This window comes from Notolabrus celidotus, chromosome 14, assembly GCF_009762535.1.
Source record: "Notolabrus celidotus isolate fNotCel1 chromosome 14, fNotCel1.pri, whole genome shotgun sequence".
In the NCBI taxonomy this organism is placed as follows: domain Eukaryota; kingdom Metazoa; phylum Chordata; class Actinopteri; order Labriformes; family Labridae; genus Notolabrus; species Notolabrus celidotus.
In genome coordinates, this window is record NC_048285.1 from 3,537,713 (window position 1) to 3,681,891 (window position 144,179).

Consider the following 144,179-nt stretch of genomic DNA (forward strand, 5'->3'; position numbering starts at 1 on the left):
ATGTATAATGTAGAACCAAAACCAAACGAGGATAACGAGGTTAGAAACTGAGAGGCTAAAGATTCTCCACATAGGTTGAATTTGTGATTGCTTAAAAGAAAACTATGACAAGTTGTAAACAGCTTGAAATACCGTTATATGGGAGCTTGGAATATAATTTACAGTTTGTCATACATGCCTTTCACCCTTCGCTGTAATCAATCTGTAGGGGTTTTTATCCCCCTACAAACCTGAACGCAGTCTGAGATCCTCTGGCAGTGCTCTACTAGCTGTTCCAAGGACCTGACTGAAAACTAAAGGGGACAGGTGTTTTTCAGTCAGAGCTCCTGATCGGTTTTATAAGTTTGTATGTTTTTAAGTTTTTATTTCACTCTGTTTTTATCGCTTCATTTTGCTTTGCACCTCTATTTGTTACCTGTATTGAAAAGTGCTATATAAATAAAGTATTATTAATATTATTATTATTTTATTTGTATTTGTATTTTTTTTTTTTTTATAAGATAAGAACCCTTTACTGATCTCCAGAATGTAAATTATGGATTTGTTGCAGCCGCCTAGACATGATGAATCATCTGAGGCTCTAGTGGAAAAGAGAAGCTCAGTGCAGCTCAAAATAGCCTCATTAAAAAACAAATATTCACTTCCTGGACTGTGAACTTTAAACTTCCAGACTGAGAGGTTTGAATGTGAACTTTTTATCTGTGTGAACTTATCTTTAAGTGAGCCCATTTTTAAGAGTGAACTTGAACAACACAGTCTGAATCTGATGAGCATTATTCCTGTAGCTCAGTTCGGCCCTCTGCTGGCAGACAGCTGCAAGTCCAGCCTGCAGATGACTTCAGAGTAAAAGTGTACAGTCATGGCCAAAAGTTTTGAGAGTGACACAAATATTACATTTTCACAAAGTCTGCTGCTTCAGGGTTTTTAGGTGTTTTTGTCAGATGTTTCTATGGTATAATGAAATACAATTAGAAGCATTTCATAAGTATCAAAAGCTTTTATTGAGAATTACACAGAATTCATGCAATAAGTCAATATTTGCAGTGTTGACCCTTCTTTTTCAAGACCTCTGCAATTCTCCCTGGCATGCTGTCAATCAACTTCTGGACCAAATCCTGACTGATGGCAGTCCATTCTTGCATAATCAATGCTTGGAGTTTGTCAGAATTTGTGGGTTTTTGATTGTTCACCCGCCTCTTGAGGATTGAGCACAAGTTCTCAATGGGATTAAGATCTGGGGAGTTTCCTGGCCAAGGGCCCCAAATCTTAATGTTTTGTTCCCCGAGCCATTTTGTTATGACTTTTGCTTTATGGCAAGGTGCTCCATCATGCTGGAAAAGGCATTCTTCATCACCAAACTGCCCTTGGATGGTTGGGAGAAGTTGCTCTCGGAGGACGTTCTGGTACCATTCTTTATTCATGGCTGTGTTTTTAGGCAAGATTGTGAGAGAGCCCACTCCCTTGACCGAAAAGCAACCCCACACATGAATGGTCTCAGGATGCTCCACTGTTGGCAAGAGACAGGACTGATGGTAGCGCTCACCTCGTCTTCTCCGAAAAAGCCTTCCTCCAGATGCCCCAAACAATGGGAAAGGGGATTCATCAGAGAAAATGACTTTACCCCAGTCCTCAGCAGTCCAGTCCCTGTACCTTCTGCAGAATATCAGTCTGTCCCTGATGTTTTTACTGGAGAGAAGTGGCTTCTTTGCTGCCCTCCTTGACACCAGGCCTTCCTCCAAAAGTCTTCGCCTCACTGTGCGTGCAGATGCACTCACACCTGCCTGCTGCCATTCCTGAGCAAGCTCTGCACTGGTGGTGGCCCGATCCCGCAGCTGTAACACCTTCAGGAGACGGTCCTGGCGCTTGCTGGACTTTCTTGGGCGCCCTGGAGCCTGTTTGGCAACAATTGAACCTCTCTCCTTGAAGTTCTTGATAATTGGATAGACGGTTGACTGAGGTGCAATCTTACTCGCTGCTATAAACTTCCCTGTTTCCCTGTTCCCTTTTTGTGCAATGCAATGATGGCTGCACGTGTTTCCTTGCAGGTAACCATGGCTAACAGATGAGGAACAATGGTGTCATGCACCATATCCCTTTTAAAGTGTCCAGTCACTCAATCATGACAGATTGATCGCCAGCCTTGTCCTCATCAACACCCACACCTGTGTTAATGTGTGTGAGACCTGTGTGTCATTGAAATGATGTTAGCTGGTCCTTTTGTGGCAGGGCTGAAATGCAGTGGAAATGTGTTTTTGGTGATAAAGTTCATTTTCAAGGCAAAGAGGGACTTTGCAATTAATTGCAGTTGAGCTGATCACTCCTCATAACATTCTGGAGTATATGCAAATTGCCATTATAAAAACTGAAACAGCAGACTTTGTGAAAATTAATAGTTGTTTCATTCTCAAAACTTTTGGCCATGACTGTAGAGTAGATTAAACTACTATCGAATCACTTCAAGGTTAAATCATCTTGTAAAAGTCTTTCCCACGTCAAATAGTAAAACTTTAAGTTTTTGTTGGATGTAGAACTAGATTTCACAGTACTTTAATACTCCTTAGGGAGCTGGAATATCTACTGTATTTATGATGATCTAAGATGTTTGAGGAAGACTTAAAAAGACAACAGGACAAATTTCTATTTTTGAGAAAATGAAACAGGAATGGCTCTTTCTTCTGTCAAGTTCTGTGCTTTCACTTCCTTTCACATGTGAAACCAGGAACTCGCGCGTTATCTTCCTCCAGCTCACGTTGTGCGATATTTCTATCTGTGCCAGCCCAGCCTATTTTATACAGTCTATGGTACCAGCCAGCGCGCGACTCTTCTCCCTCCGCTGACTCAGAGAGACACGTCTGGACTCAAGGTAACACATTCAACAAGTTTTAAGATGCATTTTTACAGTGATCGTTACATCAGTTATTGGCTTTAGTTAGGAGGTTATTTCTGGACGTTTCGATCTGTTTATTACTCATTGTCTGGTCTGATGCCTTCTTTTAAAGGTGAGCGTGAACATCAGCAGAGAGAGAGCCCGCATTATCTCTGAAGGTACGTGAACTTCTCATCATTAAACCATGACATGTAAAGATTGATTGATTGATTGATGGCTGCTCGTGAGTGCATCGGTTTGGCATCCACGTTTGGAGTTGGATGACATAACACTGTAACGTTCCCTCCAGAGAGTTCAGGTTATGACTGTTCCATTATTGTTCATAATGAGTAAGCTCCACACACACACTCACACTCACACACACACACGTTGCCCTACATAATTCATCCAATAGCTGCAACAGTTAAACACAACTTGATAAAAACACATCCAAATAAAAAATTATAAATCAAATTTTCTGTTATTTCTAAGCATAAAAGTTAAATATTTTCCAATTAAAGCTTCTGAAAATACAGGATTTTATGCTGCTTGAAAACTGGAGTTTGATAGGAAACTCAAGTAATCTCTTTATGTGACTTCATCCTTTTAACTGATTTTTATTTTTATTTTTTATCCAGCTAATTAATTTTTTAAAATTTTTATAATCAGGTCATATAATTTTACCTTTATCTATTATTTTTATTCTTTCTTTTAAATGATCATTAGTATTATAATTATAATTAGTACTCTTATTCTTAAAACCTTATTTATTGTCCTTGTAAAGCTTTATTTACTCATACACTGCGTGCACAATTATTAGGTGAGTTGCATTTTTGTGAATATTTTAAAAACTATATCATTTTCAAATTTGTCAAGAAGTCAGATAGTGAATATATTTCTTCATTTTTTTATTTTTAAATAAATGCAGAATCTGCAGAAATGAGCTTGCAAAATTGTTATGCAAGTTGGTGATAAGAGTATACAACTTCTAACAATTAAAAGCTAGGCACCATTTTAAACGTTCTATTGATTGAACATAATATTTACTACAGCTGTATTCAAACTTCAACAAAAACAACAGTTTTCTTTACATTTATGTACAAAATAAAACTGTTAATGTCTTTAAAACATTTCAAATCTAAAGTGTTTCTCTAATGTCCAATATAACCTCCTTTTCTTTCAGTGAGGGTCAGAGGTCACTGTAAACTGATTTAGTTTCTGATGACATCTCTGCTGACACTGTGAGCTGTACCTTGTATGTCTTTCCAAAGAGGCTCATTGAGCTGTATTTCTTGCCATTACTGTAAATTATCTTCTTCAGTATTGACCACAAGTTCTCAGTCGGGTTGAAATCAGGTGAGCAGGCAGGCCAGTTCATGTGGCGATCTTCTTTAAAGCCCTGAGATGCCGTCCTGTCCTGGGAATAACGTGAGGCATGTGACGGTGCATTGTGCTCATGCATGAACACGAGCGTCTTCTTCACTTTAGCTGAATGTCTCTTCCTCCATGGAGGAAAATACAAAAGAGGATCGCCTCATGAACTGGCCTGCCTGCTCACCTGATCTCAACCCGACTGAGAACTTGTAGTCAATAATAAAGTAGATCATTTACAGTGATGGCAAGAAATACATCTCAAAGAGCCTCTTTGGAAAGCCATACAATATACAGCTCACAGAGTCAACAGAGAAGTCATCAGAAACTGAATCAGTTTACAGTGACCTCTGACCCTCACTGAAAGAAAAGGAGGTTATATTGGACATTAGAGAAACACTTTAGATTTGAAATGTTTTAAAGACATTAACAGTTTTATTTTGTACATAAATGTAAAGAAAACTGTTGTTTTTGTTGAAGTTTGAATACAGCTGTAGTAAATATTATTATGTTCAATCAATAGAACGTTTAAAATGGTGCCTAGTTTTTAATTTTTACAAGTTATATACTCTTATCACCAACTTGCATAATAATTTGGCACGCTCATTTCTGCAGATTCTGCATTTATTTAAAAATACAGCCGAAAAGAATAATTTTAACCACACAGTTGAAGAAATATATTCACTATCTGACTTCTTGACAAATTTGAAAAAGGCTGTTGATATAGTTTTTAAAACATTCACAAAAATGCAACTTACCTAATAATTGTGCACGCAGTGTATATTTGCATTTATTTATCTTTAGAAAAACCTCTTCAACAATGATTTATTGCTTTACTGTCTCACCACTTTATTCAGTTCAATTTGTGTTAATCCTTGTTAGCCTTTTGCGTTGTATTTCGTCTTTGCATTGTTAGAGTTCCTTCACTCCTCTCTGTCTGTCAAAGGTTTCTTTTGTCTTCCGAATCCTGCGCACTTTGCAAACATTTGTTCTTAAGGGTGCTATACAGTTAAAGTTATTATTATTAATATTATTATAATAATTTTTCACATTGATATCACTTAAATTGTTGTGTAGTGGAAGGTCAAATATTCCATAATTTGACTTATTACAATTCATCTTTTGTCACAGCCTCTGTGAATTTTATAGCGTCAATCTCCAGCATGAGTAGTGTTCAGTATATGTTATATGAGATTGTCATCGGCATGTGCTTTAATCCTACTTATATGTAGGCAGCTAAATGTCCATGACAAGCTTCCCTGCAGGGACAGTAAAGTGCATATAATATAGAGCTTTAAATCTACATGACGAAAGCTTACGGGTCGAACAAACGGTCCAAGAGGGATTTGTGTTTTTTGCACAGATGATATACACAACCAGTCAAAAGTTTGGACACACCTTCTCATTCAATTATATTTATTTTAATTATTTTCAACATTATAGTTTAATACTGAAGACATCAAAACTATGAACTAATATGGGTTTGCCATAATCTGGATTACAACAGTAGTCAAACAGGACTATCCATTGTGTACTAACCCTACCTCTGAACAACACAACTGCTGGAACCATTCCAGGAGACCACTTCATGAAGCAGACTGAGAGAATACCAAGAGTGTGCAAAGCTGTCATGAAGGGAAAAGGGGGCTACTTTACAGAATCTAAAATATAAAACATATTCTGCTTTGTTTAACACTTTGTTGTTCATTCAATAATTCCATATATGTTCTTTCATAGTTTTGATGTCTTCGGTATTAATCTACAGTGTTTACAATAATTAAAATAAATACAAACCCTTGAATGAGAAGGTGTTTCCAAACTTTTGACTGGTAGTGTTCTTCTATTTTATGTTTCCCCCCGCCCTTCACTTTCATGTTGGTGGATTACAACCCAAAGAGAAGGCATAGTAGATGTTAGTATTGTAAAAGGAAGTTGAAAACAGGAGACAATGCACTTACTTGCAACAGCCCAGCTTTGTTTGCATAATCAGTCAAATAATGAGTCGACATTTCCCTGTTTGAGCTCTACCATGCCCATTAATCCAAATTCATGACTTCAGTCCCTGAGGACACGTTTATGAAACACCCATCACAGCAAAATGTGATCATTCCTCTTAAAAACATTTTAGTCAATTGGTTTATGACCTGAAGAAAGAAAGGTTAATGCCATGGTACATTAAAGGAGCGCTTTACAAACAAAACAATTTTGTGTCAAAGTGCTTTACAACCACTTCTGAGTGGGTGTGAAACAAGAACAGAAAACGTCATGTCACAGGCCATCTCAGGGGCGGGTGTGGAGTGAGAAAGCCTTTGGAGCCGTCTCATGTCCCAGGAATGTTCTTCCTGCTGACGGATACGAAAACAGTTATTCTGGCAGAGTCTGAGTGACAGCTTTTCTCTGCGATTTATAACATGTCCAGTTGTTTTTCCCACTTTATGATCATAACCTCATCCCTCCTTTCACTTTCCCCGTTTCCCTCTGTGTTCAGACTTTGAGAAAGTGCTTCTTTTGTATTAAGCTCGCCCGCATCATGAGTCAGCTGTGTGGGTGTGTGAACAGATTCAGAGTTTACAGCTTGACGACAGTAAGGAAATCAACTGGAATAATGGGTGCACATGCTTCCATGTGGGGGTGAAAAATATACACCATGTTTGAAGTGGAACTGTCGAGCTGAACTGATTTGAACTAACATGAACTCTGGAGGGACGTGTTCAGTCAGTGCACTACTCTCCAGGAGGAAGTGTTGCTGTACATAATACATTTCCATAAATTGATACGAGCTCATAACTCAAAGAAGTCTTTGTTTCACCAGGACTTCCTAATGGCGACCAATTATTCCACCCCTACACACTTTGTTGGTATACATGAGAAAGCGTTCATCTTTGAAGGTGAAGTTATTTCTTACAGTCTCGTGTTCATTTCAAATACTCTCCTTGTTTTGAATGTTTGCTTATGAAGACTGATATTTTGTCTCCATCTCTCTTTTGACAGAGGGTGTAAAAGATGAGCCAGGTAATACTTCACTGCATATGCAACGCAATTTGATTGTTTCACGTGATCCTCACTCATCCTCCTACCTACAGCAGAATGTAAATGTGAGGATTGCAACTTTACTGAATGTCTTTTTCTCCAAATACAGATTTGTGTTTAGATGCCTTTAGGAAGTCCAAAGAGTTCCATCAATGCTGGATCAAAAACGAGGACAAATGCCTGATTTTTCATGAAAGAGAAGTCCAAAAACAGTTCTTAACTGAGGTTGAGCAAAACCAGTCTGGTAAGATGTTCCATAATCATCAAAGTGTTGTGCTGTTATCATGGGGATGATCCTGTTTACACACTTTTGGGTCTAAATGACTCACAGCTACAAAAAAAAGAAAAAGGTTTGGCAGAAGTCCAGTAGAAAGTGTCTGACCAACGAGCTGGTATTAACTTGTTAGGGCAAAAGCGCGTCATCACTGCACACAGGAGAGCTTGATTTTACTACCTGTCAATGTCCAAGAGTCTGAAAGCATCACAGCAAGAAGTTCCAAAACTTTTTGAACTGTCAAATCATTTAGACACTAAAACAGGATCAAATATAATCACAATAATAACTTTATTTATATAGCACCTTTAAAAACAAATGTTTACATAGTGCTTTGACAAACAAAGCAGGGTTCAAATAACAAAGTAAACCTTTGACAGACTGAGAGGAATTTTAACAACGCAAAACAAAATACAACGTGAGATTAAAAAGAATAAATGAATCAGAATGAAGTGGTGAGACAATAGACCAATAAATCATCATTTAAAGGTGACATATCATGCAAAATGGACTTTTTAATGGTTCTCTACCTGAAATATGTTTCCCTGGCATGTTTACAAACCCCCCGAGAATGAAAAGAATCCATTCTGCCCCTGTTCTGATTTCTCCACCTTTCTGTAAATGTGTGTGAAACGAGCCGTTTCAGACTTCAGTGTTTTTGTTACGTCACAACAATATCCGGTCTGTCACGGAGTCAGAGCTCTGAGCTTGTTCAGCCCATAGACTGTATAAAATACAACTCAACCCCTCCTCTGTTTTTCATTACCTGCACACATGTGTGCTAACAAGGAGCTTAGGAGGGAGGCATGCTAGTTGTAGGCCGTCTTAATAAACACAAAGGTCGGTTTTACTCCCCACGTCTGCAGATTTGAAGATCTAGTGGATGATTTTTATTTTTCATGGAAAAGTGCTAGCGCTAGTTAGCATAGCCACATAGCTACATGTCGTAGCTGTAGCTGTGTACCAAGACACACGTCGACATACTGACAAATAAAACAACAAGAAACACTAAATCTGTGACCAATCCTTCAGAAAGGTCCTGCTGCCTTTCTGGCAGAGGTCAGTTTTACTCCCCACGTCTGCAGATTTGAAGATCTAGTTGATGATTTTTATTTATCATGGATAAGTGCTAGCGCTAGTTAGCATAGCCACATAGCTACATGTTCGTAGCTGTTTACCAAGACACACGTCGACATACTGATAAATAAAACAACAAGAAACACTAAATCTGTGACCAATGGTTCAGAAAAGTCCTGCTACAGGCGCCTCTCCGTCAGGATCAGATTCTGGATCAGATTCAGAGGGTTGAAGTAACGTGGGTCTGTGAGCAGCCGTGTATATTCAGCCAACATGTAAACATTAGATCAACGTGCTGGAGAGCCGAGGGGATAGCCACTTCCTGAGGGGGCGTGGTCAGAGAGAAAACAGACTGTTCTGAACAGGGCTGAAGAAGAGGGCTTTTCAGGCATGCCAAAATCTGATTTCAAAGTGTTTTTTTGAGCATAAACCTCAAAGACATGTTTTGGGGACCTCTTAGACCAATATATATTGATGAAAAAAGCGTAATATGTCACCTTTAAGAGGTTTTTCAAGCATAAATAAATAAAATGAATAAATACAAATGGATAAGTAAATATAAGCATTAGAAAATTAGAAAAAGTGAAAAGGATAAATTAGGAACAAAATAATAAATGAAAAATAATTAAATCAAAACAATAAATAATCAAGTTCAATCATGAGTTGGATCAAAACTAAAATGAATAATACAATAGAAGTGAAAGCAGTTAGAAAGATGAAGTCACATTAAAGAAAGTCTGTAAAAATGTGTTTTAAGAAGAGACTTAAAAGATGTCACTGACTCTGTGAGCCTTATCGCCTCAGGGAGGTTGTTCCAAAGTCAAGGGATTCTAATGGAGAAAGCTCTGTACCCTTTGTATTTCAGCCTTGACTTTGGAACGACCAAAAATGCGAGATGGCTTGTAATTTCTTCGCATTTCTGCAATGTAGTTTGGGGCGAGACCTAGGCGAGCTTTAAAAGTGGTCGGTAAAATCTGAAAATCTGAAACGTAAAGGAAGCCAGAGGAGAGAAGCGAGGACAGGAGTAATGTGATGTCGTCTGTTAAAACCAGTCAGAAAATATTCATCTTATAGGTTTAGCTGGTTAAAATATAATCTAGATTAACAGTCAATAACTGATAACTATTAAACTCTAACTGCATCATGATGACTTATCGTTAAGATAACAAAACAAACATTTGTGCCCAATCTGTTAATCATTAAAAAGTGTCACATACTTCTTGTTCTTCAAAGTCTGGACAAACATCCATCACTTACACTGCCAGTCAAACTTTTAAAAACACCTTCTCATTCAAGGGTTTGTATTTATTTGACTTATTGTAAACACTGTAGATTAATACTGAAGACATCAAAACTATGAAAGAACATATATGGAATTATTGAATGAAGAAAAAAGTGTTAAACAAAGCAGAATATGTTTTATATTTTAGATTCTGTAAAGTAGCCCCCTTTTTCCTTCATGACAGCTTTGCACACTCTTGGTATTCTCTCAGTCTGCTTCATGAATGCACCTCAGACCTGTTCAAAGTCCTTATGTAGAATGTTTCCATTACAGTAAAACAGTTGACTCACAGATATAAATCATCACCTGCAGGGATTCATCACCATCTGGCAGTTAAGGTGTGTCACCTGCAGAGGCCTGCCAAAGAACAACAAAGCATCTCTGATGTTTCTATCATTTCATAGAAAACCAGTTCTCTGCCCCTCGAGTGTGTGTTTGTGTAGAGCATGTGCTCGGTCGCTTGCCTCAGCTTGCTTATCTTATGAGAAGCCCCTCGCTGCAGTGTGCAACCATAGACTGTAAATAAAAATGGACAGCGTTGCTCCGCCTCTTCCCGTTGTACAGTTCTGAAGCCAAAAAATCCCTCTCCTGGGCGCAGCCATTGTGCAGCCAGAGCCTGTGAAGCCTTTGTAATAAGCTCCGCCCTACAGCGTGACGTCACAAGACGCTGTGTGTCCTTTGAAGTTTCACTCTACGGCAGCTGTGAATCAAAGGAAACCCAGAAGTAAAACCCCGTTTTTTAAACTCTAATAACTAACGAAAAAGAAACTTTTCAGAAAAAAGAGGCCTTGGACACAAAACAGTCAAATACTAACTACATATCACCACAGCATACAGATGTGAGAAACATTCGTACGATGTGTATTTATTTTTTAAAGTTTGACTGCTCCCCCATTCAAATGAATGGGGGAGACGGATTTTTTTACCTATACTGCAGCCAGCCACCAGGGGGCAGTCACACTGCTGAAAGCCTCACCACCAGGGCCGTATCCGGCATGCTTGTGTGCAACAGACAGGAAGTTGAATGATAGGAAAGTAGACTGAAGGGGTCAGAGGTCATCTTTTGACCTTTGCATCCTCCTTAATCTTCCACATCATCAGCTCCATGCATGTGGACGCATCCTCACTCGAGTCGTGGCCCTCCACATTGTCTTGAATGATGCATTTGAGGTGATCGGCCATCAGGTTCCTTAAGGTCCGTTTAAAGTCGGTGACCGAACACAATGGCCGTGTCTACGACTGCACTGTTGGTCAGCTTCAGAGCAGTCTGCACACTTCAACACACTCACCAAGTTTGAGGCTGGTCAGACGAACAGTTCTCAGGTCAGAAGAAGAGTTAGATGATGATGCTACAGCGCCACCTGCTGCATGAATGGTACATCATTTTTTCACATTCTGACATCAGATCTTCACACGGCCACTTAATGCAACCGCGGTCAAAGTCCGAGGAAAAATGTAGCTTTTTAAAACAAAAGAATAAGAATGATGTGACGGGTTTGAAAAGGTCTATTACAAACGAAATAAAAGGAGAGGACTCAGAGAACAACGGAGACGCAGAAATCAAAACAGCAAGAGCAAAGCTAATGATGCAAGAAACCATGAGAGGATACACGGATGATATAAGACAAGACCCATGAAGAAGAAATATGAAATATAGAGATGTGGGACGCTGGTGGCCTAGCAGTCTAAGCCAGTCCCTCCAGGAAGTTGCGATTTAGCGATCGCAACTATCAACGCAAATTCAACCAATCAGCGCAATTTTTTCGCGGCCCTGCAATTTTTTACAATCAGCGCAACTTTCCCGCAAATTTGACCAATTACCTCAATCTCAGCCCCTGTACATCATCGGGTTTGTCGTCAATTTGACTTCCTTGGAACATAAACACAAGTCCTCACTTGATCGGCACTTTTCAACAACAAAACACGCACAGAGAACGGGTGAAGAGAGGGGACAGCAGGCAGGACAAGTGACCATGACAACGTTATTATTTATAGATTGAGGGGCTCAGTGTTCGCTTGGTCTCTACCTGCAGCAGGTGTGCTTTATGAACCAGCTCTCCTCACCTCCATGCATCTGTCTCATCTTCATTCAGGATTTTTACCCCCGGTGTGCGTTAGTGACAAAGACACAACCGGGGGACGTCTGTTTACTATTTGATGTTTGACGTTGTTGCCGTGGTTACCGTAAAAAGCTCTGCGTCTACAGCTTGATTTAATCCAGTTTGGTGATACATCAGACACATTTAGTAAGTTTTGATCAACTCCTTGTAGTCAAAGACAGATTAATTTCAGAGTGCCGTGAACTGACTGTGCATCAGTCGCTGCGAGGTGCATTCAGTGACCGTCGTAAATGTGCAATACAGCCCTTTCATGGCATTTTTCTGTGAATCAAGAGAATCAAAATACAGTCAGTGGCCACATCAAGAATGTTTTCTAAAAAGAACTGTAATTTAGCATATTTACTTGCCCCTGAGATGTTATTGGGGGGGAAAAAAGCAAAAAAATAAATAATCGCAACTTTCACCGCAATTTTTTCAAAAAGCTGTCGCAAATTCAGGCTTTTTGGGCCGCAACAATCACAAAAAGATCCCTCGAAATCCTGGAGGGACTGATAAGCGCCCCACACACTCTGCAACCATTTTCCTGTGTGTCATCCCCCACTCTCTACTCCCCATGTTTCCTGTCTCTATTCAGCTGTCCTGTCTAATAATTAATTAATATAATTAATTAATTAATTAAAAAGAAAAATAGAAAAAATAAATATAGAGATGTGCTTTAATAAAAATTGGTGGTAGTTTGAAAAACTGAAAAAAGTTGATTTATGCAAGTCGTTCCGGCAGAACTTTGATCAGGACGTCTCTTTTTTCTTTGTTGCTACATTTTGATGGATTTCATTCGTTTTCTGGGACTGAGGGTTTAAAAGTTTCCCACCGAAAATCCTGAAACGTTTGTTTTTGCTTTGCTTTTTGTGGAGTGGATTTAGAGTTTTAAAGTGACAAGCAGAATTTCCCTCCCCTCCTCTGTGTTTCCCTTTAGGCTGCCAATGTACCATCCAGATTTACCATGACAGCAGCTCGGAGCAAGCGCAAGGGAGGGCCGTCATGCTGTATGTCATCCAAGACGGACAGAATATGGTGGTCTGCTGCACTGAGAATAAGGATGTTTGTGCTGAGGCCATGGTGAGAAGAAACAAATGCTAAGTATTTGACAGAGTGGGAAGTTCCTCTCGCAGGAAATGGGTCTCGTAATAGAAGCACACATTGATTTATAATTATGCATTTAATGAAAACAGAAAACCAGTCAGTGACCAGCTCAGGGTGGTGGCACAAGTCTGAGCAAGTTGGTGTGATTTATCATCCAGATTATTTAGGGTACACGTGTCACACTCACCGTGTCTCATTTGATTTTAAAAACCAGACGATAAAAAGATTGTTATTTTTTCTGCAGGATCTTCCCAGCAAAATTGATAAAGACGCACACAAAGCTGTGTTCTACCGGAGGAGTCTCCAATCAGGGACTGACATGTACATGTTTGAGTCGTCTCTGTACCGGTCTCGGTTCCTGGGATTCAACAAGTCTAGTGAGCAGAGTTCTCTGGACAAACTGGTGCTGTGCCAAAAGGATGACAAGGAAGTGAATGAGCGCTGTGAGTTTTCCTTGTTTAAATGCAAATAACCATTTCTAATTGTTGATTCAAAGAAACAGAGTTTGGTGGTCCAGATGAGTTTTTGTTGGAATCATTGTCCCTATATCAAGATCAGCAGAAAGACACATTTCAGTATGTAACAGATAAGATTACTGTTGTGTACGTCCAGAAAATGGGATAAATGTAGCAGTGTTGTAGTCCATCACCAAACCTCCAGCCTGAGTCAGACTCGAGTCCACAGGGTTCAGGTTGCATCACTCTTTTTTGCATTTGCTGTAAAATCTTTGAAAGCAAAAAAATTACCGCCTCTTTGGGCGTCCTCATCTTTCGAATGCAGACAGTTTTTGAGTCTGAGTGCAAATGCAAGTCTCAGGAGTCTCGAACATTAAGACACGAGTCGGGCTGGAGTCTGAGTCCTGGACTTGAGTACTACAACACTGAAAGGTTTCCTCTCTTTTATCCTTCATGTTCACCTTCATCCCAGAACTCACATTTCTTTAGTTACACCTGGCCAAATAGTTCTCAGTCCACATGGAACTTTGTGTTTGATAAACTCTACCTTATATGAGACATGCATGAAATATAATCTACTAAATCTGTTTCAGAGTTGTTTAGGTGTGTAGGAATGAGAATATCTAGCGGTCACATTCTGGGCTGAAGCGCGCCCCTTACCCCCAATTTACACAGGATGGGCCGCGTTGCGTTACAGCTGCACAGCGTTTTGTCTGTCCGAGGGCTTGCGCCCTGCTACACAGGACGTGTGTTGGGAGTGTAGCGCCAGTTCAGAGCAGCCAGGATCAGCTGGGTCCAACATAAAGAGAACTACAAACAAACAACAGGTCACAGAGCCTTTCTGTGGTTGAAAAAATCCAAACTATAAAGTTTGGATTTTGCAGGTTTAGATGAGTTTAATATGAATAATTCTGCTCTATATTGTTGTCCTGTTACCTTCTGACACAGTTATCTAGCTTACATCCATAATCCATGAGTATTTCTGATCTTTACGATCTTTAAACGGTCGGGAGTCCGTATATGATGCTTTATTTTGACATTGGCAGATGTTGCATCCTTGTGCCTGACTTCCTGTCCAGGTCGATCTTTTCTTTGGAGATTGACACGTGCTGGGTGCGGGCTCCGTCGAAAAATAGACTCTATTATGGGTTAGGTTTAGGAACTAAGTCCACTGACAAATACTGTGGGTTAGGGTTAGGCAAGAACCCAGAGTGTTTAGCATTAGGGTCGGCTGAGGGGAAAATTGTGAGTAAGCCCAAAGGTTCGGGTTAGGAATATAGTCCACTGACAAAAACTAAGGGTTAGGTTTAGGAACTAAGTCCACTGACAAATACTGTGGGTTAGGGTTATGCAAGAACCCAGAGTGTTTAGCATTAGGGTCGGCTGAGGGGAAAATTGTAAGCCCAAAGGTTCGGGTTAGGAATATAGTCCACTGACAAAAACTAAGGGTTAGGTTTAGGAACTAAGTCCACTGACAAATACTGTGGGTTAGGGTTAGGCAAGAACCCAGAGTGTTTAGCATTAGGGTCGGCTGAGGGGAAAATTGTGAGTAAGCCCAAAGGTTCGGGTTAGGGATATAGTCCACTGACAAAAATCAAGGGTTAGGTTTAGGAACTAAGTCCACTGACAAATACTGTGGGTTAGGGTTAGGCAAGAACCCAGAGTGTTTAGCATTAGGGTCGGCTGAGGGGAAAATTGTGAGTAAGCCCAAAGGTTCGGGTTAGGAATATAGTCCACTGACAAAAATCAAGGGTTAGGTTTAAGAACTAAGTCTACTGGCAAATACTGTGGGTTAGGGTTAGGCGAGAACCCCGAGTGTTTTGCATTAAGGTCGGCTGAGGGGAAAATTGTGAGTAAGCCCAAAGGTTCGGGTTAGGAATATAGTCCACTGACAAAAATCAAGGGTTAGGTTTAGGAACTAAGTCCACTGACAAATACTGTGGGTAAGGGTTAGGCAAGAACCCTGAGTGTTTAGCACTAGTGTCATCTGAGGGGGAAATTGTGAGTAAGCCCAAAGGTTCGGGTTAGGGATATAGTCCACTGACAAAAACTAAGGGTTAGGTTTAAGAACTAAGTCCACTGAAAAATACTGTGGGTTAGGGTTAGGGTTGAAGCGTATCTCTGACGAGTTGCACGGGGGCACACTCCAGAGACGGAGCTGTAACGAGACGCTGCGCATCCTGTGTAAATTGGTGGTTACTCACCCCTCCCGTTGGTGAAACCACGGTGGCTTCTGAGGACAAAAAGCTCCAGCAAGGACCATCAGAAACATCTTTCAATACGAATAATTTACGAACAACAGCCGCTCTTTGCTTCGTTTTCAAATGTTGCACGTCATGTGGCCGCTCGTTAAACATAAACAAACTGTTAGGGTTATCCTCTGTGCCCCTGTGGTAAAGTACCTGTACCACACACTTCACCTTCAACTCATTTTACAATATTCAATCATGTTTCATATTTATTCATTCACTTTAACATTTTAATTCATGTCACTTCTTATTCTCTTTAACTTCAGTTACAATGTTTTTATGGTTGTTACACTTTAAATGTGCCTTAGTGCTGACTGATGTTGCAGGATTTTTTTTTACTTTTTATATGATATATCTTTTGTACTGTCTTCACATTGTTGACATTGATAATAATGTTTGGTAATAAAAAAATGAAACTATAAAAGAAATGTGTAAAGCCAGCTTTATTCTGCTGAGGCAGGAACAGAACATTTTCCTTCCACATCTTATTTTGTGCGTATAATCTGAACAGACATGAATGGAACAGATATTACAAACGATGACTGACGTAGAGGCAACAAAATGACAACAGGCTAACTCAGCCCGTAACGCTGATTCTTGCCTTCATTATGAGCTGCATGCAAGGATTGTGTGTGTGAAGCTATGAAACGCTGCGAGCACCGCTACATGTTTCAGGAAAGCACAACACTGGAAGCCGTTTCGTCTCGTGATTATACAGCCTGCGCGTGCATTTAGGGTTTTATTATTTAAGCTTTTTATACATTTAAGAAAAAAACTTCCAAGCATATTCAAAACTAATGAACATTTTGAATCATGTTTTAAATGTTGCAGTTTGCACACTCTCACAGTGGAAGCAGTTTGAAGTCAAACACGACGTTACGGCATGACGAGGCTTTTATTGGACTGAGTGATATTTCCCCTGCAGAGGACGGCATCCTGCAGCAGACCCTGCTCTAGATCACACACTGTTACCTTACAAGTGCACGCTACACTTCTTTAGCTGTTGTGTTTGCTGGATGAATTTGTGATGGACCCCCCCCCCACACCTTTTTAATAAACCCTCAGAGCAGCAGGCAGGTTATCATCTGGGTCACAACGGGGAGACTGAAAATTAAGAAAGGATCACTGCAGATCGTCGTATCTGTGCTGTTTGGTGTTCGACAGGAAAACGCTTCCACACATCAGCTCACCTTTTCTACTCTGCAGGCAGTCGTACTTCATATTTATTAAGCAGGCTGATTTAGAGAGGTAGGAACGAGTCAGTCTTCAGCTGGGTAACATCATTACTGCTGCTGTGCCCGTGCAGGTATCAGTACTGGAATAACTTTGATAATAAAGAAACTAAACACTCTAATTCAGATGAAAACATCAGTCAGCATCACCCCCTGTGCTTTCTAATCATTCTCTGGAAGCATTTTTCAGACGAACATGAAAAAAACCCTACAGACGTGAGGTTTTAAAGTGGATATCTGTGCCTTTTAGCTTCACACGAAAAGGTAAGAAAGTTGGCACCTGCACAAAAACCCAACGATGCAATGATCCCATCAGTTTCCTGACTAAACACGTTGGTTGCACGAAATACTCGATACCCTCTGTTCTGCTGCAAACCACAGAACAACATGTGACTGATGGTGCAAGATTCATGACGTGTGTGTGTGTGTGTGTGTGTGTGTGTGTGTGTGTGTGTGTGTGTGTGTGTGTAAATTAGGTTTCTAGGTGGGTTAGTGTGGAGGGTGACTTCCTCCCGAGGGGTCTAAGAGCAAAACATAGTATGTACACATCGAGAATCAAAACATTTAACGAGTCCGCCACAAGAAAACAATAAATTAGCTGTCAAATGTCACCGTTTTGTTGAAGCCGTGGATGTCCCCTGTAAATATTTGTAAAATTGGTCGTGATATTTTTAAATAAACGGACGAGCTAAGGAACAAAAAGTTTCAGAGGGAACAAATCTTAAACCGAGGACGCCGGATGTAGAAAAATGGACGCCTGATGTCGACCCACTTCTCAACTACGTGAGCGAGACATCACCACAGAGACGAGCCCGAACTGATCAACATTAATTACAATTACACGCCTGTGAATCGCTGTAATATTGTCAAAATGATATATTTATAAGAATTTACATAGAACACCTTGAATTTTTTACAATCAGCCAGGAACACAAAGCTCCCGTCCCGTCCCAGTTGTCTAGGTCCTCCCAACTTTCCCAGTCCACAGTTATGTTTATTTGCTCCACAGCAGGGCGAGGGCTTTGCAGATGCCCACGTCGTTGTAGTTGAAGTAGCAGAGGCCGGCGAAGGTGACCGTGGAGAGGAGGAAGAGACCCGCGTTGGCCATCTTGATCTTCGGTTCGCCGTGGACGTAATCTGTCAAGACCTGCCCGATACCCCTGCAAGACGAAAACGGACGAGGGATCAGAAAAACAGAAGACGAGCAACAAAAAGTACAACTTTTAGGTTAGAGCTAGGGTTGGTAGTCACGGAAAATTAGCATGAATTTGAATGTAGCATTTCCTCAGGACTCTGTCTAACCCCTCCCCTCCTCCCTCGGAGCCACTCAGAGCTCCTCCAAAACGACGCCCCCGCTCACATGCATGAGAGCAGCTGATTCACGACCATATGATGGTGACTGATTCAAAACCGGTCCTCGTTAAGGTTAAAAACACAAACAAACATGGCTACTGTTAGTACTCACAACTCACAGTGAGCGGGAGAGAGGAGAGACAAGAGGAGAAGTTTTTCATTCATTCAAACATTGATTGTTGTTTTGTTGGTTGGCGTGATCACGGCTGACAGTGACCGGTTATTAAAGATCAACGTGTTCACCAATCGGCTCGTCATCCCTACAGCGTCCGGACAGACGCTACAATACAATGTCATTAATTCTTCTGCTTGTCAGAGCCCCGTGGTGAGAGCTTTTTAGACTCTGATCCGGACTACAGTCCTGAGCAAAGCACCTCATCGGGTCAGAGGGGACAGGCCCGAGGTGGAGCGAGAGGGGCAGTCAGTAGAGTCAGGGGACGGGGAGTGAACGCCGGGGAAATGTACGCGCAGGAGGTGGGCAGAACAGCAGGACAGGATTTGATTGGTTTCATCATTTGGCTCCTGATGGCAGGGATTGGTTGGTCTTATCCCAGGTTTACTCCAGCTGTAGATAGCAGCTTTTCTTCCTTCTGTTTTAAGAACACATTATGTATTGATTGCCATCAGGACATAAAGATCATTTTAACCAGTATAACAAAAAGTGGATCTAAGTCTGACTACCAACCCCAGCTTTAAGAACAAGAAAGATATCCTTTCAGTTTTAGTCTTTGTGCATTTATTTCAAACATAAGACATGGACACGCCTAAATTAGGAGTGAAAATTATATCTACGACAAAAGCTGCCTCCTGACTTTCCTTGTGATGGGATCCCAGACTTGAATATTGACAAATCAAAGCATTAGTGACCAAAGTCAAACCCAGTATCTGTAAACTTAATCTACAACCTTCAGTGTTCAGATTGTCAGTAACATCCGATACTTTAAGGTGTCTTCTTTCTACACATAAGAACCAGAAAGAGGGCGATAAAGGGTTTAGGTTCAGCTGGCGCCGTGCTCATCAGGTTTACGTTCAGTTCCAACATTCCTCAGAGCAATAAAATCCTATTAGGTGGACTTCACTTATCCGGGGTTACTCGCTGGAAAGAGGAAGCTTTCCAACCCACTCATGCTTCAACCATCGCTTGTGCCGACGCCAAATGACACTGGAGAATTCATCTAAGTGGTTTTGGCCGGGGAGGACACGGCGTGACCCCTTTGAGATACATAGCTGTTGCTTAACCGGACTTATCACTACTCATGACTGGGATTTGTGGCCTACACCTGCCATGCTGTTCGGTCTGCGCTCTGACGGATGGGAGAACACGCCGCTGCGACGCTAAGCCAAAGCCACCCTCTGAAGTCTGCAAACAGAGCCGGAACTAACCGGGCCTGACCGAATCTGTGCCGACAGCGACGACGAGATGACTTAGATTACACCTCCGATCCTCCACACAGCAAACCAGCGTGGCTCAGAGTTTGGCTCTTGTCTCATCAGGGTCAGTAAACAAACTAAATCTCTACAGGGAGAGATGATCAGGAAACATCTACACCAATCTATGCTGCTGGAAACCAAACTTTGGATTGTTTTCAGTCCAGACAGCAACTTAAGAAGCGATCATGTGTTCAGATAAAAATGAATCAAACTCCTCCCTCAGATATGTCTGCAAAAATCCCTCGAGTAGCGCCTGTTCATCTGTTTCTGGAAAGTCTCAGTTTCACAGTAAATATTAAGACACACCGAGGCTTCACTCTCAGACTGTGAACCTGAAAAACTAAATATTTTCTTGTGGGTTTTACTTGCAATGAATGAGTCTTAACTTTAAAGTAACAACATGGTGCAGATATGAAAAATTAAAAATGGAAGGTTTTAGTCGGGATCATGAATTGCCTTCGGATGCCAGACTCTGACACTCGGCTAAAGAGCCTTGTTATAAAGTTGAATTCACCCCCAGTTTCTCTTAAAGGTGACATATCATGCAAAATGGACTTTTTAACGGTTCTCTACCTGAAATATGTGTCCCTGGCATGTCTACAAACCCCCCGAGAATGAAAAGAATCCATTCTGCCCCTGTTCTGATTTCTCCACCTTTCTGTAAATGTGTGTGAAACGAGCCGTTTCAGTTTTCAGTGTTTTTGTTACGTAACAACAATATCCGGTCTGTCACGGAGTCAGAGCTCGGAGCTTGTTCAGCCCATAGACTGTATAAAATAATACTGAATCCCTCCTCCGTTTTTCATTACCTGCACAAATGTGTGCTAACAAGGAGCTTAGGAGGGAGGCATGCTAGTTGTAGGCTGTCTTAATAAACACAAAGGTCGGTTTTACTCCCCACGTCTGCAGATTTGAAGATCTAGTGGATGATTTTTATTTATCATGGATAAGTGCTAGGGCTAGTTAGCATAGCCACATAGCTACATGTTCATAGCTGTAGCTGTAGCTGTGTACCAAGACACACGTCTACATACTGACAAATAAAACAACAAGAAACACTAAATCTGTGACCAATCCTTCAGAAAGGTCCTGCTACAGGCACCTCTCCATCAGGATCAGATTCTGGATCAGATTCAGAGGGTGGAAGTAACGCGATCTGTGAGCAGTGTGTCTATTCAGCCAACATGTAAACATTAGATCAACGTGCTGGAGAGCCGAGGCACATCCACTTCCTGAGGGGGCGTGGTCAGAGAGAAAACAGAGTGTTCTGAGGAGGACTGAAGAAGAGGATTTTTCAGGCATGTCAAAATCTGATTTCAAAGTGTTTTTTTGAGCATAAACTTTAAAGACATGTTTTGGGTACCTCTTAGACCAATATATATTGATGAAAAGAGCGTGATATGTCACCTTTAAAACTGTCAGGATGTCATTTCATCTTATAAGACATCTGTGTGAAATTGTGTCACAACTATTGACTTATTTTAGAGGCCGCAGTTACCGCAGATCACCGGAATACAATCAGTTCATCCTTGAGTTGAAGTTAAAGCTTGTGAAACATTTAAAGATGTCTCCTCTCTGTGTTCCTGAGATATCAGTTTTACAGAAATGTGAAGGACAGAGCAGTTTCCCTCGCTAAACATGTGGCTGACGTGACGGGATAAAAGAGAGTAAGGAAAACCTTCATGTGTACATTTTAAAAACGTTCACATCCAGAGCTGATTCTAAAGGGTTCGGGTTGTGTTTGTCGGCCTTACCAGTGTCCGTGCAGGGTCAGAGCAGCAGCCAGCGAGTAATCGATGACAGGAGAGGGACTGAAATACGCTGCCGGTCCCAGGGCCAGCAGCAGGATGCTCACTACTCGCTCTGCTGTCCAGTGCAGAGAGGCAGCTTTAGATCCAGAACCCGCTGTGGAGCCAGAGAGAGAGCAGGTTAACAGAGAAGAAAGTAACTCCAGGCTAGATGACGTGTGCATTCAGACTTTACAGGGATAGGTTGAGATTTAAGACAAACTTAAATCTTCCTCTTGTCAGAAATAAGAACACTTTGTATCGAGGATCTTTCACCTTTCAAACACTCAGGATGTAAAGAGCTGCAAGGCGGACGTAGTTTGGATATTTAAGACTCCAACTGAGCCGTCAGGAATTTTGCATTCAATTTAGATTAAAAGGTGACATATCACGCTTTTTTCATCAATATATATTGGTCTAAGAGGTCCCCAAAACATGTCTTTAAAGTTTATGCCCAAAAAAACACTTTGAAATCAGATTTTGGTCTGCCTGAAAAACCCTCTTCTTCAGTCCTCATCAGAACACTCTGCTTTCTCTCTGACCACGCCCCCTCAGGAAGTGGATGTGCCTCGGCTCTCCAGCACGTTGATCTAATGTTTACATGTTGGCTGAATATACACGGCTGCTCAGAGATCGCGTTACTTCAACCCTCTGAATCTGATCCAGAATCTGATCCTGACGGAGAGGCGCCTGTAGCAGGACCTTTCTGAAGGATTGGTCACAGATTTAGTGTTTCTTGTTGTTTTATTTATCAGTATGTCGATGTGTGTCTTGGTACACAGCTACGAACATGTAGCTATGTGGCTATGCTAACTAGCGCTAGCACTTATCCATGATAAATAAAAATCATCCACTAGATCTTCAAATCTGCAGACGTGGGGAGTAAAACCGACCTTTGTGTTTATTAAGACAGCCTACAACTAGCATGCCTCCCTCCTAAGCTCCTTGTTAGCACACATGTGTGCAGGTAATGAAAAACGGAGGAGGGGATTCAGTATTATTTTATACAGTCTATGGCAGGGGTGTCCAAACTTTTTTCAAAGAGGGCCACATATGATGTTGTCAGAATACCTCAGGGCCAGTGGCTCCTACTGGGATTTGGAATCCTAAAAGTTATCTATGAAATATCTCTTTAATGTCAATTATTTTATATGTTTTCTCAATAAAACAGTAACTAGGAAGTACCATGTAAAGATCAGCAAACATTATCTTCTTCTGGGGGAAAATGTTTTTCATTAGGGTCGGGCAATGTGGGAAAAAATATTGTATCATTATTTTCCTATGGATCACGACCTGGATTTCATCACACTTCTTTTTCATGTTGTTTTTAAGACTTTTCTGACCAGCAGACAACATTTTAAGAACAAAATAATCATTTTCCTGAGTTCTGAAAAAAAAATTTATGTACCAATTTTTGTATTTTCTGTACAATTTCATAATTTTGATCTTGTCTTGTTTCCTCTTTTGTGTCTTCTTAACATTTAGTGTTCATCAAGAACATTTTCTCATCATGATGAAAACATTAATTTGAAAACCTGTCAACTTTAAGAGTTCTTGTTTTTCTTCTTTATTGCCGTCTTGGAGAATTTCCAGTGCTTTGGCTTTAGACAGGTAGTCCATGTGAAGCTTTTTGAGACATTTCTGGATTGACTTTAGTTTTGTTTGTGTGCTTGAAAGAAACTGCAAATGTACAGATGATTCAAAAGGTGATTAATTTCTTTGCTATGAATAACACAATTTGAGATGGAAGCTTGGGGCCATAAATAAAAAGGGACCTCGGGCCGCAATTTGCCCCCGGGCCGTACTTTGGACATGCCTGGTCTATGGGCTGAACAAGCTCTGAGCTCTGACTCCGTGACAGACCGGATATTGTTGTTACGTAACAAAAACACTGAAGTCTGAAACGGCTCGTTTCACACACATTTACAGAAAGGTATAGAGATCAGAAACGGGGGGTTTGTAGACAGGGAAACATATTTCAGGTAGAGAACCATTAAAAAGTCCATTTTGCATGATATGTCACCTTTAAAGTAAGTGTCCTGTCTCTGTCAAACTAAAATGCAAGACATATTTTAAAAGGAAGATAAAATCCATGAATGAAGCTGCAGGACAAGGTGGGTTCTTAAAGCTTGCGTTATTTTCAGGCATGTATTTAAAAGACGAGGGAGCCAAAAGTTCAAGCTGCTCAAGGTTGTAGGATTGACTTCTGCAGCTTTTCTCTTGTTTGTTTGAGACTAATAAAAGTAGAAGTGTAGAGCTAAACAATGTGGTTTCACCTTCCGCTGTGAATTGTAACCACGTACTCTTTGATCTGAAGCTCCAGGATCCTTGAACCTTCACACTCATTTCAAGCGGTACTCAGAGACTATTAAAGGTCAATTGAATGAATGCTTACACCAACTTCCATGCAATGCAGTTTCTTCCTACAATATGAAACCGAAACTTCAGAAATGTTATTTTCAGGTTTGCATTTCATAAAAAAGCAGCTCACAATGTCTAAATGTAACAACATAGCGATTTAAAATGTAGTCTGTTAAAGCTCCAATGAGGAGCTTTGAGTTTGTGTTGATTCTGGCAACACGTGTGGACAAATGGATCTCTCTTCTCCCTGCTGTGTTTGTTTGTTTGTTTGTTTTTAAAGCACATAAAGAGGCTTCACTTTATTATTCATAACCAGCTAAAAGCTCCCCACATGAACTTTAGTTTTGACATTTGATACCTTCCTTAGAGTTCTCGCTCTATAGACCATCCTCCTCCCTCCTCTGTGTGTGAATGACCCAGTCACCTGAAATAGTGGGTCACACTTAAGGTCACTCGCTTTAGACATGCCTTACATGAACCGGTGTTGAAATACTGACACCACTATTAGCATCTGAGGCGCTAAATCTGGGCTACAACTACCGGCCATAAACCACAGAGACATCTGTCTGCTATCATATAAAACTGAAGCAACAGGCGGCACGTAAACACATCACTCAACAGGAAAACAACACATCTGTGACGCTGACTCAAGAAAACAACAAATTAAACGTCCATTAATGCGTCCATTAATCGTGTTAATGTTTGCTCTCTCTGCACAGTGATCAGTGAGCTGGACTTTGGACCACTTTAACAAATCTTTATCTCCAGCATCGTGTAAGATACCCTGAGACACACTCTTACAAAGACGGCTTTAACATGTGTTGTAGAAATAACAGAGTGAACACACACTGACCATAAAGAGCCTGTGACGAGTGGATCCTCGCCGTCAGCTGGTACGGCTGCTCCTGGTGTTTGTACGGTACGACCAGCGGCCTGGCCAGCAAAGTGCTTTGGTAAAACAGAGCTGAAACACAAGACAGAAAAACACATCAGATATCAAACTTCACCATGGCTTACATGGAATGACTCATACACATAATAGACTACAGCTGCAGGGACTGATTGATCTAAAGAGGACTAATTGAAGTGATGAGTGGTACATTTTTGGGGGGGATTTTTGAGGCTAAATGTCAAACACTTAAAAGGGTCAAGCTTCTTAAAAGTTGGGATTTTCGAATTACATTTTGCGAATAATATGTTGTGGTTTGAACTTTCAGTTTGACAGAAAGAAGCAATTTGAAGGGGACAGTTTCAGCTACATTCAATCATTTGACTGTTAAAGCTCCACTGAGGAACGTTTGGTTTGATTCACCCCTTCTGGACAAAAACAGGCGTGCTACCTATTTGCTGATTGTGTCCTTCACAAACAGAGGCTGTACTTTTTGATAATAATCTCATCCTGCTTTCTCTGAACTGTCAACAACAGTAACAAACACATACTGCCCCCTCCCTTCTCTTACAGGAATCTCTTCTTTTAGAGATTGCTATGCACCCTTTCGTGGTTCTGCCTTTGGGCTCTTAGCTTTTTCTGTGAAAGCAGAGCACCTGACCAGACCACATTCAGATCTGTGATTCACTCTAAGAGCTAACTAAGCTAACTCTCGTCCAATGCATCAAATGGTAACACTTGCGTTTAATATTGTACATGCTCCCTTTATAAATACATTTAAAGTCCTGAACTCTTTCATAGATAGAGTTGCATCACTTTTCATTTCCATCTGTTTTACTTCAAGTTAAAAAAAAACTCCCTACAGGAGCTTTAAAGTGAGTGATGAGGAAATGAGAAGTTTGGTTGCATCCCCAAAATAAAGAATTATGTACTTTGATAATGTGAGATATGCTAGCAATATAACAGGGGATGTTCAGTTAACCTTTACAGGTTCATCTGAAGGATTTTCTGCTGTGTGCTCATAATGCATGCATATTAGTCCACCTCCATGTTGTGAGAATTAAAAACATCTACTCCCCACATTTCCTATCCCTCTTAAACAAAAAATAAATAAATAAATACACAAATAAATAAATAAATACATAAAATAAATAAATAAATACACAAATAAATAAATACATAAATAAATAAATACATACATAAATACACAAATACATAAATAATTAAATAAATAAATACATAAAGACACAAATAAATAAATACATAAATAAATAAATAAATACACAAATAAATAAATACATACATAAATACACAAATAAATAAATAAATAAATACATAAATACACAAATAAATAAATAAATACACAAATACAGAAATAAATAAATACAGAAATAAATAAATACAGACATAAATAAATACAGACATACAGAAAGAAATAAATAAATACACAAATAAATAAATAAATAAATACATAAATAAATAAAACTTAAAAAATATCCCTTAAAGTTACGTTTACAACAGATAAAAAATGTGCAATTAATTAACGGTTAATCCTGAGTTAATTATGGACAACTTATTTATTATTTTTTTATTATTGTTATTTTATTATAATGGGGTTGGGATGGGGGGGTCTTCTATTTATTCTTTTTTTTGTATTTTTCATTGATTTAATTTCTAATAGTCTGACGGATTGAATAATGTGATTACAGGGTTTTGAAAATTAATTGTTTTACAGTACTCATAAAAATATGTTACTAAGCATGACATTATACAGCAAATATACAACTGTAAAGTTATGGCTGCTTTCACTTAAATTTTTAACATTATGTGCAAATGATGTGCAAAGACTTATTCCTTGAAATGAGCAACAAGTCAGAAAGAAGTCCTGCATCAAATAAAGGTCTGAAAGAGGGAAGAGAGGAAAACAAGCCTGAGGTTTCAGCAGAGTTCTGGTTTGGAAGCTGTCCACACAGTTAGTCATATGAGGGCGGTGTCGAGCTGACTTTACCTCACATGAACTTTAACAGAAGGAGATTTGATGCTCATTAGTGAGGTTTAAAGTCGCCGGATCACACACAGAGGGTTTTAACATCAGTATGAACCTTCACTGAGCTTTATTACACTTCAAGGAGGAAATATGAGCGTAAGGTTAAATTTATATTTTTATGAATGGGGTTTGGAGAGCGTGAGATAACGTCACGGTCGACCAGCCTGATGTCCCCATGGCAGGAAATTCAACCCTCCCTCAGTGAATCAACATTAAACCCTCTGATATGAGATTAATTCACTTTATAAGACAGTAAGTGATTTTATAACTTATAATGAAACTCAGTGATAACAACAGGAACAGTTAGCTTATCTAACAGCAGCTCAGAGTCGTGAACTTGAAAGGAGTAGTCCTCAACTGTCGTGATTATCCACACAGACATCACGACCCTCCTTCTGACACGTCTCCATCAAACCACGACATCAAAGTGAACACGTGAAGGTGACAGAGAGAGAAACACGAGGAGAAAAGATGTATAAACTCACGTTTGACTCCTCTGCGACACACAGAACTCAACCTGACGATCGCCGCCATGATGAACAACCAATCAAGGTCAACACAGTTACCCGGATGTAGTTACTGCGATGGTGCGTCATCAAGATATTACGTGTAAGAGGAGATCAGGAAGCTGCTTCATCCTAATATATTATCAATCAGACTTTATTTGTAAAGCGCTTTTCATACAGTGATGTTTTAACACAAAGTGCTGTACATGAGAAAAATTGAATTAAAATAAATAAAAAAACAATAATAATAAGAAGAAGACGCCCCCATATCCCAATCCCAACCCCAAACCTGTAAGGTTAAGATTATTTATGCTATAATAGTTATAAAAAAATTAAAGAATAAAAAAATCAGCTGTGAGGAAACACTTGAGGTAAAATAAAATGTTAATACTCACCAAAATAAAATGTATTACTAAAATAAAGAAACTAATAGATGAAACCAGTAAAATAAACTAAGATGCTGCACTAAAAGTAAATAAAGCAAAGTAAAACAGAATGAAATATTAGAATACTGAGAGGTAAAAATCATAAAATGATAAGATCTAATTAATACTCAATAAAAATTGAAATAATCTACAATAAATTGAATGAATAATAATAAATAAATAAATAAAATGAACAGAATAAATATTACATATATGTTTATAATATTTCAAAATAGGAGTATATACTTTAAAAAGTGACTAAAATTTAAACTAGACAATAAATAAATGCAGCTCGATAGAATAAAACTTAAAAAATAATAAATAAAATATTTCAAAGGTTAAGTTCTAACATAATTTTTTCCTATCTAATTCATCCATTTTTTTCGTGTGTTATCTACACTATCCACACTATCTACACACCATATTTGGTCGTGTTTTCAAGATTTGTAAGAATTTATAAAGTCTTACTGTAAATTTCTACCATTATTTTGGACAATGAGAATTACATAAAGCAATCCCAGAGAGCCTTTATATTTATAGATCATCTAGTGATTATCTAATGATATTTTTGGGCCATTATAAACATTTACATTGAGTATAAACAACAACAACATATTATTATTTTATTTTTTTTATGAAATACATGTTTCTTATGACAGAGGAACAAAGCAGAGGGAGGACAATAATCAATATCAAATCTATCCGTGTTAAATGTGCTTGTTTTTTCTTGAAGCACCTTTGTTTTGCTATAATTATTTGCAGATAAAAATGTTTTCGTATAGAAACAAATTATATCTATGTCAAATATTGTAAAGGAACCATAAAAAGGTCCCTATTTTCCAAATACTTCATCATTTTCTTGCGTCAGCTTCTCTCAAACACGAAATATCTTTGCAGCGCTTGCGTCACTTCCGCCCGTAGATTTGTAAATGACCCAGGCTCAGACCTCCGTGTGTTTACCCCATCCTGTGATTTGTAGATCTGCGGTGACTCAGAGACAGCAGCGGTGGAAACGAAGGTCACCTCCCCTTACCTAAACTCAGTAACGCAGCTCGTCAACGTGAGTTCAGAGGTTCAGAGGTATCTTTGTGACAGTTTAGAGACATCATGGATAATTTTGACTACAACGCTTCAGAGAAAGCAGAGGCGTCGGAGCTTCAGCGGATGATCGCCATCGAGCAGCAGAAGGCTCAGTTCCAGGCCCAGGTCTGTATGCTAGCCATGCTAACTGCTTATATATGTGTACAGACAGGGAGGCCACATGCAGCAGAGACACCAGACTTTACTGCAAGCTGTCATTAAAGATCTCACAATGCATGCCTCTGTGCTTTATGATGATTGCTCTTTTTATAGAATATGACATTTAGAATTACCTAGACTCAATCCCACTGTTATTATGCAAACACTCCCAGGCTTACAGCAGCCTACCATCTGATTAAACTTTATTTCCTCATGTTTATTCAAATATAACCTTAAATTCAGATTTCACATCAAAATGACACACAGAAAGTATTCATGTGTTGTTTCGTTGTGATAATCAAGTCCTGATCCAAAACTACTATACCTAGACTTGTCAGATCAGGTCTAGATTATTCCAGAGGGTGTGCAGTTTTTTTAAAATACAGATTCAGATATCAGAAACATTTAAACTCATCACCAGGTGAAGTAATCAAGCATGGTGACATCAAATGTGATCAGAGTTAGGGTATGCCGGTTTACAAGGAGCCTTATGAAAAGGGACAGCTGATCTTCAAGTTCCAGGTGGAATTCCCAGAGAAACATTGGCTCCCAGAACATCTCATGTTCCAGCTGGAAAGACTGCTCCCTCCCAGGGATGATGTGATGATCACTGATGACATGGAGGAGGTAGAACTCATTGAGGTGGATGAGCAGTCGCAACAGAAAAGCTACAGCAGGGAAGCTTATGAGGAGGATGAAGAAAGTCCCAGAGGCGGAGTGCAATGTCAGACTCAGTAATTTTAGCCTCTGTCTGCATTAAAATGCAGACAGAGGCTAAAAGTATAAACACACTATTTGTATAAAAACACTTTTCTTACAGCCAGCTGGTGCAACCTGCAGGAGCAATTAACTCCATTTCTTTACATTGTTTCTGCTAATTATAATATTCAAAGTTTTCTGAACATTTTACATGTCGGGCAAAGAACAGGGGATGGATCAGTCTTATCTGTCCTCACCTTTACTCAAAACACAGGTGATCAATACAGGGAGAAAAAAAAAAAGACAAAAAGCCAGATGCATGGACAATACCTTTCAAATATCATAGAGGAGGGACTTTTACTGATACCAAATGCGACTATGACCCAATTCATCATCACTTCCTGTGGATTTTCCACAGCCTGCATGTTTGGTGCTAATGTCAACACAAGATAGGATAAAAGTACCCTCACTGCTTTGCTGAGACAGGACAAAGCATCTGTTGACCGGTGTTTCGGTTTAAAGAGTGACCCTGTGAAGTGGCGACTTCCAATTGATTGTGTCACAGGAGCAATAATATAGCATTTGACAATTTAGTATACCTATTAGTCATCAAGACTAGTTTCCCCCTCACACTTGTTACAGCATTCTTCATAACTAAGTCATTTCTGGGGTGACAGAGTTAATTTGACAGTACCTCCCTCCCTCCATAAACAGGCTCAGTGTAGGCACAGCTACAGCTAATAAAATGTAATATTCCTGAACTGTAATTCACACAGCTAGTTCCTAAAGGCAAGTTATATTTGACCTGTAATCTGACTGATATTCTGACTAATCCCCTCCCAGCATTGTGGTTGTGTTTTTGTTTTTATTTACTGAACTCAGGATCTTCTTTAGAGATAAAGCTGTCTTGTGTTTTGACGAGTGTAGCAGACACTTTACTGTGTGTCTCTCTCTCATACTCAGAATCAGTTCTGTTCATGCGTCCATCATCAGAGCTTATTTGTTTCACACTTCTATGTCAATGAAACATCTTTGTCTGTTTGTTCCAGGTGCACACTTTCACTGACGTCTGCTGGGACAAGTGCGTGGACAGCCCCGGCTCCAAGCTGGACTACAGGACGGAGACGTGTCTGCAGAGCTGCGTGGAGCGCTTCATCGACACCACCCTGACCATCACCAACCGCTTCACACAGATGGTGCAGAAGGGAGCTCATTAAGGATCCAAGTGGACTATAGAAGACTGTGAAATTAGACGTGAATTAAAGCTTTTGTATCTCTGTGGTGTCGGTGGACGAGAACGTGAAGAGACATTTTTTTATATGAATCACTGTGTTTTCTTCAAAATGTGATACAAGTTAAAGCTCTGCATGGGTGTAGCTGCGTGTGGCAGCAAGAGAACGTGATGTGATGATAGTAAAGTGACACGTTACTCTCAGGCTCTCTGTCTCGTTTGTGATCTTTCATGCATGTTACCAAAAAAACAGAGAATAAATCAAGACTACAATCTATCAGGGGACATCTATGATCTTTAAATTATATGAGAAACACCCTGCTGGCAAGGCAGCTTTATTTGTATAGTACATTTCATACACGAGGGCAACTCAATGTGCTTTACATTAAAAAATTAAAAGCATTGGAGACATTCAGACAAGCATAAAAGAACATAATTAAAATGACAAATATAATAAAACAGAAAAGAAAAGGAAAATGAGAAATATATTAAAAATTACATTAAAATGTTAATTTAAAGTGAGTTAAAATGAGCTAAGCCAGGAAGGCAGTGGCAAACAAGAAAGTCTTAGTGTTTGATTTAAAAGAGGTGAGAGTTGGAGCAGACCTGCAGTTTTCAGGGAGTGTGTTCCAGATATGTGGTGCATAATGACTAAACGCTGCTTCACCATGTTTCATTCTGACTCTAGGGACTGAAAGCAGACCAGGACCTGATGATCTCAGAGGTCCAGATGGTTCATAAAGTATCAGCAGATCAGCAATGTATTTATGGTCTAAACCAGAGGCGTCAAACTCATTTCAATTCAGGGGCCACATAGAGCCCAAGTTGATCTGAAGTGGGCCAGACCAGCAAAATCATAACAAAATGGCCTATAAATAACGACAACTCTACATTTTTCCTTTTGTTTTAGTCCAAAAAACTACAAGTACATTCTGAAAATGTTCCCATTTAATGAACTATCTTTTTACAAAAACAGCTGTTGTATTTTTTGCCATGATAAGTCTCATAGTGGGCTGAATATTTTACTATTTAAGCCCTGAAACCTGCTGGGAACACATCAAACCCACAGGTTACCCATTCCCCTGACACACACAGTGTAATGTTTACTGCAGAAGAGCAGAGAGATTATAATAATGAAGAAGGTAAAGTTGATTATTTTGGACCCCTTAGCTCCAGCATGAACAGTGTGCTTCCTGGACAGTGTTTTATACAGGGGTGTAGTGCTAGTGTAAGTAGTTAGTGGATCATCTTATAGTGCTCTAAAAAGTCTTCATGAATCTCAACCGGATTTTGCAAACAGCAAGTCATCTATTTTCTCACTTTGAGAACAAATGTCCTGGAAAAAGAGTACTGTTCAGGTTCTGGTTTGCTCTGTCAGCACTATGATTGTATGTGACCCCCAGAGGACAAATCTGAAATAGTAGTTACTTTTGTTGAAAAATTGCAGTTTATGTCTTCTCTGTAATCTTTTCACTTCTGCGGGCCGGATTGGAACCTCTGGCGGGACGGTTTTGGCCCGCGGGCCGCATGTTTGACACCCCTGGTCTAAACCATTCAGTGCTTTATAAACCATCAGCAGGATTTTAAAGTCTATTCTCTGACAGACAGGAAGCCAGTGTAGAGATCTAAGAACTGGAGTGATGTGGTCTACTTTGTTGGTCCTTGTTAGGACTCGAGCAGCAGCATTCTGTATGAGCTGCAGTCGTCTGATGGACTTTTTAGGGAGTCCTGTAAAGACCCCGTTACAGTAGTCTAGTCTGCTAAAGATAAATGCATGGACCAGTTTGTCTGCATCCTGCTGAGACATGAGTCCTTTAATCCTTGATATATTCTGAAGGTGATAGCAGGCAGACTTTGTAATTGTCTTAATGTGGCTGCTGAAATGAAGGTCTGAGTCTAAGACTACACCAAGGTTTCTGGCTTGGTTTGAACATTTCATCTGTGCAGATTGGAGCTGAGCAGTAACCTTTAACCTTTCTTCCTCCAAAAACAATCATTTCAGTTTTGTCTTTGTTTAACTGAAGAAAGTTCTGGAGGAGCGCTGGAGAAAATGAATGACTCACAAAAGAGCCAATTAACAATACCACACTTAATACAGTTAGTTATTCATCATATTTAATAATACATGAGATCTAAAAGACATCACTAAATATTTAAGGCACTTCATTTTGTGTTTGGCTGCAAAATGTCCAACAAACATAAACATGAAATGTTTCCTGACCGAGTAATCAAGTCTAAATAAATGTACACTGATACAGAAGGACAGAACATTCTGTTTAATGTCAGTATTATAACATTTTTCATCTTTAGCTGTACAAGAGAGCAGGCGATGGTGTGAAGTATTCAGAATTAGCACGAGGGCTGCATGAAGATTTATAAGGGAGGGGTACAACTGAGATACTTTTATCCTTCCTAACTTTCATCAACAGAAACTATTTCTTATAAAGAAGTTAACACCAAATGTGCATCATTAATACAAAGGTCCATATGAAGCAGTTAGTCTGAGTGAGCCGTCTTTATTCTCCTCCACAGTATGAGGATCTTTCTGCTGACACCTGTCGACCTCTTCCATCTCTCTGAAACATGCAAGCTCAGTTTTTGCGCTTAAACGTGACGTTAAGATGAGTTTGAACTCTACCTTCGACCCACAGCTCTGTTAAAGATTAACACAGGGGTTCTTGTGACCTCTTATAAAAAGGCTGTTACTAGTTTTGACCTCCTGACCTGCTCCAGACATCAATCAGTTATGAGCAGACCCATGAAGGAGACTTTTACTCTCTGGACTTTCACTTGAGTAACCGTCTGAAGCTCATATAGAATAAAAACGTGGAAATGTAAAGTGACTACAGATTTCAGGACACGTTTTACAGCTTCAAATGTGCACCTGCAGTATTTCTTAAAGGGACAGTTCACTTTTTTAAGTGTTGTTTTTTTGAGATACTTGTCATCAGTGCGTGTATTACCCATAGACTGTATAAAATATGGACGTAGTATCCGTGACGTCACCCATCTGTTCCTGAGAGCTGTTTTGAAGCAAATCGACGGCAGCAGCTATATTGGTAATGCGGAACTCAACTAGGCAGAGTGTGACGTAGTGTGAGCCTTTTAGCCAATGGCTGTGTGTTCCCAACCGGGAGTCACGTCAGTCATATCCTTATTTGGGCAAAACTCGTAATCTTAATATCTTCTGAATCGTCACGTTAGAAAAAAATTCACCCCCCGTACAGTGTGTGCCATAAGAGAGATTAGCTTTGTAGGGCTAAGCCGGTTTTTGAACCAGGCTGTCAACATGTTTATTAATGCTGCAAAGATCGTCTTTTTCCCATTCATATCAATGTGGTTTCCGGTGTTTCTGCAGCCAGCCTCAAGCGGATTTTCGATGTATTGCAGTTTATAACACTTCCGCATTGGCTTCATCGTTTGAGACCGGAGTTTGCCGCTTGGTATTACCCAAGATCAGCTCGGCCTGGTTTTTGACCTATACTGCAGCCAGCCACTAGGGAGAGCAGTTTTTGTGGAGGCCTCAATTGGAGCCGAGTGAGATGACGTCCATTTTATATACAGTCTATGTGTTCCCGCCTGTCAATCAAGTCCGTCATGTCCTTATCTGGGCAAAACTCATAATCTTATCTTCTGAACTGGCGAGTTAGAAAAAAATTACGTAAACCCAAGCTGTTTCTTGAACCAGGCTGTAAACATGTTTATTTCTGCTGTAAAGATTGTCTTCTTTGAATGGATGTGTAAGAGGTTTCTGGTGTTTCTGCAGCCAGCCTCTAGTGGATTCTCGATGAATTGCAGTTTCTAACACTTCCACAATGGCTTCATATTATGAGGCCGGAGGTTGCCGTTTAGGTAAGCCCCGAAGTTAGACTAACTTCAGCCCTGGAGCAGACCCGTAAGTCTCCCCTGTGCTCCCCGTTTACGATCTGGAAGCTGAAGCTCAGAAAAAGAAGCTTAGCTATCAACTTCTGCAGAAGGGTCAGCAGGTCAGCTCTTCCACAGAATTTAGCTAGTTTAAGAAAGTCTGAACCAGGTACTGATGTTGGTGCAAGTTAGAAAATTCTGCACACTTCCTCCTCCTCCTGCAGCGCATTGATAAGCTTTTTTGAACCGACTGAAGAGGAAACAAATACGACTGGATTAGAAAATGAGTGACTGTGACAGTTGATTTATCAAGAGTTAGTTGCAGTTTGACTGACCGCTTGGTTGTTGAATGCAACGCATGAGCAGAGCAGAGGAGGAACAGTGAGAGGAAGCATACAGTAATGAATCCTGAACTAAGAGTCAGTGAGCTTTCCATCTGCAAGGATCTGCACCAACATACGAGATCTCTGAGGTGTGTTTTGGATAGAGGAAGGGAAAAGACATCAGCCAAGCACCATATAATCTATTTTCATATATGTTCAGCAGTTGTAAAAGTGAGTCTGAGTTTACAAAGCTAGACTCAGCAAACATTTCCCCGTGTTTAAGGTCCCTGCTGCTACTTTCAAGTTTCTTAAATGCGGCATGATGTTCATTTTGTCAGTTATACTCTCTATATGAGTAAAATGGGAGATAAAAGAGTGCATTTTCAAGGTGTGACTGACAGGAAACAGTCCTTGTTAACTTGGACACAGATATGTGTTTCCACCCTCTTCTCAAAGTATGAGTGCTTCTGGTTGAATATAAAAAGACAGGGAGAGAAAACTTCAGGATTTCATGTTTCAAAAGGTACATTAAAAACCGATGGGTGACGTTGTAGAGGCCGTTTTTAAATACAGTCTGAGGTTGAAACAGTTGGACCAGTATTTACAAGATCATCTGAACATGAAGGAGCACGTGTGAACAAACAGATACTTGATTTAAGTCATTAAAGTGTAAGGCTGTTTATGTTTTTGGCTGCCCTGAGTGCAGACTTCATGGCGGTCTCTATCCACCCGTGTGGGGTCGCCGTGTGTTCTCCTGCAAAGTGCACCCGGCCCTCGCTCTGGAACAGTTCCCGGGCGTAGTGTCCCTGCTGGTATGGCGTGAACAGGGCAAAAGCTCCCAGACTGTAAGGATCCAAACCCCACTTCTTCACCAGCCCCCCGGTACACTGAGGCCGGATGCCCTCCCCGTGGATCTTCACCAAGTCCTCCAGCACTACGGCCATCAGCTCGTCATCGCTCAAACCCTGGAAGAGCGTGGAGTCGTCGGAGCAGGTGTAGGACGCGAGGAGGGCTCCTGCGTCTGTGCCGGGGAAGCTGTGGCTGGGGTAGTAGATGAAGCGAGAAGGCCTGTCTGTGACGCTCTTCCCTCCTCGGATGCCCTCCTTCTCCCAGAACCTCTGACTGAAGCTGAGGATCACTTTGGTGGAGCTGGCGTAGTGAACCGAGCGCAGCGCCTCCATCTTGTCTCCGGACAGAGGAGGCAGGAAGTCGATGAAGACGGTGGCTTTAGCTGAGGAGGTAACCAGAGCGTAGTCCACCGTGAGGTTCACCACGGAGCCTGAGTTACGCCAGTCCTGGAACGTTATGGTCACGTTGCTGCCTCCTGATTGGTTTATCAGTTTGACTCTGGAGTTGAGGAGGATTGTGGCATTCAGCACCTGGTAGAACGTCTGTGGGAGGTGGTCAAAGCCATCCGTCACCTCAAAATACCTGGAAGGAAACAACCAATGAAAACCTCATAATCAAAGTACATCATTGAAGTTAGGATCTCCAAAACTTAGCCAGAACTTATTCTATTCTTTCTGAGTCAGAGACAAAATCTTAAAAAGACTTGCCCTTGCACAACTCTTTTATGCATCATCTATGTTGCATGGTGTTGTTGTTTGCCTACTGCCCCCAACTGGCCTGGCAGTGTATTACAATTATTAGTTTTTTTCCCTAATACGTCATCGGCCTGATTTGCATAAAGGGCTTCGACCCCCTTGGTCGAAACGTAGACAACGATCGGGGCACAGGAACCTTTTAGTTCCGAGTAAAGTAGTTCTGGGGGCTAAAAGACCCCGTAACTCTTGGTTGAAATGCACCAATAGGCGTAGCAGTCTCTGCAGAGCTTGGACTGTATATAAACTTGAACGACCGGGTCATAATCAGTCCAGCAGCGGTGAAAAAAAGCACTCGCGGAGACCTGTCACTCAGCCGCATCCCCCATCTGAGCGTCTCCGCTGTGAGCAACACCTTCAGTCAGCGGATTCACATCCAAACATCTAATATCGCCCTTAGTTGCATTTATGACAAAACTCCCAGAGACGCTCTTTCCTTTTGCATCACACATGATAAAGATGTAGAATATTTCTCACTCAGTGTTGTCGTTGATGTCTGACTGGATGTACAGCATCTCGATCAGTGACGTGTAGAAGAGACTGTTTTCATTCAGGAGGTCTCCAACCATCCTTAAAGCACCCCGGCTCAGGTTCCCCTCCTTCACCAGGTATTCCTGTTATTAAATAAAAGTACACGTTAACATTGATCTTATAGATTCAGTGTAGAGACAGCGTTAAATAAGTACATCTTTACCTTCACTGTGTAGGAATCGTATTTATCCAACATGGCGCTGCAGCCCATCACCTTCAGGTCCTCCCTCACCTGTGTAAAGATTTTAGATTTAAAAAACACCCGGATGCAAAAATACTGACGTTCACGAAACAAATAATGATGCACACGAACCTTCCAGAGCGTCTCACTGAAGAGCTGAGCCGCTGACTTCCCTCTCTCACCCACATTCAGGTTGTAGTTCAGCACACCGGGGTTGTTTTCCACAGCGTAGGTTTTCTGCAGCACTCCATTTACAAAGTAATAAGTGTTGATGTCATCTTGGATGAAGTGGTTCAAAGCGATTTGTAATTTGGAGGCAAAGGAGAGAAGAATCCTGTTGAAGAAAGTCACATTATTAGAAACGTTCTGTTTTCTTGTCTGGACCTAAAGAGGCGAGCTGGTTATTATTGAACTCACTTATGGAAGCTGGGGATCCTCATGGCGCCCAGTTCTGCGTACCAGCCTTCTCGTCTGTTCCTGAAGGTCTCCACTCGTCCTCCAATGCGATGACTAGCTTCTATGATGGTCACCTTTTCCAATGAGGACACATATTCTCATGTTAGTCACTCATGTATTGTCAGTTTCCATGAAGTCAAAGGATCTTCATGATTTCTTCTCTACCTTATGTCCGGCATCTTCTAAAAACTTTGCAGCGGTCAGTCCAGCGATGCCTCCTCCGATGATGGCCACATGTCGAGGGGTCTTGGAGGCAGGGAGACCTTTCTCCACGATGTTGAGCAGCTCGCTGTAGTCTGTGTCCTGAAGGCACTCATACAGGGGATCTCCAAAGATCCCACTCACAGCGACCACCACGACCCCGATGACAACCAGAGGAACTGACAGAGGAACGTCAAAACAACGTGAGTGATGAATTCATTAACAGTAACAGGAAGTGAGGGAATATTTCAAACTTTACAGCTAAAGTTCCCCAAACACCAACGTTTGGAAACTTTACTGGAAACTACAAATGACTTCTCTTCATTTTACATCATGATGATCATGTCCACTTTTCAAGGTTTTAAACTTTTTAAAATGTATTTAGTGTTTTCTTTCTCTATTTCCATTCATCAGTCCATCTATCAAACTGACTGATCATCACTCCATTAATTATTATTATATGACCATCCATCCATCCACCCATCCATCCATCCATCACCAATCCATCCACCAATCAATCCATCCATCCATCCATCCATCCATCCATCCATCCATCCATCCATCCATCCATCCATCCATCCATCCATCCATCCATCCATCCATCCACCAATCCATCCATCCATCCATCCATCCACCAATCCATCCATCCATCCATCCATCCATCCATCCATCCATCCATCCATCCATCCATCCATCCATCCATCCATCCATCACCAATCCATCCATCCATCCATCCATCCACCAATCCATCCATCCATCCATCCATCCATCCATCCATCCATCCATCCATCCATCCATCCATCCATCCATCCATCTATCCATCCATCCATCCATCCATCCATCCATCCATCCATCCATCCATCCACCCATCCACCCATCCACCCATCCACCTATCCATCCATCACCAATCCATCCACCAATCCATCCCTCTATTAATCCATCCATCCATTAATCCTTCCATCCATCATCTATCAAACTGACTAATCATCACTCCATTTAATATTATTCATATGACCCATCCCTCCCTCCCTCCCTCCCTCCCTCCCTCCCTCCCTCCCTCCCTCCCTCCCTCCCTCCATCCACCCATACCTCCCTCCATCCATCCCTCCCTCCCCCCCTCCATCCTTCCATTCATCCATCCATCCATCCATCCATCCACCAATCCACCAATCCACCCATCCACCCATCCACCCATAACCAATCCATCCACCAATCCATCCTTCCATTCATCCATCCATCCATTAAACTATCCATCATCTATCTATCAAACTGACTAATCATCACTCCTTTAAATATTATTCATATGACACATCCCTCCCTCCCTCCCTCCCTCCATCCATCCAACCACCCATCCATCCATCCATCCATCCATCCATCCATCCATCCATCCATCCATCCATCCATCCATCCATCAATCCATCCATCCATCCATCCATCCGTTCAACCACCCATCCACCCATCCATCCATCCATCCATCCATCCATCCATCCATCCATCCATCCATCCATCCATCCATCCATCCATCCATCCATCCACCCATCCACCCATCCATCCATCCATCCATCCATCCATCCATCCATCCATCCATCCATCCACCCATCCATCCATCCATCCATCCATCCATCCATCCATCCATGCATCTTGTCATATCATCCATCCCTGATAGATGTTCCCCCTCAGGTTGAGGGAGAGTTAAACATTCTTTTAAAGGAGCTGCGTAAACATTTGTTTATACTTTCTTTCTGTGTGAATTGAAGAAGTGCTGACTCAGCCTAATTGTGTCCTCTGTTTTCAGCTTCCACAGAAATACTCAGATGAGCACCTGATGACTTCTGGGAAAGCTTTCTGAATTTAACTTTCTGTTTTGTATACTGAGACGATCAGATGAGTCAGAGGGGGATTTTACATCCAGCAGAATCTCTTGCTTTGATTGGTCACTTCTTGTAAAGACTTCTCCCCTTTTATACCTTTTCTCCTGTTATTGATTAACAGTAAGCAATGTTGTTATTTACATTCTCTTCATACTTTGGTATGAAAGTAGAGGATTTGAAAGGATGGATCTTTACTGATGGGTTAAATCACAGAGTCAGACTCAGAGCTGGAGTTTAAAAGCAGTTTTACACACACCAGAAACTGTTTTGGTGTTCTTTTGAAGAACAATAACAAATAGAAATTGAATTGAAAAAAGAAAGAAACATTAATGCTTGTATATGAATAGTTGTTGAGAATTAAATAAACAATAGAGATTAAAACAAATATGTTGTTTGTAATTTCAGTCGTTGATTTGCTCACAAATGGAGCAAAAGTTCATTTCACTACTTGAATCACTATTCTTATAAGATAACAAGCCACAGCAAAACGTCTATAAAGTTCCTCACATGAGGTTCACTGATGCCGAACGCTGGCAACCCCACAGTTCTCTGAAAAACCACTAACATCCTACACAAACAATCCAAGACACAAAACAAAACCACATCATCTGTCTTTACTCTAACACGCCGCTTTACTGTAAAACACCTCTGCACTTTCAGATTCCTTCCTTCCAGGATGCAGGTGTTATTATTTATTACTAAATTAATATCAAAGACTTTTATAGTTTACATTGAATGGATCACAGCAGAAGTATTAACCTTGTAACTATTATTTAGCCCTTTATGTGAAAGAAGTTTGTTTGATACTTACAGAATTTGCACAGAGCCATGTGAGGGATCATTTTCAGGATGGAGCTCCACAGTTTAGACGCCTTCTTTCTGCTGTTACTGACACTCTGAGAGGAAGAAGAAACCTACAAAACACAGGAACATTTAGTGGAAGAGACAGTATTTCATATAGATTAAGCCTGCTGTGACACATTTCTCTTTTGTGTTAGTTTTAAACCATTAAAGTGAATTTAATCCCGTAAATTGTGCAGAAAAAATACACTAGATTTGAGAAAAGTGATGCATTCCTGCAGATGCATGAGAAAGCTCTAAAATAAGAGATAAAAGACAGCTCAGACTACACTCTCCCTGCACTCCTCTCACCTGCAACAAAGGTAATGTCTCATCGGTCGTTGTGAGCCTATGCATGACTGGGGCGAAATGAGCGAGTCTCTGATAGAGCTAAACTTTCATTGCTGTCTCTGGAGAGCAGCCTGGAAAACCTGGAAGCGTGGGATGTGTGAAATTGCACACAACGTAATTTTAATGAGGGGACTGACTGTGTGGCTCCTCAGGTCTTCCAGAAATATTTTCCCACACCGGCTCGAGAGTCAACCACACTGAACAAATCAGATTAGTGAGGTTATACTAGTCATCTGCATAGCTCATTTCCTCCATCTGCACTCATTTCAATATCTGACCTGAGAGTGCTCACAGCATCCAGAAATGTCACATTTAAAGCTGCTGCTCATTGAAACTTACAGCATCTTTGTATATGACTAAATATACTTGAAACTGTGTATTTAAAGTCTTATTACCTTCATTACAAACATATTTTATTTGATTTAAAAATAAATGTTCTTACCTGTAAGAATATAAAGCCTGAAAGCCAAAAGAAGCAGTCCTCTCTCACCTCCCTTCTATTACCAGCTGAACTCAGCACTCAGATTTTATAGGCTGCTGTAAATGAAACCAAAACCAAAAAGATGAAATAAAGTTTCATTTTCCTGACATCAGAAGTAGCAGCAGTGTGGTTTTTGTTTTCAAACTTGAAAGCTGTTTTCTACTTTTCTGGAAACGAAATAAAGAAATAAAGAAGACTTTTTTCATTATTTTGACAAAAAGAAAGTGTAACTCACTCTCTCTTTTTCTCAGGACCAGCTGATAGCTGTCTTTCCAGTTTTCCAGTTGAATCCTGTCTTGTGTGAAAGCTTAATTTGGCTCAGAGGAGACGCTCACCTGACCCTGCCTTTATGGCTCAGGTGAGTTTCATCACCGCTTACAGAACATATACATATTTAACGAAGCTGACCTGGCATCGTTAAAGGTCAGGGGGCAGGTTTTATTTCACATTATGTGTGAAAACACAGAGGTCAGTGAACTAATGAGCCTTTAGAAGTGAAGTCAGCCATGTGAATGCATAATGTGAGCGGTAAAGCTCTCATAACACCCTGAGAAAGCTGACAGAGGTCTTAGCTATGCAGTCAGATCGCTGTAGGTCTGATGAGTGGAGGAATGGGAAATGGTGGGATGATGTGTGATAGGAGGGAGAGGAGAGGGTGCACATTAGAAAAGTGAGACGGTGGAGGACCAGCTTGAGCAAAAAGGAGGTGAGATATTGGAATTAAGTTGCTCTATGCATTCTGGATGTGTAAATAAGTCACAGCAGAAGTATTAGCCTTGTAACTATCATTTTAGTATATTAAAATAAGTTTGTTTGATACTTACAGAATTTGCACAGAGCCAAGTGAGGGATCATTTTAATGGAAGAGACAGTATTTCATATAGATTAAGCCTTCTGCGATACATTTCTCTTTCGTGTTAGTTTTAAACCATTAAAGTGAATTTAAAAGGAGGTGAATTAGAGGACTTAAGTTGCTCTGTGTATGCTGGATGTGTAGATGCGTCACTGACTGCAAACTAAAGGACAAAACAAGTGCTGGTTCTCCTCTTATTCACGTGTTGGTGTGCGTATCGTGCAGCCAGTATCAGGAAGTCTTCAGTATCTTATTCCTAATTTCTTCAGCTAATAAAAGACACGTGGAGATAATGTTGATTTCTACAACATGCATTTATAGAATAAACTACTTCACATAAACAAAGAACCTTTACATCTCTGCATCTCACTGTCAAATTTTCCATCAGGCTGTATGAACTTTGTACAGTATCTTTAATGTGGGTTCCAAAGAAGTCAACAGGCCTTTCCTGCAGCTCTGCATCTCCCACGAAAGGAAATGTGTCACCGACTGCACCATATGTGATGTATTTAAGGAACTATTATGAACCACCAAGAGCAGCTGTAACATGGAGAACACAGGGAAGGGTCTGGCAGAGGGTCAGAAGCCTGGTACGGCACAGGATTTTATTCATTCGAAGTGGTACTGCATGCAGGAGGGTCATGGCTCACTGAAAGCACTGCGGTGAACACTAAATCAACTACTTAAGTTATTTTTGGGGCATTTCTTGTCTTTATTGGTAGAACAGCTGAGGAGAGACAGGAAGTGTGTGGATTAAAGAGTGTGGGTCATGGCCAGGCGTTGAGTCAGCCGCTGCACATGAGGTATGGGATTAAACTGCTACAGGCCAACCAGCACCCCTCGTTTTTAAAGCGGTAATATGAGAATTTGGTGCTTTTACAGATTATAGTGCTGCCCCCAAGTGGTCAAAAATTGTTCAAATGCAAGGTTTCATAACTGGGTTGACAGAGAGAGATAAGAACAAGCAGTTTGGTTGTTTTTGGGTTTATGCATTAATTGGTACAGCAGCGAGTTCTTACTGAAACACACACGTCAGTACTATTTTTATTGAACATACAACTTGACCTTACAATATAAACATATTTATTCAAGTGAAATGTTTACATGCTGGATTCAGTGCTTCAATGGTACAAACGCCTCTCTTTAAGTTGTTCATTTTAAATGTTTCTTTTCATGTTCTGTATATAAATAACAAACTTGTATTGTGCTTTTGTAGATTTCTATGTTATGTGCTGTCTGTCTATTGCTGTGTTGTCCTTTCTATCTGGACCTTGAATCTGTAATAAAGTCAGAATTGAATTGAATTGAATTGAATTGAATATTTGCTCCACATTTAACATTCCTCATTGTCCTCATTTCCCAGAACAGGTGGTTTCTGCGTTTCATGAACACTTATACATATTGTGATTATTTTGCTTCTCAAGACATAATGTTTGAATTGTTCTTATATTTGTATTTATTTGTTTATCTATCTATCCCTGTTTAATCAGAATCAGAATCAGAATCAGAATCAGAATCAGCTTTATTCACCAAGTATGCTTGAACACACAAGGAATTTGACTTTAGTAAACTGTGCTCTCTTTGTACAAGGCATAAGAATAGGAATAAGAATAAGAACTACAATAAAAAATAAAATAAAAATATAATAACAATAACATCAGCTATAAATACAAAGAAACAACAAATAGGCATGACTAAGATGTACAGGCTAAAATAATATGATAAAGTGCAGTGGTGAGTTGCAGAGGTAGTTTTACATTATAAAATAGTAGTTAAATAATACAAAAAATAGAAATATGGAATTCTGCTTGAGAATTTTTGCATTGTGTATCTACATGTATATTTACAGAGAGTATTTATCTGACAGGTATGACACTGTTATGGTTTAGTGTTCATCAGAGTGACAGCCTGGGGGAAGAAACTGTTCTTATGGCGGGTTGTTTTGGCGCACAGTGATCTGTAGCGCCTGCCGGAGGGGAGGAGTTTGAAGAATTTGTGTCCAGGGTGTGAGGGGTCAGCGGTGATGCTACCTGCCCGTTTCCTGGCCCGGGACCGGTACAAGTCCTGGATGGGGGGCAGGTCGACACCGATGATTTTTTCTGCAGTCCTTATAGTCCGTTGCAGTCTGTGTTTGTCTAGTTTGGTTGCAGAGCCAAACCAGACAGTGATGGAGGTACACAGAACAGACTGGATGATGGAGGTGTAGAACATGATCAGCAGCTCCTGGGGCAGGTTGAACTTCCTGAGCTGACGCAGGAAGTACATCCTCTGCTGGGCCTTTTTTCTGATTGTGTCTATGTGGGAGGTCCACCTCAGGTCCCGGGAAATAGTGGATCCCAGGAACCTGAAAGAGTCCACAGTAGACACAGTGCTGTTCAGGATGGTGAGGGGGGGGGGGGTGGGGGGGGGGCTTCTCCTGAAGTCCACTGTCATCTCTACCGTCTTGAGCGGGTTCAGCTCCAGATGGTTCTGACTACACCAGAGAGCCAGCTGTTCCACCTCCTGTCTGTAAGCAGACTCGTCTCCGTCCTGGATGAGACCGATGACGGTGGTGTCGTCTGCGAACTTCAGGAGTTTCACCGAGGGGTCCCCTGAGGTGCAGTCATTGGTGCAGAGGGAGAAGAGCAGTGGGGTAAGACTACTAAACATCATATCCCATAAGTCTTGGCAGTACTCTTTTTTTTTGGGTGTTTCATACATTATTAATAATCATACATTTTGTAATTTATTTTATTTTGTTCTTACATATTTAGTAATGTATTCATTTATGTATGTATGTATTTATTTTTTATTTATCACCATTGAAGACTATTAAACATCATATCCCATAAGTCCTAGCGGCAGGTAAAGCATCATGGGTGCTGTATGCTGGTAAAGCAGTCCGTTTTTTAACTCTTTCTTTAATTCTTCACGCTGACACACGTTTGTTCTTCTACCTCTCCTCACCTTTCCCCTTTTCTTATTTAAACTTTGTTCCCAGCCTCTTCACTATATATCCTCATCACTGCGCAGGAAAAGAGTCTTCCTCGTTTGAACGTATTGACGTCATCACACAGGAAGTAAACAAACCGTACCAAACAGCTGACATCAAGACGCTCACGAGACCTCCCACTGAGTGCCATGACAGCTGCTGCAGGTTAATATTATTTATTTTATTTCTATAAATAACTGAGGGAATTTAAATGTTATAAAACACTTTACATGCTGAACTTCTCTTTAAAAGTGTTCCGTAGTGTTCTAGCTGCTAGCTTGCTAATGCTACTTCAGTGTGTTAGACCTAGCCTGATGCTAATGTTTCACACTTTAACCTAGGAACGCTTATTATATTAAAATGACGCATAAAGAGACACTGGTGAGTAAACTAACTACATCTTTATAATCTAAAACATACTTCGGCATTAATGTATCTCGTTAAAAAGTGTTAAATAGTGAATATTTGAGTAGTTTCCTCTTGTTGATGTTACAGCTGAATGTGCAGGATGGAGGAAAACCGCTCGGTTTGTTTGATCTTTGAGTGGATGTTATGCTTTAATTTAATGCACAAGGAGGAATAAATTGTAAGCCAAATTATGTATTCATACATGTTATACTTACACGAATCATTAAAACGTATTTAATATTCGTAAAGGCGTCATGCTAGAAGAAAACAGAAACATATCAGTTGTATACATGAGGTTTGGTGGGGCGTTTCCTCCCCTGTAGAGATAACGGTCTGTATGAGGGCTAAAGATGCTACCTCTCAGTTCCAAGCTATCAGAGCTGAATAAAAGAGATGGTAATGTGAAAACAGGCGTGGTAGACAGTCAATAGTGTAGATTAATGTTACTACTGTAACATCATGCTTAGTAACGTCAGCTGTTATGTAATGTTGTTGTTGTTATTGTTGTTTTTGTACCACTACTACTATGAAGCTTATTTGATACCTCATTTCTTGACAGCAACTGTTCTATATATATATTTCAAATGTACTTTTATTAAATTGTATGCTTATGCTTACATGTTTTTCTTAGGACACACTAGTTTACTGTCATTACTCTGAATTTAATGTTTTTTATTGCACTATCCACTTTGCTGCTGTAACACTTTAAAAGTCCAAGTTGTGTGACGAATAAAGGATTATATTATCTGTTGCTTATTTGAATATGATGCTTGTAGATGTAAAATAGAGACAGTATACTATTAAGCTATATGTCAAACTAAGGCAGCCAAAACAGTTGGATGCCTTATTTTGCACCCATTTGTGATTGCAAGTGCTGGCTGATGCTTTGATATTGACATATTCTTATAAAATGATCTAAAGTGCATGCTCTAATTATAAAAGAAGGAGCAATATTTTGCAATTATTTCAAAGATTTTGTAGTGACCATTTGTTGTAAAAAAACTCAAAGAATAATCAGAATATCAAACTGTAACCTTAACTGAACGTAATCAAAGGGTCTCTGATGCACCGTGGGGATGTGATGTACACAGGGAAAAGAAAATCAAATGCCCATGCAAGATTTCAGCGTCTCTTATGGATTATTTTGAGGAAAAGTAAGCAAACAAAAGAACCAGCCATAGACCCACCCAGGTGCAAAAAATTTAAATATACTAAAGAAATGACGAGCAAAAATAGATCCTCGAAATCTAACTTAGATTAATTATAAAAAAGAAACATTTAGATAGATCAAACAACTAAAACTACTTATTATTTGTAAACTAAATACAAAAATAAACAATTTGATTGATTTTAGTGGAGTTAGACTCATGTATCACCTCCATCAACCCTTGGTGATTTGTGCAAATCTTTTCGCAGTAGTTAAGTAGGGATGTACTGAAGCGACTGGTATCCTGGTCGTTAAAATGTGAATTTAAATCCTGACTAACCGTCTAGAAAGGTAAGAAAACACTCAGGAAACATATTTAACACAGATAAACTCAGGAACAGAGGTTTATGCAAGTAGAGACAAACACTTTTGCAGGTCTCATGTTGTTCTGTTTTCCAAAGGTGTGACGTTGATCTGGCACCCATGATTTCTACGCTGCATCCCGAGGGCGTCCAGCCGCAGACGAAGCCCCCCGGTGTCATGTCCGAGGTGCTGGGACAGAGGAGCTTGCTGGGCTTTGGGGTGTTGTTGGCATGGCTGGTGCTGTTCCACCTGCTGGTCAACATCTGGCTGCTGTGCGTCTTCACCAGCCTGTTGGTGGTGCTCGGCGGCTGGCTCGGCTCACAGGCGGTCCTGGAGTCGGACAGTGTGGTTCACCTGGAGAGGTTCACCTCAATGGAACAGGTACATTCACACTTACCTGTTAGCTGCTGACATCAGCCGTCATTTTCCCTCTTTGGCTTTAAACGACAATAAATCTAAGCTTTTCTCTAATTTTCTCACTGCTAAATTCAGGTTCCTCCTTCTTTGGAGGACGAGCATAACTTGGACCAGGAGATCCACAACACCGTGAGGAAAATCATCAGGGACTTTGTGTCCTCCTGGTATACGACTGTTTCCTCAGAAAGCAGGTTTGAAACGGAGGTTCAGGACGCCATGATCTCGATGGCCATGGAGCTGAAAGTGCGTGCCAGACAGGTCGACAGGAAGGTATGTAAACTTTAAAAACGTTAGTGTTTGGAGGATTTGTTGCTTATTGCTTACCTGCACTTTGAAAAGACGAAAAAAATGATGCACGTAAAGGAAGTTATGAGTGAAATTTGCTGTTTGCAATGGATAAAAACAGGAAAGAGTTACTGTTCAGAACCATTTAGGGTGGTATCAAAATAAATGCACACACAATTTTTATTCTAATGATACAATACTCATCGTTCTTAGAGCGCAAAATGAAGCAAATGTAATAAAATGATTAGGTAGAAGAAAACAGATACCAGTACAGGCAAAATCATTTAAATAAAGGACAACTAGAACTCCTGGATAGATTTTAAGAAGTGATATGTAAGAGATCAAGACTCAGCTGATTTAATTTCCTGGTGCAGATCGTACCAGAGCTAGCTAGGTGGTTTTCAGTCTGGCATTTTGCACACACTCTGCATCAGGAACTCATATTATGTTCATGTGTTTCTGCTACTGAGAGGTCTAGGAATCTGCAGAGAGGAGGGTGATGAATAGTCCCAAGAGCATTGATTTTATAAAATGATGGACAACACATTAGGGCTGTCAAAATTGCTCCAAAATGACATTTGAATATTCGCTCTAAAAAAAAACATAGGTTCGAACCATTCAAATATCTATATTGCGCATTATGTCAATAACAGGTGGACAAACTAATACAAGGAGACATAACTACTTGTATATGTATTTTTATTTCAGATATAACATGCCTAAAACATACCTACACATTACAAAACAAGTAAATGACCTAATGGCCTATACCGTAACACTTTTAAGACCGTAGACCTCTCACTCGCTCGCTCCCCTCTGTGTGCAATGCGCTGAGTGAGTGCTGAACAAGACTTGTGTGAGCAATTAAAGGTCCCGACTCTTGTCCCTAATATAGGCAGGCTTCATTCAGTGATTGAAGCAAATATTATTAACATTAATTGAAGTTAAAGTTAAAAATGAAAAAGTAGTCCACTTACATTCTTGGCACTTTAATAAAAAAAAAGAGGAAAAACTGCATTTTATCCCAGTGTCACTGATTGTCTGGCTCTTTTAGTCCACTGTCAATGTAGGGTCTTAGGCCTGACAGGTTATTTGCCAAAAACACAAGACAGTTAGTGTGAAGAGGACAGTGCCGATCTCTTTTTATTCACTATATTCCAAGTGGAGGAAAAGACGCCTTCAGAGCGCACTGAGGATCTGGGGACGGAAGGATTTCTCTCAGCCGTCTGCTTCATGCTGTGCATGTGTGACTCCTGTGACCTGTCCCTGACCCGTCATGCAGTGCGCCCACTCGCAAAGCAGCCGCTGATGTTTTTTTTCCACAGTCAAGATATTAATTTTCACAATCAAATCTCCGTTTTTTTTTTAATATTCAAATATATATTCGAATTTAGAATATTCGTTGACAGCCCTACAACACATATATAAATCTGCGACTGGAGCGTATTGCACATTTAGAGCCAGTCTGTGCCATAAAGATTGACTCCAAATGTGCATGTCCCTCAACTTCTTCAAACCAAAACATGTATTTAACTTATCAATGAAATAGGAAAGATCTCTGAGGTCAGTAGAGTCTCTTTCCTCCTCTTCATGTCTCTCACCATTCCCCTACTTTTAAAAATCTGGTGCAGAACGTCACAGTGGCCACATTTTGATTTTATAGTTTGACCCATGTCCCATCTGTTAACATGGAGGAGGCAGGCTTTATGACCTATGCTGCAGCCAGCTCCAAATGTTTTGGCCTCACTTTTCTGGAGCTATCATGCCAGCATTTTTCTGCATTTTCTGAAACATGCTGGTAGTCCGTATAAAGATGCTAAAAGAAGAGATGATGACGAGTTTGTGGTTTTGGTTGTAAGCCTGGGTGCTGAGCTCTGTGCAGAGGCAGGTATGAGGCTGTTGCAAAGGGAGGGATGTGTTAAAATGTATGGTATCTGGGGTAGCTAAGCAAGACAATCTTTGATGAGACATTTCTTCTCTCTGCAGAAACTGACCCAGAGGATCCTGGATCTGTTCGGCTGTCACCTGCAGGACTTCATCCGAGCCAAAGAGCTGGTGTCAGAGCAGCAGAAGCCTCTCACATCAAAGTGGAGCAGTGAGAGCGAGCTGTGGAAAGCTTACTCCAAAGTCACCACGCCTCACCTCACCATGACCAGCGAAACAGTGGAAGTGAACTACGCCCGAGCAGTCGTGGATTTGCTGCTGCATGTTTTGGTGCCTCCGTTGCATCTGGAGACTCGCACCGGGCGCTTTGTGGTCGGGGAGCTCATCACCTGCAACGTCGTTCTCCCTCTTATTGCCAAACTGTCGGACCCTGATTGGTTAAACTGCCTGATCATCGAGATATTCAGCAGGTCCACAGCACAGGAGTCGATCAAACCAGAGCCTCAGACTCCATCACCGCCAAAACTGCTACAACTGCCTGCTGAGTCAGAGCTCCCGCCACAACAAGAAGCGCCTCAGAAGACCAATGAACCCACTCCAGTCAGAGCCACTAATGAAGTGTTCAACCACACTGACTCAACCTCGTCTGAGCTTGGTTATGATGTGGTCGACTCAGAGGAGGCTGAGTGTGCGCAGAGCATCGCTGACGAAGAAGAACCCACTCGACCCTTTTTGAGGCGCTACATGAGAGGAAGCAAGTCCAACCCATTCTACCAGGAGAATGACTCTGATCTGGATTCTCCCTCAGTGGAGTACAAACAGAGCTCCATAGACTCCCTGGTTATGATCGGGCAAGAGGAGGGTCTGTACCACGCACAGAAAGACTCGGTCTCATCTGCGGAGAACAGCGTGGACCAGGAGGACGTCTGCCCCAGTCCAGTGGATCTCTCCTGCCCTAAAGTCCTGGTGAACTCACAGCTGGTGGAGCATCCAAACAGCTGCAGCCCCTCGCCTGTCAGAACAAGAGATGGGGCCGTGAGCAACAACAGCATCCAGGACGTAGAGAGAGAAGCTCCTTCAGCTAGCCCTGCCAGAGACCTCCTCCTGAGTGTAGAGGGAGGCTTAGGGAACTCCACAGAGCTGACTGAAGTGAGTCCGCTGCAGGCCTCGTCCCCAATGCCAGCGTTCAGTTTTGAGCCCCTGAGCAGCCCGGACGGACCCGTCATCATCCAGAACCTCCGCATCACCGGCACCATCACTGCTAAGGAGCACCGCGGGACAGGCTCACACCCCTACACCCTTTACACCATCAAGGTAAGACGATAATGTAACCTGTATGTTTCTTCTTCTCATGTTTGTGACAGATCTTGTCTTCATGCATGATGCAGTCACTGCTTGAGGTGCAACACTTCAGGATTATGATCTGTGCAAGACGGTTTTAGCTGCACTTGGCCCAAAGATGCCCCCCCAAGGAACATTAAAGCATCCTTTAAAGTATCTCTTTATCTCTTCTTTGCAAAATAATCCTACTCTTCTTTTTCCCAAAATGTATGAGGAAGATTTTGATAACTTTGATCACAAAGACCAGGTTGGATTACATGATCGAAATGCAATGCAATTTTTTAATAACAGTTTAGATGTTCCATTTTATAATTTAGACATTTGTTGATTTAGTAGACAGTAGGGTTGACAAAAATGAACTTTTTGCCTCTAAAATAATTCATAGTTGGCCATCAGAGATGGATTTTTATGGATTCTGGCTGCAGCAACATACTTGCGCAACTCCAAATCTCTTTGTGCTTCTGCAAAATGTAGACCAAAACATTGCCAGGGCTTAAAAAAGCACGTGTTGCACACTATGATTGATGCTGTGTTGTGTTGTTTCCAGTATGAGACAGCGATGGGTTACGAACACCCCGGAGGCCTCCAGTCCAGCTCTGAGGATGCTGAAGTTCTACCGTCAGCGTGCGAGAATCCCTCCATCCAGCCTGTCGCTTATCACATGGTCAACAGGCGATACAGCGAGTTCCTCAACCTGCAAACACGCCTGGAGGAAAAAAACGACCTACGCAAACTCATCAAAGGTTTGACAGATGGATCCGTTTGCAGATTATTTGTATATTTAAGTTAAAATCTGAAATCCAGAGTTGCTAGTTGGGGTGCCCAGTGGCATAGTTTGCTCCAGTCTGGCTTTCACAAACTCATGCATGGCCTACAAACAGACCTGGATTTGTAGTTGAGTTCTTGGCCTTTGATTAAAAGATCCAGATTGATTGCTGTTTGCTACCTGAGCCAACAGCCAGGATTTATTGTAATCTGATTTATGCTGTGCCTCAGGTGTAAAAGGGCCAAAGAAAATATTTCCAGACATGCCGTTTGGAAACATGGACAGTGACAAGATAGAGGCCAGGAAAGGACTCCTGGAGACCTTTCTGAAGGTAAAAGGAAAAGTATTTATTACGTTTGTTTAATATTTATGTTGTTTTTCTTCTCTGGAGTTGTGAGCAAACATTTTGTCCTCTTTTTTAGAACCTTTGTGCCATCTCTGAGATCGCCAACAGCGAGGAGATGCAGGAGTTTCTGGCTCTCAACACAGATGCAAGGATCGCCTTCGTCAAGAAACCTTTCATCGTGTCTCGCATCGACAAGGTTTGCACAGCTCGATCATACTTTGCATGATGATATACACACTGCCGGGGTTTGAACTATGATCTGAAGTGCAGGGTCTGTCTTTACATGGTTGTGCATCATCATTTATTACTCCCTAAGTCTCTTCTGTGAGTGTGTGATGCAGTACTTGTGTGTTTCTATGTGCAGATTGTAGTGAATGCCATCGTGGACACCCTGAAGACGGCGTTCCCTCGCTCAGAGCCCCAGAGCCCCACAGAGGATAACGACGGAGAGGTGGACGGACTGAAAATCTGTGGAGACAAGAAGAGCAAGTAAGACTCTGGTGTTTCTTTTATATAACAGCCACAAAATCTCCCCGAACAGAGAATCAGAAGTCTGTCCCTGCCTGACCTCCAGCTCCAGTCCAGCTACGAGAGCCAGTCTAAGTCCTCTGCAGCTGTTTGCCAGTTTGGTTATGTGTTTTCACAAACAATACTGGCGCTCAAACAAACCTCAAGGAACATTTAGTTGCTGTTCAGGAATTTCAGATAATTTAAAGTGAGCTTCGTTGGCAGATAGAGTTTGGCCAGCTGTTTTGGAAATATAGAAGTTCCAAGTTTCTGTTTTTACTCAATGTTTTAAAGACGACCTCTCCGTGTTGGTGTAACAGTTTGAGGTTAGAAGAGGTCTCTTTATTCATATAGCGCCAGATCCCAACAAACCTTATCTGAAGACTTAAACAGAGCAGGTCTAGACCATACTCTATGTTCTATTGTTAACAAAGACCCAACATCAAGACAGGATCAGATCCAGTCCCATCTTACAGACAGGACTCAGTCTGATATCATCTTAATCCACCATGAGCAGAGCACTTTGCAGTATTTAGCAAGTTACAGTGGCAAGGACAAACTTCCTTTAACAGGCAGAAACCTCCAGCAGGACCAGACTCATGTTAGACACACATCTGCTGAGACCGTGTTGGAGAGAGGGATAGAGGGAGATGAAGAGAGAGAGAGAAATGATAGACGGATTGTAGTTTCTCAAATATTGTCAACACACTCCTCATTCCCCCAGAGTTAATGTTGCACAAAAACAAGTATAAAGTTCATTTTTATAACTGGGTTTTGTGATTTCAGATCTCGTATGAAGTTCTCCAGTAAAAACATCCCCCTCCTGAACGGCTCAGACATCAGACCTCCTGTTTTGTTCAGCTGGGAGAAAACTAGCAAAGTAAGTCACTTTCGTTTCTGTAAACCAATGAGCTTCGCTTTGAGATAATTCAAGGTTACTGACCTCCCTCTCCTCTGGGCTCCTTCAGGTGTTCAACAGGATGTCTTTGGGAGATTTACAAGGCTTCATCGCTGAACAGGAAAAACTGGACGTTGGAGAGCATCAGGAGCGGGAGGACAGTCCGGTGATGAGAGAGTTCAGGGGACATTTGGACGTGCATGGTCAGGAGCCTGGTGAGTACAGTAAGGACGCATGAGGCAAAGCCTCTGCTTTACCTCAAGTTCAGTCACGTTACCTATCTCCAAGTCTTTGTGAAGACAGACAAAAGATTCCTCAAAGCTCTCAGATAAAAAGATGAGCCCCTTATCACACTGGAGTTTTGCACTGTATGCTAGATGTTCAACTGGATACCCAACTTGTCCTCAGGCTTAAGAAAAACAAGACTGCAATAGGGTGAAGTTGAGAAACCAACAAGCGGCATCACTGTGCCCACTTCCATTTCTTATGCAGAGGCATCTATGCAATCTACTTATGTCTGTAGCCTCAAGTGGGGACTCATATAACTGCAGTTTTAGGTTTTAAAACGCTAGCTTTATTCTTGTTTCTAGGGTTAAAGATCAGAGGAATCCTTACTTGACCTCTTGTCATTATCTCTGCACTCATCACGTCTGCAGTCTCTCTCACTCCGACCTGTCTGCTTTCGTTTTCCTTCTCATCTGACCCACTCGGTGACTCACTGCATGTTGTGTCTTCCTTCTTTCCTGTCCACTTCTCTTTATCACTTTCCATTCAGCATCTCCGTCTGATTACAGCAGGGTTATCAGATGGAAAACAGCTTGCTCTATATTCACTTGTCAGACCGGACTCATATTTTGGCACGTCGCTGCAGCTGGAGAGTCAAAAACACATGATTGTGACAGTCCTTTTATGTTCATTCAAAGGGCCAGAAGCTGTTATTTACTGGGCTGATTTGTTGTGGTGATACAAATTAGTAGGTCAAACTGCAGCTAGATGTTTTGCACAGACTCACTTTGGTTTACATGGAACCTTGTTGGAAACTGATATGTGAATTCCTGCTTTTTCAAATGAAGCCATATATCCTTCATTTTATGTGCAGCAATTGTTGCGACATCATCCTCTGAGGCACTTTCCAAGGATCAATGTAGGTCCACAGTAAATGCTTTTTAAAGCATTGAAAGACTCCGATTGTTATTTCAAGTGTCTGACTAAAGCAGTAAGGATTAAAAGTGCAACTTTTTCCACTTTAGAAGGAATCCTCTCCTTGTTTTGTTTGTTTTTAGACTCTTACACTTAGAGTCTTAAAACTTGACCTTATTTGTGGACATGCTCGATTTGGCACCTTTACCCTCGAGGATTACGTTGAAGCCTCTGAAGCTGGTTTCACGGCTTCCCACTCGGTCAAATAACTGAAATGTGTCCAAAAATGTTTGAAGCTATTAGTCATTTACACACCAATCTTCAAACCCCTTTGGTTTTCATCCAACAGTTATATAACCTTTAGTAGTGAGGGTCATCATGTTCAGTGATAAAGGACTTCCTTTTCGGTGCATTGCCATCGTTTACAGTCCGACTAGCAAACAGAGATGCGAGAAAGGAGCTGAAGTTGTTAAATTATATCTAAAGTCCACATCACAAATGCATCCCCGAAGTTTCTAATTCACAAGTCCCTCACTGCCTGAAAATGTTCCTGTTGGACTGCAGGTGTTTTGGAACTTTTGCAGAGTTTTTGAACTACGTTTCTAACATATGTGGATTCAGTCGAGGAACTTATCACAAAATTTCCTCCAGAAGCACAAAGACTCTTTACAACTATTCTCACGTATACAGCAGTGTTTCCCTTAGCAATGTAAAATTGGTGAATTCCATTTAAGAGCTCATTATGCTGAAAACAAACTGTCATGGCCAAAAGTTTTGAGAATGACACAAATATTACATTTTCACAAAGTCTGCTGCTTCAGGGTTTTTAGGTGTTTTTGTCAGATGTTTCTATGGTATAATGAAATACATGTAGAAGCATTTCATAAGTATCAAAAGCTTTTATTGAGAATTACACAGAATTCATGCAATAAGTCAATATTTGCAGTGCTGACCCTTCTTTTTCAAGACCTCTGCAATTCTCCCTGGCATGCTGTCAATCAACTTCTGGACCAAATCCTGACTGATGGCAGTCCATTCTTACATAATCAATGCTTGGAGTTTGTCAGAATTTGTGGGTTTTTGATTGTCCACCCACCTCTTGAGGATTGACAACAAGTTCTCAATGGGATTAAGATCTGGGGAGTTTCCTGGCCAAGGGCCCAAAATCTTAATGTTTTGTTCCCCGAGCCATTTTGTTATGACTTTTGCTTTATGGCAAGGTGCTCCATCATGCTGGAAAAGGCATTCTTCATCACCAAACTGCCCTTGGATGGTTGGGAGAAGTTGCTCTCGGAGGACGTTCTGGTACCATTCTTTATTCATGGCTGTGTTTTTAGGCAAGATTGTGAGAGAGCCCACTCCCTTGACCGAAAAGCAACCCCACACATGAATGGTCTCAGGATGCTTCACTGTTGGCAAGAGACAGGACCGATGGTAGCGCTCACCTCGTCTTCTCCGAACAAGCCTTCCTCCAGATGCCCCAAACAATGGGAAAGGGGATTCATCAGAGAAAATGACTTTACCCCAGTCCTCAGCAGTCCAGTCCCTGTACCTTCTGCAGAATATCAGTCTGTCCCTGATGTTTTTACTGGAGAGAAGTGGCTTCTTTGCTGCCCTCCTTGACACCAGGCCTTCCTCCAAAAGTCTTCGCCTCACTGTGCATGCATATGCACTCACACCTGCCTGCTGCCATTCCTGAGCAAGCTCTGCACTGGTGGTGGCCCGATCCCGCAGCTGTAACACCTTCAGGAGACGGTCCTGGCGCTCGCTGGACTTTCTTGGGCGCCCTGGAGCCTGTTTGACAACAATTGAACCTCTCTCCTTGAAGTTCTTGATAATTCGATAGACGGTTGACTGAGGTGCAATCTTACTCGCTGCTATAAACTTCCCTGTTAGGCCCTTTTTGTGCAATGCAATGATGGCTGCACGTGTTTCCTTGCAGGTAACCATGGCTAACAGATGAGGAACAATGGTGTCATGCACCATCTTCCTTTTAAAGTGTCCAGTCACTCAATAATGACAGATTGATCGCCAGCCTTGTCCTCATCAACACCCACACCTGTGTTAATGTGTGTGACACCTGTGTGTCATTGAAATGATGTTAGCTGGTCCTTTTGTGGCAGGGCTGAAATGCAGTGGAAATGTGTTTTTGGTGATAAAGTTCATTTTCAAGGCAAAGAGGGACTTTGCAATTAATTGCAGTTGAGCTGATCACTCCTCATAACATTCTGGAGTATATGCAAATTGCCTTTATAAAAACTGAAACAGCAGACTTTGTGAAAATTAATATTTGTGTCATTCTCAAAACTTTTGGCCATGACTGTAGAATCCTGCCGTCACAGCCTCACCTCAGTAATCAGACCTTTAGGTGTGTTTGAGTCACGCTCCACCGACAACCTTTCATATTTTATAGTGTTTAGAAACATATGATAAAAGCCAACAGGCAGCCATATTTAAGGATCAATAAATCCCCTGAAACAAACTCTTAAATGCAATTAAATAAGTTTATATCATAACTTATTTTCCAGTCATAGTAACAAAGCAAACAAACCTCAGACTGTGATTAATATCTGTTTCCACAAACAACCACATGTGTGATTATCTGTTGGTTGTGAGCTGTGTAAGCTTGGTTTAATCTCTGCCACAGTGATTGATCCCTGTTTGTGCTGAAACCTGTTTCTTTGAGCTCTGTTTACTGTCTCATATTTCCCCTCTTCTCAGACGTCACAATGTTTCCAAACAACAAACAATAAGCCACATGCAATAAAGCTAATAAACAGACATAGATGTTACTGAAAACTCTACAAATGTATTATGATATGATACATCTTTCAGGACTGTTAGCTTGTCATAAATTGTGAAGACCTTCGTGTTTCTGCAGAGTTCCCTGTTAAAAGTCGTTTTTTAAACTCTCAGAGCTCAGTTTGTTTTAGTTTAAAGATGATTTATCTCTCTAAACTTTCTTCTTCTTCAAATGTCGGTCGTATTCACTCAGCTACCTGCCCTAATTTCTCCAATCATCCACCCTGTTGCATAATGCTCCAGCTCTGCTCCATCACTGCTCCATCTCTGCTCCATCACAAGGAATCACCGTAGGAAAAAGGGATGATCTCATGAACATCACATGGAAACCATCTCTGGATTTGTTAGACACTGGAATGAGACATTCCCGCTTTAATTGAATCCAAACTGCATTTTTCCTTGTCAGGCGTCTGGTCATCGTCTTCCTCAAGGACTCCAGACTGTCAGGGTGAATGAAGGGTGACTGAAGCAGCTTTTTCAGCCCCCAGATATGTTCCACTGCAGGAGTCACCAGACTGACTGTTTAAAGACGGGATGATGTATAGAGTAGGGGTGGTTATGCAGATCAGACGGCATCCTGACAATGTGAGCAGGACCCTGGATGTAGGTCTGGTCTCACCCTCTCCAGTTTAAAGTGCTCACAGAGACGTCTTTCTGTGGATTGATTTGAAGTGACGAGTGTGATCAGGTTGTCCCTGCCGTTGCTTTTGCTATTGAGAATTAATCACCATTGTCAAGAGGTTTTGACCAATCAGAATCAAGTATTCAACACAGCTGGGTTTATGATGAGTGCTGATATGTTCCTTTTGCAGCTGGTGTGCAGACCTTAAAATACCCTCATGTTTCCATCAGTGTTCATTGAATCATTTAAACTATGAGTTCATAGCGTGTAGACTGTTTCTGCAACATAATCTTTATATTTAAGCCCTCTTCTTTGTTCTCTTTGCAGCTAATTTGCTCATTTCAATTCTTTTTACTTGCAATTGTTCACTTTGGGACATGAAAGTTGAATTTGCATCAATTAACTTAATTTAAAGTGCAGTCACTTCATCTTGTCAAAGCTATTCCAAGGTTTGGGCTTCTCTCTTGTGAAACACACTTTAACTTTACATTTTTCTGCACAGAGCATCAAAAGATTGTGATAATTTAGGATTACTTAATCTAAAAAATGTAAGTGTAGAAGATGATAGATTTTACAGAGCTAAGACCAGTGTTATCAAATGTGAGCCACTTGAGGGCAGTGTTATTATGTGCATGAATGCAGGACTGATTTGAGTTCTGAACCTGCTTTTCATTTGGTGCACACTGAAGTAGTGACAGATTATAATGTTTGGTTACAAATTTATGTACATCAACAGATCCATCTTGATCCTGCGCAATCAAGGCTGTTCAAACTGACACAACATAGAGCACGCACACACTGCTGTTGTCGTTGTTTGCTTGTAGCAGATTGATTTTCCTGCACTTGATGATTTTGAGTGTTGTCTCTAAGTGTTTCTTCCACGCTGTGTGCACAGGATCAGAGACGGCGCTGGCTGAGGTGGCTCTGAACATCCTGTGTCTGCTGATGAGGGAGCAGTGGAGCTGGCTGTGCAGCGAGAACATTCAGAGGACCATCAGGCTGCTGTTTGGGACCCTCATCAACAGGTGACGAGCCACGCTACTCAACTCAACTCTCAAGTCATTTATATTAATAAAGCACCTTTCATACATTCAAGCATGCTGCTCAAAGGGCTTAGTATATGAACAGAGAGCTAATAATAAAATAGAATAATTTAAAATATGTTTATAAAATGGAATAAAATAATTTCAATAAATCAACAAATGTAATCAGATAAATATCAAAATAACTTATAAAAAGATATATAGTTTGAAATACTAATAGAATAAAATGATATAAAATAAGAAACTAAATAAAATCATTATAATAAAATCTATAAAATACAATCAGATTAATACGAAAATAATTAATACAAAAAACATTTGAATAATTATAAAATAAAATAAGATAGAATAAACTAAGAATAAAAATGATGCTTAAGCAATGGTAATAATGGTAATACTGCAATCCAGAGCTAAAATGAAATGACTCCAAGTTTAAAGCCAGATTAAAAATGTAAGTCCTAACTTTATTGAATAATTGAAGTGTTTGCAGGCCACAGAATATGTGTCGATTAATTGCAGCTACAAACAACTCCTACATTTACAGTTAGGATGAAATACTACTTGCAAAGACAAGTGAAAATCAATGCAGATAAAGAAAGATTCAAATCAATGAAAGGCATGGAAATATCTTCAGTTTTCATGCAGAGACATTTTACTTTTGGTTGAAACAGAGGAGGAATTGTCGTCATTATCAAACTTTAAATTAGAGATCCCTTACATATACTGTGCTGCAATTACCAATTAACTCTCAGAAGACCATACAATTTAAATTCAGACTGTGTGGCTACTGAAGTCAGTGTTTTTTTTGCTGATTATTATAGAAAAAGTCCACTTTAGTCCTAAATTGTTGCACAATGTCTCATTGTAAACGTCACAAACAGCACCAGAACAATCACAGAGACGCTGCTCGCTGTGCAGAACATTTTGTATGTGCTTTGTGAGTAAAACTGTCTTTCCTGATTTGCACAAGTTAAGTGAGCACAAAAGCAGCACTGTCCTCCTGTAACTCAGACCCATTGTTTCGGGTAGCAGCAGTGAGCTTAGTGTCTTTTGTGTTTCTGAAGGAGTTGTTGACAGAGGATATGGAGACATGTGTCCCTCGTCATTCACTCTCCCCATCCTTTGAGCATGGATATTTTAAAACAGCCGGAGCAGGATGTACCGCTGATGCTGCCACAACAATGCAGATAAATGTTCTCTCCCTTGAATAACTGTTGCCTTTGGATGACTTCTCCGTGTGCTTTTACGAGGTTCTCTGCAGCAGGGAAGTGGTGGAAACTCTGCGGCAGAGTGTGTACGCTGCGCCGGGTCAGGACACGGAGACACATGGTTCCTCGTGGAGATTCCACAGAGAGAGCGTTTTACGAGCTGCAGAGGAGAGTCATGTACAGTCGTTAATCATGAGAGTTGATATTTCAGACAAGGGTTGACTGTGTGCCTTTGCAGTGGTCCGTGTTTTACAAAGACAGGAGCATCCCTTGCCGTGCATTGTACCTTTACACCGCTTTATCACTCACTTCTAATTTATTATTACGCCTGCATGATATGAGAACAATTTGAGTTGTGTAATAGCATTTTTCTCCCGTCCATAAATCTATCCTGCTAACACAAACAGAGAAACATATCTTCCTCGTGAAGGTATTTCGTGCTTTGGATTGCTACCAAGCCTTTTCATTATTACATTGTTGTTAAAGTCTACGTGCAAACATGCATGCCTGCACTATTTGGCTCATAAGCGAATGCTCTGCTGGCATCAGCTCTCCAAACATTTGTCACAGATAGGTATAGCTCCTGCTGCCAGTAAACTCAACCTGCAGACAATGTTCTCAGGTTCTTGTGTTTGTGCTGCCGTGACCTCACGTTCCCCAGGGTGTCAGTACCAGAATATCGTTTGTTCGTATTGATACCAGGGCCGTCTATTTAAAGACGCTCCACCAGCCCGAGCATGAAAGGCCTTGTGCTTTTGTTTGGCCTCATCTATATTAGGCGGCCGTCTGTCAACATGGCAATGACAGCTCTCAGCGTGTTGGGTATCTCCTCTCATCGACTGGTTTCTCTGTGCAGAAGGGATGAGATGCTGTGTTGATTGAGACAGAAGATGAGACTGTGATAGCTCTGTTTGAGCCGGGGGAAAACATGCAAAGTGGTTTAAAGACAGTGGAATATCATTTAAAAGAATTGCATTAAAGAAATCTGCAAAATACAAGATGTTAAAGGAAAAAGTGACTGAAGCAAGATGTTAACGATGAGCTGAAATTGTTACCACGTGTCAGGGTGTTTTAAACAGTCCCAGCCACGACCTTTGGGCTTGAGCCAGGACTTACTGATGGTTACCAGAAGTATGCTTAAGTATTTTGGGATTGACTCCATCTTATTAAGAGATACAAAAGACAAAGATGTACCAACTTTAGTTTGCATTCCCAGCCCAGCCCTAAAGCTCCTCTGGATTATATTTTTAGACATGCTGGCAGACCGCTATGGTCCAGACTGAAATATTGATGCATCACAATAATATTTAGAACAGACACAATACCAGGGGATCATTCATAATGACATTAAAGATCCCCTGACTTTCCATCAGGTGCTACCTCTCTGTTGGAACTTGAACCAGTCCTAAACTTTGGTTCAAACTGCATGAAAAAGTCTATTCATGATAAACATCAGCAGGTTAGCATTCTGACATTTGTATCAAAACAAAATTAGGTGACTCTGTAAGCTCATGCAGATTAAACGCTGCAGATCTGTGAAGCTTTGAGCCTATTGCAGCTTGTTTTGGTTTCCCAGTTTGTGCACTGATCAGCCAAAACATCATGTAGCTCTGGAATCAACACACACTGCGATTCTCTGTGTGTTCAGATACCTTTATTAGAGCCAACATTAACCTCAAGAGTATTTTTTAGCTGCAGTAGCTTCTCTGTTGGATTCACTCCCCGCCATCAGTGTGTCTGTTGCATGAGCCCTCCTTGGAACACTTTTGTTGAGCATGGACCTCTGCAGGCCCTTATCACCCCTCAGGAGCTGCATAGATGCTCTGACTCACATCGGACTTCCACCAGATCCATGTCCAGTCCGATCTGCTGCAGTCCAGCTCCGTGCTCTCTCGTCCGTCAACACCCACCGGTTGTGTTTTCAGAACGCAGCATGGAGCAGGACCTCCAGACAGCTGGAGTCATGTGACTGAGGTTTTCCCGCAGTACTTACTGAATCAAGGATTCTCCTCCTCCTCTCCTCATCCATGTTGTCTTTCTGGTCCTCTGAAAACCTCTGACCTGTTGACTCTGACTTGTTCTTTGCTCAGTATCATCCATGACATTGTTTGAACCTCTGTCATGTATCAAGTTATGTTACTGTGATTTCTCCCATTCTTATTCGTACCTTAGTGGTCATCTACTGCTTTCTTATTTCCTCTTTCTTCACTCTGATAAAACCATTGCAGGGACATTTATTTAAAGTTTTCCACTGTCTTTAAAGTCAGTTTGTGAAACCCCATAGATTCATCTACATCAATGCATGAACTCCCACTTTATCCCACATGTGCATTAAGCTTGAGGCACCTTTTGACACCAGGTTCGAGGCAGGACTTATATTCAGTGCAAGGACGGATCGGCAGAAGAGGTTGTAACACCGGCAAATTGACGTCTTAGGTGCAAATGTCAAGCCTTTTTCTGCTCCTGAAACGCCGGTATGTTATATGAAATCTCACCGAATCATGGATATGACAACATTGTTTGGTTCAGTGTAAAAAAGAGCTTCCTAAAGGAGCTTTTGCAGAACCTCTGTATCAAAACAGACCATCGTTAAACCAGTTAACTCGCTGCTGAAACTTTCCCAGCTGTTGGTTAAAAACCTCAAACGGACTCGTCGTCTTTGTCATCTTTGGTCGGTAGCCGTGCGCTTGCTTTGACAGGACACTCAGAGATGTAACGTGCAGAACAAATGAGCTCAGTCGAGCCTTATCTTTCACTCATCGTAGTAAAGCATGACACCTCCTTGGGCTAGCTGAAACGTCTGCCTCACATTTATTCCAGCACGGGGGGAAATACCATGACACATCAAGCAGTCATCCATCCCACTCCATCCGTGGAAGTGCATTAAAATACTGAATTATCTGCAGCTTTAGCAGGATTACATTTTCCTAGCTTCAGTCAGTTATGCTTATTGATAAATTGCTCCACAAAGTGGTCTAAAAGAATCCCATTTAGACGTTTTTAAAGGAGTGTTTTCAAAAGTCTGACAGCTACGTAAGAGGCAGGAGAAACCTTACCATGAATTCAATTTGGAGTTGTGAGTGTGTAGAGAAACTGTGTGTGTGTGTGGGAGATGAAACGAAGAACCAACCGACTGACCAAATCTGGGCCTGTGAGTGTGTGTGAGTGAATGTGGGTGTGTGTGTGTGACAGGTCTGGCTGGAAAAGCCGGCTCTCTGCTCCTATAAATGGGGTCCAAGGCGAGGCCCTGGTTTGGGAGATGTCTGATTTTTATGGACTGGAAAGTGGGACAGTTTAAAATGAATGTAGTCTCTTTCTCTCGGGCTGCAGACTGTACGGAAAATCCATCCGGAGCCAGGTTGTTGTCGGTGTCTGCGTGTAGAGGGGATGTAGGAGAGAGATGCCACTTTATGCCAACATCACAACTGTTTCCATGTTCTTTTTGTCGGATGTGTCTGTAAACATAATGCTTCCTTTATTCCCCGATTAAAGAGCTTCATAAACTCAAAGGCTTTTAAAGAAGGGATAGATTAGATTAGATCACACGTTGGTTTTTGGACTTAACTTTGAGTTTGCTATTAAGGATGCTGCTTTTTAAGAGTCACCATATTTGTAGAAGAAGATCTGGAGAAGAGAGGGGAGTTCATCAGCTGACGAAGCTGGATATCTTCTCCCAAACTGGACTGTAAAGAAGACACTTTCATGTCATGGTTGTGACTAAGCCTTGAAGCACACCCTGCTTTATAGTCTCTTGCACCCTGTCTGGACCAAGGGAGAGGTTCCGGTGGCTGGTGGTGAGGCTTTCAGCAGTGTGACTGCCCCCTGGTGGCTGGCTGCAGTATAGGTCAAAAAATCCGCGGGGGAGCAGTCAAACTTTAAAAAATGAATACACGTCGTACGAATGTTTCTCACAGCCGTATGCTGTGGTGATATCTAGTTAGTATTTGAGTGTTTTATGTTCAAGGCCTCTTTTTCCTGAAAAGTTTCTTTTTCGTTAGTTATTAGAGTTTAAAAAACGGGGTTTTACTTCAGGGTTTCCTTTGATTCACAGCCGCCGTGGAGTGAAACTCCAAAGGACACACAGCGTCTTGTGACGTCACGCTGTAGGGCAGAGCTTATTACAGTGGCTTCACAGGCTCTGGCTGCACAATGGCGGCGCCCAGGAGAGGGATTTTTTGGCTTCAGAACCGTACAACGGGAAGAGGCGGAGCAACGCTGTCCATTTTTATTTACAGTCTATGGTCTGGACAAGGACTTACAAAACGAGCATCATGCTGTGCTGAAGAAGACTTTGAGAAACCAACTGAGACTGAGAAGTCGAGTCATTTCACAATACTGTTTTGCCGCATATTCAGAGGTTATTGTCCTTGTCACAGCGGCTGTGGTTTGACTCTTTAGCCATCATGTCGATAAAGGCAAAATTGTCATGAGCTGATCTGTAGTTTTGGATTTGTCCTCGTGTTCCATCCTCCCAGTCTGTTTACTGTCTTCGTTATAAGTTATCCTTTGTCTTCCTCGTGTTGTATTCCCTTCATAGACAGTATAAATATGGACGTAGTATCCGTGACGTCACCCATCTGTTTCTGAAGCACTGTTTTGAGGCTAATTCTTGGCAGGAGCCATATTGCTGCTGTCGAGCGAGTGTGACGTAAAGAGGCGGGCTTTGAGCCTCCTAGCCAACAGCTACAGTGTTCCCTGCTGTCAATCAAGTCAGCTCTCAAGACATGGAGATTACGAGTCTTCCAATGAGAGGCAAAGCTGACATCTTTTATACAGTCTACAGCTGGTAAGCAGCCTGAGATCTGCACATAGAAGCCTTAATGTGTTCCTGAAGCAGGGGGTGACAGAGCCTTTAAGGTCAGATCACTGTGATCACTTTTAAATCCTATTTATTTTGCATTTAGCTTTTTTATCCGCCTCTCTTTGATTAGTTTATTCTTGTAACTCACTTTGCAACATGATTTCAGCAAAGCGCGATACACAGATAAAGATTATTACTACTATGGCAGTTATTAACTATAGCTTGCTCTCCAGGAAAGCGTGCTGTGATCGAAACAAGTGTCTACAAGTAACTTCATAAATGCATTCAAGTGTTTTCTTTGTTTTTGCATTAAAACAGATTCAGACTCATCCTTTGAGACTCAGTTATATTTCAGACAATATAGGCTGCAGTGATGTTTTGGAGAAAGTAGGTCAGCTGATAATATGGTTAATGATCGTAATTCATCAAACTGCATCGAGTGTTTTCAGATTGAGGCATGCTGTTCTGCTGTTCTGCTGTTGGCCCGAGGTCAGAAACTGTATTAGTGTGGAGCGTTTCCACTAAGAGTCCAGAGGATGCATCGCACACTGAGAAAGAGGAGAGGTGCGTTTGTCACCTGTATGACCATGCAGTGATTTCCTGTAGATCTGGAGGGCGCTCTTATTGGTTAAAACCATGTCTCCTAACATCAAATCATGCAGCACCTCTGCTCTGCCAGTCCTCTCCTGCACCTGTCCAACAATGACATGATTCTTTTATTTTTACTCCCTGAAACCTCTTATTAATACTTTCATAAACAGCTCAAATGCTACCACAAGTCCTCGTTGACAGCTTGATGATGGAGGTGAGGATGAAGGGCAGCACGGAGGATTTAGAGCTTGTCAGCAGTCGCCCTCTCTCCCTCTCCCTCTCTCTTTCTCTCTCTCTCTCTCTGCTACACGGTTAATTAACACCCAGAGATCTCTCGTCTGACACACACAGGCCCGCTTGGGTTTCAGCAGCGGTGAGCAACAAGTTGTTTGGCTGCAGGGAACGCGGTTTCTGTCTCACTGCTGGGCTATTTAGCTCGCGACCACATTGTGGCGTTTGGAGCGAGCTCTGCAGATGTGGTCAGAGCTACAACTTTAACAAAATATATCACAGTGACTTCTCTAAGTAGTGTGTTTTATTCAGCGTGAGTCTGCTCGCATGCTGTTTCATAATTGTTTTTCAGCTTTGAGCGTTGGCCGCTTGCCTCTGAATGCAGAAAGCTTCGCACACTACAGGCAGGTGATCTGCTTCAGAGTCCTGGAGCACGCTGTGTCCAAGAACAACAGCCTTGAATGTTCATGCGGTTACTGAAGGCACTCCTAATGTGATGTTTTTGTTGAGCTGGATCCAAAATGGGATTTTTGAGACCGAAACTTATTGGAGAGGTGAAAAATTCACAAAATACTCGACAATGACGACGTCGTACAGATATTACAGGAGAAAATAAGGACAGGCTTTTATCTGCGTGGGTTTTATTCCTTTATGTCCATGCACAAGTATTCAAAATGCAGTTTTCTTGCATGTGTAACCTAATGGATGACACTGATTACACCTTTGTCAAAGCCTCTTCTCATGCATGGTAGATCATTCCAGGACATTCAGGCTCTGATGTTTCAGGAACTCTGCAAGACTAACAGCAGTAGAAATCACCCTGCCTCACTGTGAATCTCCTTAGCTTTGACCTGCAGCATCCTCAAACACTCACCCTGACTTCACACAGTTTTACTAGGGGGTCAGGAGGAAAAGTCCTCACAAAGTCAGGGTGGAAGATTCAGCCCTGTGCTTTCAGCTCACAGGGACAAAGACGGAACATTTCTGGAGATGGTGCATGTGTGAGAAAGACTTAAACCCTTTTTTTAAAAGTTATATTTTGGGGCTTTTTCGCCTTTATTAACAGGACAGCTGAAGAGAGACAGGAAATGTGGGGAGTGGAGGGTGGGGGAAGATATGCGGTGGATGGTCGACCGGCCGGGAGTCGAGCCGGAGACCTTTGCGACGAGGACTATATCCTCTATACATGGGGCGCTTAGACCCCTAGACACCAGCGCCCCCTGACCCTTTTGAGCATTGTGTATTTTATGTTCTGTGCAGAAGTTTTCAGGGCATCTTAGCTAGCTCGAGTGTGTGACCCTTGTGCCACAAAGGAGTCCTTCTGATTCAGCTTCTTTGCAGCATGTCTCTTCTCTCCTCAACACACTTTCTGAAAACATTAGAGCAAAATCAGGATGCAGGCGCATGACACATAAATCAGCAAAGAGCAGAAAGAGCAAGACAGGAAGTCAGATGATTTTCATAATAAAACTCCATCATATTTCACTTGACAACAACAACAGACCTTCATGATGAGCGGAGCCACGCCTGGAGGCCACAGGTCAGAGGTTTTCAGAGGACCAGAAAGACAACATGGATGAGGAGGGGAGGAGGAGAATCCTTGATTCAGTAATTGCCACAGGAAAACCTTGGTCACATGACTCCAGCTGTCCGGGGTTGCTGCTCTGTGTTGCACTCTGAAAATGCAGCTGGTGCATGGAGCCAAACTGCAATGGAGCGGAGATGGACTGAACATGGATCTGGTGCAAGTCAGCATTGGAATAAATCTCAAGAAGAATGAAATGTGAAAAAAAAGATGTTTTAGTTCGGCCAAGTTTTGTTAGTGTTTCAAAAAGTTCATTTTTCTGCTCTTAAGTGGTGAACAATCGATCAATGTAGGATTAAGAAATAAAACGCTACAGTGCGAACATTTAAAATGCATTAACACCTTGTGCTGGAGGCTTGAAATGGATCTACATCACAGCCCTCTGAAGCTGCAGAGCGAGACTAGAAGGAGAAACTTCTGCATTAATGTTAAATGTAATCATGTTTTACCCTTGAGAAACCTTCCTCGCCTGTTATTCATCCACACGCAGGCCACAGCTCTAATAGTACAGTTTATGTTAAGACCCGCGTTCGCTCCATGTTGCTGTCATGTGTTGAACAGATCCATATGCAGCGATGTTTACTCATGTCACACGGCTCATTTCTCCTGTAGTCTACTGCTGCAGGCCCGCCGCCATCTCCTCCAGAGACGAGAAAATACAGTTCAAATTAATGGGTTCAGGCAGTGCGGACTAAAATTACAACATGCACGAATATGTATCAGCAGATATTTATGTAGAGATATTATAGTAGAAGAGTCATCTGCGTCTGGCTCTCAGGAACTATTTCTGTTCATTCAGCGGTGACTCGAGAAGCTGCCGCTCCCAAATTTGATTCTTTTGGACATGGTGTTTCTTTTGGCACCGCGTCCTGACTCTGCAAGTGTCAGAGTTCATTTTTTATCACCACTTAAAATAACAGAAGACCTCATACTGTGTAGCTGTCTCAGTGATCGGCAGTGACAGCAATGTGGCGAATCCAGGGGCTTAAGTCTTTCTCCTGTCGATGACTGGCCAAAAAAGCGTAGATCCAGCTTCTTCAACTCTGGAGGATTTTTGACATGCCTGGTTGTTTTTCTGCGCTTGTGCGGTTCCTTGACATATGGGTCCTGGGGGCCAGGCGTGAGGTTTATAAACAGAAGACCAAGCTTGGAGGCTCCAAGCTTCTTCTGTCAGCGGGAATTTACTCTCTGTGAGGCTGCGAGTGTGCCGGTGGTCAGACGGGTGGGCCGTACATAACGGATCTGGTATTGGTGGGAAGAAGAGGGGGGGGAATGTTGGATGGAAAAGATGCTTGTTATGTAACAGTGCCGGCTATCTATCAGCCTCTGCAGAGTGGAGGAGGTGTGACATCCATGGACAGGCTGTTCCCGAGAAGAGACGAATTCAGACGCACTCCTCGTGGTGGGATCAGGCTGTCTGAGTGGTTTATATCTCACCCTCTGTGTTTCTGTTGGAAGGCTGCCCCGCGTCATGTCACCATCACGTTCGCTCGAGGCATTATTCCCTTTTTACATCTACAGACGCTTCTGAAATATAAATATTGTCTTCTATTACAGTCTAATAGTGGTCTGCAGTTGCTTCCAATTCCTGCAGCTCTATGTAATCGTCTCTCGGGGACGTTATGGGTCAAATACCTAGGTCACTTCTTGGGAAGGTTATGAAACACACTTATCCACGGCCCCAGAGTGCCATCCCAGCCTGCCAGCCTGCGAGTCCAGTTATCCTTATTTAGAGTTAGTGAGTTGTAGGGACATCAGAATCCTCCCCTGGCAGGACATGAAAGATAATACAGCTCGTTATTGTCCACATTCTTGATAAAGTTAGACGTAGGAGGAAGGCTGTGTTCTCAAAAGCTGTTTGCATGTTTGCAAAATGACCTCAATGCAGTGACCCGCTGGCCTCTTCACATCTCTGGTGTCTGTTTTCCTCACTCACCTGAACCTCAGGGCCTGAGATGTGCCTCAAAAGTCATAGTTGGTCTTCTGTCTCTGGAGACATACTCGAGCAATGACATCCTGTCTGCTGAAAACTGGCTGACGGCTTATTTTAGTTCAACCTGGTTATACTTGTGTGTGTTTACCTTAAAAGGAAACTGAAGATAAATCCCAGCCGAGTCCGACTCATGCATCCTCGTTTTTCCTGGTCAGCTGATATTTTTGCGTGTATTTGGATTCTGCTGCGTCACTGATTATTGGTTTGCTGCCAAATATTCAAAGCATCTCTGCTCAATCTAGATAGTCGTGTGAGGTTGATTGTTGGAGTACAGCCCGGTGGTTGTTCTTTTCATCAGTTGTGTGTGAGTGGAGCTGGACTTTCTCTCCCGTCTCAGTGAGTATCCTGTCCAGGTTAAAGGTGCACAGTGTTTGCCTCGGCTGAGAAATTAAAGTCAGTCTGTAGAAGATAGAATAAGCAAACACATCCTTGAAGTTAGGGTTTGGATTTGATTAGTCTTTGGTCAATATCGTGCAGTTCTTTACGCTCTGCTGAGGCTAAACCTGGTGCACTGGCTTTTATAAGAAAATGCAAACTGCAAAATAGCTGCAGATTCATTCATGCAAATATCAATGTTGAATGTTGAATAAGTTGCTGTCTGTCAAATCTCTGAACTTCTGTTTTTTAGCTGGGCCTCTGCAGAACAATCATGTCGCAACAGCGTGACAGGCTGCTTTTATCGAGTGCAGAATCATCCACTGAGATTTTCTGACTTTAAAACTTAAAAATACTAAGTTATTTGAGCAGGTTGAAAAAGAACAAAGCACTCTAAAGTAGTTTCATGTGGCAAAATATACCCCTGTGACACTTTTCTGCAGGGTTGCTAGGGCGGCGGGGAAGTTTGAGCTTCCTTCCTTTGATATCACTGCAACAAAAGTGAACTCCTGCACAGAAAAAGTGGTGCATTTTTCTTGTTATTTGTTTCCAACGTGCACAGACACTGGTACTGACAAAGTCACCGAACACAAATCAACATCCAACATACAGTTAATAATAAGGAAAGATTTTCCTTATAAAAAAAATGTCTAGACTCATATTAAAATATTCCCTCTCAGTCATCACATATAATCCAGTTTAAGTGTGCGGTGGTGTTTGTATCTGCAGGCAATCTGCCCTCCGTCTGTATTTTCTGATTTTCTCATCATGTGGCTGTGTTTGGGACATTCGTGTGTGTCAATCACTGTACAGAAGAGTGCAGATCACAGCCTGCAGTCCTATAGTCAGGACTTAAAGCTTCCATATAATGGTATTTTTAGCTCTGTACACCATGTCCGAGTTCTCTTTCAAGCACTGTTATGAATTCCATTGCAAGAAACATCACAAAGTCAGCCTCTCTCTGGAGGATCTGTAGCCTCTTAGTTTCTAATCTGATTATCCGTGCAGTGATCTGAGTGAGTGGAGATGTTATGCAGACTGGTAGAGATGGATGCAGAGGTGGAAAAACACCTAAACAAACTTAGCGAGCGCTCCAGGAGAACCTGTTTCTAACCTGATTATAGATGCATTGATCAGAGTGGGTGGAGATGCTACGTAGACCAGTGGAGATGGATGTAGAGGTAGAAAAACACCAAAACAAACTTGGCGAGTGCTCCAGGAGAACCTGCACCAGTACCAGCCAACGACACAGCCACAGAGATTTTATTTGAAAACCCCCAAAAGGTATCAATAACCATGGAAGACTCACTAATTGCTGTAGAAATAGCATTACAAGCTACCTTTGTCCTTGAGAAATGTCTTGCTTTAAGGACCGATAGATTCCATTCAGTCAACAGGAATAAGAGGATCAGAAAAACCTTGTATGTGGAGCTTTCCTCTGTCTCCAACACTGTCTGGACTCTACACCTGCTTCTTGTGTATCTTTGGAAACTCAAGGGCAAGGCTCAGGGGGATTTTCCTCCAAGGATTAAAGTATGTCACCTGCACTGTAAACATCTCCTTCCTGGCAGACCCAACAGAGGAGTTTGAGTAATCACAACCACAGAGAAAAGCAGGCCAGGTCCGTCTGTTCTCCCATGAGAGCTGCATGTTTTTCACCCGGGCCGTCCTGTGCTAGCAAAATCCATCCACTCCTTTAGTACAGGCCTGTTAGTCTGCTCATATCCTCTGTCTTTGTGCTTGCATTTGCCCTTTTCTGTATGATCAGTGCAGATTTCAATGTGCTAGCGAAGACGGCACAAACATCTGGAAGGAGTTTGTGAAATTAGCAGGCTGATAAAGGAGACTGGTGACATACTCTGCAAGCTTCTCCTGAGGTGACCCACACTTATGTTTTAATATGACTTTAATAAAGTTACACTACATGTTTTGCTGACTTTAAGCCACAATTAGCCCACAGGCAGAAAAGCAGAACACTTATCGGTCGCTCTCCTCCTGCTTGAAAAATATCTTTCTGACAGAGGCGGCCTGGAAAACAGCTCTGGTGGTTTTCATGGTAGCAGTAATGCTGCACAGCCTTAATACTTTACCAGACCACAATCTCTCATATAGAATTACTTGGCATTTGTCAGCTCTAATTGGTTAGAAGCACTCTGCTCGATGTGTGTGTGCATGGAGGGTCTAAATCCGTGTGTGGCTGAAGGATCCAAAGGGAAAAGTAATCTCTCTGGTGATTGCCATAAGTCTGCGATGGTGATGACAGCAGAGACTAAGTTCAATGGATGTTATTGTAGCACAGGCAGGAACCTTGACCTTTTGTTCCTGTGTGTTTTCTGTGCTAGCATGATTTTTTTCTGTGTGCTACATTTGCAAGTTTGTGCATTGCTGTGACCCGTACAGAACCAAGACAGTGTCAAACCTCTGTCGGCCATATGTGATTAAAATCTGGCTCGGGTCTGTAACGTCACATGTCTGTGTTTTGACCAGCCATGGGGAACAAGGCGCCACGGCAGTACTAATAAAACCGGACCACGTGCACACACTCAAACATACACAGAGAAGCAGGAGTGACCATAGACGGCAGAGCAGACGGCTGTAAGGCTGCACCTTGGCTTGACTGGAGGTGCTGATGTGATGAGACCCGAGTCAGAGGCTTGGACTGAAGTGTACGCCTGACTTAGAGCAGACTCATCACACAGTTTGGTGAAAACTCAGTGCTGACATGTGTGGTGTTTTTAACTGCGTGGATTGGATGTCTAGCTGGTCTCTTTCTACTTCTACTGGGATAGATTTTTCTGTGTTACTTCTCAAGTTAAATTTGATGATGATAAAACCAAGTTTTTTGTAATTTAGGTTTTCTTCTTGACCAAAGAATCACTGCCAAAGCCCAAGACACCACATCACAGACGTAGCATTTTTAAAGGCCCCTAAGTTGTGCACTTAGCAGCCCAGTCTGCTTTTGATAGACAAACAAGTAACTATCCATACAAGATGGTAGTGAAAATGAAAACAAGGTCTCAGAAAGTCATACAGTTTTTGTGACAAAACAGTTTTTGACTACCATTCCTAAACCACTCTTTCTAGCTCTGTTTATGTATCAAATAATGCCTGCTAAAGTTTGCGTGTGACTCTGGTGTTGTCAACCCTTGGTCTTTTGAATCTGAATGTATCAAGGACTAGCAGCTTGCTATCCTCACTTCTGTTTTTCAGCAGTGGCTCCCTTAGTGAAGGTGCGAATCAAAGGGGTCGCCCTTATCAAAACTCTTAACGACAGATGCAACAAGCTAACTTCACCAAAAAATGCAGACAACGTCCGATAACGTCCGCTGGCATTGTCATTAGTCTAAGGATGACCGTCATCTTGCAGCATCAGAACCTTGATGGTCTTAACATTTTGTGCATCTACGTCATTGTGTACACACTGTTGTTGTGGCTGAAGTTGACCTTGAAGCTGATGCTGCATCAGCACTGTGTAGAAAGAAGAGCTAGCATCACAAAGGAACAGTTTTAAAAGCAAACATTGAAATATTTAAATCCCTGACTAGTTGGTTTTTCAGATTAAAATATACTAAGATGCACTGACAGCTGGCCGAGGCTAGACACCTACAGCTAGGCTACATTTTATGAAGCTGGGGTTGTGTCAAAACGCCATCTGGTGACGTCTTTTATGCACAGCAGCAGCTAGATTAGCCTCAGATCTACATGAACTATCTGACATTATACACCTGAGGCATTATTTGGTCATGCTAGCTAACTTCTAATTTGTCTGCGTCATCAGGCAAGTCAACGTTTTAGCAATGCCACAAGTTTACCTTGAATTTTAAACACTGCCAGTGTTGATCCCAGTTTTCCTGACAACAGCCATACTCCTTTTGGCCAGAGGAGGCAGCACCGGACAAAACTTTTAGACTTAAGGCTGATTTATACTTCTGCGTCTCCCCTACGCAGCAGGGGCTGACGCAGACTTGAGCCCCACATACTTGTGCGTCGGTGTGTCTGTGTCGCGCAGCAATTCTCCGCCGAAACACTAGAGGGCAGTGTGGTCTCTCTGATAGGCGGTCGCCTGCTTCCTGCCCCGCTACGATCTCTGTTTACTTTTCCACAGAGATTCAGAGCGTGTTCTGTTAATCTACAGCTGATACATGTTGCTGTTTATCATACAGACATGATTACATGAAGAATAGAGAGGAGGAGATCAAATACATAGCCGATGTGCGGCCGATGTCCGGGATCCCGGAAGTGTTGTAAATGCGGGAAATACAAAGCCGCCGAGCGAACCAATCACAGGGCTTGAGGTCCGCGTCGGCTCTACGGGGAGTTACATTTTGGAGGTGCTCGTCAGCTACGTGCGTAGGCCTCGGCGTAGGTACGGGAGCTACGCGGACCCCCGGCGTAGGGTACGCCGTTGATTCAACGCAGAAGTATAAATCAGCCTTTAGTGTTGGACTGTGTGTATTTTGTTGGTCTTTGTTATTTGTTGATGTTCATGGACTCAGTTTCTTGGACTAATGTTGGAACTGAAAGGAGTGCACATTCTTTCCTGGGGGGAAAAAGTACATATCTTTTGCATTTATTTGGAAACACAAATTGATTTAAAGTGCTTAGTGCATTTAAAAACTCAGTTTTAAGACTTCTATGGGTGTTGTAATTTAGAAGCAGGGAACTAACAAAAGTAGGAATTGCCCCAAGGATGTTGCTAAACTCTGATTGCTCAATTTTCCATGTGAGTATTTCCTGTTGGATTTTTGAGAAAAGTTACAAATGCAGGAATCACACTTACGAAATACCTAGAAAACAAACCATCAAAGTCTTTTTGCCTGGGGTAAATGATGTAGGATGACAGTATGCTTTCTGTAAACATGTTGTTTTAACACTCGTGGAATATTAGCCATGAATAGTGCTAAATGTATAAGCAGACGCAGCATTAATCATGCTCCGTCATTCTGACTACAGCCTGGACTATTCTCAGTACGGCTGGGCTGTTAATGCTGGACAATTAACACTTCATAATATCCACTGACCTCTAAATTTATCCTCGCTCCTTAAACCAAACAGAGCTGGTTTTGGTGAGCACCTGGCACTGACTTTATTTTTACCACCGCGGCGTTACTCGTAAAAGAAAAAACTGGAAAGCACTGTGACGCTTTTAGAGCTGTATTATGATACCTGAGATATATTGAGTGCTGGGTAGATTTGATGCAATTTATGGATTACTGCTGTTGTGTCACTTCATTACTTTGGGATCCATCAGTGAATCACTCTCCGAATGAGGACAGATTTGATCCTGAAAATAAACTAGATCATTTGATTTTATGTCTAGATCAGTGTTAATCTTGTTCAAGGTACTGATGTGTCCAATCTATTCATAACTCTTCATTTGGATGGCCATTTTAAAATTGCTCTTCTGGCAACAGATGGCTTGGTCTGTCACTGATGTCTGAATATCTTTGTTTTTGTCATAACTTGTTCTTTATTTGGGAACAATGATGTGGCGACAATCTGTACCTCAAAGGTAAACTTTACTCACACCATGCAGCTATTGAAAAACCCTTAACTGGGCACTGTTCCTACCAGACTTGAGGGTGAACTCACAACATTAGGATAGTGAGAGGTCAAAGGTTGCCGGCCTCACGCCTCTCCTTTTCTCCTGAAAAGAAAAAATAAATCAATGCCTGAAAGATTTTTACATCTGGTCTCTCTCTTTTTTTATCCCCGGGAGAATCGTTTGTGGTTGGTTAGTCAACAGTCTCCCCCTGCTTTACCACCAGTTACTTGTTCTGTCTGCTGTCTTTAGAAGAGTCCATGTGCTCTGCAGAGACTCAGAGAGAAAATTTTAACTGTTAAAGACGGTGGTGCAGCCTCACCTGTTTGATAGGAGCCTGCACATGTCAGGGGTTTGATTTTTAGAATAAAGTGTTATTCAAAGAAGTTCATATCTGAAAACACCTAGAGGAAAGATTAGAGTTGGACAAATGGCCCCAATTGGAATAGAAATCACTCATATAAAAACATTGATCATATAAATACGATATGGATTTGACTTGTGATTGCGTGAGAACACTTTGATGCAACATGGCGGCGCAATACATTGGAGAATAAAAACGAGAGCCCTTTAACAAATGTAGAAGAATTCAACTTTGTTAATCGCATTGATTGGCAAAAACAAAACGGTAAGCTTCTCGCATTCCTTCTGCATCCCCCTCCCGATGAAAACAATGCACTGTTTTCATGCTTCTTTAAAAACAAGACAAAGAAAGCATCTAATCCACACAACAGACGCTCGACCTCCATCTCTTTTATTGTGTCCCACTGCTGTGATGTCATGTTGGCGAGCTACAACGTGAGTCTTGCTGCTGTGATGCACACTTTAAGAGTCAGATCTGCTACTTGAGCATGTACACTCAGAGCAGATCACACCATGTGTAAACAGAAGACACAGATTTTAAAGGGGACATATCACGCTTTTTTCATCAATATATATTGGTCTAAGAGGTCCCCAAAACATGTCTTTAAAGTTTATGCTCAAAAAAACACTTTGAAATCAGATTTTGGCATGCCTGAAAAACCCTCTTCTTCATTCCTCATCAGAACACTCTGTTTTCCCTCTGACCACGCCCCCTCAGGAAGTGGATGTGCCTCGGCTCTCCAGCACGTTGATCTAATGTTTACATGTTGGCTGAATATACACGGCTGCTCAGAGATCGCGTTACTTCAACCCTCTGAATCTGATCCTGACGGAGAGGCGCCTGTAGCAGGACCTTTCTGAACGATTGGTCATAGATTTAGTGTTTCTTGTTGTTTTATTTATCAATATGTAGACGTGTGTCTTGGTACACAGCTACGAACATGTAGCTATGTGGCTATGCTAACTAGCGCTAGCACTTATCCATGATAAATAAAAATCATCCACTAGATCTTCAAATCTGCAGACGTGGGGAGTAAAACCGACCTCTACCAGAAAGGCAGCAGGACCTTTCTGAAGGATTGGTCACAGATTTAGTGTTTCTTGTTGTTTTATTTGTCAGTATGTCGACGTGTGTCTTGGTACACAGCTACATCTACAGCTACAGCTACAGCTACAGCTATGAACATATAGCTATGTGGCTATGCTAATTAGCGCTAGCACTTTTCCATGACAAATAAAAATCATCCAATATATCTTCAAATCAGCAGACGTGGGGAGTAAAACCGACCTTTGTGTTTATTAAGACAGCCTACAACTAGCATGCCTCCCTCCTAAGCTCCTTGTTAGCACACATTTGTGCAGGTAATGAAAAACAGAGGAGGGGATTCAGTATTATTTTATACAGTCTATGGGCTGAACAAGCTCAGAGCTCTGACTCCGTGACAGACCGGATATTGTTGTTACGTAACAAAAACACGGAAGTCTGAAACGGCTCATTTCACACACATTTACAGAAAGGTGGAGAGATCAGAACAGGGGCAGAATGGATTCTTTTCATTCTCGGGGGGTTTGTAGACATGCCAGGGACACATATTTCAGGTAGAGAACCATTAAAAAGTCAATTTTGCATGATATGTCACCTTTAATCAGAAAAGCAAACAGTGGTCATGCAACCAACCTGAAGATGGATGCACATTGACTTGTTGGGTGACAAATTAAACTGCAAGGCTGCAACGTTAGTGTGAATATTTTCAAACCTCTAATGTTTCTGATAATGTTTTTGTCGTTCTTTTGGCACACTGTGATAAGTGTTATCACATGTTAACACCTGCAGAAATAGGTGTTATCACGTCTCATGTTTGTGCATGAGCATGGGAAGAAAACAAAACAGAGACCCACTCTTCAAAACATTCTCACATTGCAGTTATCAAGACATAAGAACTGCTTGGTAAAATTAGCTTCCCATGAGTTTTCAGACTCTCGTCATGTTAGCCGTGTTCTCATCCACTTGAAGCTTCTTGTCCAAGGAGAATCCATGGCGTGTTCATTTTGAGAAACCCAGCAGGGTGTTCTTTAACTCAGGAATTCTTGGTCCACGGTGCACAGAGCTCGTCTCCACATGACTCCGGTCTGCCCTCAGCGTCGTGTCAGCATCAGGACGGTGATTCCTCCTTATTGCTCGCAGGCTGCAGATAAATGATCTCATCTGTGGGGATGTAAACGGTTTTTCATGAGGCCCATGTTCCCCTGCTGTTGTTCTCTCTGATGTAAGACCATTTAAGGACAGTGGAACTCTTAATGGGAACCAGTATAAACAGGACTAATTAACAGATGCTACGGTTCACTGCCCACCTTAGGATGTAGGTCACGATGGAACAGGTTTCTTATAGAGTACAGTTCAATCTCTAAAATGTAGAAAATTATGAAAAATGCCATCAGTTATTAAAGTCAAAATTTAACATTCTGTAGACTGATTACGCTTGAAATAAAGTGTTTCAAGCTTCTGTCTGTTTTGATTTTGGGCGACAGCTGAAGAAAAATACTCAAAATACCTGACCTTAGAAGTCTGCTGAACTGGCTGGCGGTTCACAGAGATCTGCATCAAAGCATGTTAATGGAAAGTAGACAGGAAGGGAAAAGGTGCAGAGGCAACAGGGACGACCTCAGCGTTCAGACAGCTTCACGAGGAGTGGACTGAGGCTGCAGTCAGAGCGTCAAGAGTGTAACGCACAGCTGCTTCAGGAAAGAGACTACAACTTACATTACTAATATCAAGACACTCCTGAATCAGAGACAACGCCAGAAGAGTCTTACCTGGGCTCAGGAGGAATCAAGGTCCTATAGTCTGGATGAAGAGTGGAGAGGCACAGAGTCAAAGTTGCTTGAAGTCCAGTGTGAAGTTTCCACAGTCAGTGATGGTTCAGGGTGCCATGTCATCAGCTGTTGTTGGTCCTCTGTGTTTTATCAAGTTAAGAGTCAATGCAGTGTCTACCAGGAGATTTTAGAGCACTTCATGCTTCACCTGCTCACAAGCTTTATAGAGTTTTCCTTTTCCAGCAGGACTTTATACCGTCCCACAGCGCCAAAACTACCAACAAATGGTGTGTCACTCTGCTTGATGGCCAGCCAAGTCACATGACCTGAACCCCAGAGAGAATCTGTGGGGTGTGTGTCAGGCCTTACTGATGCAGTGATTGGTGGTCAAGGAGCCTCAACCAAGTATTGAGTGTATAAATGAGTGAACTCGTCGGAAGTTGGACATTTTTGTATTTTAAATCCTTGTTTTTTCATCCATCTCAGGAAATATTCTAATAATTTGAGGTACTGGATTTCTGATTTCCATGGGCCACATTAGAATAGAGAAATGCATTAAATATTTCCATTTACGTGTAATGTAAAAGAAGTTTACCCTTTTTTGATCAAATGGCAAAAAAGTTAACCTTTCCAGTTTTCCCATTTTTTTGAGAAGCACCTGAATGTACAAAGTCACTGCATGTTCGTAACATGCTTCTCTCAAGCCAAAAAAAAAAAATACAGTTTGGATGATCCATCATGATTTATTGCATTATTCAATTCAAAAAGATGCACGGATTTAAACGACAAATAATTCAGCATCCGTAAAGTAATCCCCGTCGGTGTCTGGAGGATCAGGTCCTGACTTGGTCCACACCTGTTACACAAGGCCGGGACTTTCCATTTAAAACACCCTCGACTTCTGAGAATATTCAGCCTGATTTAGGGTGAGGGTTGGCGCCTTGGTAGAGCATGCAGGAGGAGGAGAGTGACGTGTTTGTAATGATGAATGTTTCATTGTTTAAATCAATGCAACATGAACTTAACAGATCAGTTATATCAGTGAAAGTGTGGAAAACAAGACACAGGTGAGCAGAAGAGTATCCAAGAACAGTCGTAACAACTCTATCAAGATGACATGCATGCTATGAATGCTCAGGACTGTTACCTTATCCCTTCACGCAAGAAGTGTAGCCCTTTAGGTAATGTCCTGGCGTGTTTAGGGGTGCAGTGCATGCATAAAAGGGACCAGAAGTCTGTGAGCATGTTCTTCTAAATATGAGATGTTGTTTTGTTTAATCTTTAAAGGTTTTAAGTGCAAAGAAAAGAAGGAAGGAAAGTAAAACCCCAAATGTCCTCAAAGCCCCATGACCATTTTTATCTCGACTAATCAGAAATGTCAGAGAGGAAAACTCCCTCATGTATTCCTGAAGCGCAGGACCTCTCTGAACCCAAAGGTCTCTTATGTAACTCAGGGAACTGGAAATCAAAAGGTGTAAATCAAATCAAGTCGTGTTAAATTTTCTGGAAATGATCCTTTTTCCAAGAACTCCATATTTTCACAACATATGTTATCTGGTTACGACACATTTCAGACCACCGGCATGCGGAGGGAAGTTTGTCCTGCAGCATCAGCGCTTACACGAGCAAAAAGAAGCAGCGGTGATCAAAGATGAAACTGAGAGAAGGTTTTATTTGTTCATCCTGTGTTCTGTCACGTGTTCAGATCTAAGAAGACGTCTGAGCGTTCGGTTTGTAGGAGTGTGCAGCAGTACAAAGCCTCTGCCTGAAGCTCGAACATGTGGAGGTGATTTCAGATAACAGGCAGACCTGTCCATGTGATGCATTCACTGAGACCACAGCCATTAAAAAGTTGTTTATCTGCTGTTTTACTTCACATCCTGCATGGATTACTTTGGTCTGAGGGAAGAAGTTTGTAGATTTAAATGCTGAAGAGATTTTTCTCTGGACCTTCAGTGAATCCAAACTGAAGGTGTTCATTAATCTGAGATAAAACAGGCAACGTTGAGCCTTCTCATGAAATCATAAAACATGCTGCTTTGTGTAAAGATACACATTTGTAACCTGGAGCAACAAATCCAATCACTTTTCAGACTCTTAAAATAATAATTATGCCTTCCTGTACCTCACACAGTTAAACCTTTTAGACAAATGTGTTTATGTTGTTGCAGAAAGAAGGAAGAAGGACTGGTACAAGAATGTTTGAGCATACTTTTTTCTTTCCAATTTCCACACAAGGAAGAAAACTGATGAGGAAATAATGTGAACAAGAAAGAAGGACAAATGTGAGCTAGTTCAGGCGGGCAACTTTCACATTTGCAGTGCATCATTCGCACATTACCTGAAGAATTATCCTCCAGATCAAGCAGCTGAAATGAGTTTCCTCTGAAGGGTGTCTGGGCTCAGCCTTAGAGAGAGGGTCAGGAGCTCGGACATCCGGAGGGAGCTCGGAGTAGAGCCGCTGCTTCTTTGCGTCGAAAGGAGTCAGCTGAGGTGGTTCGGGCATCTGATAAGGATGCCTCTGGGATGCCTCCCTTTAGAGGTGTTCCGGGCACTTCTGACTGGGAGAAGGCCCCGGGGTCGACCCAGAACTCGGTGGAGGGATTATATCTCCCGCCTGGTCTGGAATCACCTTTGGATTCCCCAGGACAAGCTGCAAAGTGTTGCTGGGGAGAGGGATGTCTGGGCCAATTTGCTTGGACTTCTACCTCCACGACTGACCCCGGATAAGTGGAAGAAAATGGATGGTTGGATGTTAAACATACATTATCCCTTACATGTAAAGCTAATCTGCAAGGAGTGATGAGGTTCGGAGCCTTGACGCCAAACACAACGTTCTGCTTCTTAAAGTTTGATCAATGCAAAGTGAGTTGACTGACTGAACTAACCATCGGCAGCTCAGAAGGCCCGAATGATTACACTAAACCTGTATTATACTCATGCATTTAGCAGCCAGTGCTGCTAGAAGGGTGGGTTAAAGTGTGTCATGGAGACTGTGTCATTGTTTGGTTCAGTGGGTGAATCAGGAACAATGTCACAAGACTACACAGTCAGTCAGTCTCTCAGAAGTGTATTCAGCTCCGTGTCGAATCTCTCTCTTTCTCTAAGTGTGACAGAACTGGAGCCAACAGACATTCATTAAAGGATAGTTTATTTTAAATGGACCACATTAAGCTGCAGTCTCTCCTCAGCCTTCAGGTTCTGGTTCCAGCACACGGACACTTCATTAATTGTCTCTCTCACGTTGGCGTCCCTCCTCTTTTTTCAAACAGCCACCTACCCCGACTCCTCCGGCTCCGTCACTTTTTCCAGCCTGATTGTTAATTAGGCCAAGTCATTTTCCAGCTGGGGTTTGGTGTAAGTGATTTTGTTTATATTTTTGCAGTGTCAGTAGAAATCAGCGCTAAATATAATGTGGAAACCCCGTGCACTCCAGCTGGAGAGAGAGACCGAAAGCATCCCTTCTTCTTATCTGTCTTCTAAACTCTGAGGGTGGTATCTCTGCACTTATATTAAAGCTACAGCTAAAGTAGAACAACACATCTCTTAATGCAATGAGTCATATATCACTCATGCTCTTTCTTTTGCACGACGTATTGAAGCATCGGTTTTAATTCCTGAGTCCTCAAACCTCCTCACAGGAGCTCAGACTGAAATGTGAGTTTGTTTTCTCACTGTGTGCACAGCTGCAGCTCATTAATCATCATGATTGTCCATAATTAGTTTATGTGTCATTACTGATGTTTCAACAGGCAGAAAATTCCTTAATAACTCTCATATTTTCAAATAAGATTTCTTCATTCTGTGTCACTAAAGCAAAGCAAAGCCTTCATTTAAGAGCTCGGCCTCATCGGAGACGTTATTTATTGTATCAGGTTCCTGCTTTGACTGCAGTGAACATCAGGGTGCTGATTTTATCCAGAGCCATCATTATTGAGTCTTAACATTTTCAGGATACTCAGGCAGTCGCTGTTATTTTCAGGAAACCACATGCGTAGGATCTTTCAGAGGTCAATAACTGCACAGAGACTGTTTACATGCAACTTTGCAGATTGTTCAGACCAAGACAGTCGACTGTGAGCATGATTCATTGCGCACTTCAAACTACAGGGGTGTCAACTACAGTAAAGGGAGCAGGTCTAGACCGTACTCTATGTTCTATTATTAACAAAGACCCAACATCAAGACAGGATAAGATCCAGTCCCATTTTACAGACAGGACTCAGTCTGATCTCATCTTAATCCGCCATGAGCAGAGCACTTTGCAGCATTTAGGAAGTTACAGTGGCAAGGACAAACTTCTTTTAACAGGCAGAAACCTCCAGCAGGACCAGACTCATGTTAGACACACATCTGCTGAGACCGTGTTGGAGAGAGGGATAGAGGGAGATGAAGAGAGAGAGAGATGATAGTGATGAGACAGATAGTAGTTTCTCAAATATTGTCCACACACTCCTCATTCCCCCAGAGTTAATGTTGCACCAAAACAAGTGTAAAGTTCATTTTTATATCTGGTTGGTGTGATTTCAGATCTCATATGAAGTTCTCCAGTAAAACCATCCCCGATACCTGAGTGACCCGCCTAGGTACCATCTTTCTGTTAGAAACATTCAACTGATCCAATCCCCAGCCCCTCAGGAACTTTGAGTCCACGCTGAGGAAGCCTATATTCTCTCCGGATATCAATCTGACTTCTGACTCGTCTGATACCCCGCGTCTCTAACTCTCAAGTATCAATTAGTGAGAAACGATCTGCTTGAAGCCGGAGTCACAGCCGTATTTATAGCAGGTGAAAACTTTCTGCAGGTTGAGTTTCCTGAGCGAGTGTCTGATTACTAAGTGACTCAGAAATCTACACCTTATTATTTTCAGGATGTATTGAAGGAATTGAAGGTTTTTATTGCAGAGACGTTTGGACCTCAACTTATCCAACCTCATCTCGAACATAGCCCGCTCTATCCTTGGAAAGTTCTGGATGTTACCTACCATCCAGTGAGCCGATGCATTACCGCTCCTGTTTTCCGTCAGCGGTTGTTCAGCTCGAGACGTAAAATACCATCTTTAATAAGGATTTGGCTTCTGGTGCTCCGTTATGAAATCCTAAAGGAAAGAGACGTCACATTGAGGCTGGCACATCATGTCTATCCATAGCTTATGCGGCTGCAGCTCAGCAATGTGGGAACAGTCCAGAGCAGGGTAATGAAATAACTTCGTTAGAGGCCACATGAAGCGAGCAGAAGAAGCAGAACATTAGGCCCAGAGGGAGGTCCCTGCTTCTCCTTAACAGACCGCTGAGGTTTCAAACGATGTTGCATAACAGCATCTGCACGGTGTTAAACATTTAGGGTGTCTGCACTCTTTGAGGAACTCGTTCAGAACCTCAATTTATACTTTCAAAGCCTTAAATGATCTTGAATCTTAAGATAACTCAAATTGAAGTGACCACCTCTGGCTTTATGTTCCTGACCTGCACAATGCTCGAACACTTGAGCCACCTCGAGGTGTTGTTTTTCAGCTTTTACTTTGTGCTTTAAATAACCCCGCTCCTCCAGTCTGGATGGCGACCGGCTGTGTTTCCAGTCCTCTGACGGTAAATCTTGGTGTGAAGAAGGTCAGGTCAGCAGAGAGGGTCAACTTCTGTGAATGTATTGAATGTACTCATCACAAGACCTTAAATCCAGCCGCTGTGTGGGAGGCTGGAGGGAAGTGGACTCAGGTTGAAACCAGTTCCAGTGAGAGGTTGTGCCAGGCCGGACTTCTGCTGCGTGTTTTAAATATGTGTGGGAATGCAACGAGGCATTAAGAGGGAAGGGTCTGAGAGCAGGATCATTAGTTTAAGATCAGGTTGCCAGAGGTCAATCAGTCAATCTTTATTTATAAAGCGCCAAATCACAACAAACGTTATCCTCAGATTCTGTCCAAACAGAGTAGGTCTAGACCCTATGTTCTATTATTAACAAAGACCCAACATCAAGACTGGATTAGATCCAGTCCTATCTTACAGACAGGACTCAGTCTGATCTCATCTTAATCCACCATGAGCAGAGCACTTTGCAGCATTTAGCAAGTTACAGTGGCAAGGACAACCTTCCTTTAACAGGCAGAAACCTCCAGCAGGACCAGACTCATGTTAGACACACATCTGCAGAGACCGTGTTGGAGAGAGGGATAGAGGGAGATCAAGAGAAAGAGAGATGATAGTGGTGAGACGGATAGTAGTAGTTGTAGCAGCTGGAGTCTGGCACGTCCACAGCAGCAGGCCATCATCGCTGGCAGAACTGGGCCATCTCTGAGCTTCTCTGTCCAACTTTCATGATGTCAGTCCGGGACACATACATACCACTTTTCGACCGAGGCAGTTCCAGGGGCCGCTTCGAAGCCAGCGCTCAGTTGAGAACGTTTTTTTCGTGTTTCATCTGCGAGTCGGGCTCCTGGTTGGGAAAAGCAGTCACGTAAATCTGACTTCATGACGTGACACTTCCACGGGCCCGAGCGGGTGGAAAAACTAACAGGTGCCGCATTGGTTCACGAGTTCAACCAGCACGAGCACCAGCCCGGAAATGCTACCCAGTTTGCCTTAGTAACAGAGTAGCTTTGCATGATTTGCAGCTCAAAAATCTCCTTTTAATTTCATACTGTGGTCCATGCAAACCCTAATTTTAGCTCTATCAGCCTCTGCATGACACGCTTTGTTTTGACTACTTTTCCAGTGAGATAAAGTCCGACTTCCTTCTGCACACCCTGCTCTGTTTCCTATTTTACTCTCCAAAATATGCAAAACAAACATCGTGCTGCTCTTAAGAAGACCTGGAACTGCAGACTGATACCAGAAACTCTTTGAGGGAACTTTTACTGAGGTGATAAATCAGTTTAATAGCGAGGAGTCCTTGCATGTTTGCCATTAGAAATACTGCAGATTTATGACTCTTTGTATTCGTTGGACTTTTTAAACCAAGAGAGCCTGCTCACGTCTAATGTACTGGCATGAAACCACGCTTATTTTTAAAACATTACTAACTCTGTGGTGGTTTCGATAAAAGTAAATGGTCCAGCAAACTGCTTGATACTGTTAAGATGGCTTCAATGGTTAAAGGCTTGAAATCGTGAATCAATCAGTCGGTCCATACTTGGCTCCTACGGGGAAATCCAGCAGCTATAACTTCCAATGTAGGGACCAACTTCAAACTCTCTTCATGAACTGTGCTCTTTGTTTCCTTTTGTCAAACTTCAGATGGTTGGATGTGAGTGTAGCCAACCTGACGTGCACGTCGTACTGGGTGGCGTACCTTCAGGTCATCCAGGAGGCCGTGTGGCCCGGAGGAGCTCTGCCCACTGAGCCTCAACTGGAGCGCAGCCAGCAGGAGAAGGACGACACGAGGCAACAAGCTCTGCACTGTCTGATGAGACTCCTACCAGGTGAACACTCTTTCCCCTCAGACTGTAGGCTTTAAGTTTATTAATAAGTGTGCACAGTAATGAGAGAGGGTAACATGTCTTTGTGTCTCTAGATCTGGTCTCAGACATGCTGGGCTCAGACAAGTACAAACTCAGCTGGGAGACTGCGCTGGACTCTCTTCAGGACCCCTACATCAACAGGTGAGTGCTCACTCCTCTCTCAAAGGTAGCTTTGTTATAGGTGCTCACATTATCAATCAACATAACACACCAATGATCATTTATGTATGTGCATCCTGTCCAATAAGAAGTATCCTGATGATTGTTGTCTGCACATTCATACTGATGGCGTAACTGTGATTCCTGAAATCCTTCATCCAAACACTCCATGATAGAGACTCTTACCTCACAGGCAGATTTCACTGCTCCCACAAAAGTGACAGAAATGAAACAAAAAGTGAAAAAGAAATCTGCTTATTTTCAAATTAGAGTTTTAGACGGCCACAAAAACGTCTGCAAAGTTGGCATTCAATTTCGAGATAATGACTTCCCCTGCTGTCTTAGACCGTTAGAACTTTAATCTGAGCTTTATTTAAGAGATAACAACACTTTTTAGCATTCTTAATCACTAAACCTGCAGAAAAAACATGATAAACACACCATAAAAGCTGCTGCACATGCTGATGTGTGCACAAAACCCATGCACCACCTTGCCCAGCCTCCTTAGCTTAAAGCTATACTTAAAATTAGTTTTGAAGTGACTTCTGATGTGTCTCTTTTTCATGCTAATACTTATATTAAATACTTGCAGTTCTATTATCTGCTCTGTGAATCAAACCTGTCTTCTTCCTCTCATGCCCGGCCCACACTGTCAGATTTTAAATATCTTAACACATGTTAAAAATGAGAGAGACCTCACACACGAGGATAAACAGTGATAGATTTAACAGCTTTGTTCTTACGGTGTGCTGAGAGTCACACACTGACAGTCCACGCTCTGTGAACTGGAAACCCTCACACACTCTCACAGTGAAACATGACGGTGTTTCCTGCAGAATGAGGCCATACCTGTGGAGGTGGAGGCGTTGAACTGTGAAAATATTAAAAACATTACCCCCTTTGAGCTTTTATTATATTAAATTAAAGAAAAATGTCAAATTGGAAGGCAGATAAACTCGTCCAGTCCTCCCAGGGAGACACTGGGTGACTCTCCTCGTCAGTGAGATTGGGATATGTTTTACGAGACATGATGTGCAAACACGCTTGTTGCTGCAACAAATCCACAAGTTGGTCCTCCTTTACTGACGTCCACGGCTCTGTTTGTCGTGCTTCCTCGTTAAAGACAGCTTGCTTCCCATTGGCTATCGTTCCACTCTGCATGACAATCCTCAAAGTGCGTGCTCGGCTGCCCTCTGAGTCTTCCAACAGGATCTTTGATCATAATAGTGATTGAGTAATGTTTACAATTTCAAATCAGTGCAAACAGGATTGTTTTCCAGGCAGATTGAGGGAAGTAAAATTACTGTTAACACCTCACACTACAGAATATCAGACGAGATGATCTGTATAAGAGTCAAGACTAATCTCGATTATATCTCTGTAGTGTGACCCAGGAGAGGATTTATAATCTCTGGTCTTTAAAGGCCCTGTGAGGAGTTTTGAACTGGATGAGAAACAGACTGAAAATGATACCGATGCCTCTTTATGACCTTCACTAGCAAACAAGACCATCAGCAGCAACACTGATGCCTGCTCTGTTGACATTTTTAATGCCTGAAACTGCCCTGAGGGGGTAGGTGTCAGACCAGATGATGGACATCTCGCTTCAGAAACAGCCTTTATGTGACTGTTTTCATGGAAACTAATCACATTGCCTGATAAAGTTGACTGTGAAAAGACAACAGGATGGGGCTTTTGTTGAAAACACTACTTTTGCATGTATAGGACAAGAGATAAGTGGTATCACTTTGTCCACAAGGGGGCGCCAGAATCGACACAAAACAAAAGTTCCTCACAGCAGCTTTAAGTTTGGTGATTTCTGAAGTTTCCTACAGAAGTCACGGCTGCCAAGTTTTTTGTCTGTAGTCATGAATCATCGTCCGAGTCCATTCAAAGATGGATTCCTCCTGCGTTTTAACGTGTGTAACTATCGTCCTCTAGCCTATATCCTCCTCTGAATACCTTTGGCTGCATGTGTTTCTGCTCATCACCTCACTCTGCTCAATGTAGGTCAAAAACCTGCAGGAATGTGTTTCTGTTGGACGAAGCACCTCCAGCAGGATGATGTCACCGTCAGGTCACGTCCACTCTGACGCTTAAACATTACCTGATGGCCCCGTTAAATCTGCCTGCGTGTTGTCTGTCTGCTCTCGTGTGTGCTGCCTCTTTTTTTTTAGTGGCAGGTGTGTCCAATCAAACGGTCAGGGGAGGGTTCGTGCTCAATTACACTCAGACACGAGAAGCAGCTCACCTGGACTCGTACGGTGTGGCGGATTCCTTCGCCAAACAAGGTCACAGTAAACAAACTGAAGGCTGGAAGGTTCACAGATGAGGGAACAAACTGCTGCTGGAAGAAGTCTGCATCTTATCATAAAGAGTTCAGACTTCATAAACAAAGTTGCAGACTGAAACTAAGTTCAACTGGAAATACAGAAAACGTCACCTCTTCCATATTTGGTAGAAATGTAGACTGAGTTCTTGCATTGGGGAGGAAGGTTCTTTTTTTTAAAATGTACATCTTTTAAGGTGAAAGCAGCTGCATCTACGTAAGTACGTCGACTAAACATGCCTGCTTTGTTTCCACTGACAGGCTCAGACTGTTGTTAGATGTGTCAGACAGCCGTATGGACAGGATCTCTTTTCTTGTAAATTAAAGGAGCGTTTCAATGCACTCTTCTAAAGCCTCAAGAGTCCACTGATAAAAACTTGCAGAACAAGAGTTGTGTGTGCTGTCACCTGTGTTTTTTAAGGCTGATTTAAGGCTGCAACTAACAACTATTTCATTATTCAAACTCTTAAGGACCATTGAAACAATTTATCAACTCATTAAATCATATATTGCACAGTTTTTAGATTTAACATTACTCTTTTAAACCCAAAACATGTCTCTAAAAATGTTAATTCAAGCCTTTTTTGTCTCGGCTTTAAACATACACTGCAAAAAAAGCTTGAAACTAAGCGAGTGATGTGGTCTTCTATCCTGTAAAAAATATCTTTTTAAACTTAAAATCAGTCATATTTACCAAACAAACCCAGATAAACCTCTTATTTCAAGACATTAGGAGCAGAAATAAGACCTGAACTGGTTATAATGAGACATAAATCTGAGGATGTGACAGCAAGAGGTACTTTTTAAATGTACAGTGTCCAGAAATGAGAATATTTAATGATATCTTGTGGTCAGATTACGGATTGAAACGCTCCCTTGTTCACCCCTCCTGTCGGTGAAGAGACAGCAGCCTTTCAGGACAAGAAGCTCCTGTGATGCATGATCATGATGATCCTCCATCTGTCAAGTTTTTACCATCAATGCACATTATTCTCTGCTCAACAACAACCACTGTCTTCTTCTTCTTCTTCTTCTTCTTCTTCTTCTTCTTCTTCTTCTTCTTCTTCTTCTTCTTCTTCTTCTTCTTCTTCTTCTTCTTCTTCTTCTTCTTCTTCTTCTTCTTCTTCTTCTTCTTCTTCTTCTTCTTCTTCTTCTTCTTCTTCTTCTTCTTCTTCTTCTTCTTCTTCTTCTTCTTCTTCTTCTTCTTCTTCTTCTTCTTCTTCTCACGAAATACATAGACGTCTGATATTAGTTTGTCTGTTCTGTGCTGCTGCAGAAACATGCGTGCAAGACTCCATTTCTCATTTCTACCAAGTCTGTTCTGATAAATACGACTGAAATGACACACTGTACCTTTTAAGTTTCTTGAAATGAGACTTCTAAGACTCTTAATTGAGGTAAGATTTGCTCCGATTTTCACCAGCAGCTCCACTCGGTGTCTCATTAACCGTTCTGCTGCTCCTGTTCCCCAACAGACACCTGGTCTACTGCATCTTCGATCTCCTGCTTGAGTTCCTGGTTCCGGAAGTCCCAGAGGAGGATTTCCAGAGGAGCCTTCTGCAGACCCTCTCCAAAAACCCGGAGAAGCTGCTGGCATGAGGAGACCCCCAAACCCTTCATCCTCTCTCATCATCCTCACTGATGGTGTGAGGTGACAGTGAGGATGCTCCTGTTCTGCGTGAGAGCGTGAGTGAATGTTCGGTGTAAGAATGAAGATTTTCTCCTCTGCTGCCCACGATCAGGTGATCCAGTTTACCTTTGTCCTGTTTTTATGAGGAAATCTGGACCTGATCCAGGTTTAAAGATGACCAAATCCAGTTTAACAGTTCTTTACATCGCATACTTTGACCACAGGGGGCCCCAAAGTCACACAAAGTGAAAAAACTTTACATTTCACATTGAATTCATTTCTGCGGTGCCAAAATCAAATTTTTAACCAAACTGTTAATCTTATTAAATATGTCAGACTGTTAAAAGTATCCAGTGCTGTGAGTTTGACCTACTTAGAAAGTTCTGTCACATCTTGCTCCTGTAATCTAGCTTGGTCAGGATTATCTTGATTCTTCACACCAAAGAGGTCCAAACCGTCACAAACTGGAGGTTTGATTCAGATAAAAACTAAGACTGGATTACCTGATTTCATCCCTGTTTCAACCTGATGCTTTAATCTGATGAGATCACCTGTTGTCAGCCTCAGTCCTTGTCTTTGTTGATGTATTTAACGTGACGCTCTCGAACACGCTGTCCTGTAAACACAATCGCTCTAACACATCCTTCAGTGGAAGCAGCTTTGATTACATGAGAGCAGCTGGTCCGTGTTAGATCTCGTCTGACGTGCCGTTCACGTCTAAACATGTGGCAAATCCTCGCCTGATCTCCACGTCCAGCTTCTTCCTGCCTCCTAAGCTCCCCGGCTTCCACTAAACTCACTTCAGATGGTCCTCACACTCTGTCCTCAGACCCACACCTGCTGCTCCGCTCTGGAGGAGCAGCAGCGTTTCCCCCTCCACTTAAATCTCAGGACCCTCTCCGGGGATTGAGCATCCCTGTTTCTGAGCTCTTCCTCAGCATCCTACAGGCTCAGTCTCCAGCCACACACGTGAGTCTGACACAATGTGAGCTATACTTCCTAAACCCGAGCCGTCCTGAGGGATCACATGTCTCTGGTAGTGATTTGAACCTACAGATCTAGGTGTAGGGAAAGTACATCCTGCAGTGCAGCGTGGTGAAGAGCTGTCCACGAGATATTTTACTGGCTGCACAGAAACGTCATGCTTTCTTTAACAGGTCCCTCAGAGAATGATCTGTGCAGTTAATGTCTATATTTTATAGGAAGCTGGCTCCACAAAAACAGCTCTATGAAGGACGGAGGAAGGATTTGGCTTCGGTCCATCAGAGGAGAGGTTTTGTTGGTTTCTGTAAAACAGTTTCTGGAGTCTCTGTGTCTTTAAGATCGTTATCTGTGATAGGTGGCTAACGTAGCGGCGTTACAGCTCAGTATAGAAGCATACTTTCTCACATATTGTAGCTGCATTGATCCATGCTGTTAGCTTTGAGTTAATCTGCAGGATTATCAGTTTCTGTTTCTGCAGAAATGCACGGACCTCAGCCTGCAGGGGGTGAAGAAAACTGAGGAGTGGTGACGATGTTATGAAGTGAAGCGTGCATATTAACCCTAACTTATAGCTCTTATGTATTTCTGGAGGTTTTAGAGACTTATGTTTCATCCACATTGATCTCAAGTAGCAGAATTCGTTCCTGAAGCTCTTCTTCTTCATCGTGCCTCATCGTGCCTCATCGTGCCGGCTGACCTCCCTCTCCTGATTGTGCCTCCGTCTAAATGGTCCCTCGGTTGCATGCTAATCTGAATGCATACTTGTGGTGCAGTTTTTCCCGCTCCACTGCATTCAGGCAATCCTTCTCACGCCTCGGTTCCTCATGCACACATCTCACTGACTGCATTTCATCGTGCAGCTTCAGTTCCTGCTTCCACATTTGATGCAAATTGAAGTCTGTGTTCTTTGATTCTTGTTTACACTTTCCACAGCACAATATGTGACTATTGAAGTCCATGTTCCCACTAAGAGACCAGGTCTGGTTTTTAAGTGCAGCCAGATTATGTCTTGATGGTTTATGAAAGCCTTAAACACTCAGATTAAATCAAAGACACATTCAGACGTGGTTTGAAATTCATCTGAGATCAGTGTCCTGCATGTTTGCCTCAGTGTGGAGGTCTGGTAGCTCAAATCAAACTTTGAAGCGTCTGTTTGGCATCTGAAGAGCATCAGAGCATCATCAGCTGACATCCTTCTGTCGCCACAAAGTGACAGAAACGTGATCGGCATGTTTGCCTTTTCCTCAAGATGAGTTAAGCCCAACAAAAACAGACGATTATACGTAGACGATGGTAAAAAAAATCTATCCTCATCTCTGGTAAGACCATGCAGCTTCGCCAGTATCTACTTCAAACACAAGGAGTAAACAGTAAGACCTCTTCTCAAGCAGTCTTCAGAAACTCCTCCTGTTCTTATTTTTTAAACACCCATTGTTTATCTGACACCTCCACCTCTGCCGTCCTGTCGTCAGTGAGCTCTGTGATCCTCTCGTCACCACTCAAACCATCTGAAGAGAGTTTAAACGAGGTCGCCTTCCTTCCTTCCTTCCTTCCTTTCCAACAAACTGTTAACATGTTTTTGCACTTTGAGTTTCCGCCTTGTTGCCTCGTCGTTGTGACATTAAAATCAGACTCTTTACGGGTTACATGAAGACATTATCAAACACAGAAATCTATTCCTCTGTCATGGACGTGTGGAACCTGAATGTCTTAAAAGTAGTCTTTAGTTGCAGTTCTAGAGTGGAGATAATAATCTAGATTAAATCATTCTTTGTGTCGTGAATCCAGTTTAGAAAAGTCATGATGTGAGATGTAAAACTGCACATTTCAAAGATTATGTTTTGGACTTTAAAGCCAGCTTTAAATGTATGTTATTGAGACTTAATAAGCAGCATTCCTTCATTTCAAAGACCTCTAACAGCACTCACGTCTCCTGTAAACAAGTCTGCATATTCAGTCAAACCTGGGAAACGTTACATTCCAACATGAAGTCAAAAAGGAGTCCTGTCTCAGCATTTTCATTCCTGCTGTTTTGCACTTCCTCGTCTTGAAATGCCTTCGTTCTTCGTGATTCATCGTATTTATTTACATATTTATTTGTTGATTAATTCAGTGACCTCCGTCCGTTAAAGAGAGAGCGAGGTGCTGACAGAGAGGAGCGTCCTCTCTCTCTAATGAAGTGCTCGATGAAGTTTGATCTGTTGTGCGGTGATCAGCTGATCATGCCTTAGTTACACAGAAGCACCTGTCTCTGCTCTCTGTGTCAGACTGTGCTTTAATGTTGAAGCTCTTATTGTTCTTTGTTGTAAAGAAAGTTAAAGTTACATGTTGGTTATCTCCCTGCTGCCTGTTAGTGCCACCGTTACCACGAACACAACTAACTCCTCTCAAGAGCCTGTTCATGAGTCTGTACTTCACTGCTTCAGTCTCTGAGAAACATAATAATGCACATTCCTTATTATTCCTCATTATTCCTTATTATTCTTTAATATTCCTCATTAGTATTATTCCTGATGTCGTCTGTCTTTATTCCAGGGCGAGTTCCCTCCATCACAGAGATTCTTGTTTGAGGTTTAAACCAGTCTGACTTTGTTTTTATACATATCCATAAACTTCTTCTTTTACTACTTTTGAAATCACATTCCAAATATGTTTGTTGTAAATTTAGTTGTCTAAAAACTTGCTCACAGGCAGTGGACCATTTTTTTTTTTTTGCTATGTGGTGTTCAACCATCCTGCAGAGAAATCATTAAATGTGTAAACACAGAGATCTTAAATGAAGGACAGTATTCTGTGGTTTATTTGTTGTTCTGTGATGATTGAGCTGTCGAAGAAGATTGTGAGTTTGGAGTTTTAGTTATTTAAGCTATCGAAATATCAAATACAAGGTTTGCTTTATTGAAAGAGAAAATGTAACAAACATTATAAGGTCAAAAAAACTTTCTAACTGGAATAAAAACAGAAATGAGGCAAAAATGAACTGAAACTGAATTATGTACATAAATGTATATATATACAAAACTAACTAACATGAGATAAAGTTAAAGAGTAAATCATGTCGTTTTCATATTAGTCTGTTTATTAGTATGACAGAGGATTTCAGCCACATCAAGCACTGGAAATAAATGAGAGATTTAAGAGATTTTCTTTTTAAATTTACAAGAATAAATTCATGAGAGATAAAGAATCAGATCTATGAGAATAATGTCACAAATGAAATCAGCCTGCACATTTTAGAGAATAAAGTTGTAATTTTGTGTGAAAGAAGTCTTAATGTCAGGCTCTGGTTGATCTATAAGCAGACTTAAAATATGCAGACAAACAAGGATGATGGATTCATTTGTGAAGTTTAACCAAACAGCTTATGAGCATGAGCGTGCTCAGGCTGCCTGTTAGTCGCTCTTCTTCTTCTCTTCTACAGATGTATGTTTTTGCACGATGGATTCAGAATCCTGATTCTTCTGTAAACATGTAAGATGTGCCAAAAGATTGAAAATTCTGTTTCCCTCACGAGTCGCTCCACGTTCTTTATTTTAGTTCAGGCGGCTGCTCGTCAAAAGAACTGAAGCCTTAACTCGTGACTTTATTCTCAAAGATTGTGACTTTGTGGTCATAAATAAGTTTATTTTCATTATTTTATGACTTTATTCTTTTTTTTTTTTGTATTCAATAGACTTAATGATCCGTCATATTTTGGGTAGATATTTAATCTGTTGTCTAGTTTTTTTTGTGGTGATAGTTTTCAGCAGTTGGCGCCACGTGACGTCACACATCTTTGTGTTGATCCTACTTTTTTTAAATCACAGCAACAGAAAACAAAACAACTATCACCAACACTAAGACTGATAAACACTAGACTAAAAGTTAGTATTGAAAAGAAGAAAGGAACTAAAGGAACAACTAACTCTGATCAAATGTGTTTCAGACTGATATTTTTTAACCATCTTCAGCGTCTTAGAGACTGACCGGACTTAACCCCTCATACCAACATAAAAGCAAGAACATTTCAGCTCTAATGAGGCATTTCATTCTTTAAAGGCTCCACTGAAACAAGAAGGACGAGATGTTCTGCACATTTTATGACCATAAAAACATAACACCAAAAACTTCATGTAAAAATAACAGGCTCTCGTTAAAGGTTCTTAAAAAGTCACGGGAGGAGACGTTGCTGTAGTGGTGGCATTAATCTGCAGCTGTTCAGATGGAGTGTGATCTACAACATGTTTCATGTAAATATTGTACACACTATGCTGTTTGTGTCTTCACTTCCTGTTTATGCCAAACTGTAATTAAACTGAAGCTTTATGTGTCGTAGAGAAGAGAGAGACCCTGTACAGCTTTGTCCTCGTTTCCTCTCCGCTCATGTGAACATGTGAACATGTGAACATGTGAACATGTGTTGTGCATGTAAACTTGTGACTCTGTCTTTTAAAACCTTCACTGGTTGTTTCTGTGCATATTTACAAAAAACAATAAAGGTACCAAACATGAGTTATTAAATCTCTGACTGTTGTTCACACTCATTATTTCCTCAGCCTGAGGCGGGCGAGATGTTTTACAAGAGGCTGCAGAGCTGCTGGCTTCTCTTTTATGAGATTCACTTTAAATCCAACCCAGGCGTCTGTAGCTGTTTGGAGGCTCACCAGCGATACATTCAGCCTCTTTAGCATCATATAAACACGATATCATTATTTTTACCTCTTTATATGGACGTGTACGATTGTTTTTAGGCTCTAATTGCTCCTAAATAGGTTCAGATGAAAGCCTGAGACTGTGAGGGTGGCACCAGGTCGCTTCTCCTCATGCCTTGGAACCAACACAGCAACATGTCAGCGCCCATCAAGGTGATATTTTGGCTTATTTTGGCGTGTTTCCAAATCTTCATGTCTTCCTCAGAGACTCTACTGTCGCAGAGAGCTCAGTGATGTTAGCATGCAGGCTAGTTAGCTGGTCATCATGCTTGTTAGCCGAGTGCTCAAGGTCTTAAATAGTCCTGCTTTGTGCAGCTACTTTTTCTCCGAGGGCTGGTGTTGTGGGCTTCCGCAGTCGGACTTGTTAGACTCACCTTTGGTCTAAAGACTCATCATTTATAAGGTTGTGACCTCAAACAAGTAGCTCCCTGTAAAAACACTCTGAACACGTGACAGAAGGGATCAATGGACGGAGATAAGAAGTAAAAGTAGTAGTAAGCAGTAAGGATTATGCTTTTATTTTATTTTTTCCTTTTAAATTCTGGATTTGAACATGATGTTATTTCACATCATACTGCTCTGTCAATAATACCGTACTTTTTGACAACAAAATAAATGTGTATGAAATGTTTGTAATGAGAACCAAACCAAGAGTTGGGGTGGGGGGTATGTATGTGTTTCTGTTCTCTAACCTTTAGTTTTGTTTTGTTTGTTGTTGTTGTTTGTTTGTTTTCTCTTTAATCTTCACTGTGCAGTTCTTGCTCTTATCCCCTTTATTTAAAATTCTTATTATTGCTATTATTATTATAATGTTCTGACTTATTTATTTTCAAACTATGGATTCCAATTCCATTATAATGTATGTTACTTATTTTTTGTATCTTTATTCTTTTTATTTTCATAAAATGTAAAAAAAAAAAAAAAAAACTGAGCACAAATGATTTACTTTGACTGTAAGAAATAAAAATATCATTATAAGAAAAAGTAAAAAGTAAAAGTAGGATTTTTAATTTTTTTTTAATTCAATTAATTTGTAAAGGACCATGTACGATATTTAACATAAATGTCACCATCTGATGCATTGTACCAGAGTTAGCTTAGAGCTAATTTACATCTGCAGTCCCTAGGCAGGTCACAATTAAAACATCACATTGTTAAAACACTCGCTCGCTGGCACGCACGCACACACGCACAAACAAACAAACAAACAAACAAACAAACAAACAAACAAACAAACAATCCTACAAACAATACTGTATATCAAGTTATAAGTATCAAATCAGTGGTTGCAGTGTTGAGTGTCCTTTAGCAGACTTTTCAGTTTTGTTTTGAAGCTGCTGAGAGATTCACTGTTCTTAACATCCTCTGGTAAGGTGTTCCACTGAGTTGTGGATTTCACAGAAAAAGCTGACTGTCCAAAGGCAGTACGGCGAAATAGCACAATGCAATTTCTAAACGAAGATATTCTTGTGGATTTAACGGAGTCCACTGAGCGAAAGTTGATAAACTGACGCAGTGGAGGCGGGGCCAAGCCATTTAAAATCTTATACACAAGACACACATTTGAATACAATTTAAAATTCTCAAAGCTCAAAAGATGATGTTTCTCCAGTATCCTGCAGTGGTGATATTGCATTGTTTTTTTGTCCAGTATTTTTAAGGTTTGTTTAGACAGAGAGTGAAGTGATGATGTTAATTGTTGATGATGATAACGGAAAGTCTTAAATGGTTTGGTTGCTTCATTGTAGATGTTCCTTATTTAAAAAATAAAATAAAAAAATCCTTACTTATTTTTGTGCATTGCCTTTACACTGCTTGGCAGTACCTGCACCCAAATGGACTTGAAGCACTTTGTTACCCGTACTGATCTTGTTTCCTCTTGTCTAGATCTTTGCTTGTGTTGCTTTGGATAAAAGCGTCTGCTAAATGACATTGTAACATTGTAAGTGGTTTAATGACTGTCTCCCCAGCCTGACCCCAGCATGTGATACAGTATGACGTGTGATGGTCTGTGGCAACAAGCTCTACCATCGACGCTCCAAACCCTGGAGACTCTTAAGTCTCTGCAAACAGATGATTCAAGACTTCACCGTGATGTCATCTGAAGGTATTCTCTCAACAACTAAGTCTGATTTGATTAAGCTTCAATTAAATCCGTCGATGCATTTCAGCCTTCATAGATAAAACCATTCATGTATTTGTTCTCATATTTAAATTGTTTGATGATAAAAGTTGGATTTGCAGCTCCTGAGATCATCCTGTGCATTTCATCATCCCGTGTGACGTGGTGTGATCGTTAAATATCAGAGAGGACAAAGTGCCAAATAGTGCCACAGTGCCAGTAACAGCCGCTCAGTGTGTGTGTGTGTGTGTGTGTGTGTGTGTGTGTGTGTGTGTGTGTGTGTGTGTGTGTGTGTGTGTGTGTGTGTGTGTGTGTGTGTGTGTGTGTGTGTGTGTGTGTATGGGGAGGACTCTGTTCCTGGAAGTCTATTAACAGCTCTGTCTCCTCGATCAGTCCTCTGTGTTCCTGCAGAATAATCGACACATCTCTGAAGGAAGATGGAAACTTCTGAAGAACCTCTCTGACTTCACTTTGAACACATGTTGGGAACAGATATCAGAAGTCTGTCGTGTTCTTTCTGTTTTATCACAGCATTAAACTCTGCAGAGTTATGACTCTGCTGTTTGGAGGAACAACATCGAGTATGAGCCGTCCTCTAGACGGTCTGTAAACTGCAGATTCATAAAACTATAACTACTAACATCCCTTCTGGCTCTCTCTTGAGGAGTTCCTCTTAGTTTCCTCTGCATCCTCGTCACTGACAGAAGCTACCCTTCCCTCGGTCTGACACAGATGACCAGAGCAACCCTCTGTGTCGCCACAGCAACTGCTCCACCAGGGAGGAGTGGGGAAAGGTGGGCTGTAATCTCCTGCTGCTGTGGGACACATATTCCAGAGAACATGTGAGTCACCATGGAGAGAAATCATCCCTGTTAGCTTCCTTTGTTCCTCTCAGAGAGCTGTGAGGAAATCTGAGATGGTACAAGGGCGTGCAGACGACACAGACAAGGGATTCTTGGGTTTCAGAGGTTGACCTTTGCGAGAAACATCGGTTTATTTTGGACTTCAGGGTTGCAAATATTCACAAACCGACTTAAAATCACCTTTTACTTTGGATTCTTAGGGTCTAACAAAAACATTGAAAGTGTTTGTTCTGGATTAAATCAATGTCAGCTGCAACTAAGTCTCCCAGAGTCCTGCAGTCTGCACATTCACACTGTTAATGCCAGTTTTGATTGTTATTTGATGCTTTATAAAGATGTATAACGCCATGATTGACAACCGTGTCAACCACTGACACAGGACTTCCACCAGATCCGTGTCCGGTCCTTCTCCGATCCGCTGCGGTCCGGCTCCGTGCTCTCTCGTCCGTCAACACCCACAGGTTGTGTTTTCCGAACGCAGCACGAAGCAGGACCGCCGGACAGCTGGAGTCATGTGACTGAGGTTTCCCCACTGTAATCACTGAATCAAGGATTCTCCTCCTCCTCCTCTCCTCATCCATGTTGTCTTTCTGGTCCTCTGAAAACCTCTGACCTGTTGACTCCAGGCCTGGCTCCGCTCATCATGACTTTGGTTTGTTGTTGTAGTTAAGTGAAATACGATCTGGTGATAACACAGAGTGTTTTATTCTGAAAATTAACCAGATGTTTTCATGTTGTTTTGGTGCCTGACTTCCTGTCCCGCTCCATCTGCTCTGTTGAGATTGATACATTGTGCTCCGGCATCTGGCAAAAGTAGAAGTCTTGTGTATCTGATCCAGAGGACTCCGACCTGCCGGATCAGAGACGCAGCCGGAACGCAATGCAGCGGATCCAGTGGAAGTTAACACATTGACTAGAATAGAAACCTATCAGATCCGGTGCTGTAATGGATCAGAGACGGATTGGACATGCACCTGGTGGAATTTGGCCTTAACACAAGAGTCGTTCAACTTTCCATAACCGTGAGATTCTGCTTCAAACCTACACAAGAATCTGTGACGCTGAGGACTGGACCCACCTGAGGACTGGACTGGACCCACCTGAGGACTGGACTCACCCGAGGGAGCGACAACATTTCTTGGTGAGTTAAACGTTTGCTATGGTCAACAGAAGTCCACACAGACTCAAGTGGAGAGCTGTTTGGCTTCACTTTTGTACGACACAAGATGATGGACACGCGTCATCCATCTCTACATACAGTCAATGATCTACACCTGTTGATGTGACACCTTGAAAATTGAAGGAGCTGCGTCTTCATCATCATCATCATCAGTTTGTCACGGCCGAGGCATTCCTGCTCACGCCCACCTGACGAGCAGCGAAGAGCAGACTTCAGGGTTTCAGGGAGTAAATTAAACTAAAAGCAAGTTGCATCTGATTTACATAGAAACCACATGTTCTCCATCCTCCACTGGTTATGCAATCCACACACACACACACACACACACACACACACACACACACACACACACACACACACACACACACACACACACACACACACACACACACACACATTCTCCACCCCTGTTGACACTCCACAGTCTCTGGTCGTTTACTGGAGGCTCACGGTACTGTTCCCTGTCAGATTCTTGTTTTCTTTTCTGTCTTACATAATAAAATGCAGACACACACACACACACACACACACACACACACACACACACACACACACACACACACACACACACACATACACACATACACACACACACAAAATCACACGGGCCTGCAGCTATGAGGACATACATGTTTGAGCAGACGGCCCTTTAAAGGACAAAACCCAGGACAAAAAAGTTGTTTTTTTTAAATCGTCTGATAGTTTCGGCTCTTTTTTATGGACGTCTGTTTTTTTTAAATGGAGCTCATCTTTATTCCATTAGAGCGTTAGTGATCATTTGGAGTTACTCAAATATATAAACACATAAAAACAGAAAGAGATGTTCCGTTGATCAGAGAGAAAACAGACGGACTGAGTGTGGTCTTATTTTAAAATCAGTCAGACTCACAGCTCAGAGAGATCAATGTTGACAGCCAAATGAGAAGAAACATGACATTTTCTGTGCTTTAATTAGAAAAAACAAATGAGTTCAGCAATAAGTCAGGATTTTCCAGACTAATGCTCGTTCTGTCTCCAAATCCCCCTCGTTCTGAAGCTGCTGTAGAATAAAAATGCAGCTCATGAAGCATCTTCATGTTTAAAATACATATATTATGTATTTTTCAGGCAAATAATGCAATTAAATACACTCCTCAGGTGTTAAAGGTCCACCTCAGTGTCTCAGTGCTGCACTACAGTGCCCTCTAGTGGTGCAAAGTGACTGTAGTGCAACTTTCAAACATAAAGAAATTTCAGTTGTGTTGCATCAGCTTAGAAATGTCTAAAAGGTTGTTATTTGAAAAAAATATGATGAGAATTAATTTAATTTTCATTTAAAACATAAACAAACTAGGAGTTTAATCTTACAGATATTTAAAATCACTTTTTATTCAACTTTTTTAAAACAGGCAGCAAGAAAATTACAGTTTCAGACAAAAAAAATAACATGAAAAAGTTTGAAATCAACAAAATGTTATCAAAATTAACCATGGATCACTATTAATGTGTCCAAGACGAGCTTCTCAAGGTTCAAAATATTCTGAAGCTGATTCAAATAAGAGAGAATCGAAGTTCAACTGCATGTGAGAAATATTTAAAGAGTTTTATTTCAATAGTTATTACTGAATCTTCTTAAATATCTCATTTTGAGATGTTTCTTACTTAAAGATACATATACATTTAATTGGGAATATTCCAGTGCAGCTCTAAAAGATGACAACAGAGGAGACAAACATAAAAAGTTATACATAAAAACTACAAGTCCCAGAATGCTTTATGGTGCATCATTATGTTTTTGCTTAAGTGTTTAATTTTAATCTCTCATACAAAATATTTCACCGAATCTATCCTCTTTACCACCTGAGGATTTGAAGAACCTCATGAAGCTTGTGACATTTGTCAACCTTCACCTGTGGGTGGCAACATAACCAAACTGATGACATAAAGTCAGCCTCTTCAGCGACCACAAGGGGGCGCTGCATTTTCAACTAACAGAGATCCACCTGTTACCAGAGGAGAGGAGAGGAGAGGAGAGGAGAGGAGAGGAGAGGAGAGGAGAGGAGAGGAGAGGAGAGGAGAGGAGAGGAGAGGGGAGGAGAGGAGAGGAGAGGAGAGGAGAGGAGAGGAGAGGAGAGGAGAGGAGAGGAGAGGAGAGGAGAGGGGAGGAGAGAAGGAGGAGAGGAGACAGAAGGAGGAGAGGGGAGGAGAGGGGAGGAGAGGGGAGGAGAGGGGAGGAGAGGGGAGGAGAGGGGAGGAGAGGAGACAGAAGGAGGAGAGGAGAGAAGGAGGAGAGGAGAGGAGAGGAGAGGAGAGGAGAGGAGAGGAGAGGAGAGGAGAGGAGAGGAGAGGAGAGGGGAGGAGAGGGGAGGAGAGGGGAGGGGAGGAGAGGGGAGGAGAGGAGACAGAAGGAGGAGAGGAGAGGAGAGGAGAGGAGAGGAGAGGAGAGGGGAGGAGATAAGGAGGAGAGGAGACAGAAGGAGGAGAGGGGAGGAGAGGGGAGGAGAGGGGAGGAGAGGGGAGGAGAGGGGAGGAGAGGGGAGGAGAGGAGACAGAAGGAGGAGAGGAGAGGAGAGAAGGAGGAGAGGAGAGGAGAGGAGGAGGAGAGGATGAGGCTGAGGCTGAGAGGAGAATCTCAGGTGTCTGTGCAGGCTCAGAGGAACCTTTAGTAGAACAGGTTGGATAAAGAATAAAGTGGATGCACTTAAAGCGGGAACACTGGGATGAAGATGTGTGATGAGGAAGTTTTTAAAGATATCAGCACATTTGTAAGAGTCGTAAAGACTCTTCACTGTGTGAAGAGTGAAACAGCAACAGACAGGCGTGGTAGGAAATCAATTATGACCTCTCGTCAGTCTGGAGGAGGAAAAACAAGAGAAGAAGAGATGAGCTTCATCAGCAGCTGGAGGAGTTCAGTCTCGGTCCAGCTGGTTGTTTGGTGGTAACCATCTCTTCTCCACCTCGCTGTCGCAATGCAGCTAAACCGCTGAGCCGTCAAAACAACTCCCACAGCTTTACAAGTAACCAGAGCCCTCCTTCTCCTCCTCCTCCTCCTCCTCCTCCTCCTCCTCCTCCTCCTCCTCCTCCTCCTCCTCATCTGTCTAACGAGCGTCCCCGCCTCTGTGATTGTTGTTGTTTCAGAGAGAGACGAGGAATCCGCCTGCGTTTGTCAAACCACCAAACTCTGTTAACGGAGAGTTTAACAGGTCTGTCTGTGAGCCGTGTTACAGACAGTGAGCTCATGGTGAGAGCAAACAATGACATCCTGGCTGCTCGCATCCCCCGCCAACAAGATGAGTCATGATTTTATTTTAATTTCTAGGAAAAAATAATTAAGTTGTTTTTCCTCAAAGGCTGAAAAGTTCCACGTTTAAAGCTCCTGTGAGGAGACTTCAGCGGGTTATAAAACAGCTCTCTTGTCTGTCCCACCGGTTGCTCCGACCTGCTGGATCAGAGACACAGCCGGATCAGAGACGCAGCTGGAACGCAATGGAGCGGATCCAGTGGAAGTTAACACATTGACTAGAATAGAAACCTATCAGATCCGGTGCTGTGATGGATCGGAGAGGGATCTGGTGGAATTTGGCCGTGACAGTGAGGTCGAAAAGAGGCCTTTAAGATGCTTCACCATGTGCTGCTGGTTCCAGAGCATTGCACGAGTGTTTTAAGATCATAGGACCCTTTAAGAGTCTCTCACACACCTCTGAGTTTTCTGCTGTTTCAATGAGAATCCAGAGCAAACATGACAAACTGCAAAGAAACGTTGTTTGTGAATGTTTGTGTTTTTGCAATTTGCACAGTCAGGTCAGCTGTTGGTCCTCATGATGCCTTCATTCCCTCATGAAATGCCCTCTCCTGCTCGTCTCCTCTTACTGTGCCTGTATCAGATGTAACGCTGAATGTGCAGCTGTCCCCGCAGCAGGACTCTCTGTTTGCCTCCATCACACCAACAGACTTCTCTTTGTTCCCAGAGCTGCTGATTTCCTGAAGAGGAGAGGAAATATAACATTGTTGCTGCCAGGAGAAGTCTGAATGTGACATTTATCTGTTTCACAGAGCTCCAAACAATGCAGGCAATGAAACCTCACACACGGGACCGATACACACCCTTCACACTCAGACGTACACATCATCATGGAAGCTGCAGGAGGAGCATGCACTTCGCCTGCGTGCACGCTGGGTGAACTTTCGATGAACACAAAGTGCTCATCACAGGGGATATCTGCAGAGACGAGGGAACACACACTTCATTTCCCTTGTCCTCTGTCACAAAAACATGCTCGCACAAAGACACACACCTCCAGGGGCTGTTACTATCGTTTCCGAAAAACACTTAATTGTGGAGAAAGGTTGAGAGAGGAGGTGAACAGGAGGTTAAGGGACAGCGAGTCCACCTCCAGGCCGTGCAGGGATCTGACCTGATGCCTCTGAAACCCTGAGGGTCAGACAGTTCAACAACAATAAATCAACAATCGGACACGTGTTCATTCTCATCCTTTACACGAGACTGTCAGGAGAAGAAGATGTTGTTCTTTTTCAACAAGGAGTGACAGAAACATGAAGCCAAACGTGTCAATAAAGAGGAGTGTAGTAAAGATGAAGTGTTATTAAAGCACAGGTGTATGAGAGGCTCTCTACAGGTCACCACCTGAGAGGATCCTGCAGCAAGTTTGGACTAGTGAGAGTTTATTTTTGTGTCCAAACATGCAAATTTTACACCAAGAATAAGTTACTTAACCCATTTTTCTGTTGAACTGCAAAAACAACTTTGACGTTCAAAAGTGAACATTTTTCACCATGTACTTAAAAATGTTTATCATATGTTTATATTTGGACCAGATTTAATCAAGACATGTGCTCCCATCACGAGATTCATCACACATTCACTCATGAGTGAACTCCTTAAGTAGCCATGCAACTTAAGGAGTACTGACCAGATGTTAATCATCCTCCATGCTTGTCTCTTAAATCACATGTGACCATGCAAGTTTTGGTGAGATCTCGTGTCTGTGAAATCTTTACCAAAAACATGAAGTGTGTGGTCTAGCTGTCTTAAGGGATCATACAGTGTATTTGTGCAGAGGTTAGTCATTTTAAAAGTCAGTCACAACTGTCTTCAGATTGGTTAAGATCTAAAAGTCATCCAAGAGCGGCACAGCCTGAGTGCCCGAGCATGCATATTCTTCTTTCTGTTCTTCTGTGGAGAGTGTTTAAAACTGCTCTTATAAGCTATTTGTTAACCTGACACAGCCCAGAATGAACCTTAGATAAGATTGTAAATTAAAAATAAAACACTCAGAGACCAGATTTCAACTTCTGCTGGGATACTACCTTGAAGAAATCCTCTTACAATGATCACCTCCATCCTCCTTCAGCTCCTAATTGAACAATATTTAAAAATGATAAACTGAAAAGGTGTTTTCAGACATGTTGATGTGGTTACTATAATTTAACCAGTTGTAAAGTGGTTTGAATTTGGTCCAGGATGTCCAGACCTGGTTAACCCATAGTTATCAGGAGTCAGAGTACAAATTAGAGTAAAAAGGAAAGTGAACATTGGACTACATTCAACTAGTGTCAGAAACACAACCACAGATTCCTACAAATCCTCTGTTCAGTTTGCCAAATCCGCTGTTGTCATATCTCATGGATGTCCTCTGCTCTTAAACATCATCTAGTGAAAGCTTAAATCTCTTTGTCCCTATACATAAACAATAGAAATACATAGTGTGGTGTGTTATTGTTTGTTCCCTGGATCACACAAAGACTTTGTTGCAACTAAACAAAATGTTCCAGTAGAAATAATAATGAGTCTTTAATTTCAGATTAGAGGTCTTTGAACGCGTCGTGGTGTTAGTCTGTGTCAGCTGCCGTGTACAGAGAGGGATTGAGTTAATCTGGCTCTTTGACTGATGTGAATTCATCTGATTAGGACTTGATGTAAGTGATATAATCCTTCAGTAGCATGCCTTCTCTCTGCTTTCTTTAATGCTCATTAGTGTTGAGTTTATCAAAGAAGTGGATGAAGCCTCTGTGACTTCACTCACTGGTGTGAAGGTTGCTGATAAGAGCTTTAAATTCTGAGATTTTGACATTGATATTTTAGGCTTCCTGCAGTAGAAGTGACCAATTTTTGACAAGAGGCTGGAGCTGAAGTGGAGGACGAGGTTGGAAAACACGTGGATACCAAGCGTATACATTACACTATGCATGAGGCAAATTCAGATTGATTTATTCATCAGGCTGGAAACACTTTTACAGAACATTTTGGATGCAGTTTGCACACATGCTTTTTTTGTAATGTCTACTGCAAGTCTCTACTGGCAGGCCTCCCTGCATTCACAGTTAAACCTCTGCAAAGGATCCAGAACGCAGCAGCACGTCTGGTCTTCAACCAGCCTAAGACAGCTCATGTCACTCCCCTGCTCATTTCGCTACACTGGCTTCCAGTTGCAGCTCGCATCAGATACAAAACTCTAATCATGACTTACAAAGCAGCCACCAAAACCGCTCCAGTTTACCTGGAACCCCTCATCCAGGTCTACTGCCCTTCTTGCCCGCCTCTGAAAAGTGCCTAGTGCTTCCAGCACACAAGGCCTCAAAATCACTAGCTGGACTCTTCTCTTCTGTTGCCCCTAAATAGTGGAATGAATTGGCCAACTCCATTCGATCTGCAGAGTCCCTCTCTACTTTCAAAAGACAGCTAAAGACCCAGCTCTTTAAGAAGCACTATGCACTTAGCTAGACTGTTCTCCACTGTTGTCCCCAGTGGCAGATCATGTCTTCCAGCTACAGTTGACTCACACTGTCCTGCTCTACTCTGGGAATCTGTGTTCAGGTCTTGAGTGACCCAGCACTTGGTACTTTGGTCATTATTGTGGTGATGTTAATTGTTGATGATGATAATTGAAGGTCTTAAATTGTTTGGTTGCTTCATTGTAGATTTTGAAAAATAAAAAAAAAATAAAAATCCTTACTTATTTTTGTGCATTGCCTTTACACTGCTTGGCAGTACCTGCACCCAAATGGACTTGAAGCACTTTGTTACTCGTACTGATCTTGTTTCCTCTTGTCTAGATCTTTGCTTGTGTTGTTCTTGTTCTCGTATGTACGTCGCTTTGGATAAAAGCGTCTGCTAAATGACATTGTAACATTGTAACATTGTAACATTGTAACATTGTAACATTGCAACATGCTGTTGGAGCAGCAGGAAGTAGGTAAACAAATGACAAAGATACCTGCAGGTGTCGTCTCTGAAGAGTTACGAGTCAATGAAAAGTTATGAACAGAACCGGTGACAAAGGGCAGCCCTGGCGGAGTCCAACCCCCACCGGGAACGAATTCGACTTACTGCCAGCAATGCGAACCAGACTCTGGCTCCGACAATACAGAGACTGAATGGCCCGTAGCAACAGGCGTGTGGTAGGTTACGGAACCTACCACATTCTTGGTGTTTAATTTAATGTATGTGTTAGCTATGTATGTAAGTAGTGGGTGTATATCATTTAAAGGGAATCACTCACTTTTGGGGTCAGCCTCAAGTGGACATTTGAGGAACTGCACTTTTGTTTTTTTAGCCCTGGAGGTTTAACCGTCCTCCATTTCTTCCTGCAAGTTAAAATCTTTATTTAATCAATCTTAAGAGTGAGGATTGAAAAATTCACTATGGTTTATTTATTTTAGCTGTAAATCACACGAGGACTTTGTTTTGAGCTTATAGCACATTAGAGAGTACCAGTGAAAACAGTTTGTTCTATAAAAGCAGATCTGAGGTCTTTGAACAGAGGACGGTGTTAGTCTGTGTCAGCTGCAGAGTCTAGAACCAAAGGCATGAGGCGGATCTGTTCAGCAGTAATACTCTCACTGATCCAGACTAACAAGGCTGCGAACGCTCCGAGCCGTAATCCTGGAGCAGCATGCCTTCGATGTGCCGTCTTTAGTTTCAGATGTAAGGGAGCAGGTTGTTATGTGAAATAGAATCCCTGCAGGGTGGACGAGAGTTTTCTGACTCTACCTTTTATCTGACAATGAGTATCGATTGAAAGATGGTTATTTATGCATCTTTAAAAAATAGCCTAAAGCCTTACAACAACTTTGTAACACAAGCTGCTGATTATGAGACGGATGTAAGCATATATCAGTCTCAGGATCTCCATCACTAGTTCTTAGAGAGATCAGGGTCATCAGCAAAGACAGAGAAACTTCTTTTAAAGAGGTTTTAAACTTTTTACGTCTGCCTGTTCTCTACCTTCATTTTCCTGGATTACTTCTCCATCTCTCCCTCTTCCCTCTCTCTCTCTCATTACCAGAAGCCCTCCACTTTCAGCCTGCATTCGTAAACCATCCGTCAGGCCTCAGCTGCTCTCGGAGATCTAATCATTCAAAGGGGAATGGAAGGAACATGTCGAAGACCCAATTTAAAAGGTGCAGATTAGATAGTGAGAGACAGGCTGTGGAGAAAGACCAGACCACCAGCTCTACTAACAATCTGCCTCTCCATCTATTTACCTTTCAGCCCACAGTGGGAGGCAAAGAGGAGAAGGCTGCGGTTGTTTTCATCCCTCTTTCATAACCACTGATAGAAGAGGAGTTTTAGAGACCTCTGTCCTCTCGTCTCTGTGAAAGTGATTTATGCAAAACATTTTTGTTCTCTCAGCGTCTGTTTTACTCTGAACACGAGGAGATTCACTTCATCTCCTCTTGTCCTTTGGAGGAATAAGCGGCAGCTGCTGCTGTGATGATGATGATGATGATGATGATAACAATGTGACTGTTACAGTGAAGGAGTGAACTTGTTCTTTAAACTTTTAGGATGTGAGTCACAGCTCTTAAAGGTTTGAAGCAGATGAGTCAGATTATTTGACTTTTTGTATGATAAGATGATATGATGTGGTACCAAACAATAAGACATGATACAGAGTGATTCTATAAATGAAGGTACTTTATATTTTAATACAATAAGGTACAATACGATATAAGACAATACGAGGACCGCAGACCTGCATGAAAAACATTTTAAAAAATGACGACAGGTAACCTGATGTGAACACTTTGGAAACATTATACAACACAGGCATGATGCGGAACACATTAAAAAGAATAATGACTGTTAGGGGTGAGCCCGACTAAGGATTTGCTTAGTTGAATCTGATTCATCAGATTTTGCCCATAGTCGATGAATAGTGGAATGTTAGTTGTTTTTCCTTATTGACCCAAAGTCTGCATGATGGTGACCACATGACAATATTACACATACCCATAGGAAAATAAATTTAGAGAGGAGATCTCAAAAGTGTTTCATTTATGTCTCCTAGACAACAATGAGATCTGTTTGAAAGCTAAATGACAGTATAGCTCCTGTTTCTCATTCTTGCCCCCAGAAAAAAATTGTAAAACGTCTCAGCTTAGTATCCCTTCCTGTTCAAAAGGAGATCTGGTCTCAATCTGAAATGATTCTCAGGTATTTCTCAAGTGTTGTGACTCCTTTTGAGCTCAGGTGGAGGAATCAGGGAGCTCTCTCAATCTAACCTCATCCATTTGTTTTTGTCAGACTCAGTTTTTGTGTCTCAAGTTGAGCTCAGATGGAGCAAAGAAAGAGCCTGAGCTCATCTTTTCATGAACATTTATAATGCCCTGCAAAATGAAGATTTCAATGTAATTGTCCACAAACTTACAATTCTCATTCTCATCCCCCCACTCACTACTCCCCACATTTCCTGTCTCTCTTCAGCTGTCCTGTCCAATAAAGGCAAAAAGGCCAAAAATATATTTAAAAAAAAAGAAGAAAATGAGCCATTAATGAGATCTCTAATTTTAAAGTCTCAAATAAGGCTCATGTCATGGTCTCAACTATTTCTCCTAGTGAATTTTAGGAGAAACAAATGAGAACCGAATGAGAACAATTTGAAACTTGAATGAGGCTGAAGTGAGAATCTCCATTTTGTCTCCTGAGACTTAGAAGAGAAAGCCTTGAGCAGTAAAATTTTCCTCTGGGTAACCATTTACAATTAAGAGACTCGTAGCTTAAAGTAAAAGGGTCAACAGAATATTATAAGTATAAAACTTAGATTTTTTAAATCTATATTGCAAAAACAACGAGGTGACGAAGGAGAGAAAACTCAAATAAGGCCACCATCCATTAAACATGGAACAACGCGCCGTTATAGAATAAGGATTCAGGAGATATTTAAACAGTGTTCACACAGCTGAGAGCAGCACTGCAGAGGGTAGTCTGTCCAACTTAAGACTAAACATTTGTATAATGTTCATAATCAAACCTGAACCAGCTAAAGGGTTTTTAAATCTCTGAACAGAACCTTTTAAAACAGTCTTTCATCGCGTCTTTGTCCGCTTGAGTCTTTTCAAATTGTACGTGAGGAAAACCATCGTGTGTATGGGCAGAAGTGCACTCCTTGCTTTGTTGACTGTAAATCCTGTCTTTGAGAATATCCTCTCTGATGGTGTGGAGGTGGATGGGATGCTGTGGATTGTTTTTGAGGCTTCAGACAGCTTTGGGTATTCCTCCTGGTTCTTTTGGCCCCGTACAGTTTTTGTGTGGTCCGGTAATCCTTGATCTCACAGCCCTCTTCATGAAGCTGCTCCTCATCTTCATCACTAGTTTTTAGGATCAACTGAAGTTTTATTTCCTGACATTTTGAGCTGCCATGAACATAGAAAGATTTAAAGACCAGCTGAGGTACGTCTGCTCCACAGGTCCTGCTAAATGGGAGAGTCCACCTTTAATTACCAGGGGAGATTTAATTACCACTTTAAGGAGATTTAACACTTTAAGAGCTGTTTTTACGGGAAACAGGAAAATAATGTAAAATTAGACATTGAGCACCCCCATGGTTTGAATGGAATGATCCACGTTTCATATGCAAATATTCTACTATGAGATTGACAGTCGACTAAGGCTCGTTAGAATGAATCGTCGAATATTCGACTATTTGGGGTCACCCCTAATGACTGTGGATCTGACGGAAAAATGATTAAAACAGTGATAATGGTGAACCTGACGCAAGAGAGCACCAATTAAATTGGCCAACCTAGATGTGACGCAAAAATCATACATGATACAATACTATATGATGCTATGTAATGCAACAAAGTATGACACAATATGATACTATAATATAGGATAGGATACATAACAATACAAAGCGTTATGATATGAAACCATATGATACAATATTATAGGATTCAGAGGTCAGTAATCTCTTTTCAATCCCTTCTTAAAACATACTTTTATCGTGGAGCCTTTCCTGATTTTTTCTGAATTTTTTTTCTTTTATTTGAGTTTAACTGTTCCAATAAATATATTTTAAAATAATATTATTCTTTATAGTTCTTTTAGGGGAATTTTATGTCTTTTAAAATATGTTTTATTTCTTTATCTTGCCTTGTGTGATTTTAAAAAAATGCTTGTTATAATGGCCTTGTAATGGGTGGCGGGTGGGGAAGGGTGTTAACATTCAGATGTGCCAACTGATGTCTATTCTACTTTTTTATACCTTATGTTGTATGTCACACTGTCTGTCCAAAAATGGTGAACATTTTCAACAAATAAAGTTGGAAAAAAACAAAACAATGCTTGTTATATTTTGCTAAACTTTGTAACTTGTTTTATGAAAAGTGCTCTATAAATAAAATGATTATAATTATAATTATAATCATTATTATTATTATATTGTTGTTGTTGTTGTTGTTGTCATTGTTGTTAGAAGTAGTAGTATTAATTGTTTCCTGTCTGCTCTCTTATAATCATGTCCTGTCAGAAACACTTGAATGCATCACAGAAAAAAACAGACTGACTTGAACTCATCACAGCTCTCCTATTGGCTGCTTGTCGCTCTGTGGCACACACTGCAGGTAACGTTCACCTGTCGGGCATGCGTGGTAGTTGTCAATCAGTAGCCTGTTAGCATGCTACACTTTAAAGCACAAAAACAACTGAATGTAAAATATGGAATTATTTCCTCCTGGATTATGAACACAAGAAGTGAGAGATGAAGATCCAGGGACCATCTTATCCTGCCAGTCTCACTCCTCCTGGACAGAGAAGTCTAAAAGAAGTGTCTGTGGAGGATCTGTGCTGCAGAGCCAGAGGCCCCTGAAGGTAGGGACGTTTATTCTCTCAGTTTGTTCTGTTTGTTGTCTTTTATATTAAATATTGTGGTGGAGTATCAGTTATGACTGTGGCTGTGTGTATGTGTGCATGTGTGTGTTTGCAATGCTGCAACTGGACTGCTAGATCTCTGCAGGGTGGTGACTCTGAAAGTGGATCTTGGTTCAAGAAGGTTTGTGCTCCCCTGATGTAGGTGGTCCAGTCTGGACCTTGTCTTTACTGAGTTTGGTAGAGAAGCTCATCTCTAGTTGTTTCTATCATCTCTGGTATCTGCTGAGCTGATGCTTGGCCTCTGCAGCTTCACCAGCAGAAATCTCAGCAGCCTTGGTGGTTCACTTCCTACTATACATTTCCCAGTTTGGTGATGTGACTTGTTTCCATTGTGTGCTGGGAGGCAGCAAGATGTGAGATATTCTGGTGATAGTAGTGTTAGAAAGGTGCAGAAAGAGACTGATTGCTGATGTTTGCTGTAACTTTGACTCATATTTCCCTCTCTGCAGCCTTCCATCTTATTTTCTCATGAGATTTCACCTGAAACCTGCAGATTTTTAGGAGGGCTGATTGTTAAGTTTGACTTGTGCATTGAGTGGCATGCTCGCCCTTACATGGTCGTGCATTTCAAAGCAGGATGTGACAGCTTTAAAACTTTGTGGTTGAACCCTCAAACCTTCAGACAGTCTTTCCTCAGAGTCGTTGTACTCCATAAAAAGAAAGGGAAATATCTTGGCCCGATTTTCAGGTTACAAAACCTGCCGGAAGCAGCTTCCACCTTCAGGAAAGGAAGCTTTTAATAAAGTAAAACGATCCAACCAGCATTTCTTTGAACCTGCATCTGTTGAAGCCATGATGTTCTTAGTTTCCTAACAGGAAAAACAGGGAGACAACTTAAAGGGATGCAGGGCCGCTCATTCATCAATAAGTCTGTTCATCAGATTTATTAATGTTTCTTTTCAAACTGTGAAAGCTTCAACACGATTACATCCAGCTTCCTGAGGTTCACTGATTCTTAAAGATGACGTTCATGCAGGTCATCGTAGGAGACGCTCTGATTTATGATTTGATTTATGTTTGTTGTGGAAAACTGGAGATGAATCTGGCCGAGATCACGAGCAGTGATCCGATCAGCAGAGGTCGGCACTAAACACTCTTCAAACCTACAATCAGTGACGAGCCGTTTCTGAAATCCTGCAGAGTCACAGAGACTTCTTGGCCTCTGTGGGTGGATAATGAGCTCCATCAGATGTTGGATTCATCACTGAGTGTTTTCTCATTTCGCTGGCACACCTGCAGCGTCGTGGGTTGATGTTCGTCTGCTGTATTTCTTATTGCATGCTCAAAATGACATAATGATTCCTCCTCCCAACACATTCATCATCTGGTGTCAGAGGAGCAGAGGTGTATGCAGAACAGTAGACACATACATTTGAGATATAAACTCCTTCTTAATGACAAATTTAAAAGTGGTAGCACAAATGATCCCCGGCAGCCTTAAGGGCTCCAACACAAACCAAGATGTTGTCAAACCTTAAGATGTTTTTCTACTGGAGGAACTTTACCCTTGAACTACGTGCGTTTCGACCGGTGGACCCAGGGTCTAAATTTAGTTCAGTGGTAGTTAATCTCCTCCCTAAAAAGCCCCTGCTAGGGGGGTCGTACTTTTCAAAGGTCCCTGGACTTTCGGGGGGCAGGGCCTGCAATGCTGAACGTGTCTGATTGGTAGATTAACTGCAGTGTTTTTATTCCTCCCTCCGTCCACAATAACATCACACACATCTGTGATTCACTTGATTTCTCTTTCTTTCATTAGTTTTTATTTGTTCGTTCTTTTTTGTATGTGTGTGTACTTTTCAAAAGAAGAAGCTGTGATTCTCTTGATTTAGCAGCTTGTAACAGTAGTCTTCTCTCAGCCCACCGTGAATGCGTCTCTCCCGGTGTTCCGGTTTTAAAAGTGACCCTGTAAACTGGTGACCTTCAGCTGAACGTGTCAGTGTTTGTGGAGTTTACACAGCTGTTGAAACACAGAGGGAGTTCCTGGGAATGCAAACTAGTTTAGTTTTTATTAAGATTTCAAAATATCCTCATCAGATATTTAATGATGGTCTAAAGACGTTTATGAGGGATGCATCCGGCTGAAAGTCTCCAGTTAACAGGGTCGCTGTTTTAACCAAAACACCGGTCGATCTCTGCCACGGCTTTTTGAGTTCAAAAGAATTTTAAAGCCGTGTTGAAACGTCTTTGCTACTCGCGCTTATCTCCTCTCACGTGTTGATTCAGTGAATCCATCTGTGATGAAATATAGCACCATCTAAAACAGTGCCAGCTGAGTCTCTTCATGCTAACAGGCTAACTGTTGTGTTGATCATAATGAAACATGCCTGTCCGTCTGCTTCTATGGTGTCATCTGTGATGAATGGCATTCTTCTTTGTTTTACTGCTTTCTACTGGTCTGGTGGTGTAGTGCATTTACTTTTTTTTCTCCATTCGTCACTGGCCTGATTTACACAATCTACCAGGGACTTCAGCCCGCGGTCAAAACGCAGACAACAATGGGGGCGCAGGTAAAGTAGTCCTGGGGGCTAAAAGGACCCCAGAACTCTTGGTTGAAATGCACCTTTACTTCCTATTTGTGGCTCCTAAAACCTACCTCACTATTTGAAATCGATTGCATGCATCAGGTAGTCTTTCCGCTTAACCTTCACCCACATTTTGGTTGCACTAAATAATTCACCTTATGAAGTATTCATTAACAAACTACTTCAATGTGATCACCTGACCCCCCCTCCTGCAGACACACCATGCTCTCTGCACACAGCTGCTTCCCTCCCCCTCCCCTCTTCTCTCTGTTTGTCTCTTCTGACAGGAGCAGATTTATTCTTATTTAACAGGAAAGGTTGGACCTTATCAGAGCACCTCTCTGTGTGTGTAGAGCGTGTGTGTAGCGCTCCTTGCAACAGGTGTGAGTAGAGTAGAGATGAAGAGGCGACACTGACTCATCAGTCCCAGATGGTGTTTTTCTCTCGGGTTGATAAGGTGATAAAAATACTGAGGTTAAATGATGGCGGCATCTGTTTGTTTTCATTTCTGTGTGTATGAAGGAGTACGATCAGAGATGAATGGCGATTCATCTGCGTTTGTTCTAAGGTGTTATTTTCTCGGGTTCAGTAATCTAAACTTTGACAGCCTCTTTTTAAAATCTGAGACTTTAAAGAAACAGTTACAAAGAAGTTAAAGTCACACAGTTACCTGACCAAGCTGAGGTCAGAGAAATAATTCAGACTCTTGATCACATGATGGATGTAATCTCAGGTCTTCTTGATGAACATGTGGTCTTTGTTTACCTCTCCATCACTCCTAAACATCATCACAAACCTGGCTCTTCTTTGTTATCACAAGCTCTACTCAAGAACGACAGAGTGTAAGGGCTACCTCACAAAAAATAATGAGATTATCAGATTACAGTTGTACATTTATTACATTAAAATCATGAATTTATGAGGAAGAAGTAGTTATTGTGGTCCATGGTTAGACTTTATTATTCCTAGGGGTGGATCAGAAGTGCAGCCTTCAGCAGCCTGACCTGGAATAAGGAATGGGGATCATTATGTATTTTATTATAAGTCTGATTACAAAAATGTAATACTCAATCTTGTTATAAGAATCAGAACTATATATTAAATACATTTCCAGGCCTAATAAAATCAGATTAAATTTGTTCAACGCTTTCACTTTCCTTATTTTTATTTGTATTCTTGTCGTTGTTGTAGCTCTTTCACTTGGTACGTTTGATTTTAAATTGGTTTCTGCATAAGTTATCAAATCCTATATTCATGGACGAGTTAAAAATGAATTGTTTATTTACAGAAGGAAGTCGAATACAAATTCTAAGCAAACTCATCCATGATAATGCTGACATGCTGTTATGTCTTTGTTTTGTCTTGAGTATTTTCCCTCTACTTTCTTTATTTTAAAACTATTAAATAAAAAGTATAAATAAAAAGAATCAGAACTCTGAATATTAATAAAAAAGAAACACAGGTCTGTCCTGAAGAAAGGCAGACTAATAGGCAGGCTGTGCACGATTCTGCAACCGCAGTTTGTCCTCAGCTGTTGAGTTTAACTTCAAAAGATCAACCACGTTCTTTATTTTAGTGCAGGCAGGTGGCTGGTCCTCTAATATCACTGCCCATGTTATTTTAGACGGTATAACCAAAGCCTGAAATCAAGACTTCTTTTGCATCATTTTACAACTTTGCGCTCGGAAATATATGACTTTGATCTCAAAGTTACGACCCTAATCTCACAAATTAAAGCTGGGGTTGGTATTCTCGGAAAACTAGCATGAATTTGAATGTAGCATTTCCTCAGGACTCCATTTAACCCCTCCCCTCCTCCCTCAGAGCTCCTCCAAAACGACGCCCCCCTCGCTCACATGCACGAGCGCCGCTGACTTGCAACCATATGATGGTGACTGATTCAAAACCGGTCCTCACCAAAACATTCTCATAGTGAAAGTTAAAAACACAAACAAACATGGCTGCTGTTAGTACTCACAACTGTCATTCTAGCATTATCCAGTTGTACTGGTGACACGATATCAGGAGAAAAGTTATAACACATATATAATACTGTAACAACTCTACTGTTTGTTAAACCTGTTCAGTGTAGATGTTCTTAATTCCTACAGTGTTGACAGTCAGTGAAGGCATCAGGAGAGGTGTAGAGTGTGTGAGCTGGAGAGAGGAGAGACAAGAGGAGAAGTTTTTCATTCATTCAAACATTGATTGTTGCTTTGTTGGTTGCCGTGGTAACGGCTGACAGTGACCGGTTATTAAAGATCAATGTGTTCACGAATCGGCTCGTCATCCCTTCAGCGTCCGGACGGACACTAAACATCTACATTTCTGTAGGACTTAGTAAATGTCCTTCATTCTTTTGCTTGTCAGAGCCCCGTGGTGAGAGCTTTTTAGACTCTGATCCGGACTACAGTCCTGAGCAAAGCACCTCATCAGGTCAGAGGGGACAGGCCCGAGGTCGAGCGAGAGGGGCAGTAAATAGAGTCAGGGGAAGCAGAGGCAGGAGATGGGGACTCGGAGTGCAGGCTGGGGAAATGTACGAGCAGGAGGCGGGCAGAACGGCAGGATGGGATTTGATTGGTTTAAAATTTTGGGACCCAAAAAAGGCTGATTGGTTGGTGTTTTCCCAGGTTTACTCCGGCTGTAGATAGCAGCTTTTCTTCCTTCTTTTTTAAGAACACATTATGTATTGATTACCATCAGGACATAAAGATCATTTTAACCAGTATAACAAAAAGTGTATCTAAATCTGATCACCAACCCCAGCTTTAACTCCTTTATTCTTAAAATGTCTAATTTGTTCTATTCTTTGATGTGGCTATAATCCTCCTGATGGCTTTCATGTTACAGGCACACATAATGATTATTTAATAAATAGATACATAAAAGCACCCTAGGAAAGTTCAGAGGTTTTGTAAAAATGTACGGCTGTATTTGCTCTATACTAGACATACAAATCCTGCCTCAACAGTCCAAACAGAAAGCATTGTCTTACTTTAGCAAATCAAAGCTTCATCATAGAGGACCAGAGGACAGAGGACCAATCCTCGTATATGACAGTCCTCACATCCAAAATAAATCAGTGTGTAAAGAAAAAAGAAAAATCATCACATTAGTTTAAAATGTTGTGCAGCCCACAACTACAAGAAAATGGTCTTCTATGCAAAACACTAAATGTAAAGGCTCAGTTCTTGTGACTGTTTCATGTCCTGTCATCAGATCAAAGCAATATCTGATCTAATTACTACATCATTTCACATAAAAGAAAGAACTCTAGACTTAAAGATGACTAAAAATGTATTACCATACTCTCCTCTGCTCAGTGATGCAGTGTTTCTTCATCGTTCTTCTTCCTCTCTCCTTCCCCTTGGCTGTTACTTAATGCATCCCGCTCCCTCACAAGCAGTTGTCATAAAGCCATCTCACATTCTTCTGCTCGTGGAGATAAAATCAGGACCCTAGGGCAACACTGCTGCAACACACACAGAGGTCACCGAGACAGGAACAACATTTATGACCTTCAGGTATCAGTAAATCTGCCACAGTGACTCTAAGATGTTCGTGTTGGGATCGTTAAAATGAACGAGGCCATCACTGTGAGGATCACAGTCGATGGAGCAGAGGCTTTAATGCTGAACAACTGATTTATGGTGCAGATAGAGTCATCATTAAGAGGTGAAGGCATGAATGCACCTTTAAAAACATCATCTGCTCATCGTTTGGAAGACACAAAAGCAACTCATCGTCCTTCAAATCACTGTTACCTTTACACAGAGGATGTTTTGATCTGTCATAGAAGGAAATCTGGTGACATGGTCTGAGTGAATGCTTGATTCTGTTTCTTTAGGATTGAATCCAAGTAGCTAACCAGCCATTGTCACCAAATCAACATCAGCATTTTTAGGAATGCACGATTAGCCATGTTTGTGTTGGCTGCACAATGTCAGTGTTGCATTCTTTATCCGTCATCAGAGCTTCCGTGTTTGATACAGAGGTATAAAGTAATCAATCAATCTTTATTCAGAAAGTGCCAAATCACAACAAATGTTATCTTAAGATAACGGCAAACAGAGCAGGTCTAGACCATACTCTATGTTCTATTATTAACAAAGACCCGACATCAAGACAGGATAAGATCCAGTCCCATCTTCCAGACAGGACTCAGTCTGATCTCATCTTAATCCACCATGAGCAGAGCACTTTGCAGCATTTAGCAAGATACAGTGACAAGGACAAACTTCCTTTAACAGGCAGAAACCTCCAGCAGGACCAGACTCATGTTAGACACACATCTGCTGAGACCGTGTTGGAGAGAGGGATAGAGGGAGATGAAGAGAGAGAGAGATGATAGTGGTGAGATGGATAGTAGTAGTTTGTAGTTCAGGCCGTCCACAACAGAGATCCAGAGGAACCTACGAGACAAGGGAGCTCAGGGACTCCAGAAAGGTCTATGGTTAGTAACTTTAATGGGACAGGGAGAGTTAAAGTAAGTGACAGGAAGGGGAGAAGGAAAGACAGGATCCCACTATGTCAGTCTAAGCCTATAGCAGCATAACTAAGAGCTGGTTCAAGCCTGATCCAGCTCTAACTATAAGCTTTATCAAAAAGGAAAGTTTGAAGTCTACTCTTAAAAGAAGGGAGGGTGTCTGCCTCCTGGACCCTGACTGGTAGATGATTCCAAAGGAGAGGGGCCTGATACTGAAGGCTCGACCTCCCATACTACTTTTGGAGACTTTAGGTATGATGAGGAGGCCTGCATGCTGGGTTGTGTTATCAGATGAGAGTGCATAAGTTGTTATCTGTACCAGTTAATGGTCAGTCTGAAGTCCAGCTTGGGTGAAGAACAGACGTCTCAGGTACCAACTTGAGGAAAATAAAAAGTCAAACCCTTGGTACAATAATGGAAAAAGATAAACCACATTTTATGGTATTTGTTAAACCAGTGTTTCACCGTTTAAAACTAGAAGTATGTCTACTGTTAAATTTTTGGCAAATGAACCAATCATCTATCGTCCTTGAAGGATGTTTCATCAGATAAACTCGTACCTGATTGACAGGACGAGACGAATGTGGAAAAAGTTAGAGTGGGTCATTCCAAGTATTTTACAGTCTGCGTTTGATGATGAGAACAATTTCTCCTCCATGAGATGGAGACTTCTGGTTTGTCCAGCATTCAAAGATAGGAGAAATAGTCTGAGTTATCTCTCTTAATATTTGCAACATGTGTCCTGGCTGCGAGCGGAGCCAACCGCTTTGTCATTCAAGCACAAAAGCAGACCAAAGATAATGAAAACTCACAATTGGTTTTCCAATTTTTCCTTTCTTGGTGCGAGAGCCGAGCTCCGAACGGCGAAGGTGTGGAGGCATCACACTACGCACATACTTAATATTCTCAATGACTGATCACAACACAGACAGAGGGAACTTACTCTCCCTGTATGTTTTTAAATGACTTCAGTGTGACATTTCAGTCACAGAATATGAGATGCAATAAAGACCTTTATGTGTGTTCATAGAACTTTTATATGAAGTTAAGGAAATACAATATATTCATAGTGGCCACAGAAAGACTCAAGACTCTAGAGCAGTGGTTCCCAAAGTGTGAGTCCTGAGATACAAATGGAGGGTTGTGAGATGTCTTCCAGAATGTTTCTTTTTAAGTTATGTATTTGTTTATCTTACTTTTTGTTTCTACTGTTTATTATTATTATTATTATTATTATTATTATTATTATTATTATTATTATTATTATTATTATTATGATCATTTAGTTTTTCTTCTCTTTGTTGGTTTTGTATTACTTATATATAATTTGTTAACTTGTGGTGAACAAAGAAATACTGAAAAAAATGCAATAAAACAATTTGAATGACAAAAGTTCTAAAAATCTAAAAATAGTAAATTTGACCTATTTATAGTTAAATAAAATCGCTAAAATAGCAGTTAACCTTCCAACAAAACCTTGAAAATAGAGTTTTCTGCCTTTCTTTTCTCCACATGACTCCTAAGTTTAGGGTTAGTAAACAGTTAATTATCAAAAGCATCAGTAGCATCAGGTTAATTCATGATAGCACAGTGGGGGCGGCTGTGGCTCAGTGGGTAGAGTCGGTCGTCTATCAATCGGAAGGTTCGATCCCAGCTCCGGCAATCACATGCCGAAGTGTCCTTGAGCAAGACACTGAACCCTGAATTGCTCCCTCTGTTGTTCAGAGGTGTGTGACTGTGAATGAATGAGATTAGCTAACACTGATGGTCCCTCACTACATAGCAGTGTCTACTTTTCAAAGGAAAACATCACACTTGTAAACCTTGCATGAGGACTGATCTGGACCGTTAGAACTGTTGTGATCTGCTGACCCTTTTTTAAAACTCTGAAGAAGACCACTTCACTATGTGAAGGTGTGTCAAGCCTCTTTCAGATATGCACTCCTGATAATGTTACAAAGTTGCTTGTTCATACACGTCCCTCTTAGCGTGGAGTCTTCTCTGTTTGATGAGGGGGGCGGGGATAAGATGACATCAGGACATGACATCATCAGCATGCTGAGAAAGCCTCAGTGTAATGTTTACAACGTACGGCGAATGAAGCAACGAAATGCATTTATATATTTTAATTCATCCTGTTGCATGTCACTCTTCCCGTCGCTTATATAAACATCAACACCCCAGCCTGCTTGCTTGCATATTACCGTACATTTCTTGCTGTGATCTCACATCCACTCAAACTGTCTTGCAGAAATTTCACCAGGAAAAAATTTAAGTTTGTGTCCACACATGCAGCTCAGCCTGACATTTTCAGGAGTTTTGTGTCACAGTTATCACCTGCCACACCTGCTCAGCCTCTCAGCCCAGTACATTTCCACTCCCCTTCAGTTTCCCTTCGTTTACCTGAACCACACTCTCCTCACAAAGCCAACACAAATCACCTGTTTCTCATTACCTGCTGCCAGTATTTAAGTCCCAGTCTCAGCTCACTCAGTGCCAGGTTGTTCTCTGCTATGCAAGACTCTCCAGCACTCTTCCTCGGATTGATCTCCCGGTTTCGACCCTGCCTGTCCCCGACCTTCCTTCCTCGTTTCTGCCCTGGTTACTACCTCAGCCTTCTGTCCCCGACCTAGAGATTTGCCTGCTCCTCATCTGTTTCCAGCCTGATCCTCCACACAGCGGCTCGGCGTGCCTCTGCCACCTCGCCGCCTGAGAAGCTGAACAGCATTCCTGCTGAGGAGATCCAGCATCTCAACAGACTTTGTGTTACCTGGTTAGTCAAGACTGTTACCTGCTGTTTCCTCCGGGCTCCAGTGTGCTTCTTTTGGGTTCACCGTCACACCCGGAACATTTTGTGAATGTTTCTGGTTCTGATTCAGGTCCTAGTCGATGTCACCTTTTTGTGGACTGTATTTTTGCAGCTAGGAGTTGGGCATTTAGTATGCCGCCATCTTGGTTTTTAGAGCTTGAATTGACCACATTTTATCAAGACACTGATGCTTGACACAAAACATGAAGCAAGCTGTGAGATTTGTACAAAATTTGTATTTAAAACCAAAGACTGTATAAATAATGGACGTAGTATTCGTAACGTCACCCATCTGTTTCTGAAGTGCTGTTTTGAGGACAATCGTTGGCGGCAGCCATATTGGAAATGCTGAAGTCACACTTGCTGCTGTCGTGTGAGTGTGAGGTAAAGAGGCGGGCTTTGAGCCTCCTAGCCAACAGCTACAGTGTTCCCGCCTGTCAATCAAGTCAGCTGTGCCTCTCGTTGGAAAACTTGTAATCTAAGTATCTTCGAAATTGCTGCGTTAGAAAAAAATTCACCCCCCCTGTACAGTGTGTGCCGATCGAGAAATGAGCTATCCAGACTACACTCATTTTTTGTACCAGGCTGTAAACATGTTTATTTCTGCTTTTTTGAATTGGTGTGTATGTGGTTTCTGGTACTTCCAGAGCCAGCCTCAAGTGGATCCTCGATGAACTGCAGTTTTTAGCACTTCTGCATTGGCCTCATATTTTTAGACCGGAGGTTGCCGCTCTCTTTCCTGTGTGAAAGTGTTTTTGCAAACTTTTTGTCCAGCTCCAGATTAAAAAATTACAGCTTGCCATCTATCTCTGCTGTCATGTGTATATATTACCATTGTGTGATGATATGTTGATGATATGCTGCTCTTCATGTGGCACCGATATTTACTGGTCCTGATCGGGCTGAGCAGATGCAGATCTTGATGTCATTTCTGGTGAACGGGCCACTGAAACTTCAACGGATGGCTTCCCATGGGAAAGTCACATCATCAGTTTACAGACTTATTACACACATCAACACTGAACGCCTCGCCAACAGCACCACTTCATCCAGGCCTTGATCACCCTGCTCCAGCTAATCACCATGGAGACTTTGTATTTTCCTCTCTGTGGTCATCGCTTCAGTCAGTGAAGTGTGTTTATACCAGTCACAGAGGGAGTGTTGTTGAGCCGCAGCTGGTTTCAGGTAATACTTTCAGCACCAGTCGCACTAAAACAAGCGAGGAAGACGTAGGAGGAGGAAGCAGTGGGAGCAGGGAACAAAAAGAGGCCTTATTTTGGCAGGAGAAGAAGAAGGGGAAGAGAAGGAGGAAAAGAATCCACTGAAACACTCCTCCTCATGTCCTGTGTGATGAATGATGGGGCTTAAGGTTAATTTAACAGCTATTTGTATGTTTAATCACCCGGCTTGTCTGGTCATTCCCAGGCCCAGGATTATCAGCAAAGTCATTCATTTCTCCATAGATCATCTTACCTTTGTTATTCTTTGGTAATCTCTCAGAGTGAAATAACTTCCAGGAACTTTCACTTCTATGAGTGCATTGTTGGCCGAGGCTCTGCTGTGCGCTCTGATTTAAAGCCTTTGGCAAATACACCAGGATGAATGTTACAAGCCACTGTATTTACACCGGCGTCCTCTAGTTTCCTCCTCTTAAGCTGACCTCAGTCTGTGACCCTTATCTTTATTTTGCTTAAAGCTGTCTTCATTAACTCAGAGAGATGAAAGTGATGAGACTTGGCTCTGTTTAAGATCAAACCAGCCCACGCTAACTAAGATGTTGTAGCTTTTATTATAGACTCTATAAACAGTGGAAGTTGCTACCGTGGCGTCACCTAGTTTCATTTTTGATGAAATGCATTTTTAAGCCCTGAATTTGGCATTTAATATACTGCCATCTTGGATTTTAGTGATAAAGTGACTTTATTTTAACGAGCAAGTGACAATAGAGATGAACCACAGAGCAAGCCACATCATTCGTCCCATATTTGCATGGGGGTCATCCGTGTTCCCACAGCCCAATGTCCCCACAAGGAGCTCGTCATTGATTTTAAGAAGACCCCCACTGCCTTTTCCCCTGTTTTTATTGATGATGTGGAAGTGGACATTGTGAACAAGCACTAATATCTTGGCACTTTTATTGACGACAAACTGACATTTGAGCACCTGGTCGACGCTGTCTGTAAAAAAGCCCACCAAAGAATGTACTTTTATCGGAAGCTCAGGGGTTTTAATGTCGACACGACTTTTATGAAGATGTTTTATTCCTGTTTTATTGAATCGCTTTTAACCTTTTCAATGGTGTCTTGGTACGGGTCAATGAGTCTAAAAAACAAAAACAGACTGCAGGCCATAGTCAAGATATGCAGCAGGGTTGCGGGCACACCCCTGCCTGACATGTCAAGCCTCCACCGAGCCAGGACCCTCAGCAAGGCCTGGTCCATCGTGGCTGACCCATACCATCCCCTTTTTCTTGAATTTCGCCGGCTTCCCTCAGGCCGAAGATTCGCGATGCCGAATAGCAGGACGAATAGGAAGAGGAACTCTTTTGTACCGACAGCAGCTAGTCTGCTTAACAATGCCGCATAACTGTTGTTTCCAGTTGTTACTGTTGTTGTTGTTACCGTTTTGAATGTTTTGATGTTGGTGTTGTACTGTTTTGTTTGTTTGTGTCACCGCTGACTGAAAGACAAATTGCCCCCCGGGGATAATAAAGAAACCTTGAACCTTGAACATTTCTAGGAAACAACCCGCCATAAGAACAGTTTCTTCCCCCAGGCTGTCACTCTGATGAACACTAAACCATAACAGTGTCATACCTGTCAGATAAATACTCTCTGTAAATATACATGTAGATATACAATGCAACAATTCTCCAAGCAGAATTCCATATTTCTATTTATTGTATTATTTAACTACTATTTTATAATGTAAAACTACCTCTGCTACTCACCACTGCACTTTATCATATTATTTTAGCCTGTACATATTAGTCATGCCTATTTGTTGTTCTTTTGTATTTATAGCTGATGTTATTGTTATTGTTTTTATTTTATTTTTATTTGTAGGCCTTATTCTTATACCTTGTACAAAGAGAGCACAGTTTACCAAAGTCAAATTCCTTGTGTGTTCAAGCATACCTGGCCAATAAAGCTGATTCGGATTCTGATTCTAAAGCTGATTCTGATATTTTCAAAATTAGGTTTTGTGTTCCTAATTTTCCCTTCAATTTAACCACTATCCTCCCACAAGATTTTTTTGGAAGCACTTTATATAGTAAAGGAATGAATGAAACAAAGACGTGGGTGAACCAGATTTAGCTAAAAGCTACTTATTCAGCCGATATTCAGCATTTTGACGCATTTCGGCATCAGCCTTTTTTAAAAATCTGACTGTCGACAAGAGATCAATTAAAAACTGGGTTATTTTGGCTCTGATGCACCACCAGATGACTCCAAGTAGAGCATACACCTGAGTGAGTGCTCGGGCCGGAATCTTTTAAAATTCACTAAATCAGGTGGCAGAAATGACACGTCTGCAGAAACCGTAGCCTAGCTTGTGTTCCATTTCTCCTGCAGGAGTTTCTCATTACAGGAGACAAGCTGAGCAGCATCCTCTGTGGCCCCTACAATTACTACTGATTTAAAACTCACACAACCACACTTCTAAAACACTGAAATACCCCCATAAAACAAAGATAAGTGAAAGATTAACATTTCACTTATATTGACATTTTGGAAAACTTAATTCACTGTAGAAAACTTTAGAGAGCTATTTATTAGTTTAAGTTTTCATTGAACTTTATAAGACATGCTGCTGAGCCTGGGAGCTCCCTGCACTTTGTGTTAGAATGTTAAAACAAAGATGTCTATTGTCTAAGATTAAAAAACTTTAACATGTTGCAAATCTGAAAAGCTGTTTAATAAACATATGCTTAAAGGCATTTAAACAAAGTTAAGTGTTGGAGTTTGTATTATTCAAAATTTCGACGCCAATATTTTCCCTTTTACTGCAAATGAATATCGTCTCCAAATATAGGTTATCGGCCTCCTTTACTACTAACAATCGGTATCAGTATTGGCCCTGAAAAAAACATATCGGTTGATCTCTAATCTGTAGTCCATTGCTACTTCATAATAGGTTGGGTGTAACTGGCTGCCAAATTGGGAGAGAGGGGGATACAATCTGATACAAATGTATGAAAAAGGAAATGTGGGAACATAGGCACGCTCCCACTGCATGAAGGCACCAACAATATAAAAATGTCTGAGAAGTTAGGCTCAGTAACTGGCCAAGCAGCATCCACCTGTCAATCAAAAGTGAAAGGCCACTCCCCATTATTGCACAACCATAAGCTTTAAAGTAGTTTCAATAGGTGAGGTATATAAAAATGAATCCTCTACGTATTTAACCACCTGCACAGCTTTCAGTAATATCGTCTGACTCTGCCTTCTGTCAGGCTCTGAATACTGATTGTGTGGTAAATATTGCGCTCAGTTCGCCCTGCAGCTGCTGTGATATAACGGCCAAATTCCACTAGATCCGTGTCCGGTCCGTCTCTGATCTGTCACGGCGCCGGATCTGATAGGTTTCTATTCAACAACAAACCGTCATGATGAGCGGAGCCAGGCCTGGAGTCAACAGGTCAGAGGTTTTCAGAGGACCAGAAAGACAAACATGGATGAGGAGAGGAGGAGGAGAATCCTTGATTCAGTAATTACCGCAGGGGAAACCTCGGTCACATGACTCCAGCTGTCCGGAGGTCCTGCTCCGTGCTGCTTTCTGAAAATGCAACCGGTGGGTGTTGACGGACCGGATTGTCGTCATACTATGCCGCTCTCTCTTCTAGTTTAAATAAAAATCAGCGGAGGAGAACCAGCTCACCTCACTCACAAGCTGTTCCACGGAGCACCCCAACAGGCCTGGAGAACTTCTGTTATCGCCTCTGTTTGCAGGGTTTTCTTTTTGCATGTTTTTTGGATTTGCAGCATGTTTGCTGTTTTTGTTTATCAGGCTTTTTGCAGCACATTTTCTTTTTCATTTCTCTGTGTCCATCGTTACATTCGTTTTAGACTTTTGAGTATGTTTATGAATTTGCATCTTTTCTGATTTTGCTGCACAATTCTCTCGATGAATATTCCATAGAGGCCATTGTAGACCGGTTAGCCCTGTAGTACCATGTAGACTGAATCCCTGCAATGACAGGCATGTTTTATGATGCTAATAAACATCATTAAACATGCCTTCTGGAAAATGATGTTATGCTCAGGTTAATTTAAAAGCTTTGATTTGCTCTGAGTGACAACTTCACTTAGACCAATTTGTGGACTCCGTCTTTTCAGCCTGGAGTAGACGAGGCTGATGGACGAGCAGCGTCTATCCAGGGAGCAGCTGAGATCTCTCTCTCTTATCTGGAGTCGAGCCAAATGGAAGAGAAGCAAATGTTCCCACTGGGAGAGGAGCGGAGTGCAGTTTTTCCTCTTGCAAAATTCCTCTTAGAGAGAGGGGGATTAGTTAATCAGCTGCACCTGTTGCAGACTCTGGGACCGCTTGGTGGGAACACACACACACACACACACACACACACACACACACACACACACACACACACACAAACACACACACATGTGGGCATTCACACACACATTTATGTCCACAAATGCATGTAAAAAACACAAGAGCAGACACACACACGCAGAGCTCCAGAGGTCGGTGGGAACATGCCTGTGTGATCGGTCAGCCTCTCTGGAGGTGACCGGGGTTGGAGGCGAGTGTTACGCAGTGTTGTGATCGCTGCGTTCAGGTCTCACCAGAAACAGAGGGACTTTCCAGCGTCGAGGGCTCCAACTCAAAATGGTTTATGCATTCATGATGTCATCTTGCAGCGTGTGACAGCACATTTGGAAGACGTTAGCGCTCCAATCCTGCTTTAGCCCCGTTTCAACACATGCATGACATAGCTGGAGTGCATACCGTATATTCTAACCGCTTGTTGGTGTTTCTTGAAAATCCACCCAGTGATAACTGTCAAGGTTAATGAAAGATTCCCGATGTGGACACTCTGCTTAGTTTGGGCTTAGGCCACATGACAACAATCCAGTGAGGAGGAATGGAGGAGGCATATGATTTTGATGATAACGTCTCCAAACAGTTGTGCGTTTGTTCATGCTCAGACCGAGGGGGCTAATGCGGGGCAGCACTTTCCTGCCCCCTATTAATCCGATTATCTGATTGGTCATTGTAGTATTTCTCTCATGAGATTAACATTCCTCTTCTGTTTGACTTGATTGTCACCACAGATTCTGGTCAATACATCGGGCAAAGTGCCGAGAAATTTCTCACAATGACAATGAAATGTCCAAGGGTGGGAGAGGAGGGTGTGTTGTTGTTTGGCTCATCGAGCGAGCTATTTCCAGCTCGATACCCGTGCTGTACACATACATATAGATATGAATATTAACCTTACATAACCACACATCTATATGTAAAGTCAGTAATTCTAATAAATCACACTGGACAAAAACAAAGAGCCCAAAGCTGTACTGTGCTCACTTTACGCCACACTGATCGCACCAACCATTACATCCAATGTATCATCTCTGTGTTACATAATGCAATGCATACAAGTGCAGGAGCCACAGCAGTGTTTATCACTTACAGGAAGACTTCACAACTTCAGTGTCAATAGTTTTATAGTCTTGATCCATTTCTGCACAGAAGAACCTGCAGTTTTCAGGATACTTGTGGATTTGTATAAGTAAGTTCTTTGTTGTCACTTCTGCCTCATGCACAGACACAAACAATCAGAGCATTACACAAACACATGATCCAAATCTTGTTTTCTCAGGCCTCAGTGTAACAAGAATAACAAAGAGCAGAGCTGCAAGAGAGAGGGAGAAAGTGTCACTGAAACACTCACATCAGATGAAAAACAGTAACAAAAAGACAACAGAGTGATTACAGATTAGACTTTTACCTGGCTGTAGTCCAGGAGCAGCAGATGTGTTTGAGTCATTGCTTCTGAAGGGGCTCGAGCAGTGTGCTTGTCTTTTGGTGAATTATTGTCCATTAGTGTCCAGTGTTTTTAAGGGTAGATGGGAGAGAGATCAGCTGTCTGATACATTTGTTGATGAAGCTGTTACTGATCCCGGACGAGCCCCTATTTGTTACCACCTGGCTCAAGGCTGGTAACAAGAAGGGAGTGTTCAAAAGGATTACGCATTCAACTTTCAGAACCAAACTAATCAAATAACTCGTGATGTATCATGTCTGAAATGTGTGGATGAATGAAAGTGTTGCGTGATGCATGCTCCAAACCAACAAAGACAGGATTAGGAAGGAGTAGCAGGCCACCTTGGTCAGCTCTAACATATCACACATGTGATGTATTTTGGAGCTATGCACACAAGCGATCTATCAGGTGGATCTTCAGGAGCGTCATCATGTCTCCTCTGCTAACCGAAACACACATTTAACTTCCTGATAAAACGTCACTGATCCCTCAGGTGGGTTCAGCCCACAGCAGAACAGATTCTTGTGTTGATTTGAAGAAGACACAGCGACTCTTATTTTATTGCTGGTCACGTTTTTCTAAACGTGTATTTTGATTTTATATTTCTCTCTATGACTTCTACTGCAGCCAGTAAGCAGGGTAGTTCTAAGAGTGTTGGCTTCACTTTCAGGGAGTGGTTGTGCTGTTCATCTTTGTATGCAGTCTATGGTTTGGACTGTGAGTGCTATCACAAACAAGCTGGTTGCTTTGCAGGCAAGTCTGATTTTGTAGCTGCAAAGATCGTTATGATATACTTGTGTTTCTGTATTTCCAGGATAGAAAATAAAGCTAGAATGTTTTATAGAAGTAGCGACACAGACGTATAATGCATGCATAAGAGTTACAAACTATTAAAGCAGTCTTGTAAGCAGGTATACGATTTGCAAGCTGGGTAGTCCTGCACAAAGTTCTGCACTAAGCTCGCTGAAAAGGCAGTAAAGGAGTTAAAACTGCTGCAAACTGCTGGAATGTGAGTTTATAGAATATTGCCATCATGTGTTATACTGATTAAAATGAAGGCTGACATGATTTGTTTCATGCTGGAATGAGCAAGAATGTATAGGCATGCACCACACACTGATGAATCCTGCTGCAGCCATGTTTCTGCTGCAGGTTAAATATGAACCTCTGCACACCTTAAAGTCTCTTTCTGTGTCTTTGACTGAAACACAAACATGTCCAAAAAAGCAACAACACATTCCTTCTTAGAGTGCACTCACTCACGTGCACCTTGGACAACATTTTTCTAAGCTTCCTCCACGGGGAGTGCAAGCTAGCCGAGATGCTAATTCAAAACATCTGCTCCTGTTCGGGTCCCAACACATCGGCAACAACATTATGACGTAATTGACTTCGCCACAGCAAAAGCGTGCAAATGCAGTGTGAGTAGTGCATCTATATTTGGAGAGCCGGAGAGCTCAGACCTGTCAGGATGGATGTGGATGATGCTGTTAGCGCTGAGAGACAATGCAGCGTAAAAACACGCCCGCTGGATCCATGTGTGCCTTGTTAGTGTAGCGTTACCTGGAACGTGCAGGGAGCGGGGGAACGAGGGGAAGAGGAAGGGGATTTTGGGTCTGCTCTGGCTCGGGGTGTGGTGGTTGGATGATGGTGTCTAACTGAGCATTAAAGTCAGCGAGGCGTTTCAGCTGTTAGTGTTGGCCAACATGCTGTGTGGTTACTAACTAATGTGGTGGGTCTGGCCTCGAGGGGAGATTTCTTACTCCCTCCCCTGTCTCACTCATTTCTCTCTCGCTCTGACACACACACGCACGCACCCCCTCTCCCCGTCACTCACAGAATCAATAACGTGGAATTGGAAGGTAAATTAAGTTTATGTATTAAAGTAAATCAGCCTCAGTGTGGTCATTAGAGCTAAATGTATGTGTAATGACCATCACGCTGCTCCTCTGAATCCGAGAAGATAGATTACTCTTTCTTAATGTATGTCTGTTAGTAATCAGAAAGTGGAAGTCATACATCACGCTGTTTTCTGTCTCTGCTCCAACACAAGCTGTCCACTGAGTGATGTAACGGATACGGAGAGCCAGTAAAATGTTATGAATGTGCTCAATACAAGTACAAACTATCTAATCAGAACAACTAATACAGGACATTCAGTTTATTTTTTTGGATCATCATCAAACTGATGTTTTTAGACACATGAGGCTTTACTTCCAAACATCTGTTTGATGCTAATAAAAGCCTGCAGCTCAGAAAATCTATAAACTCTTTCTCTGACTTTCTATACAGCTGCTCTGATAAAAATAAAGACCAACAAGCGATTCATGAAAATGGATACGGTTACATGATGTTTTTTAATTCTGAATTAATAATTCCGAATTAAATAATTCGGAATTAAAGTGTTCTCCTTCGTGTTTACATGGAAATAGTAATTCCGAATTGAGGTTTACATGGAAAACACGTTTAATTGTTTTTATTTAATTCCTCTTAACGTCTGGGGGTTGGGAAGGGTTCTGATTGGACAGGGTCGGGCGTGACGTATTTACGTTTACCGGAAGAAAACAGACTCCAGTTCCTGCTTCTTTCATTTTCGGTTACAACATGGAAGACCACACAATAAGTTCAAATTTCGCTTTGATTTTGACTATAGTTGTTAAAAAGCAGCTCGACACAAACGTACTGCTTCACTTTCGTCAGCTGAGAAGGAGAAGAGGGATAGACGACCGGAGAAGGGAGGCGGAAGACCGGACTGTGGCGATTCAAAGCCGGTTAGTGCAACGGCTGCTCTACCTCATCCTGAAATATGAGCCCGCCAGCACGGAGTATGTGCGTCATCGCGACAGGACAAGGGAACGAGCATGCTCAGAACGACCGGAATTAATTTAAAGCGGAATGAACGTATACATGATAGAGGAATTATTCAATTCGGATTTAAAATCAGAATAAACACTTACATCGGATTTAAGTTTAATTCGGTATTATCATTTTCATTCGGAATTAGGTGTTTACATGGTCATTTTAAATCTTTTTAAAGAGGATTTAATCTTAATTCGGAATTAAAAGTCTCATGCTAACGTAGCCAGTGTTTATAATGCAGATTCTGCCACCTCTGGGATTGATAACACCCAAAACTGCAGCTCCTCTTTAGGCCACTTGATGCTGCTCCAAAAGGAACTAAATCCTCAGAGTCGCATAATAAAATGACAAACTGCACAACAGATTTTTTTTAAGCACACCGGAAAGTGAATGTTTTTATTGCATGTCACAGGGACTTAATCTATTTAGTAAAGTTTGGAGATAAATGATTTTGGCGTGATGAATCGTAACCGTCATCAATGAGACTAGAATCCGTAAGAAACATCCTAAATACCCATTAAGAGAAACAAATATAGGATGCTATTTTTCTTAGAATACATGTTTTGTCTCAAAATAAAACAAGTGGCATCAGTTTTATTCAATGTTAAGTCATTAAATGCCAACATTTATTCGCAACATTGGACAGCACCACTTATCTGACTGATATCAGCCATCACTCACAACAATGATTTTCAAATATTTGTTCACTTAGTAAAAATAAAAGAGTTACTTTGAATATTTTCTTTATTTTAAAAGTAAAATTGTTCATGTTTTTTTTCGACAAAAAGAATATCCTAAAATGTTTGTTGAGTGAAAAAGGAACAAAGGTACGCCCATGAACAAACCCATCAAAAGTGCTTAGTTTATATACAAAATCCAGTTTTGATTCATTTAAATATGACAGTTTGATCTTAAGAGGTATTAAAGGTGGCATATCACGCTTTTTTCACCAATATATATTGGTCTAAGAGGTCCCCAAAACATGTCTTTAAAGTTTATGCTCAAAAAAACACTTTGAAATCAGATTTTGACATGCCTGAAAAACCCTCTTCTTCAGCCCTGTTCAGAACGGTCTGTTATCTCTCTGACCACGCCCCCTCTAATGTTTACATGTTGGCTGATATACACGGCTGCTCTCAGATTGCGTTACTTCAACCCTCTGAATCTGATCCAGAATCTGATCCTGATGGAGAGGCGCCTGCAGCGGGACCTTTCTGAACCATTGGTCACAGATTTAGTGTTTCTTGTTGTTTTATTTGTCAGTATGTCGACGTGTGTCTTGGTACACAGCTACAGCTACAGCTACGACATGTAGCTATGTGGCTATGCTAACTAGCGCTAGCACTTTTCCATGACAAATAAAAATCATCCACTAGATCTTCAAATCTGCAGACGTGGGGAGTAAAACCGACCTTTGTGTTTATTAAGACAGCCTACAACTAGCATGCCTCCCTCCTAAGCTCCTTGTTAGCACACGTGTGCAGGGAATGAAAAACGGAGGAGGAGTTGAGTTGTATTTCATACAGTCTATGGGCTGAGCAAGCTCCGAGCTCTGACTTCAGACCGGATATTGTTGTGACGTAACAAAAACAAGGAAGTCTGAAACGGCTCGTTTCACACACATTTACAGAAAGGTGGAGAAATCAGAACAGGGGCAGAATGGATTCTTTTCATTCTCGGGGGGTTTGTAGACATGCCAGGGAAACATATTTTAGGTAAAGAACCATTAGAAAGTCGATTTTGCATGATATGTCACCATTAAGATATGATATAATTTTAAACTAAAGTAGTTTTCTTTATGGAAACAAAGTTTAGTCTTCAAAGAGTCTTATTTAAAAGCTAGTCTTGAAAAGGAGAGGCTTGTCTTGTAGCAGGGCTGAGCCAATACTGCGTTATGTCATTCAACATAGCAATCACCTTCCAGTCTGAGGAATGAGGCAAACGTACTAGTGCCAAAATCTGCAGTTCCTTCAGTGGCCACTAGAGGCTGGCTCCAAAAGGGTCTCCGCCCCAAATTAAAATGCCAACTTTACAACTGACATAAACATTTAACACTTGGTTTTTGGTCTCTGTAGTGAAGTAATGGTTTATTTCTCTATTTATGACCATTGTGGAGATTTATTATGATAAAATTCAAAAGTTTAAGGAGCTCTAAAAGGCGGCATAAAAGAAGCAGGGAGTTCTCAGGGAATCAGCTTTTACAACCTTCAACAGTTACACTCAGTCACTGTTAAGTGTTGATGTAAAAATGTTGATTCATTCAGGCTTTAATGAAACATTGATTCATTCCTCTTAATGATCATCAGCTGGAGTTCATAATTCAACAGAATCCATATTTTCAGCTCCGGTATATATCGTCCTCCTCCTCCTCCTCGTCTGCACCTGGAGCGTGATGGACAGCTGGGCGATGCTGGGCGGTGGGTGATGCTCAGAGTCAGCAGCAGTGACCTCAGCCTCAGTGACGTCACAGCGGCGGCTGGATTGCCGACGCTGCCAGATGTGAGGCTGCTGCAGGTTTTCACAGCTGTACGGGGACGGAGGCATGGACAGTGTCCAGTAACAACCTGCTCCAGATCCCCGATCCCCGGAGACTCGTGGTCATGTGAGCAGAAAGGCTTACAAGAGCCAGAGTGAAGGGCAGGACCTGTGAGCTGTTAGCTGGAGGGTATTTCCAGAAACAGTGGAGACTCTGTCGAGGCCTTCAAAGGTAGAATTATATTTCATTCCCAAACTATGAGCACGTCCTCTTTCCTCATAAGAAAACATTCAGAGATAGGTTGATCCAAGCTGAACATTTCTCAGATATCTTCTTGCCAAAACATCTTCCAAAGGTGAACATGTAATCACTCAGGATGTATTGCTTTTGACGTGTCTGAGGAGTCCAATATGGACTGAAGTACACTGGACATTGAGTCAGGGTGAGGTGGTCACAAATTTGAAGCCCCTCAGCCTGACTGCAGTTTCATAATTTAAAGAAATGTTGTATTCGGAGTTGTTTTTTCTCTCTTCAAAGCCATTTCATTTGGATTTCCATCTCTTTGTATGTCTACATGATGTTGTTTGTACAATTTTAGGTCATTGATAGTCTCCTTGTTACAGTTTATGTCTCATTATAGTTTTCTTTTGTTGTTGATTTTATTATTATGTGGTCTTGATGCATCTTTAAAGTTGTTTTGTATCCCTCTGTAGTTACTTTGTGTCTTTGCAATCATTTGCCAAGTTGTCTCTGCGTTGTTATGCACCTCTTGTTGTGTATGTCTTTGGAGTTTCTGTGTCTGTCTGTTGATACTCGTGTCCCTTTGTAGTTGTTGTGTCTCCCTCTTTGTTATTTAATCTCTTCACAGATGCTTGTTTCTCATTGTACTCAAAAATCAATCATTCATAAAGCGCCAAATCCCAACAAATGTTATCCTCAGACTCTTTCCAAACAGAGCAGGTCTGGTCCGTACTCTATGTTTCATTATTAACAAAGACCCAACATCAAGACAGGTTAAGATCCAGTCCCATCTCACAGACAGGACTCAGTCTGATCTCATCTTAATCCACCATGAGCAGAGCACTTTGCAGCATTTGGCAAGTTGCAGTGGCAAGGACAAACTTCCTTTAACAGGCAGAAACCTCCAGCAGGACCAGACTCATGTTAGACACACATCTGTTTTGTAGATTGTGTCTCTTTGTGGCTGTTGTGCATCTCTGAACAGTTGTTTGTGGTTCTTTGTAGATGTTTTGTGTCTGTTTATTGTAACAGTGTTTTCTTTCAGTTATTTTGTATCTCTTTGTAGTTTTTAATAACTTGTTGCAGTTATTTTGTTTGTTTAAGATTATCAATATTCATGTTCAGGGTCTTTTTGTAATCATTATGTCTCTTTACAGACGTTTGTGTCTGTTTTTATTTTGACATTTTGTTTTGTCTTTTTGTTGCTGTTTCACATTTATAAATATTTTTCGTTGCCGTTTTTTTTTTTTTTTTTCAGTCATTTGTGTATTTCTGTTAGTTTGTGTGTCCACGTTGTCACAATCAATCAATCATCTATCAATTTTATTTGTACAGCGCCAAATCACAACAAACCTTATCTCAAGATGCTTTCACAAACATAGGAGGTCTAGACCACTCTATGTCAAATTATGAACAGAGACCCAACTTCAAGACAGGATAAGACTCAGTCTGACCCCGCCTTAATCCATCATGAGCATTGCACATCGCAGTATTTAGCTAGTTACAGCGGAGAGGAAAAACTTCCTTTAACAGGCAGAAACCTCAGGCAGAACCAGACTCATGTTAGACAGCCATCATGCCTCGACCGAGTTGGGTCTGGAAAGACAGATAGAGGGGAGTAAGAGAGAGAGGTGATAGTGATGAGATGAGTAGTAGAAGCTGTTGCCGCTGGAGTCCAGCACGTCCGTATCAGCTGGAGTCCAGATCGTCCACAGCAGGAGGACGTCTACGGCAGCTCAGAGGAATCTACGAGACAGTGGAGCTCAGGGACTCCAGAGAGGTCTATGGTTAGTAACTTTAATGGGACAGACAGAGTTAAAGTAAGTGATGAGGGGGAAGGGGGTGTGCTAGGATCCCAGTGTGTCAGTGCGCCAGTTCCCCCGGCAGTCTAGGCCTATAGCAGCATAACAAAAGCTGGTCCAATTCTGATCCAGCTCTAACTATAAGCTTTATCAAAAAGGAAATTTTAAGCCTACTCTTAAAAGTAGAGAGGGTGTCTGCCTCCTGGACCCTGACTGGTAGATGATTCCAAAGGAGAGGGGCCTGGTAACTGAAGGTTCTACCTCCCATACTACTTTTAGAGATTTTAGGTACAACCATAGACTGTAAAAAATATGGACGTAGTGTCCGTGACGTCACCCATCTGTTTCTGAAGAGCTGTTTTGAGACCAATCGGCTGCGGCAGCCATATTGCTTCTGTCGAGCCAGTGTGGCGTAAAGAGGCGGGCTTTGAGCCTCCTAGCCAACAGCTGCAGTGTTCCCACAGGCAGCTGAGCCTCTCATTGGAGGACTAGTAATCTCAATATCTTCGAAATTGCAGAATTACAAAAAAATTCACCCCCCTCACAGTGAGAGGACGTCCAGAAATGAGCTATTCAGACTACACTCATCTTTTGTACCAGGCTGTAAACATGTTTATTAATGCTGCAAAGATCGTCTTTTCCCCATTCATGTGTATGTGAATTCCGGTACTTCCGGAGCCAGCCTCAAGCGGATCCTCGATGAACTGCAGCTTTTAACACTTCCGCATTGACTCATATTTTTAGACCGGAGGTTGCCGCTTGGGTACAACTAGCAAGCCTGCATGTTGGGAGCGTAGAGTTCTAGAGGGGTAATAGGGCATTATGAGCTCTTTAAGATACGAGGGTGCCTGATTTTTAAGGGCTTTGTAGGTTAAAAGAAGGATTTTAACAAACAATGCTTCTTTTAGTGGTCGTTTTGCATCTCTTTATAAAGGGTTTGTATCCCTTGGTAGTTTTTCATGTCTCTGTAGTGATTTATTTCTATTTATTGAAGTTTGTGCCCCGGATACAGCTGTGTCTCTTGAAAGTTGCTATGTACCTGTTTGTTGGAGTTTTGAGTCTCTTTGTATTCACCTCAGCTTGTTGTAGAGGTTTGTGTCTCTTTGTAGGTTTTCGTGTCTTTGTTTTCATTCGTCATTTGTTGTCTCAGTGTTTCTTTTTGTGATTGTTTTGCATCTCTCTTTCACAGGTTTTGTATCTCATTCTGGTATTTTTTCATTCTTTGACTCTGGGCCTTTAACCGATCAGGAAAGCTGCTTTCTAAAAGGATGTAGTTTGAAAAGTGGTCACACATACAGTATCTGGCAGTGATCTGTGTTTTTGTGTCCGTACATTTTACTCTCCACACAATGTTTCCTAAGACAAAGCCTCAGCGAGTGCAAACAATGTTCTCCCCGGTATGACGGCAATGAAACACGGTGTGTTTATTTGATCAGGGCGAGTGAATGAAATTCAGAGGGGCTGATTGTAATGTAAATATTTCACACTATGCCTCATTCCCAGAGTGAATATTTTGGTAATTAGGTGTCCTTTTGTGTTGGGGGCTTTTGAAGCACACGGTTCATGCTGCACGGTGTGTGTGTGCGATGTGTGTGTGTGCAGCTGCATGCGTGTGTGTGATGTGTTTTTAATAGAGGGTGGTGTAAAAGGTTCACGTTTCTCCAACAGTACCATGTGGATGAGATATGGACCACACCATTAGCTTGTATTTAGACAGCTGACTTAATTTAGACACCTCTCTCTCTCTCTCTCTCTCTCTCTCTCTCTCTCCTCCTGACATCATGTGATTGATGATAAAGTGCTCCACACATCGCTGTGCATGTTCATTTCTACCCAACATGACATGTTTTCAACACAGCACCGTCTGAGAACACGTGACTTTAACCCTCGAGCCGTCACCTTGAACCCATCACGGTTCAGGTTACAAGTTCTTACTCAGAACTGATCAAATACAACAGGTCTGTCTGCAGCGTCGGGTTTCAAAATATGAGGATCTAGGTAGTCCTGTTGTGCAGGCCCAGCTGTTCAGCAAGCCAGTGTCAAATCAACATCTCTACATGCGTGAAGTAATTCTTCTCCAGTCTTCTGGCATTGCATCACCCAACAGCAATGTGAAAGAGTGATAGTCAGGGTTATTCCACCTAATAGTGATTTCTGAACTCCTCCTGTAAATCCTCAAATAAAGACCTGGGCCTTTATTTGCATTTTCTTTCGAAGGTACCAGGCTCTTATATGAAGCAGGCTTGTAATAGAGGCAGGCCTTTATATCTATGAGAAGAAAGAATGTTGATATTTTGGTCCAAAAAGATTGCCTGACACACAAAAGGATTTTGCAGCATTGGACTCTGTGCACCAGTGTTGCTTGTATATATTTAAAGGAGCTGTTATGCATTAATTTAGAGCAAATATCATCAGTCTCAGGCAATCTGGGGCTTAACCCTTGCACATACAAGCTATGCCGTTATGCACAACTGAGTATTTGTTTTTTTATGGAATGAGCTGCTTTGTGCTCAGTGGAATTTGTGTCACATCTGACATGAAGCTACTCCACAATACAAACAGGTAAGGACTTTATCCCTAAGTTAAACTCATACACGGTTGCCATCTTGCATAAAATATAATCTGGATCTAAATTAAAGTTCCTGTGAGGAACTTGTGGTGTAGGAGCCTAAATACAATTCATGGTGTTATAATAATTTAAGTTAATGTACAAATAATAATATGCATGAATAGTTCATTTATAAGGACTAAGATAAATATTTAGGAATATAAGGATGATAAATAGTTAAAGTTCATAGTGATGTAAGTAATTCTCATAATATTAAAATGGTATGTGGATGTGTGATATAGATTGTCATGTGTTGGAAGGGTGGCTAAAGCATGCATGCTGTAACTCTGCCCCTTTGTTAAGTTTCGTTTTTGAATTAATGGGCAGTTAGACAAGCAGAGAGAGTGGAGCCACACAGTTTTTTGACCTCTCTCTGAAGCTCTCTCTGAAGCTCTTTTATTCTTTCTGGATTTTGTGGATAAAACTTGGATAATTGTCACCTTTCTGTACTGTTCTATTATGTTTGCTCAAGTAAACAGTTGAACTTTTCATCAAGTTGTCAAGTGGATTTTTTGGGAGATTTTGAGAGCGTCAAAACTACGGCTTCGTTCAGTGGAACCCACATGTGGTTTGTGTTGAACTGGCGCCCTCTGTGGACAAAGCAGACATTGCTGATTTCGTCTTTTAAATTTGTAAGGAGCATCCCTTGAGTAAACGGCATCCTGATTTCCTTTAACAGTCTGATGTATCACTGATTGAGATTCTTTGCTGTGGAACATGAAATAAGTTGTTTCTGCAGCCTGCACATGCTCACTCGGTCTGACTCCTACCTTTAAAAAATAACTGTAGTAATAGTCACTCTTGTTGTTGTTGCTCTTGTTTGCCTTTTTAGGTCATAAAGGGACGTCAGTATTAATTTCAGTGTGTTTTATAACCAGTGAAAAACTCCTCACGGGAGCTTTAATACACCTCCTGACTTCAGTTCACTCTGTCGTTCATCAGTTTGACAACGTAACGTCTGGAGCGGAGCTGAAGACACACATTCATTTCTTAAAACACTTGTTTTATTCACAGCTGCAGACGTGATAAATCGTTTCACTGTTTTCATGACTTGTAGACATTTATCACTGTTGACCTTAAAACTGTTGTTTGGTGAAACTCCGACTTTACAGGAAGTGGAAATTTGGCCTTAGCTTGAGTTTCAACAGCCCAGACGGGAGCTGGAGCCAGGAGCTGTGAGGCTGTGAAGGAAACCAAACTGTTAGAGATCGATCAAAGTGTGTGACGTACTTACATCTATGAAATCCCTTGCACCTCCCTAGAATCCTCTCCATGTTTACTTTACGACGGGGTTATAAGTTACAAAACACCACGCTGTGTTGAATTTAATCTTGAGGTTGTAGATTAAAATTATAAACTCATAAGGAAAATGTTGACTGAGGGAATAAGTAGGTTAATCATCTGGTAGAATTACTCAGTGAGATTTCTTATTGAAAGCAGTGGAGTCGCCCTCTGCTGGCCAATAGAACAATGCAGGTTGAAGGCCTTTAAACTAGACTTTTAAATCCTGGATTCTCTGTCCACTTTTTACACACTCTCTGATTTTGACACATTTTCACGAACAGAGAGAGCTTGTAAGGTCAGCAGGAAGTCTAGAATGAGAAACTTTAATTTGAAATGTGTTCAAAATTCTTGGTGGATAGATATGAGATGTTGGACAGAAGTTGTTACTCCCATTACCATCAGCACCGTTTATCAGCCTCTCTCTCTTCAAAACACATAAGCTTGTGTGTGCTTTCATGTTGCTAAAGCAAGCTTCAATAATCTAAACACAGTTTCAGTCAGCTCCTCCAAGACGATGAGATGATGCAACTTAACAAAACCACACACCTGTTTTTAGATCAGTCACACCTTTTCCTTCATGGAGGTTTCCAAATTCACTTCTTTAATGTGCAAAATATTTCTCCCTTTGTGTCTGCAGTGCTCTAAAAACAATCCAAACATGTTTACGGTGTCTGCATTATCTCTGCATGCTACATCCTTACGTCTTGTACGCCTTACGCCTCCTCATCCAGCATCAGACTGCAAGGTCTTTATGGAGACTCTGTAACACCAAATCAACACATCCAATTCCTAAACTCTATTCGTGATTATTTATTCATGTTGAAAACATTGAAAGGTGTTTGCTGTTCTTAGCATCCCTTCCAAGTGCCTCATTTCAAGTCTATTGCCCCTCTGTTACAAATGTGTGTGAGCTCTGTCCTCAAAGAGTTTGTAAAGAGAGATAGTAATCCCATTGTCTCGTATCAGTGGGTTTATAACATCGCTGCAGCTGAAATTAAGAGCCGAACATCATTAAGTTAACACAGAACCAGTAGATTATTCTTTGGATAGCACTAAAATGGACAAGTTCAGTGCAAAATTTGTATCAAACAGCAATTTATTTTAGTTTCATTCTCATTTTACACAATGTAGTCGACATCTGGATGCAAAAAATAACGTGAATAGGTCAGAAGGCAAGCAGCTCACTCAGTCAATAGATGTTTTTTATTTTATTGGACAGTGTTATACAAAATATGGGACTCAAAAGGGCGTGGGTGGGGGGCGTGGCTGGGGGGAGTGGTCAGGCCGTCTGAGGGGGGCAGGGGGGATTGGCCCTGCCGCCTCCGCCCTCCCCCCGCTCCGGCGCGCCGGTTGGTGGGCTCTGGTCCTGGTCCTGCCCGTCTGCCTGGCTGTCTGCTCCTGGTGCCGGGCCCCCTCGGCCCTGGTGGCTCCTTTGGCTCCGTTTTGGGGGGCTGTGGGGGCGGTGTTGTGGGGGTGTCCCTTGGGGGAGCTGCGGGATCTCTCCCTCCTCGCCCCCCTTTCCTCCTACTGGGTGACCTGGGGGTCGCCCTGGGTGCTCCGGCGGTACCTGCTTGCTTCTGGTCTGGGTCCTTGGCTTGTCCCCTGGCCTGGGTCTCCCGCGGCGGGTTGGGTCCTTCGGTCTGACTGCTCTCGTGGCCCGGGTGCCGGGCCGTACCGCTCGGCTGATCTGACCCAAGTGGTTTCATCTGCACCAGTGGTGGTCTTGTTACACAAATAGAACACAGCACGGCGGCAACCCTCTGCGACCCAAGCTTCAGTAATGATTGTGGACACTAAGGGTTGCTTCATCATTAGTATCACCCCACGGATTTTTTTTGGCATCATGGTGAGATGGTCCCTCTCCATCTAAGTGTGTTAGGTCTCTCTCTCCTTCTCTCTCCCTGTCCCTTTGTATATCCTTATGTAATCTTTCTTTCACTTTCTCTTATTTTTTATTTTTTTGGCCCACCTAGGTGTGCACGCCCTCTTTTACAGAACATGATATTAGCTGCCAATAAAAGATAGGTCAGAGTTCTAAGAGGGATGGTGATGGTCGCATGCACACAGTCACAAGCACAGAAGAAAAAGGTTTTCTTTCTTTTCTTTTGCTGCAAGAATAAATTGCATTAATATTTGACAGTTTGTGACAAACATGACACAAACCAGAAATATATATGCAGACAAGAGAAAAAAGAGAGAGAAAAGAAGAAAAAAAAAAAAAAATATAGATGTTTTTTATTTTATTGGACAGTGTTATACAAAATATGGGACTCAAAAACTGCAACTTTCAATGCGACTCTTTTAAAAAATCTGCTGCAAATTAAAACTTTAAGGCTGTGACCATCCTCGAGACTGATTCACTTACTCCTTTTAATTTTATATCAAAATAAAGAAAGTGGATATAAAATCTGCTGAGTGTGTTTTTATTGGACTGAAATGTGTTCTTCAAAGGGCGATATTAAGAGAGACTATTCTGTTACAACTCAATTAAAACATGGATCTCTCCCAGGCTGACTTCATCCATCTCAAAGCAATATAACGGTGCACCTAAAGAAACATTTCAGACAGTTATGACGTGTCCAGAGCTGGACGAGGTGTCGAGGTACAGGTCCTTTTACCTCTTTAAAGACCGGCTCATGTTTTCTTTTTGGGTCATAGTCTGAGAAATGTTTGTTTTCATAGGACACAAAAAGACATTTATCAGCTGATAAGTTAAATTAACTTGTGATAGATGCAGGTGAAAATGCTATATATATATAATAAGAGTGATTTTGGAGGTATTATATTAGGTGACCTGCTGGTTAGATGAGTAATGGACACATGCAGAACGTAGAGAACATTGAGTTCTTGTGCATTCATGTCCGTCCTGTCAATCTCGGAGGTAATGCACCCCCGATGACATAACATTATTAGCCGTAGATGGCCTCCTCTGGGGACGTGTTCGCCCTCCAGTTAAGATCTCTGAAAAACATTCACTCAGAGTTTCATGGGGTATCAGGTGACGACAGGATCCCAGTCATACGTTGAGTCAAGGTGGGCTCTGTAGTTGTTCACCTTATTAAAAACAACAACATGCCACACGGGTGAGGTCATTGAAAACTTGCGGTCTTTTGTTTTTCACGTTTCAGAGAGAGAGTGAGCTCATTTCATCTTCGCCATCCACATGCTGTAATATATTTTCATTATTAGAGCGATTACTAACACAAACAGACTATCTGAGGGCACGCTGAGTGTGCAGCCAATTCCTGTTCTTCCATTTTGTCACCCTTGTAACGCCCCAGTCCAAAAATAGAATCTATTATTCATGAGAGACGTTCAAACTGCATCCAAAATAAATTATTAACCACAGAATAAATTCAATTTGAAGCCCATGATCTCTTCATTAACTCAGAAATATACAAATGTATGTTTTTTTTCCAGACGTCCCCACACTCACCCCTCTCTCCCAGATTTGATTAGTCAGGTAAATTCATGTAAACACAGCGTGGATGAATTATTAAAGGGGCACATACAC

General features: G+C 41.7%; 5 protein-coding genes across 7 annotated transcripts; 3 read left to right on the top strand and 2 right to left on the bottom strand.

Moving 5' to 3' along the window:
• The first annotated feature begins 2,761 nt into the window (after window positions 1-2,761).
• On the top strand, window positions 2,762-15,131 carry LOC117825045 (interleukin-18-like). 3 transcript variants are annotated; one of them, XR_004633769.1, is made up of 8 exons: window positions 2,762-2,863; window positions 3,000-3,045; window positions 7,050-7,125; window positions 7,229-7,249; window positions 7,377-7,511; window positions 12,937-13,079; window positions 13,348-14,819; window positions 14,968-15,131. XR_004633769.1 is itself a non-coding variant. In XM_034700645.1 (7 exons), exons 3-7 carry the CDS (start codon window positions 7,059-7,061, stop codon window positions 13,573-13,575), a joined length of 594 nt encoding a protein of 197 aa, XP_034556536.1. In that variant the 5' UTR covers window positions 2,762-2,863; window positions 3,000-3,045; window positions 7,050-7,058; the 3' UTR covers window positions 13,576-15,131. The 3 variants fall into 3 exon arrangements, 1 of the variants encoding a protein (XP_034556536.1); XR_004633770.1 differs by having other exon boundaries at window positions 13,348-14,711; window positions 15,012-15,131; XM_034700645.1 differs by having other exon boundaries at window positions 13,348-15,131.
• Window positions 15,132-16,232: 1,101 nt separating this feature from the next.
• Window positions 16,233-27,525, bottom strand: sdhdb (succinate dehydrogenase complex, subunit D, integral membrane protein b). The gene is made up of 4 exons (XM_034700646.1): window positions 27,393-27,525; window positions 24,825-24,935; window positions 21,578-21,728; window positions 16,233-18,199 (listed from the first exon to the last, which is right to left on the bottom strand). Exons 1-4 carry the CDS (start codon window positions 27,439-27,441, stop codon window positions 18,034-18,036), a joined length of 477 nt encoding a protein of 158 aa, XP_034556537.1. The 5' UTR covers window positions 27,442-27,525; the 3' UTR covers window positions 16,233-18,033.
• A 1,262-nt stretch (window positions 27,526-28,787) lies between these two features.
• timm8b (translocase of inner mitochondrial membrane 8 homolog B (yeast)) lies at window positions 28,788-31,214 on the top strand. Its single transcript, XM_034701881.1, has 2 exons — window positions 28,788-29,044; window positions 30,826-31,214. The coding sequence occupies exons 1-2, from the start codon at window positions 28,946-28,948 to the stop codon at window positions 30,991-30,993; spliced, it is 267 nt and encodes an 88-aa protein (XP_034557772.1). The 5' UTR covers window positions 28,788-28,945; the 3' UTR covers window positions 30,994-31,214.
• A 4,475-nt stretch (window positions 31,215-35,689) lies between these two features.
• Window positions 35,690-41,710, bottom strand: il4i1 (interleukin 4 induced 1). The gene is made up of 8 exons (XM_034700487.1): window positions 41,669-41,710; window positions 40,847-40,949; window positions 38,129-38,343; window positions 37,925-38,037; window positions 37,640-37,841; window positions 37,490-37,558; window positions 37,273-37,409; window positions 35,690-36,625 (listed from the first exon to the last, which is right to left on the bottom strand). Exons 2-8 carry the CDS (start codon window positions 40,875-40,877, stop codon window positions 35,857-35,859), a joined length of 1,536 nt encoding a protein of 511 aa, XP_034556378.1. The 5' UTR covers window positions 40,878-40,949; window positions 41,669-41,710; the 3' UTR covers window positions 35,690-35,856.
• A 3,917-nt stretch (window positions 41,711-45,627) lies between these two features.
• Window positions 45,628-96,064, top strand: snx19b (sorting nexin 19b). The gene is made up of 14 exons (XM_034701461.1): window positions 45,628-45,696; window positions 47,548-47,830; window positions 47,942-48,136; window positions 50,138-51,349; window positions 51,924-52,119; window positions 52,373-52,473; window positions 52,565-52,684; window positions 52,853-52,977; window positions 53,782-53,875; window positions 53,964-54,108; window positions 59,353-59,482; window positions 86,235-86,419; window positions 86,512-86,599; window positions 90,422-96,064. The coding sequence occupies exons 2-14, from the start codon at window positions 47,570-47,572 to the stop codon at window positions 90,543-90,545; spliced, it is 2,976 nt and encodes a 991-aa protein (XP_034557352.1). The 5' UTR covers window positions 45,628-45,696; window positions 47,548-47,569; the 3' UTR covers window positions 90,546-96,064.
• Window positions 96,065-144,179: the final 48,115 nt, after the last annotated feature.

What these genes read in the sequence shown, in the direction of transcription:
- LOC117825045 (XM_034700645.1), top strand. Translation starts at nt 7,059, where the DNA reads ATGGCGACCAATTATTCCACCCCTACACACTTTGTTGGTATACATGAG. An exon ending in GGGTGTAAAAGATGAGCCAG is followed by an intron (nt 7,250 to 7,376) that starts GTAATACTTCAC and finishes CTCCAAATACAG; the next exon opens with ATTTGTGTTTAGATGCCTTT. An exon ending in GGTTGAGCAAAACCAGTCTG is followed by an intron (nt 7,512 to 12,936) that starts GTAAGATGTTCC and finishes GTTTCCCTTTAG; the next exon opens with GCTGCCAATGTACCATCCAG.
- sdhdb (XM_034700646.1), bottom strand. Translation starts at nt 27,441, where the DNA reads ATGGCGGCGATCGTCAGGTTGAGTTCTGTGTGTCGCAGAGGAGTCAAA. An exon ending in CTCGTCACAGGCTCTTTATG is followed by an intron (nt 21,729 to 24,824) that starts GTCAGTGTGTGT and finishes CTGGCTCCACAG; the next exon opens with CGGGTTCTGGATCTAAAGCT. An exon ending in CTGACCCTGCACGGACACTG is followed by an intron (nt 18,200 to 21,577) that starts GTAAGGCCGACA and finishes TTCGTCTTGCAG; the next exon opens with GGGTATCGGGCAGGTCTTGA.
- timm8b (XM_034701881.1), top strand. Translation starts at nt 28,946, where the DNA reads ATGGATAATTTTGACTACAACGCTTCAGAGAAAGCAGAGGCGTCGGAG. An exon ending in AGGCTCAGTTCCAGGCCCAG is followed by an intron (nt 29,045 to 30,825) that starts GTCTGTATGCTA and finishes TGTTTGTTCCAG; the next exon opens with GTGCACACTTTCACTGACGT.
- il4i1 (XM_034700487.1), bottom strand. Translation starts at nt 40,877, where the DNA reads ATGATCCCTCACATGGCTCTGTGCAAATTCT. An exon ending in TAGAAGATGCCGGACATAAG is followed by an intron (nt 38,038 to 38,128) that starts GTAGAGAAGAAA and finishes TCATTGGAAAAG; the next exon opens with GTGACCATCATAGAAGCTAG. An exon ending in GACATCAACGACAACACTGA is followed by an intron (nt 36,626 to 37,272) that starts GTGAGAAATATT and finishes GTTTCCTTCCAG; the next exon opens with GTATTTTGAGGTGACGGATG.
- snx19b (XM_034701461.1), top strand. Translation starts at nt 47,570, where the DNA reads ATGATTTCTACGCTGCATCCCGAGGGCGTCCAGCCGCAGACGAAGCCC. An exon ending in CCAGACAGGTCGACAGGAAG is followed by an intron (nt 48,137 to 50,137) that starts GTATGTAAACTT and finishes TTCTCTCTGCAG; the next exon opens with AAACTGACCCAGAGGATCCT. An exon ending in TCGTGTCTCGCATCGACAAG is followed by an intron (nt 52,685 to 52,852) that starts GTTTGCACAGCT and finishes TTCTATGTGCAG; the next exon opens with ATTGTAGTGAATGCCATCGT.